The sequence below is a fragment of the Anopheles merus genome, chromosome 3L, assembly GCF_017562075.2.
Source record: "Anopheles merus strain MAF chromosome 3L, AmerM5.1, whole genome shotgun sequence".
Taxonomy (NCBI): domain Eukaryota; kingdom Metazoa; phylum Arthropoda; class Insecta; order Diptera; family Culicidae; genus Anopheles; species Anopheles merus.
In genome coordinates, this window is record NC_054085.1 from 7,652 (window position 1) to 150,530 (window position 142,879).

At 37.7% G+C, this 142,879-nt stretch overlaps 13 protein-coding genes and 3 long non-coding RNA genes across 49 annotated transcripts; 8 read left to right on the top strand and 8 right to left on the bottom strand.

Moving 5' to 3' along the window:
• Positions 1-79: 79 nt before the first annotated feature.
• Positions 80-1,519, bottom strand: LOC121598685. Its single transcript, XM_041925883.1, has one exon. It carries the CDS (start codon positions 1,517-1,519, stop codon positions 80-82), a length of 1,440 nt encoding a protein of 479 aa, XP_041781817.1.
• Positions 1,520-8,389: 6,870 nt separating this feature from the next.
• On the bottom strand, positions 8,390-10,793 carry LOC121599595. Its single transcript, XR_006005696.1, has 3 exons — positions 10,673-10,793; positions 9,078-9,269; positions 8,390-8,734 (listed from the first exon to the last, which is right to left on the bottom strand). It is a non-coding gene; the product is annotated as an uncharacterized LOC121599595 (long non-coding RNA).
• Positions 10,794-13,714: 2,921 nt separating this feature from the next.
• Positions 13,715-29,052, top strand: LOC121599593 (choline transporter-like 2). 13 transcript variants are annotated; one of them, XM_041927492.1, is made up of 12 exons: positions 13,715-13,842; positions 22,075-22,126; positions 22,922-23,143; positions 24,217-24,370; positions 24,543-24,665; positions 24,729-24,892; positions 24,972-25,167; positions 25,374-25,609; positions 26,695-27,092; positions 27,158-27,473; positions 27,562-28,219; positions 28,315-29,052. In XM_041927492.1, exons 4-12 carry the CDS (start codon positions 24,298-24,300, stop codon positions 28,404-28,406), a joined length of 2,256 nt encoding a protein of 751 aa, XP_041783426.1. In that variant the 5' UTR covers positions 13,715-13,842; positions 22,075-22,126; positions 22,922-23,143; positions 24,217-24,297; the 3' UTR covers positions 28,407-29,052. The 13 variants fall into 13 exon arrangements, with proteins under 13 accessions (XP_041783426.1, XP_041783431.1, XP_041783432.1 ...); XM_041927497.1 differs by lacking the exons at positions 22,922-23,143; positions 24,217-24,370 and having other exon boundaries at positions 13,716-13,842; XM_041927498.1 differs by lacking the exons at positions 13,715-13,842; positions 22,922-23,143; positions 24,217-24,370 and adding an exon at positions 19,894-19,918.
• On the bottom strand, positions 15,562-16,554 carry LOC121599594 (cyclin-dependent kinase inhibitor 1C-like). The gene is made up of 2 exons (XM_041927505.1): positions 15,949-16,554; positions 15,562-15,873 (listed from the first exon to the last, which is right to left on the bottom strand). Exons 1-2 carry the CDS (start codon positions 16,026-16,028, stop codon positions 15,750-15,752), a joined length of 204 nt encoding a protein of 67 aa, XP_041783439.1. The 5' UTR covers positions 16,029-16,554; the 3' UTR covers positions 15,562-15,749.
• A 7,725-nt stretch (positions 29,053-36,777) lies between the features above and the next one.
• Positions 36,778-42,081, top strand: LOC121600279 (sulfate transporter-like). Of its 2 annotated transcripts, none has more exons than XM_041928727.1 (8): positions 36,778-36,847; positions 39,180-39,697; positions 39,781-39,902; positions 39,974-40,138; positions 40,212-40,316; positions 40,397-40,538; positions 40,813-41,417; positions 41,500-42,081. In XM_041928727.1, the coding sequence occupies exons 2-8, from the start codon at positions 39,238-39,240 to the stop codon at positions 41,944-41,946; spliced, it is 2,046 nt and encodes a 681-aa protein (XP_041784661.1). In that variant the 5' UTR covers positions 36,778-36,847; positions 39,180-39,237; the 3' UTR covers positions 41,947-42,081. The 2 variants fall into 2 exon arrangements, with proteins under 2 accessions (XP_041784661.1, XP_041784660.1); XM_041928726.1 differs by having other exon boundaries at positions 36,784-36,879.
• Positions 42,082-48,063: 5,982 nt separating this feature from the next.
• LOC121599188 (OTU domain-containing protein 7B-like) lies at positions 48,064-57,044 on the bottom strand. 19 transcript variants are annotated; one of them, XM_041926786.1, is made up of 7 exons: positions 56,560-57,041; positions 56,126-56,357; positions 55,376-55,485; positions 54,064-54,744; positions 53,132-53,692; positions 52,590-52,779; positions 48,064-52,522 (listed from the first exon to the last, which is right to left on the bottom strand). In XM_041926786.1, the coding sequence occupies exons 4-7, from the start codon at positions 54,188-54,190 to the stop codon at positions 49,939-49,941; spliced, it is 3,462 nt and encodes a 1,153-aa protein (XP_041782720.1). In that variant the 5' UTR covers positions 54,191-54,744; positions 55,376-55,485; positions 56,126-56,357; positions 56,560-57,041; the 3' UTR covers positions 48,064-49,938. The 19 variants fall into 19 exon arrangements, with proteins under 19 accessions (XP_041782720.1, XP_041782719.1, XP_041782721.1 ...); XM_041926785.1 differs by having other exon boundaries at positions 56,126-56,478; XM_041926797.1 differs by having other exon boundaries at positions 50,258-50,371; positions 50,445-52,522; positions 56,126-57,044.
• Positions 57,045-59,082: 2,038 nt separating this feature from the next.
• Positions 59,083-63,614, top strand: LOC121599162 (moesin/ezrin/radixin homolog 2-like). 3 transcript variants are annotated; one of them, XM_041926723.1, is made up of 7 exons: positions 59,083-59,695; positions 59,771-60,109; positions 60,170-60,397; positions 60,465-60,914; positions 60,992-61,431; positions 61,501-61,707; positions 63,291-63,614. In XM_041926723.1, exons 1-7 carry the CDS (start codon positions 59,606-59,608, stop codon positions 63,313-63,315), a joined length of 1,779 nt encoding a protein of 592 aa, XP_041782657.1. In that variant the 5' UTR covers positions 59,083-59,605; the 3' UTR covers positions 63,316-63,614. The 3 variants fall into 3 exon arrangements, with proteins under 3 accessions (XP_041782657.1, XP_041782659.1, XP_041782658.1); XM_041926725.1 differs by having other exon boundaries at positions 61,501-61,631; XM_041926724.1 differs by having other exon boundaries at positions 61,501-63,614.
• Positions 63,615-63,950: 336 nt separating this feature from the next.
• Positions 63,951-65,167, top strand: LOC121599164 (superoxide dismutase [Cu-Zn]-like). Its single transcript, XM_041926727.1, has 2 exons — positions 63,951-64,136; positions 64,568-65,167. The coding sequence occupies exons 1-2, from the start codon at positions 64,071-64,073 to the stop codon at positions 64,961-64,963; spliced, it is 462 nt and encodes a 153-aa protein (XP_041782661.1). The 5' UTR covers positions 63,951-64,070; the 3' UTR covers positions 64,964-65,167.
• A 456-nt stretch (positions 65,168-65,623) lies between these two features.
• On the bottom strand, positions 65,624-67,629 carry LOC121599163. The gene is made up of 2 exons (XM_041926726.1): positions 67,417-67,629; positions 65,624-67,343 (listed from the first exon to the last, which is right to left on the bottom strand). The coding sequence occupies exons 1-2, from the start codon at positions 67,507-67,509 to the stop codon at positions 66,129-66,131; spliced, it is 1,308 nt and encodes a 435-aa protein (XP_041782660.1). The 5' UTR covers positions 67,510-67,629; the 3' UTR covers positions 65,624-66,128.
• Positions 67,630-69,067: 1,438 nt separating this feature from the next.
• LOC121600367 lies at positions 69,068-73,013 on the bottom strand. Its single transcript, XM_041928882.1, has 6 exons — positions 72,896-73,013; positions 71,291-71,842; positions 70,756-71,207; positions 70,532-70,687; positions 70,168-70,471; positions 69,068-70,077 (listed from the first exon to the last, which is right to left on the bottom strand). Exons 1-6 carry the CDS (start codon positions 73,011-73,013, stop codon positions 69,914-69,916), a joined length of 1,746 nt encoding a protein of 581 aa, XP_041784816.1. The 3' UTR covers positions 69,068-69,913.
• LOC121600368 lies at positions 70,351-73,013 on the top strand. The gene is made up of 3 exons (XR_006005802.1): positions 70,351-70,478; positions 72,554-72,758; positions 72,915-73,013. It is a non-coding gene; the product is annotated as an uncharacterized LOC121600368 (long non-coding RNA).
• Positions 73,014-79,950: 6,937 nt separating this feature from the next.
• LOC121599669 lies at positions 79,951-81,982 on the top strand. The gene is made up of 6 exons (XM_041927654.1): positions 79,951-80,119; positions 80,207-80,521; positions 80,612-80,740; positions 80,810-81,317; positions 81,393-81,756; positions 81,834-81,982. The coding sequence occupies exons 2-6, from the start codon at positions 80,404-80,406 to the stop codon at positions 81,969-81,971; spliced, it is 1,257 nt and encodes a 418-aa protein (XP_041783588.1). The 5' UTR covers positions 79,951-80,119; positions 80,207-80,403; the 3' UTR covers positions 81,972-81,982.
• Positions 81,983-82,030: 48 nt separating this feature from the next.
• Positions 82,031-86,275, bottom strand: LOC121599668 (insulin-degrading enzyme). The gene is made up of 8 exons (XM_041927652.1): positions 85,982-86,275; positions 84,354-85,914; positions 83,935-84,285; positions 83,628-83,859; positions 83,346-83,552; positions 82,997-83,286; positions 82,714-82,923; positions 82,031-82,583 (listed from the first exon to the last, which is right to left on the bottom strand). Exons 1-8 carry the CDS (start codon positions 86,068-86,070, stop codon positions 82,311-82,313), a joined length of 3,213 nt encoding a protein of 1,070 aa, XP_041783586.1. The 5' UTR covers positions 86,071-86,275; the 3' UTR covers positions 82,031-82,310.
• Positions 86,276-86,441: 166 nt separating this feature from the next.
• LOC121599191 (DNA/RNA-binding protein KIN17) lies at positions 86,442-87,772 on the top strand. The gene has a single exon (XM_041926806.1). It carries the CDS (start codon positions 86,544-86,546, stop codon positions 87,714-87,716), a length of 1,173 nt encoding a protein of 390 aa, XP_041782740.1. The 5' UTR covers positions 86,442-86,543; the 3' UTR covers positions 87,717-87,772.
• Positions 87,773-90,009: 2,237 nt separating this feature from the next.
• On the top strand, positions 90,010-94,155 carry LOC121600300 (DNA cross-link repair protein PSO2/SNM1-like). The gene is made up of 4 exons (XM_041928761.1): positions 90,010-90,556; positions 90,633-91,569; positions 91,634-92,084; positions 92,171-94,155. Exons 1-4 carry the CDS (start codon positions 90,070-90,072, stop codon positions 92,702-92,704), a joined length of 2,409 nt encoding a protein of 802 aa, XP_041784695.1. The 5' UTR covers positions 90,010-90,069; the 3' UTR covers positions 92,705-94,155.
• Positions 94,156-109,372: 15,217 nt separating this feature from the next.
• Positions 109,373-110,534, bottom strand: LOC121600129. Its single transcript, XR_006005782.1, has 3 exons — positions 110,441-110,534; positions 110,347-110,378; positions 109,373-110,006 (listed from the first exon to the last, which is right to left on the bottom strand). It is a non-coding gene; the product is annotated as an uncharacterized LOC121600129 (long non-coding RNA).
• Between the last annotated feature and the right edge of the window lie 32,345 nt (positions 110,535-142,879).

A 142,879-nucleotide genomic window follows, 5' to 3' on the forward strand; every position in this document is an offset into this window, starting at 1 on the left:
GGCACACTAAACCCTAGCTGGTCCGATGATGGCATCCATCTTAAACCCAAAGCCTTGATGGATGTGCTGCGATCGATGTTCAAAACATCTCCTCGATTTGTAGTTCAGCTGGTATTTGCTCCAGTAACTCAGACGAGTTTGAAGCCCATTTGCGCAGGTGAAATCCTGCCGATTGTAGAAGCTGATTTATTTCGCTGCAAATAATCCGGCCATCTTCAACAGATTCCACACCGGTGATCATGTCATCCATGTAAAAATCTTGCTCGAGGACCTTGGATGCCCTGGGATATCTTGTTTCTCCTTCCTTAGCCAACGCTTGCAGACAACGGGTGGCCAAGTAAGGTGCGCAGGCTGTGCCGTACGTAACGGTTTTCAGCTGATAGATGCGAATTCTATCATCAGCAGATTCTTTCCACAGGATGCGTTGAAGTGGACGATCGGATTCCTTCACCCAAATTTGGCGATACATTTTTTCAATGTCAGCCAAAATCGCAAATCTGGGTACTCTAAATCGGAGTAACAACGACAAAAGATCATCTTGCACTGAAGGTCCCACCATCAGTGCATCGTTGAGGGATACCCCTGTATCAGTAGAACTGGATGCATCAAATACGACTCTTAGCTTAGTCGTGAGGCTGTCGGGTCGTACTACACAATGATGCGGCATGTAATATGTCTTTCCAATGTCATGGCGGTCAGATGGAATTTCTTCCATGTGTCCTAGATCGAGATACTCCTGTAGGAATTTAGAATATTCCTGCTTCAATTTCGAGTCGATATTTAATCGCCTACAGAGCGATTGTAGCCGCCGTGATGCAGCTTCATAAGAGTCACCTAGTTGATTAAGCCTTTCAGTACGCGTTGGTAAGGCTACCACGAAACGGCCTTCGTGGTCTCGTGAAGTTGTTTGTACAAATGCTGCCTCACACTCAGCTTCCTCGACGGATAACATCGCAGGGGAGTAGCAGCCTTCCAGTTCCCAAAACCGGCTTAGTTGGTCATTCAGCGTCATGACGTAGAGCACTAAGGAAGAGTGTGTTAGACCTTGGCTTACCTGACCTGAGACAATCCAACCCAGCTCCGTGTTTTGCAGTAGTAGTTTTGGGCTATTCAACCGAAGAATGTTACCCAAAAGTAGATCGTTGTAACCTTCTCGCCCAATAAGTAGATCAATTGGCCCTGGCTCATAGAAATGAGGATCCGCCAACGTCACTCCCTTCGGTAGGTTCAATCCTTCCGGATTGACTGCATGTGCTGGCTGGTCCCACGTCACTTCTCGCAGCACATGGAACTTCCAGCTTGCCTTGAAGGTAGAGCAGTGAGAGTGGATAGCAAGGCTCACAGAATGATGAGACGAATGCTGTGCCTTCCCTATTCCACCAAGCAGATGATGCTCGTTCCTCTTCTGGACTCTCAACAGCTGTACCAATCGTTCCGTAACAATGTTGATCTGTGAACCTCCATCCAGTAAAGCTCGAGCCCAGATACGTGTTCCGTCAACATTCACTACTTGTACCATTGCTGTTGGTAACAGGATTATTTTTTCGAAATTGTTGCGCGCACAATGTTGAACAATAGAAGCCGGTGTAGCTGCTTCTGCATTTGATGTAGACGGCAGTGATGACGCTGATGCTAATGACGACTGATCAATTGGAGAATTCGGTTTGTGAAGCATCGTATGATGATTTCGCTGACATACACGGCAAGATCCGGACGAACAATCCTTTCGCTGATGACCCGCCGACAAACAGTTAAAACACAACTGTCCGTTCCTCACTAGCTCGTGTCGCTTTTCCACAGATGCATTTCGAAACACTTCGCACAGGTACGCAGCATGTGAAGCCCTTTTGCAGAATGAACAAACCTTTGTGGCCGGCTTAACCACGCTGTACACTTCGTTGCGGGTTTTCATTCTGCCTCCAGCTGTGTTGCTTCACTTGTTCGATTCCTGCCTGGAGCCATGGCTTGCAAAACAGTTGCTTGGCTGCGAAGGAATTTCATGATCTCGTCATACGTGGGAACATTGGTTGAGCTATGATGTATTTCCCATTGTTTAAGTGTGGCCAGGTCTAATTTAGAGCAGACCATGTGAGCTAAGAGCACGCTCCATCCTTCCGTGGCCACTCCCATTCTAGTCGTCATTTTAACACCACGCTCAAAACTGTCAATTAAAGAAATCAGTGATTCGTATGATTCCTTTTTCATGTGTGGTATCGCAAATAATCCATCAAGATATCGTTTCACCACTAGCTTTTTGTTTTCGAATCGCGATTTCAATACTTCCCAGGCAACAGAATAATTTGCGTCGGTGATTTCGATGTCTCCTACTACGTTAAGAGCATCCTTTTGAAGAGAGCCTTTTAAGTATCGTAGCTTGTCTACGTCGGCTAAATTCTTATTGCGATCAATAAGACTGAGAAAGGCATCTCGAAACGGTAACCAATCTTCCATCTTTCCATCAAAAGTTGGCAAGCGCATTTCGGGAAGTTTTGTGTGTGGCATGGTATCGCGTGTTGGTGTGGAAACTACACTTGATGACAAGTTTCTTTCAATTGCCAATGAAAGCTCAAAATGGCGGTTCTCGAAAGAGGCGTACTCTTCTTCTTCTTGTTCGAACTGTGCATTGGAAGAAGAAACCAAATTGTTGGTGTGCCATGTTTCATATTCCGTGGATAGCATCGACAAGCGTGACGCACATCCTTTCAGAAAAGCGGCATCCGCTCTTGTTGCATGCTGTAGTGCTTGATCAATGCGGTCCAGCCTTTGGTCGAAATGCTGACGCATTCGCTTTCTTTTCTCCGCCAGCATTGCTGCTGTTGGAAAAGTAGGACTTGAATTTACTGATTCAAAACCTGCAAACTCACTCTCCGAAGCTTCTCTTGCCACGGCTGCCCTCAGTATTGGATTGGCTTGGACATGATCGCTGTCTGATGCAGCTTGCACATGTGATACACGATGCGATGCGTCTTGTTCCTTAAACGCCGCCGACGTCGTTGGAACTGGTGAACCAGGCATTTTCACTTGTAACAAAAAACACTTTTCACAACACTGAATGTTCGTAAAATAGTTCAATTTGTCCCGTACTCTACCCGTAGAATTAGTTCAAACCACGCGGTTTTATTGTTCGCACACTCACGCACACACCCGGATTAACACACGCGGAACTTTGCTTTACCCGAGAAGAGAGAATTGTTCACTCGCGCACACGCTCACTCCGTTTGAATAACGCGCGCGAACCTTTATCTTAACCCGAAAAGAGAATTGTTCACTCGCGCACACGCTCACTCCGTTTGAATAACGCGCGCGAACCGTATTGTTCACAATACGTTTGTTAGCACCGACCACGTTTTCCACGAATTAAAACGTTCGATATGCCTTAAGCAGGGAACTTGCCTCCTTGCACTGAAAACACTTCTTGCGTATTCGAACGACTGATGATCGATCACAAGCAAAAAGATACCGTACCGACCGCGTTTCCACAGATTGAAAACGTTCGATGTACGTGTATAGGGAACTTGCTCACCTACACTTGAAACATACAACTTTGAATTCAATGTTCACTAACACTTGAACAATGTATTGTTCAACAAGCGTCCAAAAGACTGAGGCTTGACCGTCAGAAACAATAACTGGCACCGACCACGTTTCCACGTATTGAAAACGTTCGATATGCTTTGTACAGGAACTTGCAAACCTGCACTGGTAATTTCTTGTGAATTCGAACGGCAGCGGTTCGACGACACACAATAATGTATCGCACCGACCACGTTTCCACAGATTGAAAACGCTCGATGTGCGTGTGTAGGTAACTTGCGCACCTACACTGGAACAAACGATACCACCAACGACGTTCCACGAATTGGAAGTCAGGTACTCGGTTTGTGGGGACACTTGCACTCCCGCACTGAAGCTACACAACACTTCTCACCGAAAACGTTCTACACTTTGAACGCTCGATGCACCAAATGTTGCGTATCTGGACTTCACAATTAAGCCACTTGTGAAGTGCACGATCTAACGCATGCGTATGCTCAAGTATGAGCCTGTCCGAACGCGCACAGCTATTTTACACGCACACTGAATGTCCTAGTGTCCAACTCACACTGTGACACTCGCGCGAACAATACACTGCCGTTATGCACACTTCCTCAATCTCTCTACGAGTATCGAAACAGCAAACGCACAATACACTGCCACTAATGCACCCGTGTGCAACGAATTGTCGTTATCTCGATAGCCAATTCTATCCGGTTCTACGAAGGACCATAATGTTTTAGTTAGTGAATTTCTCAACTGGTAGAGAGAGGAACGTCTGTACTGATTGAACGCTTGCGCTAGACTCTTCTTTATTCCTTGTTTCCTTCATTCGTCCCCTCAATACAATTCCCAAGCAACAATTCAAGTGACAGAAGGTCATATGTTTATACCGTACAAATTCATTACTCAACACTGGTAAAGGACTGTTATGTGTTCAGTTGAAGAACTAATATGGGTTACAGGACCAGTTTCAGCATCGGTATGGTGTCAGTTAGGTACCAGTACCGGTGTAAAAGATCTTGGAACTAATTGGTCTTAATGTGTCTCTTGGATTTAAGATGCCTCCTTGGGAATTGCGTTGTCTTAAAAAAACCTTTGCGCGCATCTTGAAGTTATTAGATATCCCCACAATCATATTGCATAGCGCTGCAAACGGGCCAAATTAACTAGTCAATTTACAAATCATAGCCTTGTTTCCATCCAACGATTTCAGCTTCACCACTTTTTTTCAGTCAAAGTCATCATTTCCCATGGCAACGGAACATTGAGCAGAGTTCTGTTTAAGAATTGGGAATTGACATTTTTGAGCAAGAATAATCGGAAGTTCAAGCAACTTCCCTTAAACTGGAGCCTTAAACTTCACTTAAACTGCACCACGATTTGATCGCTCTCGCATAAATCGTATTATTTTCTTTTACAATTTCTCAACATGAGTAAATATTCAATTTTTGTAAATTAAAAAAAAAAGAAATTTCAAATTCAAAATTTTAAATGAAACAAAATTTCCTTAAAATCCACTGTTATTCGGCTTTTTCGTTGCTTTCTTCTAGATTCGCTTGGAAATGATGTTTACTATGGTTATAGTTGGTGATGTAGCCATTTCATGCTTAAATAATACCAATCTTTATAGAAAAAAACAGCTTTTTTCATAAAAAACTATAGCTATGAATGAAAAATGAGCTCGACGGCATTGTCCATCGATAGAGGAACGTCTAATTTACGAACATACCAAGTCTTGGCGCTTGCAACACACTTGATCACACACAAATTCACAATTTCAAGCGTATCGAGTAATAATCGGTCAGATATGGGAAAACAATTTCGAGCATATGTCACATGGGTTCGCTTTCCATACAACTACATAGCCAAAGCGCCCTCGCATTTAAACAGCTTGTGAGGGCAACCAGTTTTTTCGCTTCTAGTTTTAGCACTTGAATATTTCAGATTTCTCAGATTTCTCAACTTGAATATTTACTCATGTTGAGAAATTACAAAACAAAAAAAATCGATTTATGCGAGAGCGATCAAATTGACAAATATTTGCAAGTAATTTCAAGCAGAAAATTGTTCAAATCCTTTGCAATATTTGGCGACATAACCTGAAGTAAGTTCGGCATGTGGTTTTATAAACACTCAATATATAAAAAAAAGGCTAGTATCGTCAAAATCCCGATTATAATAAGATGGTACATCGCTGTAGAATGGATATCATTCTCTCGTTTTAATTATGAGGCCAACTGCAAGGAGAATTCATCGTATTCTATCATCTCTCCCATTTTCGCCATCGCGAACTGTTTGCGTATGTTTATCTAAACTCTCTAGTTGCAGGGTTATCTAAAATGAGAGATATCGATTCTCTCCCACGGTTGTAATTTCGGGGGTTGGTTCGGTTGGTTCAGCGTATTCCAATGCATTTGCTGTGTGCTGAATGATCGACGCATGTACCAGTGGATCTAACCGTGTACCAGACATATCGAGACTATTTCACGCCGTGAAGCGTGAAAAAATAGCCAAATTCAACATGGCTGACACATTTCACACGTCTTCTTACCTGCTTTTCCATTGAAGATTTTCCGTTCTTCGATGCTACTCAATGCTGCATTAAGAAAACCTGGGGGGCTCAGCCTGCCGTTTGCTCTGTACCTGCCAGGATGCCGGGATGAGCATGCCAGGATTAGGTCTTGTGGCATGCCGGGGTAGTCCATACCATTTCCTTACGCATTTGCTCATGCCACGTTTTGAAGCCTAGCTTTGTTTAGCTAAAGCTTGGGAAACGGTAACGCAAGTGTAGTGATACCACAAGTTGCAACAAGGTCTTTGAAAGAGAACAGGTCGATGCGTTTAGAGTAAATTGATAGAAAGCCTTATGAAATTTTTGACATTTAAATTGAACATTGACCTATGTTTAGCGATGGACGTTGCTATGGAGTGAATGAGTTTTGTTCAACATTTTGCACTCATTTTCTTTTACTTATTTGAGCAATAATAATGTTACATGGCTGATACAATCCAAGGATCTCATTTAGCATTCGTCGCCGGGTTATAAGGAAGGTATACGTATTGTACCTGAATGTGCCGATTCGATGTTTAATTTTACTCTCAGTGGTTAATTGAAAGTTAATAGAACTTCGCTTATCGAGTTGGAACATGTACTGAGCTGTTTTATGATATAACCCAATTGACATTTTCGAGTTCTAAAATCGGGGTTTCGAGCTATTTTCCTTAAACTGGCACCTTAAACTTAGAAAAAGCCCTTTAAAATCAACTGTGAGATGTATTTTTCTATGCTTTCTTCTCTACCCTTTGGGAAATAACGTATCCAGTTCTTATTACTGGTCGTATAGTCATTTTATAAAGAAAACCATCGAATTTTTACCAAATAACGCCGTACCAAAAGTACCATCTTTTTTCGCCAAATACTAAAGCAAATTAATCTAAAACGAATTGGACGCCATCTTCATCCAATAAAAGAAGGTCATTCGCACCCACAAACGAAATTTTTACACTTTCTACACGTTTTATCTTACACGAATCCACATATTTTGGTATCTCGAGCAACATTCGAGCAGATCATGATTGAAAATTTAGAACAAATGTCACTTGGAATGCTTTTGGTTCATCCGGAAAGACCGTTGAAAACGGTAGTAATTCGTGGTTACGGAATTGCAAACAATGAAAAAGTTCTATACGGTAAAGTTTCTGAATACAGAGTGGGCTCAAATGACCTCTTCTTATGTGATTGGCCGCAGGAAATTGAAGCATTACAATATCCTTTATATAAAATCCGTCTTCATTTCCGCTGTAGCTATTCCCGTTTGTTTGTAAACATTTTTGCTTGAAACGGATAAAAGCGAGCTGAAAATGGCAGCCTAGTAATGCGCTTTGCATCGACCTGTGTCAATAGATCGTGCCTAAAACTATGGGCGAAAAAACTACTTTGCACTGTGCGTACAGTGCGAACAATGTAGTGTTGGGTAAATTGTTGCTGTTTGTAAACAGCGCACTGTGCGGAAAGCACTGATCAAAGTGTGCTATACTATTGACGAAGTATGCAGTTTACGCACAGTGTGCTCTCTGAGAATAGAGCAAAAATGCTAGCAATATGCAAACACTTTCACACTATGCTTAAAGAGGGCACAGTGCTAAAAGAGGGCACTCTGCGCATGTTGTTACGCAACTAACAAAATCATCATTCATTCTCGTGCTATGCAACTGTCCAAACTGTTCGGGCGAGAAAGCATGTTGGTTTTGTTCATTGGGTTCTGTGCGAAAGTACTAGCACAGCCCAGCCAGACAGGATTCTGTAAATTTACCCATTTGAGCCAGCTGCTCCCTTAGGTCGAAATCGATTTCGATAGACTCGCATCCGACTCCAGGTTGCGTCGTGAAATGAATCGTTTGACTCAGTAATAGTCCACAGTACTCATAAACAGCATACCCAAAAAAAAAGAAAAAAAAACATTTTTATAACTGTGGTAGTGAAGAGAGTCCTCGTTGATACTTATTAACTTACTTATCCGGCGCCAAAAATTAACCAGAGTCGTTAAAAATTGCTAGAATTTGGCATCGCGTACGCATTGATTTCATTTGTTAATTTTGACGACTGGTCCTATGCCGCCGTTAAACAAACGACTGTCAAGAGCGTATGCGATACAAATTAACAGTCGTTTAATTATACTGCTCGAATTTTTCCCCGTGTTTGGCTATATACGATATCGAGCAGTCGTTAACTGTTTTGACGATCGTTTATTTTAACAGGAATGAACAACAAATGAACTCGGTTAAACCAAAATGAACTTTAAACGACTGTTAAAATGTGTTCATTTATTCGCGATGCCGGCTCGGGTTTGTAAAATTTACCTAGAAATCTCGGAAGCATGTTTAGGCTGACATGACCTCGTAGGTTGTTATGCCAAGAATAAGAATAATAACAAGCTCAAGATCTTTGTATTTTTGGAGATTTATGAATTTCTTGAGATTCATGAATCTCTGGAGATTTGTGAATCATATGAGATATTCATGAATCTTTTGAGAGTCATGAATTTTTTGAGACTTATAAATCTTCACCAATCTGAATCAGATTTACCTAGCAAATACTAGTCCAGGAAGCGTTGCTTGTTCAGGTGACAGATATGTCCTACTAGATATTTTTCTTCTAAATTAAAATCATTTCATTTTGCAGTAGACCCGGAAAAGCCTGTAAGAAGAAACATTCATCAATATACCGTACACTAGTACAAATCTTCTCCTTTTGGTAAAAACCTTATATTAAACGATTCTTCATATCAAAACTCTCATTTACCTGATCGATTAGCAAAAATAAAGAAATGCTGAATGACAACCGATCGTGATCTTGATGATACCATGCAAGAGTACCAGATGACACCAATCAAGTGTATTAGAACCACAAATGTGTTCCCCATTATGAGAAAATTTACTCGTTAACAAAAATACTTATGCTAGGGAGTATTCGTTATGAAGGGCTCCTCCGTTGTAATTGCAAAATATTCAAATTAATGGTTAAACAATCTTTGACATACCTGATATTATGCCATCCATCTGTTTTAGAACTGCTTCCAGTAATTCGTTTGCCTCCAATTCACTTGATAAGGTATTCTTTATATCCGTCGAAGATGCCATTGTAAGAATCGTGTGAACGGACCACTAGGCTATTTCATGTGTCTGAATACGTATAAGTCACTTCAATTCACTTGTTCAATCTACGCTCGTGCCTAGACATTCGAACAATATTAGAAAAGGCGCGTGAAGCAATCGTCAAATATCATACATCTCTTAATTAAATTTTTCAATTTAATAATTAAAGTCAACTTTTGGCGACTAAATATATTCCTTAGAATATATTTGCAGTACTATATAAACATTTTGATATCACAACAGATTGTAAAACTTTACGACTGAAACTTCACCAAAAAATATCAGAAAACCACGAGATGAGATTATTTTCAAAATAAGGATTACACTGTACCTCAAATTAATACGTTATGTTTCTGTGTTGCTTGCAAACTATATACAGGCGGTCCCCGAGATACACGGTACCTCTTATACGCGGATTCGGATATACGCGGTTTTCTAAATTTGACAATTTATTGAGCAAAATGTACTGATTTGACACATCAATTGTAAAATGCCTAATAATTTCCCTTTTGATCAAATGTTAAAAACCATTTCAAATGATTTAAAACTGCTAAATTCAATCAGAATTATATCAAATAATTAAATGAGTGGCTAAAACCGCCCCCTACTTGCAAAACTACATGAAAATTAGTGATGATTAAGCTGGAAATCACGAGATTCGACTTACGCGGAAATTCGAGATACGCGGTGTTTTGCGGCCGTTTTCGATTCCCATAAACCGTGCATCTCGGGGACCGCCTGAATTCAGTTGAAACGCTAGTTTTATCCAAGATGAACGTGTACATAAAGCCTTAAAATTATACAACATCAAGGAAACTTTAAAAAACAGATAACAAGTTCACGAAATTCACTACATTATCTACAGATAAAGTATAGCTAAATTTGGCCATACGGGCAGCTAGGCCCGTGAATTTTAAATGTCTTATTATAAATAATCTATAGATTATGATAATACACAATTTGATATTTTTATGCACCATGGCTCACATAAATGCAAGAGTTTTTGCATTATTACACATAAAAAAACAGATTTGCTTTTACAGAAGTAATGTACATTTGTCACCGCTGTTACACATAAGCCACCAATAATAATAGCACCATTAAATACCTACAAACACTTTCTCACTCTCAGACACAGCCACACGTACACACATAAACTTGACTTAAATGTGTGATTGATACGAGTATTCTATGAATCACTTTCGTTTTTAATGCGATGACTTAAATTTATACTCCAGCTACAATTGATTTCCAGGAAATTGCACGCATCTTTACGAGGTATGAATGTCGGTTAACATAAAACGCTATGCGCTTTTATGTAGTTAAGCTATGCGCGTTGGACGCGTTGCAACTGACCTTGTTAATTTAATGCATAGTTCACTATGTTTATTGACACATTTAATTGTGGGTTATCTATACTCTGGTTAATGGTTAATGCAACTAACTAGCTTACAATAAGTCACTTAAACAACTCACTTACGTTATGGTAAAACACAGGTATTACACATCGTTCCAAACATAACTTGCTTTTACAAAAAGAACGATGTTTGCACTTTCGAGAAATGCTATTTTGACGTCGAATCAAATAATTGCACCGTGTGTTGGTGCCGTCCATCACATTAGACAATGTGACAGCTAAATCTGAATGCCTTTTTACACGGTGTAATGCTATCTGCTCGATTTTTTTTTTTTTCGAGGAATGAACTCTCTGGTCGAAAAAAAAGGCGTGTTATTGCAAACAAAAAACAACCGGGTTTTGTATCCCTAAATTGAGATGAAAATAATTATAAAATTTAAGAGGTATTTGTGTAAAACTGTTTGTTTGCACTGCATAAGCAAACTTAGAGCAATTTCGTTAGGATTTCGTTGCGTCGACGTGACACCACCGACAAACCGACGTGACACTGGCGTTACAAAAGTGTCCCACACGAAAGTACTGTCATTTACCAGTGAGGCGATTGCTTCTGTCAAAGTAAGCTCTGTTCACTGCTGCTTCGATGTAAACAACTTTTCTAAATACAAATTGCGAAGGAAGTGTGAGGCAAGATTTTGTGAGAATTATTGGACAAAACACCCAGGAAAATCATTTTATAAGTTTCCAAATCAATGCAAAAGATGTGAGAAGTACATAAAACAATACGCATTGGAATTTGCGAAGAAAAACAAAAAGGGGATTTAGCAGTTTCTTCTCTGTGTCAGTGTAGTAAGCGAATCATTATAGAGATGGCGCTAGTGTTTAACGTATTTTCATTTGAAATAAGGAGACAACATTTGAAGCTCATTTTGTTCGAAGTGTCACGTCGGTTTGTCGGTGGTGACACTTCCAACAAAATAAGCTTCAAAAGTTGTCCACATATTTCACATGAATGTACGTTAACCGTCATGTGTACGACCGCCTACCCGGATAAGTTTCGCATCTTTATTCCAAAATAACTTTGGATTGTTTTTGTCGTATAGACTTCAAATTTTAAAATTGCTTCAGAAAAGATGTTTTCTAATCATGTACAAAACAAAATAAAAAAATATCAAAAATGTTTGAATATTTTTTTAAAATTATTTAAGTTATATGCCCTTCACAAGTACAACCGCCTACCCGGATAAGCCATACATTTTGTATAGAATAATGATGTTTTTCGTGGTTAAAAGCATATATCTTTTGAATTACAGTCTGTTCCCGAGTTACACGGTTCTCGACTTACGCGGATTCGGAGATACAGGCGGTCCCCGAGATACACGGTACCTCTTACACGCGGATTCGTAGATACGCGGTTTTCTAAATTTGATAGTTCTTTAAGCAAATTGTACTGATTTGACACATCAATTGTAAATTGCCAAATAATTTCCCTTTTGATTGAATGTTAAAAACTATTTCAAAAGGTTTAAAACTGTTATATTCAGTCAGAATCATATCAAATAATTCATAAAGTAACTAAAACCACCCCCTACTTGCAAAATTACACGAAAATTAGTGATATTTTAGCTGGAAATCACGAGATTCGACTTACGCGGAAATTCGAGATACGCGGTATTTTGCGGCCGTTTTCGGTCCCCATTAACCGTGTATCTCGGGGACCGCCTGTACGCGGTTTTCTAAATTTGACAGGTTAAATGTCAAATCAGTACAATTTGCTTCAAGTTCGGTAAAAATTGCATTTTTTCCAACAAATTGAAACCGCTTAAAAGCCACAAATATTAGAATTTTCTGCACGAATTTTATCAAATAAATGATAAAGTTTATAAAAATACTAAATTAAATAAAAAACTACGGGTAATCAATAGTATTTTAGTCAAAAAACGTGACATTCGACTTACGCGGATATTCGAGTTACGCGGATTCGTCGGGAACGCAGAAACCGCGTAACTCGGGAACAGACTGTACTTGTTAGATTTGAATGATAATAGTCGTATAGGATCATAATAATGTTTTATAACATATAATGTTATATTCTAATTAGATTCTAATTCTTATAATTCAATATTCTATAAAGAAATGAGTGCAAAATACTGAACAAAACTCTCATTCACTCCATAACAACTTCCCAATATAAGCAATGTTCAATTTAACTGTCAAAATTTTCCCATGGCTTTCTGTCAATTTACTTTAAACTCATCGACCTCTTTGTTCTCTTTCAAAGACCTTGTTCTGAACAACAATAAAAACTTTCAAATTTTTCTGTATATGTTATTAGTTGTGCGTGATTTATAGTATATAATGTATTAGTTATACAGTATACACTAAGAAATCCGCACCTTTTTATTCTGTACGCTCGATAACCTGCACCTCGATAATCCGCACTTTTAACAATCAAATTCATGAGGTGAACAGTGTTCGGTAAAAAGTATTGAACTATGATTGAAGATTCATGAGGTGAACTATGATGATAAAAATCTGTCTATTTTTTAAATTATAAGCTTTTATTGAACATCATGAAAATGTATGTAATGTAACAATTAACTCATGAACCTCGACAAAAATAAGAAGTTTTAAAAAATACGTCAAAACGTCATTCGGGCATCGCATTTTGTCCACAAGTAGGAATTTAGAAACCCCTGTTATGTTTAAGTCAGCATATTCATATCGTAATACTATTAACTATATTGCTACTTGTAAAACTAATTTCATTTTGAATTTTGCATTGATTTCGTTGTGAAATATGGTGTATATTTTAAATATTTAACCATGTTGTTATTTCTGTTTTTTACAAGATGAGAATTTCAGATTGAGCATTTAGCCACTGTTTAAAACGTAACGATCTTCATCTGTTTATTAACACATATAATACTTAGTTGCACAGGCAACGGTTATTAAATGTAAAAAAAAAAACAATTTGAATGTTCTTGAAACGTAAACGAGGTAGATAGTACTTAAATTCCTAAGTTTTTCCATCAAATCGACTGCACTTGGAAAGTCATCAACCACATAGGTCTGTTGCATCTCGACCAGACTGCTTTGGTGTGATTGTCAAGGCAGTCGTTGCTTGGAAACAGAAACGAGAGAGTTGTGAGAAATCAATGCGGCTAGTGAGCGAGCGCGAGAAACACCAGCGTGATAGAATAAAGAAACCGGTCTAATATACGCACATTTTCATTCGTTATTTTGCTGTGAGTCAGTTCAGTTCGCTTCGGAAATTCCGCCGGACAAACGATCAGGTACGAATATAACAGCCATACTTTGGCTTTGTTAAAGTATAGCAAGTGTTGTTTTTATGTGTTAGTGGTGTTCAACGCTGAGCCACAATGTTCAAACGATGTAATTTGCATCGAATTGTGTATTTACAACTGTACGGTAGCGCAATTATTCAAAGCAGCGCGATAGTAAAAGGAGAAAAGTTGAAAGAGAAAGTGGTTTCCAAACGTGGTTTCGTGGTGAAAGTGTTGTAAGATATAAACAAACGGAGTTTAATCAATCAATATGCAATCGCACGTGAATAGTTGTCATAGAAGAAATCAAAGTGCAGTTCAGTCTCGAGTGCATTGTATTTTCAAAAACAAAGAGAGGTCGCAGAACTCTCTAAGCACCACACACATACCACAATACATTATAGATGATTACTTCGCCGGCCAAAGGGCGCAGCATTCGCAGATCTGATGAAATCGGAGAGTAGAAAGTGTGTAGCATCTTTCACTCCAACTTGCACGAATTGTGCAATTGAGAATAGGATAACAACACAAACACAGAGATAGTCTTCCCATGTTCTCCATTCTCTGAGTTTGTTATATTCTCTTTGTGAGAGCCACTTGAAAGCATCCATAGCTAACGCACGAGTTACTATTTATGAAACGGTTTAAAACCCGCTGAATTTGCAGACCGCCTAGTCAGCTGACGGGCACAAGATAAAACAAGGTCAACAGTTTGTTTTTAGTTATGGGACGAAGAACAACGACGTATTCTAATATTAAAATAATGTTTCGTAATAGTATTGATGAAACCATTTTGAGGTTTTTATCGATTTAGTATGAATCTGATACACAGTACGCGTCAGAATTTTCCATAAAATATACAAATACGTTAATTCTATCAATATTGCTACTGTAGCTTGCACATTTGGCGACTTATAACTACCTGTTGAGTTTAATTTGACAAAAAAGGTGATTCATACGCCCAAATGCATGCCGAGAGTGGCCACTATAAATCTTTCTGAATTGTCTTTGTTGTCTGGCATATTGTGCAATGGTGTAATTGTTTCGTTCGCTACTGCTCGGTGTCAGCGAATGCTTTATTCCACATGGCCATGCTTGGAATTTGAGTTTGACTTAACCAATTGGGGCTGCCAGCGCCGCCGCTTGACAGCTCGTATGCGTGAAACTTGGTATAGAAAAAATAGACATAATTTTTTTTATATGAACTTTCACGCAAACTCTAAACTTTTCCAGATGTCGCCACTGCGGCGCTAGCAGTCCCAATTGTGGAATCAGTTAATTGGCACAACAACAATGAATGTGGACTAGTGGTGGGAGCTCGGAATCGGACCTACCCGATTCCGATTCTGTATTCGGAATCAATTCCGGAGCCGATTCCGGAGTCGATTCCGGAGCCGATTCCGGAGCCGATTTCGGAACCGATTCCGGAGCCGATTCCGGAGCCGATTCCGGTGTTGACTCCGGAGCAAAATCAGTCCGGGAATCTCCATGAGAATGGATCATTTAAAAGTAAATTTGGATTTTTGCGGTTGATTCCGGAATCAATTCTGGAGTCGATTCCGGAGTCGATTTCGGAAACTAATTCCGGACCTACTATCCGGAATCGATTCCAGAAAACTGCGGAGCTACCCGGAATCGATTCCGACAAAAACTTCATTTTTCCCATCACTAATGTGGACGTACACTCTTAAAATTTTTTGCCGAATCTCGGTTAATTTTTGCCGAGATCTGCACAACTGAGATCTCGGCAAAGATCTCGGTTAAATTTCTGTTGCCGACATCTCGGTTAATGTCATTTTGTTTTGACGTTTACGTTTAACCGAGATATTCGGTTAGAACAAATCGAGATTTCGGCAAAATATAAAAACATTTTATTTTTATTTTAGTGATTTTATTTGCGTATCAAATGGGTTTTTTTATGTGATGGAAAGCGTTGGGACAGGCGCCGATTCAACCGCCGGATGGGGCACAGCGTTTGGATGTGGTACCGGTACAGGAAAATGAGCCGGACAAGGAGCGGGCACTGGTACAGGCACGGTTCTGTAAAGCGGGCAGAGTGAAACAAGTCTGAGTAAACCCTTTTTAAATTTCATGTGATCGAGTGTTGATACTTACCTCGTGTAGGTGACCGGAAATGAATCCTGGAGGTCTGAACGATCTGGCAAAGGTTGAAGCAACCGGATTAGCTTCCACATCTGATCCTTAAATAGGGACTGCTCCGAGCGACGCTCTGAAGAGCACCGGTTGCGTGCGCTGATGGAGTTTCCTAGCCCCAACCCCGCTTCATACCTGTGCTCGATCGCACGCTACTGATTCTCTTTTTTTTCACGCTGAGAGACTCTTTTTCACTTTTTTTTTACATTTTTTATTTTACATCAATTTCTTCACACTCACTCCGAAAGGTTTTCGTTTCATTAGCACGAAATTAACAGAATGGCGAATGACAGATAGAATACCGAGCCTCGGCTAATCCAAGTAGTAAAGCTGAATTCTCGGTTATTTTGACGGATTATCTCGGTGACAGCAGTGTTAACGTATGTGCTCGGCATGTTGTGTTGCCGAGTTTCGGTTCAAATTTTTATTTAACTGATATTTCAGTTTTAAATGGTACTGATTTTCGGCTACTGGGTTTTTTCAACTGACATATCAGCAAGAATCGAAAGAGCCGACGGATTTCGGCAGTTTTTTTAACCGAGGTCGTGAAATATTTTTAAGTGTGTATATGCCATTATCCCTTCGCATGTGTGTGTGTGTGTGTGTGTGTGTGTGTGTGTGTGTGTGTGTGTGTGTGTGTGTGTGTGTGTGTGTGTGTGTGTGTGTGTGTGTGTGTGGTGTGTGTGTGTGTGTGTGTGTGTGTGTGTGTGTGGTGTGTTGTGTGTTTGTGTTGTGTGTGTGTGTTGTGTGTGTGTGTGGGTGTGTGTGTGTGTGGTGTGTGTGTGTGTGTGTTTGTGTGTGTGTGTGTGTGTGTGTGTGTGTGTGTGTGTGTGTGTGTGTGTGTGTGTGTGTGTGTGTGTGTGTGTGTGTGTGTGTGTGTGTGTGTGTGTGTGTGTGTGTGTGTGTGTGTGTGTGTGTGGAGGGTGGTGGGTGGGGGTATATGTGTGTATTTGTATATTAAAACAAATTAGTTGAGGCAACTCAATTATGTCTACAGTTGGTTTGACTATCAGAAGCTTTAATATATACGGCGATTTTTATTTATTAACTTTCATTTCATGTTCGCAGACTCCTTATACAATAGGGTAAATGTACCAGTATAGGGCAGGTTAGTACAGCAGTTTCACTTAAACAGCTCGTACACTCACAATGTTTATTATTTTTCTTGAATGTGACATTATTATGGACGATAAACTATCGTATTCTGTTGTGATATTTTATATTTGACATTTCATATGCATTTTCTACCGATATTCATGAAAATGCAAACACTGTTTTTGTTCCTATTTTCGGCAGTTTGGTCCTATTTTCGGCAGGCTGTGCTCCTATTTTCGGCAACGCGAATACGGATCGATAAATATTTTAATTAATGCCAATAGGTAGACAAAAATGTTTGAAACAATTTTACACGCTCACTTTCCTAAAATTAGTGTTGAAAAGCACTTAAATCATCAATTTTATGTTGCCCATTTTGGGCATTTTGCTGGCAATTGTTACAGTCTCTTTGATGTGAGTTACAAACAAAGTAGGCGTTGAAGAAAAGAGACAGTCTGACGGCTATAGAGTACTGCTCCGACTGGCTCACAAATTATTATTTTTCTATCAAGTTATTGGATTATTTATAGTGAAATTGGTGATATTTGATACAAGAAATGTCGTGTTATGTGTCGACATACGCAGTGCAGTTTTCTGATAAAGTTTCAAATGAATATTCAACGAAATCAAAAGAGTGTTATTGTTTCAAATTTCTACAGGAGCCAACAGCATTGATCTGTCAAAAATCAACATTTACGGTGTACCTATTTTCGGCAGTATTTAAAGTGAATAATTACTTGTTTTTCGTGATTTTAAAATTCTAAAAGGGCTAGAAAATATTCTACAACCATAGAATCTTTCGTAAAAACCACACTTTCAATGCGTTAGTGCTATGGTTCTCTTAATAATGAAACCTGCCGAACTATTGGCTGACAGCAAATCTGCCGAAAAAATGTGAACTCTGCACATTTTGTTTGATATTTTGAAAAATACGCAAGGAAATGATGTGATACCACCGACAAACCGACGTGACACTTCGAACAAAATGAGCTTCAAAAGTTGTCTCCTTATTTCAAATGAAAATACGTTAAACACTAGCACCATCTCTATAATGATTCGCTTACTACACTGACACAGAGGAGAAACTGCTAAATCCCCTTTTGGTTTTTCTTCGCAAATTCCAATGCGTGTTGTTTTATGTACTTCTCACATCTTTTGCATTGATTTGGAAACTTATAAAATGATTTTCCTGGGTGTTTTGTCCAATAATTCTCACAAAATCTTGCCTCACACTTCCTTCGCAATTTGTATTTAGAAAAGTTGTTTACATCGAAGCAGCAGTGAACAGAGCTTACTTTGACAGAAGCAATCGCCTCACTGGTAAATGACAGTACTTTCGTGTGGGACACTTTTGTAACGCCAGTGTCACGTCGGTTTGTTGGTGGTGATACTTCGTATATGAATAACAAATAAGTATATCTCTATTACAAAAATATGTGTTGAAAAATTTTTAGACGCGTTTTTGCGTAATTACACGTTTTTAGTTACACTGCCGAAGACAGGTACACTGCCGAATACTGGTACAGTTACCCTACCTTATAAAACTTCAAATAAGACTTTAAATTATTGTAAACTGTTTTTTTTATTGTTTACTGATTTAATGCTGTATTGAAACTCTTTACCAACTGCTCTTGAAACTCGAGCTCGTATATAATGTACCAGGGACTTAATCAACTGAATAACCATTTAAAAATTAGTCTAATACATCTATTGTGTAAAGACCGGTCTTATGACTTGCGTACTTCTGACACGGAAGAAGAAGAAAAAGTAATTATAATTGATAACAAAAATAACTAAGCTCAAGTGTGTGCCTAACACAGCTAAGTTTGTATTACTATGTTTGCTTCATTGTACAGATTTTTCATTCAAATCAATTCCATCTGACAAACATCCGCCGGTTAAACTGTTCGAACATGTTTAAAAATAAATAACATTCTGTGCTCAACCATACCCCGTCGAAGAAGATCTCACTGCTATATTCATACATAATTACATCATTTTTCTCCATTTTTTTCCATTTTTGGTTTTTCTCATTACACTGTATGAACTTCCGTTAGCTGTAGGAACGGTCTTTACAATCGTTTTGCGTTATTAAATTCAATAATCCAAAACCGAAGTTATTCCGTCTTTAATAGGTTTAAAAGGTTTTTATAACCGAAGTCCGGCGAAGTCCTACTCTGTTTGTAAGCTTATTCATTTATTATTGATTGATTCAGATTAAAATGTTTAGCTTCCTCAACATTCGTTGTTGAGATCTGCCTTAGTAACTAATGTTCAAAGCTCTAAGTTAATTGTTAGGTTCACCTATCAATAGGCAGGTTATATGTATGGGTGGTTCGATCCAACAGGGCTTGAACCCATCATATACATGTTTCGTTTTTTCACGCGCTTTACAGGGTTTTCCGAGTCACTTTATAAAGCGAACGTTATCATTGTCCATCGCTTGTATGATGTGTTTCAACTGCTATCACTAATTGTATTTCATTAACAATAAATTACATATTATTTTCAATGCGCGGTGCCGTCTTCTAGGCCTTGAACCTCTTTCGGTTAGAAGACGCAATGCACAGTGCTCTTTCATCGCTGGATTGCTAAATGGCTCTATCGACTCATCGCCTTTGTTGCATCGAGTCGATATCTATGCACCATCCCGAACACTTAGGTCTAGAGAAACTCTACGGCTCGCTCAACCCCGTTCCAGTGCTGGTCGGTCTGACCCTATGTTCCGCATGTCGGCTGTCTTCAACACTGTCTCGGATTGCTTCGACTTCGACATCTCAACTCAGTGCTTCAAGGAACGTCTCCGGCTTTTGCCGTGGCCGCAGTGAATTGCGATGTAAATCTTATTTTTGCTATGTATTTTTTTCTCAATTGAACTGTTACATCTTAATTAGGCCATAGGTTGAAGATTAAAAAAAAAACATAATTAATAGGACAATCCTGTAATCAGGGTATACACTATTTTTTCCCCGTAGTACAGTTGTAAACTCTTACTACTTAATAATATGTCCGCCATGAATTCAAGCTAGGTCCGTTCTAGTCTCGTGATTCTCAATTATGTCTCGAATAGGCGGGCATGTCCGCGTTAGACGTTACGCCAAATAAAAGAAGAAATATAGCTACAGTTTAGAACGTTCGTTTCGACCATTGCAAGGCGTACTTGGTCAGTTTTCAAAGAGAATAGCGAGGGTTTCAGAGAAAATTTTCAATGTCAACCATGTCAAGCATTTTTCACAGCTTGCGAGATGCTTTCCATTGCTGTCTATTGTTGTCTTTGCATCACATTCATTTTTCAAGTCCTCCTCATAACACGTCACAAGCTGATGTGAGTTTGGGGGGTTTACGATACATTTTTTCGAAGGCGATCGATGTTCCGAAGTTTCTTAAAAGTACTATCACAAACAGAAAATAGGAAACGTTTTTAAAATACATCTTTGTTTGCATAAAAATGCTGAAATCGCTAAAAGTGGAACGTACTTATTAATTGGATAGAACTCGAATAATGAATACTGTTCCACTAAGGGCTTTATATGTATTGAAAATCATATGAAAGAACTGAAAATGTAACGATAATCAAATACAATCTGTGACAGCTATGGAAAAACAACTTGTAGCTATAATACTGTTCACATTGTATTGTAAACGATGTTTTGATATTACATGCAATGTAGAAGATCCATTCCTTTTTTTCTTCTAAATATCTTTAAAATAGATGTAATAAAATAGATAGTTCCAATTACTTAGCTTCGATGATTTTTTTAACACATCATACTACCAAAACCATATCACGAAATCTAAAAAAACCGGTATGCAACTTCACACAAGACACATTTCAATGGTCTGAAACATATCTAGACCACAACTGTTATCTGTAACTTATCATTACGTTACGCTTGTACCTTTTTATGCTAAATAAGCTAGATTAAATTTTGTGACATTTATGAAATGTCGTGAGGCACGTGAACTAACGTAAATGGTATCTATGTATATCAATCCAATTGAATTCAAATCATAATCGGATAGTTAGCGTCCTTCACAGTTTTTATCACACGACCTATTATCAAAGATTTTTGAGGAAATCTTTAGCATACAGTATTTTCCCGAGTTATGTGAATACTAGGTTCCGGAAATATTCGCGTAACTCTAGTTTTCACGTATATCGAATATCGCTTTTTACGCGACAAAATATAGTTGATCAATAGTCATTTTTTGGGCCGGTCTGGTGGTGCAGTCCTCAACTCGTGCTTAACTTAGCAACATGCCCGTCATGGGTTCAAGCCCCGAATAGACCGTGCCCCTATACGTAGGACTTGACTATCCTGCTATCGTAACAATAAGTCACTGAAAGCCGAGCCCACTTTCCTAGTGAATACAGGCAGGTTGTTGTGCCAAAGAAGACGAATAGTTATTTTTGGTTTCAGTTGATACTGTTATGCAATTAATTTCTTATTGTATACAAGAAATTTTGGATATTTCTTACTTTTTAGCTGTATCAAACTTTTAGCATTTATTTTGCATTTGGAAATTGTTGGAGATAACTGCACGGAAACGACATATAAACTATCAACATATAAAAATTGGCGTATCTCAAATTCACGCAACTCGAGTGTCTCGTATCTCTGGGAAATACTGTACTTCAAATAAAGCGCCCGCCTATAGGTAGAGGACTATGATTCATGATACTATTTACGGAAATCGCCTCTAATACTTCATCAGCCACTTAAAGCAAACCTACAAAGAAATGTTGGTGTTTGCAGTTGCGATACAAACTAAATCACTCGTGTAAAGATAAAGAACACGGTTGCCCAGTACAAACTGTAGCATTTAACGAAACGAAAAGAATCAAAAAGGCACAGGGTAAACATAATGGCTAGATCAGCGGTTTATAACCGGAAATGCACTCTACATGGGGGGAAAAGCTGGGTTTGATTTTGTTCAGTAGTGATTTAATTGTGTATTAACTTGTTATCTTTTTTTGTATTTTATCTATAGGCGAACTATTTCTGCATAATGCCCTGCTGTGCAAATAGTGACAATGGGCTAGGTGAGTACAGTGTTTATGTAATTTTAAATTATTTAAAAAAATACAGGCGGTCCCCGAGATACACGGTACCTCTTATACGCGGATTCGGAGATACGCGGTTTTCTAAATTTGACAATTCTTTGAGCAAAATGTAATATCCAAATTCGAGTTACGCGGTAATTTGCGGCCGTTTTCGGTCCCCATTAACCGTGTATCTCGGGGACCGCCTGTATATATATTTTTTAATGCTTAATATTCTATGTGATCTTGTAGTTAACGCAAATCTTTAGTATTCTATTTGCTATTCCAATCATTTTTCCATGTTTGTCTAAGTTTAAACATTCTGAAAACATAAAATTCGTAACAAACTACAAGCTGCAGCACATACACATTTATAGATCCCGCCAAAATGAAAACGACTAAACGAATGATTTTAAAGTGTCTAAGACAGTCAAAAAGTGCATTCGATTCGATGGTTATAATTTTGTTGCATTCGCTGGAATAGAATGAACACATTCTCTATCACATTGTAATTGTCGACATAAGTATTTTTACATGTTTCGTCACTTGTGAAGCATTACTATTTTGGGTGGAATTTCATTGCATAGAATTTCAGGACTCACAAACTGATTTTTCATTTGTAAACTAAATGCAAGGCGGAATATATCGAATGATAATGAAAGATTCAATTTCAATATTACATCTATCCCATTTCAATAAGTACATGCGCTATCGGGCGAGGAAAAATATGGGTGGTAGTACGGGAATAACGAGATAAATACACATCTAAAACGACATAGCTTTTTACGTGTACAGCTGTGTAAAGGAGACGGAAATTTTGAAAGAGAAATATAAAGAGAAAGAGAGAGGCAATCAAATATAGCAAGAGAAACTTAAAGAGAGAGATGTGAAAACGAGAAGGAAAGCGATAGAGAATGAGCGAACCTTTAAAGTAGATGAAACACATTGCAGCAATAATTAGCGATCGAATGCATCAGGTTAGATTTCTATATATGCAGTGACCTTGAGCCTGATATGGTGAGTATAGTAGCGTCGTGCGTTTAAGTACAAAACTGCATCCCAGATGCGGGTGCATTCGAACCCAACGATAGAATAGTTTACTCCAAGTAAAGCATCAGGCAACAGTAGCCTTCAATGCATGTCGTCATATAAAGCCTACCTGCGTAGTCAGCAATGTACATGTGTCGGCTGTTGTGTCATTTGATTCTGGACCTGAGGATAGGACAACCAGTAACGTTTTGCAGCTCAGTGCGGTCAGCTGTCGATCGAACGCTGATCTTCAGTGTGATAGTGAGGCAAACAATCGAACCTCAGCTTTGTTAATACAACTCTTCGGACAAGTGTGGTGTACTGATTGCGTCTCGTGAGAATAAAATTGTATGCGTAGGTGTGACTGTTTGTTAGCAAACGGTGTGAAGTTTGATGGTGCGCTAGCATACAACAAAAACCTACCATAACATTTAAGGGGCTTCTTGCTTACGTAGACAATGATGTGTTTTGCGTGTAAAAACTAGACAACCCGATTTATACGTGGCAACATTTTCGAAATAGTTGATGTTTTAGTTATTCTAAGCACAGTTGTCATAATAGAGCTATTTTACTGTCATTAAAATAAAAAAAAGTTGCCAATGTGCCAAATTGGGTCACATGTACCTACATTTTATACATTATTTTTCTTGTATTTCAAAAGAGTGTATTTCAAAAGTTGCTTTGTCTATGTAAAGAATAAATCATTTTGTATAAATAAAAAAGATTCAGTCCTTGTCCCATTGTTATAACATGTACATCTTAGGAAAAATAATGTATCGTTAACCTAACACATATTAGATATATCCATATCACATATGTATTTCTGACACCTAAACTTCAAGGTATACCAATGCTTTCAATTCCACATCTCACGCAAAACTGCTCATGTTTTGTTGATGTTTTCAACCCATACTGTATGAGTAACGGTTCGACGCGTTCCATACCAACATAAGATAGAAATGGTTTTATACACATGCCTGCGTTTATTTTAGTAATCTCCAAATTGATACAGCGAGATAAATGCGTTATCTTATCATATTTACTTTTTCCACGCGTTGAAGAATTCCAAAAGACAAACAAACTGCATTAAGTATTTGGACTGCAGAAGAGAGTGATATTGAAATTCATTCCCAATTTGTACCATGGGGTTGTGCTGTGGCAGTACAGATCGTGTTACAAAATATTCTAAAGAAGACATTCAACAGCCAACTGAAAGTAAGCCGTTAATGTTTTAGATTCATTTTTTTTCTTTATTTTTATAGACGCTTTGAGCCGATTGGCCTCATTCGCCTCTTTTTTTTAGTTTCAATGATACACTTAATGTTATACATATTATAAATGTGCTCGTTTACCCGAATGTCGTATGTTTAATCTCATTTATCTGCAGGTGAACCACTCAAATATGATCCTGACTTTAAAGGACCTCTGTCCAAAAGGTCCTGTACGGATCTTCCGTGTTTATTTTTGTTTGTTATTTTTCTCTGCGCCTGGGGTTACGTAGCGTACTATGGTAAGTAGAGTTAACTAACGCACTGCATTACAAACATGATAAAGCTTCATTTCTTTGACGTAGCTGTTCAACATGGCGATTTAAATCGATTGCTTGTGCCAATTGACTCAGATGGACGAAAATGTGGTGTAGATAGCGAAGTTCGTGACGAACCTTACCTTGTGTTTTTCAACATAACTGAATGTGCTAAAATCGATGTGCCTATTTCAGGTTGCAGCACTACGCAGGTTAGTATGGCGTTCAATGCATTTGTCAACAGTCAACTGGCTATAATAAATTCCATTTATGTATTGATTTTTTTTGCAGGTTTGTGTAAGTCAATGCCCAAATCAAGATTTTGATTTCGAATCCGCAAACTGCAATCCTTCCAATGTTAATGAAATCCGTTCCAAATTAATATGTAAGCAAAATGTTAAGAAAACCGACCTAACGACATGCCAAATTATTCGACAATATATCAAATCACAGAGATGCGCACAGACAATGCAAAAAAGCACTCCATGTAAGTATCAAACAAATATTTCCAATCCATGCTTAAATTCATGTAGTCATATGTTGTCTGTTATATCCGTAATGTATGAACTGTAGTTATGAACAATTTGGATTCCAACATTTACTTTAAAACTATTGATAAAGTATCCAACGGGCAACGGTTGATATGAAATATGACTTCCTCTTTAGTTAACCTTTAACCATTATTACTTCCAGTGGTAAACCGATGCGTTTCTAACATTCCGGAGGGACAATGTACTCTCATACCGAAACAGTTTCGACAACAACCGCCCATTACAAGTACCAAATTTCAAACCTCAGCCAAAGAGTGTAAAGAACAACGCGAACTTGAAAATATTTTGGAAGAAAAAATTTCTAAACTACAATCTTTTTTGGCAAGATACGTGAATAATCTCATATCCGTTCTAACGAAAAATAATAGCGTCCATCAGGTTTGTGTTTTTTTGTTCGTTCGCTTTTGTTGTGTTTTATTATATATTTCACATCAAAATCTTTCACCCTGTAGTTTTAACACAAGCTAATAACCAAGTTAAGACAGTTATTATACATTGTAACAAATTAACTCTTAAGCCACTGTCTTTCATTTACACTCTTAGGGAATTTACAGGCTTCTTTTTTTAGTAAATAACGCTTACTAATTCCCACGAAACAAACATATTCTTCACGTAAACATTTTCCTTGAAATGCAGTAATACTTATATTGACTTCGTCGTCTTTTCTTTTCATGTATTCTTTGTAACAATTTCGTACTTTCAAAATCATCTATGACCATGACATTATGCCACGATCGGGACTGTGTATGGTTTGTCAGTCTCAAAACGATGCATTCCTGACATGGGGACAATCACTAATGGGGCTCGTAATGTCCAGCGATCAATAGATGAGGCGATAAAAAATTTGAAACTTTTTATCGGGGTAGGTGCGCTGCCATTGTTGTGAAACGATGGTTTAGCCTTTCTTATTCATTCGTGTAAATATTCTCTAATTCTCTAAATCCCTGTAACGTTACATGATACGGTTTTTCTTAATATATTTTAAATATAGCACTATTTTAAGTAAATTTGTTGCCATGAATTTCTTCATTTTTTTTCAATTATAACATTCAACATTTAATTATAAAGTTAAAATATTTAAACTATCATTTGGTATTGCAAACATTTTAAAAAAGGCAATCTTAAACATAATCCTTTAATTATTACTCCTTATTTAATAACAATCCACAATATCACCGTTCTTCTAACTTTGTGCTATGCGAATGAATGGATGAAGCTTTATTTGAATCTACACTCATTTTCACTCATCATTATTCGTAAATTCAAATAACTTAACATTCATTTTGTTATTTCTTTGTTAAGGATGAGCACACTACGACTATCTCCAATATTTCCTAAAATGTACTAACCAAGTAGATTCTCCAGCATTAATTTCAGCAATATAAGCAATGCTATAAACACTAGATTGAACATTATTTTCATTATTGAATAATATTTTTGTATGCGTTCTGTCTGTATTTCAGACTAGTCAAATGATAGTGGAAGATATTTTGGAATCTTGGCGTATGATATTAGTTTTCATAGCATGTTCTGTCTTGGCTAGTTTAATTCTCATCGCGATGCTTCGATGGATAGCGAAACCTTTAGTATGGATTTCGATTATTGGAGTAATTACTGCGCTAAGCTATGGAGCTTACTACAGCTTCCGGCAATACCAGCAAATCCGTGCCAATCCGGTAGCAGCACATGTGAACGTGTCTCCAAATCTTAGTTCTTTGGTAAATTCCTGGTTTAAGTCAGATCAAACCTGGCTGTGGATACTGATTGCCCTATCAGTTATATTGATCGTCTTACTGTTGGTTGTATTGGTCTTACGAAAAAGGATCGTGATCGCCATCGCTCTTCTGAAGGAGGGTAGCAAGTGAGTAAAAAGATTAAATACTTGAACAGCTGTTCTTCTAAATATAAGTTATATTTATTTTTCAGAGCTGTTAGTGCCAGTTTTTCAACAGTATTCTTCCCCCTTGTACCATGGATATTGCAGGCTGTGGTTATTGTATTTTCTTTATTAGTACTTTTATTCTTAGCATCTATTGGTGTTCCTGTATACAAAGTAAATGGACTCAACTCGTCTTTAACGTGCGTTTGCACAAATGGATACATGGAAGGTGACATATGTGATCCAGTCGCATTCAATGAAAATTGTCGAGACACTAGTAGAATCTATGATCAAGAACGATGTCTTGATGCTGCATGTCACTTTCAGGAGGTGGATACCCCAGGTATAGTTAGGTTCTTCCATGTAAGTATCATCCTGTTGTGTTATTCAGAAATATTGTAAGCTCGTAGTAAAGCAACGATCCTATCTTTTTTGTTCATTTCAATTTCAGGCTTTAAACGTGATCGGATTTTTTTGGTGTATTTGTTTTGTATCCGCATTCAGCGAAATGGTGCTTGCTTTCACATTCGCCACATGGTACTGGACGCGCCAAAAATCACGCCTTCCATTCTTTGTGTTAACGCGTGGCGTTACACACACGGTTTACTATCATCTTGGTACATTGGCTTTCGGATCGTTAATTATTGCTATTTGCAAAATTATTCGAGCCATTCTCGAATATGTAGACCATAAACTTAAGCGGTACGATAATGGACTCACTCGTGCCGTGTTGTGCTGCTGTCGATGCTTTTTTTGGTGCTTGGAAAGTTTTTTGAAATTTTTAAACAGAAATGCCTACATTATGTGTGCAATCTATGGGAAAAACTTCTGCTCAAGTGCAAAAGATGCATTCAGCCTACTTACGCGAAACGTGCTCCGAGTAATTGCATTGGACAAGGTTACGGGATTCTTATTTTTCTTGTCTAAGTTACTCCTTGCTTCTGGAATGGCAGCCGTAACGTACACGTATTTTGATAGTGATCTACCAAAGATGCAACTAAATTACCCTTTTGTGCCAGCTGTACTCGTTTTCATTGGAACGTTCATTATTGCATCCATATTCTTCAGCGTTTACTCTGTTGCTGTTGACACCTTATTTTTGTGTTTTTGTAAGTATCTATGCACGAGACTTATGGCTTACACGGGACTTCGCATTAAATACATGCAAATGTTAATATTTTCTATTAAACTCTCTCCATGACAGTGGAAGACATAGAACGAAACGATGGCAGTGCCGAGCGACCCTTTTATATGTCCAGAGGATTGCAAAAAATATTGGGGAAGAAGCAAAAGTAAATTGAAGATATCACCAAAGATTTATTGTCTACCGTCAACACTGTCGCGGGGTAGCAGCACCAATCAACCGCAGTTCTTCCTATGGACTATTTGGATAATGCGTGACCAAGCAAATATTTCCACGCACATAGAATTCTAAACCTTTAAGCCAATACAGCCCATTTGTAAATATTTGGATGAAACAGCTGTTTAATAGTATATGTCATTTCGTTCACATATGAAGTAATTTAAGTCTATATTTTGATACTAATTTATACATAATGCGTACCATGGGTATGATGAAATGAAATTCAACGAGAATTTAGAAGAACCGATGAGAGTAGGCATTTAAATCAAGAATATATTGTGATTGATAATATTGGTAGATCTTATTAGAATTCAAAACTCATAAATTCAAATTACACCTTAATCATTTTCTAATGTGTTGAATATTTCTACAACCATCACTAGATGAATTGTAATTATTATATACATACAGTAATTTTCAAAACTATACGATCAAAGTATGTACTGTTCGGTAAATATTGGAAATTCATATCTGGAATGGATAGTGAAACATTAGATGCTACAATAATGATGATCAAAGGAACAGATTTCTTGTTTTGACAATGGTATAGTAATAAAAATATCAATTTTTCGAATTTAACTTACACGCGTGTTTTATTCATAATGTCGTGCAATACGTTGAAGAAAGCATAAAAACTCAGTGTTCTTATATTTTTGAAAAGAATTGCATACACTCATATTCAATGTGAAGCAATACGGTCTAGCCTTTCCTTCTGAATAAAAAGAAACTGTAAAACAGGCGTTTTGAAATCTAGAAATCATAAGAAGCAATTAAAACGGAAAAGTCTGCCAATGGTGTTCTATTGTGGTTTAAACCAAAGCATGGGGAATATGTTTCATAAATATTAATAAATTGTGGAATTTCATCAATTATAGAAAATAAACTGACACTATTTTAAATAAAGTTTAGTATTCTTCTTTGACACAATAACCGTTGTCGGCTAAGACCTGTCTGTACCACTTATGGGTTTCGGTTTTAGTGACTCATTTATTACCATAACATGATAGTCAGTCCTACGTATGGGGGCACGGTCCATTCGGAGCATGAACCTCCCCTCTCTCTCTTGTTAGCCTGCTCGAGATAGAGCACGTCGATGTGGTATGGTCCGAGTAATAATCATTCTCCAGGATGATCGGTCCCTGGCTGCAGCCTCCCATCCATGCAGACACACGATCTCCAACAGGTATCACTTCACCTGGTCCAGCCATCGAGTTCACTGTTCTCCCCTGCGCCTTATGCCGAACTGGGGATCACTGTCGAACACCTTCTTGGCGGGGCATGAGTCCGGCATCCTCATGACATGCCCCAGCCATCGTATCCTGCCAGCCTTCGCCACCGTCAGGATGCTCGGTTCACCGTACAGCTCAGCTAGCTCGTGGTTCATCTTTTCCTTCCAACTCTAATGCTCAAACAAACTGCCAAAGATGGTCCGGAGGATGCGTCGCTCAAAAACGCCCAGAGCGTTTGCATCCTCCGCTCGGATGGTCCAGGACTCATGTCCACAGAGGACCACCGGGCGAATCAATGTGGCGAATCTTGATGTCTTCTGGATCTCAGCAGTCGGTGAAGCCCATATTATGCTGGATGGAGGCATTTCTGGAGGATCTGCCGTAGATAGCAAAATTTGGTCGGTGGTGGATTTGCCTTCAACGAACCCAGCTTGGTAGTTGGCAGCAAAATTTGTAACAAGGGGCGCAAGTCTGCAGAACAGGATCTGGGACAGAATCTTGTAGGTGGCGTTAAGGACTGTGATGGCTGTGATGAAAAGTTCGAGCATTTCAACCTGTCACCCTTTTTATAGACTGGGTGATTGCCATCCACTCCTCCGGTAGTTCCTCATGCTCCCAGATTTTTTACGATCAGATGGTGCATTTCGACGGTAAGCCTCTACGGTCCCATCTTGAAGAGCTCGGGCGCCAGTCTATCACTGCCAGCAGGCTTATTGTTCATAAACTGCTTAATGGTGCTGACAATCTCATCCAGAGAAGGCAGGGTACCTCGTCTTCTGCATCATTGCTGTAGCTGGTGTTGCCGCTGTGCTGCTACTGTGGTGGTAGTCTTATTCTGCTACTTGTGCCAGCATCTCCTGCCCCTGCTCCATTCATATGTCCTTCCAAGTGACAGGCATGTTATACGAGTTGACGAGTGTACCACGAGACCATGACACATCACGTGATCGTAAACGTTCAGCGAGAGATAGTGGTGAGAACAGAGCTCTCTTAGTAGTCAGTGATGACGAAATTTAAAAAAAATAACCGATATCGCTTCCGAATGACTTTACCAAAAGCAAAAGCGGCTCCGACAGGTAGGTATAAAAATCCAAGCTCAAAATAGTCCGAAGTCGTCCGCTGCCGGTTGACAGGCGGATCCGTCAAAGTAGTACGGATAGTTGGATGTTTTAAGCGCGAAATTCGATAGGTGTTTTATTAACATACAGATTTCTACTATTTCTTCTTCTTCTTTGGCACAACAACCGCTGTCGGACAAGGCCTGCCTGTGCCCACTAGTGAAAGTGAGCTTGGCTTTCAGTGTCTTATTGTTACCATAGCAGGATAGTCAATCCTACGTGTCTATTCGGCACGGTCTATTCGGGACTTGAACCCATGACGGGCATGTTGTTAAGTCGTACAAATTGACGACTGTATCACCAGACCGGCCCTTTCTACTATTTATCTTGTTTAAAATTTAACTAGTTTTCCTTCTTTTGATTAAACTACGGCTAGTACATAGGAAAAGCATGGTTTCGGACGGCACCGAACTAGTGATGGGACAAACCACGGGAATCACTTCCGAATGACTCCGCCAAAATTAGAAGCGGCTCTGGAGGGTAGTGCAAAACTTAAATCTCGGAGCCGTTCCTGGAACTGATCCCCAACTCATATCGGTCCTATAACTTATTCTTAGTAAATATCTTTCGCGATAATGGTTCTGAATCCATACCGGATCTGGAGCTTATACCGAACCCACGCCGATCCTGTAAATACAGAACCACATCTTTTGTTAACCACAACCTTTTTTATACCGGTCAAAGAATGTACCTTAATCTAACTCAGTCTGGGAACGGATCGTGAACCTATTTCGGTCCTGAAACCGATACAGTCCTGCAACTGATACACTACTATTCAGTAAACCATTTCCAAGAGCACCTTTTTGAAAAATTTGACGTAGATATTCTGCGGAGCGAAAATAAACCTGATCGAAGTAGTCAAAAGTAAGGCTGCGGGCCACAAATGTTTTTGAGAAATCTACGTTCTCAACGTTTGTAGGATTGGTACAAAATCGATTTGAGAATCTTTTGAAAATCTTTAAGAGAGAATCTTTGAGAAAGTTGACGATGCAGCGATCGGCTATCTGATATATGTACAATTGTGCTATTCGTTTATCGGTAATAACGTTGCAAATTGTTTAAAATGTTCATAGTTGAAAAAAGGGTTTCTCAGTTTCTCAGAGTGAGAAAAATTGACGACGGCCACGGGCTCGCATGTGCGCATGTCGCGAGTGTTGAGAATGTTGAGTGAGTGAGTGTTTGAGAATGTTTTTTCAGAGCATAGAGCTCTGTTCGTTAGTAGCTCTGCGCATTAGTAACTCAGCTGGAGGCTTTTTGGGTTGTCTGTAAAAATCTCGCTCATGTGCACTTTTGTGCTATTGCAGTCAGAATCAGTGTTGCGAACGGTGATGGTCGTCGACATAAAATTTTACAAAATGATACTTTTTGAACGGAAAACGGAAAAATATCATTTGACACGATGATATTTTTCTGCTACATTCATTTGAATGTTTGATTTTGCTGTACTTCAAGTGAACTAGATCTTAATCAAAAATGGGTCCTTTTTCGTGTTTTCGCGAGGATTTCTATACTCCTCAATTATGAATTTATAAAAAAAAAACGATCACATTTTGCTCATCAAAGAGCTACTCCATTTTTCATCTGAGTGAGCTCAAGCGCGCTCAGTGAGATGATGCGGAATGGCTGAGGTAACTCTTTTGCTCACTACCCAATACTAATCCCATGATTTCCAAACCTTGTATTCCTTCGTTTTTTCTCTGAGTCATTGCATCGGAATTTAAGCTCAACTTTTTCTATTTATAGCATTATCCAGTCGTTTACTGCAGTGCTGCAAAATGTCACTATCAATGTCATAAAAAAATATGACTGAAACAAAATCCATATCAGCGTCACGTACTCAATTGTGATAATCAGAGGTGATACTCAGAACGATTGCTGTGACTAATACATGCTCATGACATGTTTGCGACCATCGCTTGGTCAGTCACTATATCACGACTTTTTTTCAATTTTTCAATTTTACAAAATGTCACTGACATAGTCATGACAAATTCTGGCTGAAACAAAATCATCTCAGCGTCACGAGCTCTACTGCGAAGATTAGAGGCGAGTCTCAAACAGTTGGTGCGACCATCGCATGCTTGGTGACATTGTGTGCAACCAACACGTGTTCAATCACTTGGTCGCGACATTTTCAGTCGGTGATCATCGCGATGGTCACGGAAGATACGCATTGCGTGCGAGTGGTTCCAAGAAACAAAATGAGCATGTTTTCTCGCTCTGTTTGACCCGACAGATAATAAAAACAGATACAGGGAGAAAGCATGCTCATTTTGTTGTTAGAGCCCACGCGCCAAGTGTATTTCAAGAATGTCGCGATTATTGCCGACAACAATGTCGTGACCAAGTGAGTGATCAAAATTTGAGTGCTAAACTAAATGTCACCAAGCATGTGATTGATCCACCAACTGTTTGAGTATAGTCACAGATCATCTCAGATGTGTACGTGATCTGATTTGAGCTTCGTTTCAGTGATGAGTGTTGAGTTTCAAAACAGTGGCATTTGGCAGCACTGTTCACAGCCAGAAAAAAATCATGATAATGCGTGCGCCGGCATTAAGCTAAGCTTGTCAATCAGAGTATCGCGTTGGACTCAAGAATTCACATGTCGTGTTCAGCATGTCATGACGCACTTTTATTGACTATCAGCAATGAGCATCATGCTACCACGGATATGTTCATTGTTTTCGTTGGTGAAAATCTCGTGATACTCATGACATTTTGCAGCACTGGTTTACTGACTGCTCGTTATAGTTGGTCATGTAGCCATTTTATACCTAAATAATATTGATTTTTTATAAAATAACGTCACACAAATTCCGCTTTTGTTTTTCATAAATTATCAAATCTACGGATGTAGAATGAGCTCGACGGCATCATCCATCGAAAGAGGAAACTTTAATTTACGAACTCACCAAATTTTAGCGCTTTCAAAACAATTTTTCACACACAAATCCACAATTTCAGGCGTTTCGAGTACTAATCGAGCAGGTATCGAAAAACAATGTCGAGCAAATGTCACTTGGGGAGTGGTTTAGGACAGGTATGTCAAACTGGCGGCCCCTAAGGTCTCAGTATGCGGCCCGCAACGCTATGGAGCAATGTTTAATCCACTCCATATTTGCCTTTAACATCGATATTTGAGTTAATTATTGCTGCCCGCAACAGGCTTTTCGGGTTAACAAGTGCCCCGCAGAACAAATGAGTTTGACGCATCTGGCTTAGGATTCCGATAAGATTAACACGTTCAGCACGGCGCTTATTTTCATCAACTTTCCGTTCCGCCTGCATCTAGAACGTAAACAGTAGATTTTGAACCAACATGCATGAAGAAAAAATGAATGTTTTCGCCGAGTTACACAGTTATTGGGGACCGAAAACGGTTGCAAAATACCGCGTATCTCGAATTTCCGCGTAAATCGAATCTCTTGATTTCCAGCAAAAATTTCACTAAATTAATTTAGTTTAGTTTAGTTTATTCAAAAAACTGTCAAAGGGGCCCTTTCCGTTTGAAGTTCGTACGCTGAAATTTCAGCCTGCCAACTGTTTGCATTGTATAGCAGTTTTCGAGCAGCTATCTAAGTGAGTATAATATACAGGTGGGCTTATCCCAAGGTGTATGAATTTAGAAGGCTGATTTTTATCGCTTCTGCTTCTGAATGAAGATTTTAAGAGTGTTTTGAGTATTCGTCAAGCCTCCAGAAAGCTCGTTGGAGCAAAAGTTTTCACTCGTTCTGTCAAAAAGTGATGTTCAAAATTCAAAGTGGGTTTATTATACAGATGGGCTTATCCCGAACAATTTGACAGCAATTTTGTGTTGTAGAAAAATGAAAACGAAATGACAGGAGGGGATTCGATCTTTTGTTGATGTATGCGTGTGAATTCCAATGGCTGTTTTGGTTGATGTGTCGTAGAGTGGGTGAAAAACTACGTATCACAATCGAATCCCCTCCTGTTATTCGTTCGTCCAATATGGCCTTCCCGCCAAACCTATAAGCCCACCTAGTCCCTATACCCACTTTGGTTATAACAAATGCTACTCAAAATTGGTTATAAAAAATGCTAAGGCCGCGGGGCCACGAGGCTTTATCAAACTGAGAAAACATTCTCAAGCACTCATTTAAGTTTCTCAAGCACTCAAAACTTGTTCTCAGACGCGAGCTCGTGGCCGTCGTCATGTTTTCTCACTCTGAGAAACTGATAAAGCCACTCAAGTTTTATTTGGAGCTTTAAATAGAAAATATGTTTTTGATCGCATGTTTTTTTTAAACTTTTTCAATTATAAATATTGAATACATTTTCCAAAGTGATTATCGAAAAAGAAATAGCACAATTGTATTTCAGGTAGCCGATCGCTGCATCGTCAACTTTCTCAAAGATTCTCAAAACCGATTTTGTTCCGATTCGACAAACGCTGAGAACGAGGATTTCTCAAAAGCACTCATGAGTGCTTGAGAAAATGAGTGTTGAGAATCCCCATGGCCCCGCGGCCTAAGAGACCACCTGGACTACATACACTTTGATTCTAGATACCACCACGTGATCTCTTTAATGCACCTTGGGATAAATGTAAACAACACCGTGGTACTCAAGCAGGTACTCGAATCTAATTCTGGCTTTGTGGCTAGAATAATCTAGACTGAAAATTGCAGGCTAGTTTTTTGTGTGGTTTTGTATGGAGTGTTTACATGATTTCAGCCTCCAACTGAATGCCCCCAAATTTAGAAAACCGCGTATCTCCGAATCCGCGTGTAAGAGGTACCGTGTATCTCGGGGACTACCAATGGCTACCAATGTTTTTAACATAAAACGAAACATTGAACTTTTAACGAAACGAAACATTAACATGAAAGTCGCTATTCTAACGTAGAACGCGGACTGTTCCCGTCGTTCCCTTTTCGTGCGCTTTCCTTGATTTGCCAGTTACCAAGTGCCGGCGTGTTCGCCGATCGACCCCGTTGACCGCGCAAACGATGACCCGGAAGGATTGCACGCACACATCAACCGATGATCGCTCACACGCCAACGGTGAGTTACCAGTAGCAATTCAACTGGTCCAGGTTAGCTCACAACAGTTATTTTAGTAGTTCAGTGGAATATAGAGCTTTTTTACAAAGTTTTTGATTTATTTTATTTTACGAAAGTAAGAGTTTATCAAAAATGCGACTTAACATGTACACAGTTGCTTTAAGTTGTTCAGAATACCACATTTACATGTAATATGTCTCATCGAGTATTCGATTTCACACCACGCACAAAACGTATATTTCATACTTTTGACGCAACTTTAATCTGTCAACAATGTTTTTCGTTTTGAGGAAATTTTAAAATAATCTTTCTAAAAGCTAACAACGGCTTGAAACCTCATTTTTGTCATCAGTTAGCATTTTTACGGCCCTGGTTAATATAAACAACTTAATTTGACATCTTTTTTTTATATCCCTTTGTGGCCGATAAAATTCATCAAGCATTTAAAAGTCTTAATTTGTTTAAATGTATATAGATATACATATATTCCATAAAGATCTTCATTAATTTATGGCACAATGAAACGCAATTAAAACTAATTTATTGAATTTTCACTTGCACTTGTTATTCTTCAGTGGCTTTTTTAATTCCCCTTGAAAGCATGCTAGCTTGTGAATTTGGTGGCGAAGGTTACCCAATTTCACACTTTTATGTATCCACACCCAAACAAACACGCGAACGATGTTTACTTTCAATAGTAACCTTACTTGGACATGAAAGATCCATCAAATCTAGAGCATTCTTCCACAGATCACTCTATTACATGGGAATTTCGTATGATAATCGTGTGGACTTGCTAATTGATCATCGCTAACCATTATCGTCTTTGTGATACGATTATTAGAAGTGCGAAACGAAATTCAAGTGCGGCGCTCAAGCAGATGGAAACCGTCGCTATGGCTGTTGATAAATGTACAATTTAGTCTTTAGTGTAACCTCGGCCAGATCAGACTGCTGCATTATATTTTTCATTTGGTGTATAGTGAAAATCAAAACCAGGTGATTGGGGCTGGTTTTGCTCCTTTACATAGGTATTTACTGAAAAAATGACAAGTGGCAAATAAATAAATTAATGTTGATATTATATAAACAGGATATTAAGACATTTATAGAATTTTACCCTGAATGTGTAGTGACGATAGAACTTTGGTTACTTGCTGTTATTAGAAAGACTTTGACGTCTCGACTTAATTCGTCTATAGCTAAACTATGGTTACATTACCATAATATCAAAAATAAGTGTACTCATGAAACTTAGTCCTGTACTTCAAGATTGCGCTGCACATTACGCCTGAGGGTCCGTATTACTCCGGCTGCATGCTTATTTTAGTGGTCTAACATAGGGGCCCTTTTCGTTGTAAGTTCGTACGCTGAAATTTCAGCCTGTCAGCTATTTGTATTATAAAGCAGTTTTCAAGCAGGTATCTAAGTAGGTATAATATACAGGTGGGCTCATCCCAAGGAGTGTCTATTTAGAAGGCTGATTTATTTCGCTTCTGTTTCTGAATGAAGATTTTAAGAGTGTTTTGTGTATTCATCAAGCATCCAGAAAGCCTGCTTGAGCAAAAGTTTTCACCCTGTCAAACTGTCAAACTCTATATAAAAAAGCTGACTAGAATCGTGAAGGGCCCCATAGTCAGATTAGTTTATGTTTATGTCAATAGTGAATTAGACAATGTATTGATTATAGCTGCAATAAGTTCTTCTTCAACTAACTTGGTGACACAAACATTGTTGGTCTTGACTTGTCTAAAGCACATATTTATATCATGCGAGTATGATTGCTAATGATATACTCGATTCATTAGAGTCTGGAACCTATGGCTCAAGACAAGCACTGTTTTCTGAGACATTTTTGCAATGTGGTAGTCCCGTGGCACAGTCGTCCCTCATACGACTTAATAACATGGTTCAAACATCGTATGGACCGTTCCATTTATAAGAAAAAAATAAGTCTTGAAAGCTTGTGTAGGCCGGCAAGATCTTGTAGGTCATTGCGAAGATCGCACTGAATCAGATATCAGATCACATCAGATTCATAATCGATAGTTAAATTGTTAGTGGGACGTTGAATAAGATAATTTAAAATGATGTGCGGTCTGAATTGTTACTTGTCGGATAAAAATTGTTGAATTCAATTTATACGAAAAAATCTGAATTTTCTCTTTAATCCTATTCCAGGCAACCGACTACCCCCTTAATACTCTGATTCTAGGAATCCGATTGATTTGAAATTTGGAATATGTGTGTAAACCACAGCGATCATTCTCTGGAATTTTTCATAGAATAACTTACCTGGTTTTTGATAATAACTAACCTGTTTTTTACAATTAAAATAATATGCTCTTAAAAACTGAAAGGATTTTTTTGAAGAAAAAAAAATCAAAACGTAAAAAACATTTTTTCAGCACTTTACAAACAAATTCACATCGAAACGGATCTAAAGGCTGGGCTGCATTGATCGTACTCTGTAGAATGATTTTTGTGAACGCCGAGTGGACGTTTATCGAAATTACGCTAGTGAAAATCGAAATTACACTAGCGAGTACGGACAATGTCCCCCGGCCTTAAGAATTGAACTTTTCGTCTATATGATTTTGCTAAAAAGGATCCCCATTGCACTACTCATTACTTCACACTGTAACATGTTACGCCAATGCTATGCAATTCTTATCCAAGGGGTTTTAAGCAAAATACAGTTTTATTACAAAATATGAAAAATATCACGCGGCACCCACGAACACACTTAAAAAAGCATTTGTAATGCCGTTTCATCCGATACGATATGCCAAAAGCGCCAAATAATCTGATATTCAGCCAATACATATCAATGGGTCTGTATCACATTAATGTTAATTTTGAACCAAGATTTCAACGCACACTTCATACAGCTTAATGCTGGGTAGTAAAGCTTTGCCACTTGTTTAGATTGCTTTTATCACACATTTGTTTGTCAATCAATATGCAAGAAGTTCAAAACAAAATTGTAATACAGACATCAAACATGGTGTAACAATCGAGTAGCAAAGCGTACTGGGTTGTTACTAATTTGCTTTGTCATTTAACCTTTGAAATGAACACATTATCAAGCATATACACAAAATGTGTTCTATAAACAACAATAAATAACAACTGGCGACTTCAGTGTTGCTATGTTTAATCAATCGATCTGCCTCAGTATTTGTCACCAACATGTTAAACGTTTCCTAAAAGAGATTTTTTCATGGCCCAACGCATTGTAATCAACGCTATGGGTGATCCATTATTAACGTTATAGCACACTTAGTGATCATAATTTTTTGATATATTTTATAATTCTATCCCACTGCAGCCGTTACGGATAGGTCAGAAACGCCTTCTATTAATGATCTATTAAGAATTGGCGGAAGATGCGACATTCACGAAACTCGAATGGAATGATGAATCCGGCTTACAGTCGCGATCCCAACGACACTCCGGAACCCACGGGGGGTCGACGATCGCGATCAAAAATATCACAGGTTATCGTCGCCCGACCACACTACCAGCAAGAGGATCTGAACAATGCCTTTAACTACTTCAAACCAAAGTCTAACTTCTACCAAGAAGCGCTGGAAAGCATGAGAGAGATGGACACCAAAACATGCCTTACTGGACTTTTCCCGATCTTCCAATGGCTGCCGGAGTACTCATTTCCTAGTGATTTCATTGGAGATCTTATCAGTGGCTTAACGGTTGGTGTAATGCACATACCGCAGGGAATGGGCTATGCACTTATAGCTAACATGCCACCAATCACCGGAATCTACACGGCATTCTTTCCAGTGTTTATTTATTTCCTATTGGGTACCTCAAGACATAATTCCATGGGTGAGCGTACAGGAATACAATACTATTTACAAAATAATGGATAAATTCAAACATATACATATATTTTACCCTACACTAAACAGGTACGTTGGCGGTAGTTTCGATTATGACTGGAAAAGTTGTATACAATCACTCTGAGGAGGGTTCGAACTTCACCAATTTGGAGGTCGGAACTGCGTTATGTTTTCTTGTTGGCATAATACAGGTAGTGCTAGTGTGTTAATTTAGTTAAAACGTGAAAACAATGTCAAACTAACGTTTTACACTTACTTTCAGCTCGTAATGTGTCTGCTTAGAATGGGTGCTGCTTCATTTTTACTCTCTGAAGCTTTGGTTTCCGGATTTACCACTGGGGCAGCAGTTTATGTCTTTACATCTCAAATGAAGGACATACTAGGCGTAACTTTGCCTCCGCTGGGTAGTAAGTTTGAAATCGTTTATGTAAGTTCTCCTATACCTTAAAAAGTTTTGAATATGCTAATAAATCATTGTGATCCTTTCGGTCCCTTTCTAGACTTATTATGAACTCGGAAAAAAAGTACCTGAAACTAATCTTATAAATTTGGCGATAGCTGCAGTTGCTATAATCATACTTTTGATCAACAATGAAATAATAAAGGTTTGTTTTTTTTTAACTACACGTGCTACACACAATTAATTGATGAGCTTTTTTAACTGAATAATGTTTCCATGTTCCAGCCCCGCCTTGCCAAACTTTGTATCATTCCCATTCCAATTCAGCTTATTCTTGTTATTGGTGGTACTTTGTTATCGATACAATACAACCTAAAAGAAAATTATGGAATAAAGGTAGTTGGAACAATTCCTCAAGGATTGCCAGGTGAGTGAAATGATTTCTGCCCAGCTAGGCTGAATAACTCCTACGGGGACAGATTTCTCTTCAGACTGGAATGCCCCAGAAAAGATTAAATATTCGTTTCTATAGTCTCGTTCATTGAGGCCAACGTGAATTTTATGCCCAACAGAATTGTATTAATTTATTATTTATTGTTAGGTCTTTCTCAAATGATATAATATTCAAGAAATTTATAAGTTCCTCTAAATTATTTTGAAAATTTCAATAACCTGTTAACTCTGTTACTCATCACTTCCAGCGCCCAAGCTTCCGAACTTCGAGATATTACCAGAAATCCTCACAGAAAGCATCACCGTGGCTGTAGTCGGCTATACTGTATCGGTTTCTTTGGGAATAATATTTGCTAAGAAGGAAAATTACGAAATTGGCTTCAACCAGGAACTTCTAGCACTCGGAGCGGGCAACGTATTTGGATCGTTTTTTTCGTGTTATCCGTTTGCAGCGTCTCTTTCACGTGCAGCTATCCAATATCTGGCGGGCGGAAAAACGCAAATAACTGGTCTCATCTCATGCAGCTTACTTGCGGTGGTGCTTTTGTTTGTGGCATCATTTTTCCAGCCGTTGCCTCGCTGCATTCTCGCCAGTATTATCGCAGTTTCTGTGCAAGGTTTACTGATGCAAGCTAAAGATCTGCCAAAGTTCTGGCGTCAAGGTTTTTTCGATGGTGTTACTTGGGTGCTCACGTTTATATCGGTGGTATTCATATCAATTGATGTTGGACTACTGGTCGGATTTGCTCTAAGCGTTTCAAGCATCTTTTTCCGTGCACTCAGGCCGTACATTTGCCAGATGGGAAATGTTCCCAACTCAGATGTATATTTGGATATAACTCGCTACGAAGGGGTGAGTTGAAGCTTAATTGGTCTCGCGTTTCAAGAAGGAGCTTTATTGATCAGAGTTTTTTTGTTTTCAATTATTTTTCCAGCTGATCGAACATCGTGGTATTAAGATCGTACACTACAGCGGAGGGCTGCACTTTGCTTCACGTGCCGTGTTCAAAAGCAACATCTGCCAATTTCTAAATATCAATTTGACGGAGGAGACTAAGCGTCGCAAATCCCCTAACTTTATAGAAGCGGACGATGCCATCAAGTACCTTATATTGGACTTTACTGCACTTAGCTATATAGATCCGTCGGCCATCTCCACCTTCAAAACATTTATCAAAGATCTGGAGGTAATCGACGTACAAACGCTCCTTGCAGGCTGTTCACCGCTGGTGTTTGAGAAGATGAAGAAATGCAATTTTATTGGTGGAGAGGAAAACTACGTTCGCACTTATCCCACTGTTCACGATGCGGTACATTTTGCCCAGAAACAACTCAGATTACGGGCAGGAGTATCGCAAACGATACAAGAAGTACGTCTGTAAAAGTTGTATTACTAATTACATAGTTTTTGATTATACATTTTAATAGTTGCAAAAGTTGTTGTCTTGCAAGCGCAATGTGGTTGAGCATGGGAGCGTAATAAAATTTTTATTAACCAAATTCAGTAAATAATCAATAAAAAAATTAATGGAATAAATGCCAATACAAATTAGTCGATTTAAAAGAGTTGATTGAAGCATGTTTGCATGCATTACAATGTCACACTGAAGCATAAGGAATTTTATAGAAATATTTTTTTTATATAAATATTATACGTTAGTATACACATTGTGATGATTTACTCATTTACTTCGGTGTTACGGACTCAACATTTGCAATCTCAGTTGTCGATTGCGTGACTGTGATCGTGCCCGAAGGCCGATCCTCCATCTGTTCAAATATGTTGGACGTGAATGTTTCCAAATGAACCAGTAGCGCAAATTTTAACGTGTTGATTTTTAGTTGTCCAAATTACAATAAAAATTGTACATCAGTGGTCGGATTTTGTCAGTTCAGCTCAACGATATCACAAACTCCAGACGAGGAAAAAATCCTATGCGAATTAAACAAAGGATCAATACCACAAAAAGCCGGAGTCATATGGATCAATGATTGAAAGCATCATAGAAATGGGGTCATCGTACTCAAAAAACTGCAATAAGAAACCGACTAACAAATTAAACATTGGGTTCTATCATGAGTGCTAGCTTACATAAGTAAGCTCTCCGATGTTTTAGTTTTTTCCGATGTAAACTAAGTGAAGCTGGTCTCGTGGTACAGTCTTCAACTCATACGACTTTAACAACATGCCCGACATGGGTTCAAGCCCCAAATGGACGGTGCCGCCATACGTAGGACTGACTATCCTGCTACGGGGGAAATCAATTAGTCACTGAAAGCCAACCCCACAAGTGGTACAGACAAGCCTTGACCGACAATGGTTGTTGGGCCACAAGAAGAAGAACTAAGTGATGTTTTATTATCAAACCTATGAAAATATCAAAATTTAAAGTATGTATCGTATCAGCATCATCAGCAGGAAATATTCAACCTTAAGAGTGGATTACAACAATCATAATTTGAATTAGATTGTAAATAAACAGAAACACCTTTATTTAAATCTCCAGATCTGCTCAACGCATTGGTTTTATTCCATAGACGTAGCTCGATTGAACTAATAAAAACTAGATTTCAGATAGTTTCAACAGATCTTGGTTTTATGGAGATTCCAGCTGTAGAACTAGCTATCGCGTTGCACTGCCTATTGCATTTTGGCAATCGCTTGTTTTTAGGCGGTTGCCTACTTCAAATCATTTTGGAACTTTATGCACCATAGGATTATTTAATGACACGAGGGAAATATGTAATGGTTTTGCCGAGCTGTTTGCGCGTAGCTGCACGAATTTTCCCGAACAAAACTTGAAGGTGCTTCCTCTACCTTACGTAAGCCTGAAGGTTACGTTTCGTGTCTCAGGACTCCGTTGACATTTCATTTCCTTCTTTTACAATCGATGGTGTACGTTTAATGTCGTCAAAACTGAAACCCTTCTCAGCCTCTGGACCCGATAACATTCCGGGAATAGTGCTCGTTTCATTTTAGGACCTCTTTTATTTAATATTTTTATCAATGACATTGCTTACGCTATACTTGATTGCCCGGTTCTACTATATGCAGATGACCTTAAGATGTACTTTCCTGTGCGTAGTTCTAATGACTGTCTCCGATTACAAGGCTTTCTTTATATTTTTTATCTTTGGTGCTCCTTAAACTGTTTGTCACTCAACTTCAGTGAGTGCTCAGTTATTTTTGTTTACTCGCTGGAGAAGTACTGGAAGAATTGATGCATCCCTATTGCTAAGTAATGTAATTTTGTATGTCCCTATTAGGCCTTTAAGAACTCGACAATTTCCAATGACTGATTTTCTTTATCGTCTTTTCTGTGCTAGGGATTCGTTATTATTGATGTATAAGAATTTTAAAGAGGCGAATGAGGCCAATTGGCTCAAAGTCTCTATAAAAAATGACTTGTCCTTTAGGGTACCAAAATGTACAAGTGTCATACGAGATTGCATTACGTCTAATTTTAGGAGTCCATAGTTTATAAGACATTATTTGTAATTGTGTATTTAGGCCACAGTGGCTCGATACCTTAATAATGAATAAATAAATAAATAAATAAATGAATAAATAAATACATAAATACGTAAATAAATAAAAAAAATACACAAACAAATCAATAAATAAATAATTAAATCAATAAATAAATAAATCAATAAATAAATAAATCAATAAATAAATTAATTAATCAATCAATAAATGAATGAATAAATAAATAAACAATTAAATTAGTTAATCAATAAATAAACAAATAAAATAAAAAATAAATTAATTAATTAATTAATTAATTAATTAATTAATTAATGGGAAATAAGCGACCGTTAGCGACTTGGTACAATCGTCAACTCGTACAGCTTAGAATGGTAAATCTTAATATTAAAACTAATTGCTAACTTTCACACGTTAATGCTTTAGACCAGCTGTGTCAAACTCATTTCATCAGAGGGCCGCAAGTACAGATTTTAGTGATTCGTGGGCCGCAAAGTTGAGAATAAAAAATATACTCCAATATTTGTATAAAATACTGTTTAAACAAATTGACTTTTTGTACTCCTCGCTTCAAATCTGGAATAGTTTCTTATTTACAAATTTGCTATGTTTTTTTTTCATTATGCACTTTTTTATTTAAAAAAAATATTTTAATGTACTTTTAAAGTCACGTGCATTGTTTTTATCCTTATTATTAAAATAGGACATTTTTCATTTGTTGCGTTGTAACACGGCAGTTCTGTTAGAAAATATCGCTCAACCCCACTGTTTCACTGAGGTAGGAGAAGTCTACTAGCCTGTTGCGAATCTTTTTCAAGCCATCCGAACTATCCACCGCTGGATGAATAACAAAAATATTTACATGCAAATTTTTGACAGATCAAAAGGAAATTTGTAATAAAACGTGTTACAAAAAATATTATTTTTCGCTAATTTCCAAGTTCCAAAGGGTAAATGGTGGTATATTCATTTCTTATTACAAGAACCTATATTTTACGAATAATTTTGTTAAATTACGAAAATTTTATCTGACGAAGATTCGTGGTGTGTGATCCCATAAAGATCGGCAAATCTTGTTTTGACACTTGAAGAGAGATGATTCGCGAATTGAGGTATGGACTGGATCGATTTCTCACTGCAGATTAGCCGCTCCGTGCGACAACCGATGACTCCAACGGTTCCGAATGGCTTTAAACGGCTCTTTAGGCTTCGGACGGCACCGAACGGAACTGTTGGTTTGATTTGATCGGATTCGGAGTCGCTATAGCTAAGATCGAAAATGGTTTTGAGCCGTGGATGCGATTCTGACAATCCATCACTAGTTGTTGCGAGGTTTCCAAGTGTGTGTATCAAGTTATTTTCATTCCTTTTTCGTTTGTAGAAGGTTGACGCAAATCTATTTTTATATATAGAATGTGCAATCGAGTGTGCACAAAATTATGCTAATATTCAGAATTTAATCGAAACATAATACGACTGAGTTTGTATTCAATTCAATGTTTCTTAAGGGTCTCGATTGTTCTGTACGATTGTGTAGAATAAGATTATGAGGTGTTATGGGTACATTCATGTTAGATTCGAAAAATATACCAACAAAATGATTGTTCTTGTCTGGAAAATTTTATACACTTCTACAAATAGTAGTAACGGATTTTTGGTTTGCAGTGCTTTTAGCAATTCTCAAAATATTCTCGCGGGCCGCATTCAGCATTGACGAAGGCCGCATGCGGCCCGCGGGCCGCCAGTTTGACATTCCTGCTTTAGACCTTGCGTGAAAGTGAACATGATTTTTTTATATTTTTATTTATTTTTTTCTATATTCCATTGTATATTTATCAGAATATGGCTTATTGTACACCAAAAGAAAGGATATTAAATTCCCCAACTATTTAGTCTGTTAAGATGTTTAGTAGCTAGCGAATGTGAATATTTTTTTTTACCATTTTCCAAATCAGGCATATTCCGCTTTTGCAGGCCGAATTGAATGTTACGGCTGGCGGTGGCTGGACTTTGCCGACCGCAGGTTTAGGCAAATGCGAGCTTCGTTTAATATAAAACTATAGCTAGGAAGATAAGAATCGTAAACTTTATGATGTGCAAGTGTGTGGCATATATATTGACGAGTGCAGTAGATTTCTTCTTCTTCTTCTTCTTTGGCACAACAACCGCTGTCGGTCAAGGCCTGCCTGTACCCACTAGTGAAGTGAACTTGGCTTTCAGTGACTTACCACTTCAGTGACTTGTTACCATAGCAGAATAGTCAGTCCTATGTATGGGGCACGGTCTATTCGGGACTTGAACCCATGACGGGCGTGTTGTTACGTCGTACGAGTTGACGACTGACCACCAGACCGGCCAGAATTATTGCCAGTTGATTTGAAATTTTTGTTCGTACTGAAGAATATTTACATCATGTTTTTCATTATGACCGAAAAAATCGATAAAATCTAGTAGGAAATGTCGAACATCATGAGCAAATAAACTCTTCCTAGAAACAAATCGATAAAGATCGTTTAGCATTTTTTTTTTGAAGCAATGTAAGCAGTAGCGGTTGACTCAATCATTGATCAAGAAAATTAATGAATAATGACAGAACTACAATATTGTAATGAATAATTAATATCTTCCAATATATTAGTAATATAAAGACACTTTTCATTTTTTCTTTATCCTAACACATACAGTTTAAAAAGTTAAGGAATTTGTGATAAAATTAATACTTTGACTCATTATCCGCGTTATTCAAGAATCCGGGCGAACTCGAGTACTGATGAGCCCGGATACATGGCGATCCACTGTATTTCACTTATCATATACAGGTGTCCCCCGAGATACGACTGTATTTGGGACCGAAAAAATGTCCCAAAGCAAGGCGTAAGGCTGCGCTCTGGCACCAATCGAACACGACATCCGACTCGAACAAGCCCATATAATCATATGGAGGTGCACTGTCAGACACAAACAAACAAACAAGACAAACATGTCAAATCCCATACATTTTTCATGTTCGATGTCGTGTTCGATTGGTGCTAGAGCGCCGGGTAAGTCGAAAAAGTCGTATGTCGAATATCTCTGAATCCAAAGTTTATAACCGAAGTTGAAGAGTTGGAATTTATGATATCGTGTATTTTATTTAAAATAATGTTCGATAATGTAATAACTATATTTTAAAAACCGTACACAATAAAGATATGCAATATCGGGTAGTTTTGGAATCTTTGGAAATGTGTGTATAACGTTTATCAGCCCAGATATTCAAAAAAATACATAAATTTCTTGTCAATGACAACTTTTAACTGTCAAAATCAAAATCGTCGTATCTGCGAATCGTCGTAACTCGAGGGGGTCGTAACTCGGGGGACGCCTGTATATTATATTGGAAAGAGTCTCTTGCAAAACGAGTGAGTAACTGGAACGGATTACACTCGTTGTAAGGGGTTCCATCGTACAGAAAAACACCACCGAAAAAAAACAATTTGATTGTACAAAATCAAAATAACAAAATCTTTTGAATATTCAGAATGTAAAACGTCGTATATAGGTTGATGGGCAACAGTTTTATGTAAATAATGGCTGGTATTATTGAATCCGTTCGTAGCGGCGGCGTACGTCCCGACACTCATTTTCCTAACGTACTAGATGGATGCTATAGTTATTCACCGCGGCGTTGTAGGACCGGGCTCAAGAAATGTGTTGCCATCCCTAGAATTTCATGTGAGCGCCGTACATTCCCCCTACGAACGGATTCAATAATACCAGCCAATGTGAAAAAATGAAACATATAACAAATCTTTACAAATTTAAAGAAAACCGTTAAGTACCGCGATGATCATAGAATATTTAATATTGCTTAAATCTCCTTTCGTATAATAAATAAGTTAATAAATAATAAAAAGATATATCTATCTATAACGTATCTATGACACACACAAAATATTATGATAAAGAAGTAATGGTAAATCATTATTTAATAACTAATTTCGGATGAAAGCAACCTAATTCAAGCGATGTCTCACATCATCAACAATTTATTTCTTGAGTTCTTTGCGCTGCACATACGTTTTCGATCGTTTTCACATTTCTTTACACTTGCTCCCAATTCACTCTTTAAATCATTCACAAACATTGGTTATGCATAAAAGATAAATATCATTAGCACATGCGCTAAGTTATTTCGTTATGGTTCACTTTCTGCTCCTTCATACAATACTAGCATTACCTTCACTTCGGTAATGCCTCGGTATTATGTAGAATAAATATATCGAGCTTTCTGAGCTGTTCCTTTGTGTATAATTTATTACTCTCTTGTCTGACTACCTAATTAGGGTTGCGCTAGTTTAACATTCTGTTCTATAGGTTCACACATGGTAACACATTTCGATTTAGAAAATAAGTTTCACTTTTATTGCATAGCTTCAATAACAATTCAAAAAGCAAGAAAAATGATTAGTTGAATAATAAAAGTAATCCATATAAGTGACGTAGGTGTAGTTAAATAAAACCAATAAATGTAAAAAAGGTTAATTTAAATTATTGTTGTTACCAAAAAATCTGAATCGCAGCTGTTGGTAAATCTTTCATGTAGCTCATCTGTCATAGTACTCATCTGTTAAAAATTAGCAGAAGTAAAAGCATAGTAGTAATACAAATATGCAATATTTTCGATTCGTTAGAAACGATACGGATTCTTCCCTTGTTCAATGGCTATTTTATATTGTTCTACCATTTCAAAATAGATTTTACTACAAACCAAATGCGATTGAATAGTGAATAGGCTGAAACCTTACTGTTAGATTTAGGTAACACTGACCAGGTCTTTATATGTTTCAAAACATATTCTAAGAGAAAATTTCTAGCTTACAGTAAAGATTACCGTATTGTTTATAGAACAAAGCATCAGTGCAACACAGCAATTGAAAATCAATATTTTTTATTTGTTGCAATACATCAATAAACATTCTAGAATACAACGCACACATTAATCTGATTCACTCAAAGTTTTAACAAACAAACACACAGCATCTAAAATAAACGCTAAAATCATAATAACCGTTTCATGAATTAAACCCGATAGCAAGAACTGATTAACCGGTTGTGTGGTACTAACAAGTCTAGGAAGCCCATGCAGACCAGTTCAGTAGGTGATTATCCAGAAAAATTAGAACACCATCATACAGTGTGCAATTTAGCAAGTTGTACATTAATGATTTTTTATGATTTCTCACAATTGCTGTTCACACTTAAAAGTGCGATCATAAATAAACTGCTGTTTGGATATGTAAAAAATAAACTTAAATGTTGTAAACTGAGTAGAATTTCACGTTTTCTAACCATAACGTTTCTTCCAATCGAGCAACAAACTTGTCACATTTTTCAAGCATGTATATAAGCATATGTATCTGTAGAGCGGAAGTAATCGGAGTAAATTTTTAATCCAATATCCAGAATGTAAGTATGTTTAACATTTACATCAATATACCAATATTCTCAAAAGGTATGATCAGGTTGGATATGACCTATATTATATCACAATTTTACTGACTTCACTACTACGCTATACTACATCAACAGCCAATATAATCTTTGTGTTCCTGTATCCTTCGTATTTCTTATGTTTTTGTTTGGTTTCGATTCAGTTACAGTTCTCCAGCATTGAAGCATGCAGTTTTTTTTTTTACTTTTCTGATCATACCGTATGTTGTTTGAAAAAAAAAAATCATTACGTTAACAAACTAACAAAAATAAAACCAAAAACAAGCTAAAACAGTTAAACAGCTAAATAGTAGTACTTAATTAAATCAATCCTTTGCCTTTCAGGGTGCGTCATGCCAAACAATCCATTTCTGAGTGTACAAGTAACTATTAGGATTGAGACAAAAATTTAATTCTAAATGTTGAACTCCTGACAGCATTTAGAACAATAAAAGTTGGTGTTAATACTACCGTAAAATTTGCAACCCTCTGTACGACATAGTTGATTTTTGCCATAATGGCTGCTGTTTACTGTTGGATGTGATGTTTGCAGTACACTACTTCCACCAACTACACCGATAGAGGAAGAAGATGACGATGATGAAAAGGGGTGTAACGATCTTGTGGTTTCATTTGTATTTCCCAATGAGCCATGTGAAGCAACTAATCCGTTATGATTACATGCAAACTGGCCTGTTCCTGTAACTGTGTTTTCTATCCCATTAGATACTGGTGGAAGATTTACCACACACATTGCACCAGTACGAGTGTACGGCATGTTAGTGCTGTTAGTAGCGCTGACGACGCTTCCTCCGGGAGAATAAATAGATGCTACAATGCCACTAGAACTGGAAGTCGTAGAACCGGATGAGGATGGCCCGATGGGTGGTTTGGCACTGGTTGCATATTCAGTACACATACCTGTACTCGCATGCTGCTGATGAGGTGGTTTACTTATTTCTTCGTCTCTATGATAAAGATGCTGATGTTGCGACCGGTGATGATTATGATAAAGTTGTTGCTGGTATGAGTGTTGTCTATTAAGCCCACTAGGATTGGATGACTGATCCACACCAGCAATTGTAACAGCATTCTTGTAGACCGAGTTTGATGAAGAATGCATTTCTTCGGGTTTGGTATCATTGTAGAAGGTAGATCGTGATAAATACAGTGTTTGATCAAGATCGTTTAAACGCCTTGCCGAAGGTAATTTCTGTATGCGATCGTGTGCATCCATGTCAGCTTCGGCGTAAAATTTGGACTTGCCCGTCCCGTAGCGAAGAGTGTAGTCTGTAGAATCTACGACACATTTTGACGACTCTCTCTTGCATTGCATTTCATAACATTCTAGGCACATATAACTAGTCGCAGCAGTACCGTAATTCAGACAACCAGCATTGATACAATTGACCGGCTCTCCCCCAACCATTCGAGATACTTCTGGACTTTCACTGTCACCAGGATATTCTTCGTGTTCGCGATGAAGCTGACCAACTTCTGCGACATATTTCGTCAGACGTTCAATTTCCTTTCTGTCGCGCATTTTCTCTGCTTCTAGATAACGTTCTTGAGCGCATTCTAGGTAATTTTTGATCATTTCTTCCTGATATTCGTGACGCCGTGATTTTAATTGCGCACACAAAATTCGGAACCGCGGAAACTCACTGCGAAAATTACTTTTATCATTAAATGGAGATTTTTTACTACTGACACCGCCCGTAGTACTACCGATATGGCTATTTTTACTCCCGATACGTGTAATTGAACCAATATTTTTACGCAACTTTCTACTCATTGATTTCCCAATACTACCAAATTGCTTTGCTACACTTTGTAGCTGCTTTGCCGCTTTACTTTTGCTTCCAACATCTTTTCCGCTCACACCCCCAGGTAATGATTGATTGGAAGCTGTCATGGAAGCAACTGCCGAGGACACAGTTGTAACAACGGGTGTCGAAGAAGTTGTGCCGACATTGTGATTATAATTCTCATCGGATGTGAATACTATTTCTCCCTCTGCAATTTTCTTTTCATACTCATCGTCCGAGTAATCGTCGTAGTAAATTTCATCGTCAGGACTTTCGATGCCCGTAGCATGCACTATATCCAAATATTCTTTCAATAGCGCTATATGTTCACGATCCGTTAGTATCCAGTTTCCATCACTTCCGTCGTACTCGCGCCAGTTGAAATCTTTTCCAGGATCAATGCAAAATTGAATTGGAAGTAATTGATTTGTTTCATCTACAAGGGGTATTAACGCCGGCGGACTATCGTTACTTGCTTCCATAGCTACTAATGCAGAAAAGTGTGCCATATCATAAGCCAGCAGCAATGGGGCTCGATGGCATTCGTTTGACGGTACTTCGAACGGCAAATAAACTCCACCAAATGGTATGGGAGAGAATGCTTCGCCATTAATATCCCTAAGAAACACATCGGAAACCACGATGATGGTGCGTCGAAGAATATGGGCTAGTGCTAGCACATGAATCTCTTCCAAGCTTTCGTAAGTAGCATTTACGTCTTCTCTATCGTGAATCGATGTTGCACTCGCTCCAGCATTTACAGCATCAAAGTTTTTTTCGATCAACAACGATCGTCGCCGGGAAGGCCCGATACTTTTCGAGTTACGTCGTGGTTCTGGTGAAGCAATAGCAACAATCTCTTCCCATTCTTTAGCCCACTCGCTTTCACAGAACACAAACCCAGCCTGCTTGTTGACACGGGTTTGCTGAAATCGCCACCGTCGATACAGTGCTTCACGAAATTCTTCCTTCGATAAAATATCATGCAATGTACGGCGCAGGGTCAAACGGCGATCGTGGAAGCCCCACATAGCGAGTGATGCAGCATGTAGTAAACAGTTGCCATCACCTGTAGTGGCTAATGGCCAAAGTTTTCGACAAGCTCCTGATTCATACCACCAATTCAAACGATTCGTAGCCTCCAATGAGTTAAGGGTAGAGTTTTCAATCAAATCTTTTTCAAGAAATTTGCTAAAATGAAAAAATACAACAACATTACAGCTATACTTACACATGTAAACGAGTGGCATTTACTTACCGAAAATCATCCGTATATTTTGTCAGGTCGGGCAGAGTAAACGTATAATCTGGTGTATCAATGAAGTTAAGATTCTTGTCATTTTGCTCGTGAATATGAGCATGGAAATCCATCTCAAACTCTTGTCTAGCACGTGAAACTAATGTCACATTTTCCGTAGCACGTGATATTCCTCGTTCTAATTTTTTGCCTAAATTAAAGAAACAGATAAAAAGTATAATTATAATCCATTGAACTGGCCATGCCTTTTTGCATAATAAAAACAAAAAGCATATTTCTAACGTTTTGAACACATTTGTATTTACAAATAACATTTCTCATAATAATGTTAAACTACATTTGTTTCGTGGCTATCATTAATGAATCATTTCAGTTGTTGGTTGTCTAAGAAAAAAAAGAATACATTTATAGACGCATGTTACATTTGGCAAAAAAATAAGAGCTTCAATGAAGGTTTCAATTTGACTGTTAGCGAAACATAAGATGATAAACAGCATTAGAGAGAAAAAGATGGCGATGTTATTACGAAATATGAAACATACTATCAAAAATGTCTATTGAATCTGCTTTCGTGAGTGTTGGCCTCAGCTGTACGGTTGATGTTTGTAAATCAGTGATGTAGTTCATTCCAATGTTGTTGCCACTCTCATGAATCACATTTCCGAACATAGAAATCCCGATAGAAGACGATGCAGAGTTTTTAAAATGATTGTGCTGTGGATTACGGTGTGATTTCATCGTAGATAGAGACGATATGGATAGATTTGCCGGAAGAAATTGCATTTGCACGTTTGAAATATTGCTATTACTACTAATTCGGTTACTTTCGCCAAATCTATCGCTTTTACTGATCACGCTTCCGTTAGTTACGTATGAAAATTGTGAATCGCGAATATGGTGTATTTGTAGCGGCTGTTGCTGGTTGTTACGTTGGTTTTTACAAAATGTACCCGATGAAAACATCGATGTTGTTGCTGATGGTAGCATTGAAGGAGACGCAGATCCATACGAACGTTGCGTTGATGTGGATGTAGATGATTGTGTATTGTTTAGATCTTCGCTTTCATTTTTCTTGTTGTTGAAATATTCCGTAGTCGAAGTATCTATCGGACGATATGTTGAATTAGAATTATTATAATACCAAAATAATCGCAATACGTATCAACTATGTTCAATAAACACATGAATATACAATGTAATGGATAAAGATGAATAGTTCAAACGGAATTCTAAAATGCACAATTCATAAGTGTACAGATAAAAGCGAACTCATGTGTACTCCATAAGCACATATAATAATTTCCTTTTCTTTAAACTGCTTTGATTGATACAAGTGTCGATATGAAGCACTGAACACACATAATTATATGTTTTTACTGAAACCAAACAAATAAAAAAAGCAACCAAAATATTATTGGAAAACAAAAATGCACTACCATGAATAAGAAATATCTTAGCCATAGATCATAAGTACCATTGTAATCAATTAGCGCTTTCTTCAAATCCCACTCCCAAGTTTTTAAACAGCTGACGGCGTCTTGTGTATTAGCTCCAGTGTGCGTGATGAATTCCGTGACTAAATGAGTGGTTTCCATGTTCATTGTTCGAATTGATTCCTTTTATCTGGCGCAAATAAGATACAGTATGGAATGATATCAACTGATTCAGTCTATAGCTGGTGGGGCAATCACACATCACGATTTGACGATGGCCTCCTCCTCCAACATGGACTGCATTATTCTCAATCAAGCGGTTCATGGACCGGTAACAATTATCGCGGAAGAGTTTTATATTTGCCTCAAAGCAAGATTATTTCTCGTTAGTAATATATTTTACTGATACACTCTACAAAGTGGTATTATGGTATATTATTTTTTGGGTTGTACTAGCTGCGATGTAAATAGCAGTAGCCGGAAGAAACGTTGAGAAAGTTGTTTAATTATGTTGTATTTGTATAAATTCTATTTATACACGCAAGTGAAATCCAGAACCATGTTTAAAAGCAACTAAACTATGTTAACTGTACAATATTTAGAATATTTATGTTTTATTAAAACAATGTAATCATTTTTTCTGAGGCAAGAGAACGAATGAGCAACACCCTCCTATTGTTGTTAAATGGTGAAGTGACTTTGTCTGTCAGCACACGAAAAAGCTTGAAAAGAAATGAGAAAGAGTTCAAGGTATATTAATCATTTAGTGAATTAGCGTCCAATTGAAGCTAAACTATCAAAGACACAACAATTCTTAACGAATTATTATCAAAGATGATATAAATAAAACTGATAAATTAATAAACAATAATCATTCAATTTTGCTTCTTGAAATTTTACAGTAATTTTGTAAATGGCAAAATTTGCCAATTAGCGAACATGATAGCAACCATCCTAAGCATCTAAAAATATTATAATCTTGCACTAATGCGTTAAATTAATAAAAATATTTAACATCGCTATTGTTTTAATTCATTTCTCAGCCCATAAATACGTTATATTTTGCATATTTTTACAAAAACATTTTTTTTTCAGAAATCCATCTTCTTCCGTTTAAGGTTTAAAAAACGCACTACTTTCTGTCCCTACTATTCATATTCGAAGTTTGCAAACTATCTCGATACATTCCAATAAATTATCTCTTCATTAATGTGCACAATACTGTCGCTTAGCTAAATCCACTTCTAATTTGACTTTGGCTTATTTTCTTATATTTTTTTTCTTCTGATTTGGCTTAATGCCGGCCTATCCGTCCACGCTGATCGATACTTATGTAGACTTCTAAATAAATACCATGCAATTGGATGTTTGATGCTTTTGTGCATTTCAAATAGATCTGAATGGGAATCGAACCGGTCCGCCTTGTAAAAATTGCTTGGACATGCTTGTAAGAACTGGCACACCTAAAAAGTAATTTTAAGTTTAGTTACATATTGTGATAAGTACGTTTATTTTGAGATGACTTTTATCTTAGCGATTTGGATTCAAATTCGACCCTTTGCCCGAACGTTATTCAACTAATTAGAATTAGAGTGTACACCGTTGCAAGGTCAATGTGCTAAGAATTTTAATGGTTCAAAATGATACATTAGCTTTCGAAAATTAAATCATAACAATATTGTTATTGTGTATAAAAGGAAGCAGAAAACTCAACAGTAGCTAACTGTATCTGTATAATTAAACTTTACTGTTGATATAATATAAGGTCAAACGTTACCATCATACACAATGCAACACGTACGTAACACCTATTCAACAATCTTGTTAAAGCATTGGAATAGCATCACACCGCAATGAATTCCATCAGCTCAATCACAAAGTTCAAGGCTATCGGCTGGTAATACAGCATTGTTGTAGGAGAAGAGTGTCAGTCGCGTCGCTGGATTCAAAATCTGTATTAACCAAATGATCTACTACTACAGCATTATTGTGTATATTCGAAGCATTGATCAAAGCTACTTGATCAAAAATGTTTCATGCAATGGGAAATAATACACCAATGGGTAAAATGCACCAGTGAATTTTACCTACCGTATCACTTACATTTAATAGAAAATAATAATATTGATTTACCAGCCTAGGTTGCAAAAATTACGACACACTGTTATTGTTTGTTTTGTAGTAACATTCTCTCGAGTTAAGATCAGCTCGACTCACTCCGCTTCTCCTGCCCCATTAACTCAAGGAGGGGAAGAATTGGCACATTACATTATCCGTCGGTTCCCTGGTAGGAATGTGCCATCACATTATTCATTTACTTAAGAAATGCACGCTTCTGGAATGAACAGGCCATGCATGCAATTATCTATTTCCGATATCACTTCCGTTCCGTTTTGCACACACACATTTGATTAGGTTCAACTCATACTTCTTAGTGTGCTAACAGATTGATGGTGCTGCCATATAACCCAAAAACATGAATCATCTAGCACATATTACGCATTTTGTCTGCCTACAGACGACGGAATTCCGTTTACCTTGAGATATTTATGTACACTACTCCGAATTTTCACTTGTTTCACAACCGATGGCTCGTTGATACACAACACAAATAAACAACATGCACTAACGCAGTGGTACACTTTTAACATTGCCACGCACAAATTCAGCATAAAACAATATCATTCAGCAAGCAGTCTAATAGAATGGAGATGAATTATAGATACCGATTGTAGTATTACTTAAATTGGATTCGCACTAGACATTCCGCACGAAAAACTTCATGTGTGTTTCTATTTTTTTCTTCCTTTGCTTCAATAGTGCTGTGAATCAGATGGCCATGAAATCAAGCAACAAGAGTAAAGCACCCTACTGATGACGGTGTTCGAAGAATATACAGGTATTTTCCTATAAACGCTATTAAGGCGGACCGCAGGCAATAGTGTATTTCGAATAATAGTATAAGTCGATTTTGGAGTTTTTCAGTCAAATTATAGCTAAACAAAAGGGATTTTTTTTGCATTTGACATTCATCGTGTCAAATTAGTACAATTTACTAAAATAACTGTCAAATTTAGAAAATAGCGTGTAGCGAAATCACGTATATCGAGTATGACATATATCGGGGAATACCTGTACAGACATTTTCCCGATTACAGGTAGTCCCCGAGATACGCAGTACCTCTTACACGCAGATTCGAAGATTCGCTATTTTCTTGATTTGACAGTTCTTGGCAAAGTGTGCATAATATACAGGGGTTTTCAAGTCACTTTCGAATGTAAACATTGGTTTTCACGACGTGCTAAATTATTTTCCACATCACTCTGATATTTCATTTCCATCGTTATAATCAAAGTGTATTTAGACAAGGTGGTCTCGTCCCATACAAATTGACAAGTAATTTTGGTAAATTTGGTAATTTATGGTAATTTTGGTTTTGGTTTGACAGAATGGGTGAAATGAATTGCCATAGGAATGGTTCGTTTTGTTCTTAGCAACACATACGTCCCAAGTGCCACAAATCCACTAAACAGCCACTAAACGGATTCTAAACGACTCAAGCTCGCAACCTAAACGGAATATAACGGAATATACTTAACCAGTGGAGCTTCCACGTTTGGAGAGCTTTTTCATTCCCTTTGTACTGTTGTATAGTTTCGCATTAAAATTACAGGCGGTCCCCGAGATACACGGTACCTCTTATACGCGGATTCGGAGATACGCGTTTTTTTTTTAAATTTGATAATTATTTGAGAAATTTGTACTGTAATTCTGTAATACTGTAATACTGTACTGTAGAAATTTGTACAAATAATTTCCGTTTTGATCGAATGTTAAAAACTATTTCAAAAGGTTTAACACTATTATGTTCAGTCAAAATCATATCAAATAACTCATAAAGTGACTAAAACCGCCCCCTTTTTGCAAAATTACACAAAAATTAGTGACATTTTAGCTGGAAACCACGAGTTTCGACTTACACGGAAATTCGAGATACGCGGTAATTTGCGGCCGTTTTCGGTCCCCATTAACCGTGTATCTCGGGGACCGCCTGTACAGATTTTCCACGATTTATTGGTCAGTTCCCATAATTTTTTTGATGCGTTCCTACGGTTTTTTGATCGTATCCCATAGATTTTTGGTTCGTTCCCATAATTTATTTATTTTCCGATTGCATATCAATACAATTGGATCAAAAAATTCTGGGAAATGGCCAAAAAATGATGGAAACCGACCAAAACTTGATGGAAACCAACCAATAAATCGTGGGAAACCCTGTTTACATCGCTAAAACTAGAACGGCGATACGATTGTTTAAATACTAAACTCAAATGGAAATAACTAGCACAGAAGCAAGTGAAAATTTAATAATGATCGTAGGTGTTGGTACTCACGTATCTGACCACACGACCATTCATATAGATTTTTACTCAGAAAGGCCATATAGGTCATGATTAGATGAAACTTGTCAAAACACATTGCAAGAAAAGGACAGCAATATAATGATGAGTTGTAATACGCCATCTATTGAGCAAACCAGTGAAGCTATGGAGATTTCGTTTTTTTCTATGGCTTCTCGTTCTATGGCCAGTCGTTTAAGCTTAATCTGTGGCGGTTGGGATAAGCCTCTAAAGTCGCTCGGTACCCGAGTAGCCCGTTTGCCTGGAATATGATGTTTTTTGGTTACCAGTGACAGGGTTAAAGCAACGGAATGACAGATGGAGAACGCAATCGTTAAGGCCCGTGGCAGCGCTCATCCGATGCGATTTTATCGGACGAAATTTATATGGGATTTGACAGATAACGTCGGACGTGCGATTTCGTCGTACGACGGAATCAAAAATTTTTGATTCCGTCGGATCGTCGCATCCGATTTTATCTGTCAATGTAATCATGCAGGTTATGTAGGAACAATATGAAATTATTTTTTATAATGGTTAAACCATTCAAATTTTCGCAATATGAGCCGAAATAGCGTTTGACAGAAGCGTCCGATAAAATCGCATCGGATAAGCGTTGCCACCGCCCTAACCCAGTAATTTTATCTGCGGCGAAATAGCACTGCTGTCAAAACAGTAAAATGGATTCGATTAGTTTTTTTCTTATTGTTGTCGCTTGTCTCTTATGTTTGCTACGAAGCTGTACCGTCTAGTTTCTGAATATTTGTTGCAAACGGACACGATATAGCAAATGAGATCTATTGTTTGTATAACTGCTGTGTGTTGGTATTTATAGTTTAACATTATTCTAGAATTACGATCGCAGTATTGCACACCACCTCCCGAGGGTGCTGTAAAACGTCATATAATCACGCATCGCCAATACGATACGATTGTTCAAACAAACTTCTATAGCGAGCTGAATCCACACGAATTGAAACGGTACAGCGAAAACGATATCGAAATACAACTACTAGTAACTCGAACCACTAGCTTCCATCAACTCGCACCCGTACCGGGTTCGTGGTTTCGTTCTCAGTTCCCGACATCAGTTTTATAATTGAACGACGCAGGACGGGGCGTTTCCGATTAGATTCGGAAGTAAGCTCAAACCACGGAACTAAGGCTGGTCCCTGGTACGATATGATGGTCCCATTTCGACGTAAGAAATCTAACAAACAATTTCCAGTGAAAGTATGTACCTTTGATTCGGAGCTTGAATTTCACCTTGAGGTAAGTTACTGCATCGGAGTGGTACACCAGAAAACCCGTATTATAATAATCCAATGTCATTTGTTTTGTTCGTAGCACCGAGCAACAGGTAGATACTTGTTTGAATTAATATGTCGAACGATCGGCCTGCGCGAGACATGGTACTTTGGGTTGCAGTTCGAAGATTCCAAAGGAAACCTGTCATGGCTGAAAATGGACAAGAAGGTCCAGGATCAGAGCGTGCACATGACAAACGGTAGCTGTATGTTTATATTCTTAGCCAAGTTTTTTCCCGAAAATGTGGCTGAAGAGCTGGTACAGGAGGTAACGCAGCATCTGTTCTTTCTACAAATAAAACAAGCCATATTGTCGATGGATGTATACTGTCCGCCAGAGGCATCTGTGTTGCTTGCTTCATACGCGGTGCAAGCTAAGGTTAGTGTGAGGAAGAACTTAACTCATCAATAGTTGATTAATTGTTTATGGTTCTGTTAGTACGGCGATTATGACGAAGCAGTATGCAAGCCAGGGATGCTGATCAGCGAAAATTTGCTGCCTCAACGCGTGATCGATCAGTATCAAATGACGCCCCAAATGTGGGAAGAACGCATTAAAACGTGGTATGCAGATCATCGAGGTATGTCAAGAGATGAGGCAGAAATGGAATATCTAAAGATTGCGCAGGATCTGGATATGTTTGGTGTCAACTACTTTCCTATAACGGTAAAGTATATTTGTGCAAGTAATATGTTTTGCGCCACACATCATCATCTAATGCCGTTATTTATAGAATAAGAAAAACACGGAAGTTTGGCTTGGTGTGACGGCGTTGGGATTGAACATTTATAACAAAGAAAACAAGTTACTGCCAGTGACAACTTTCCAGTGGAATGAAATCCTGCACATCAGTTTCGACGATCGAAAGTTTGTGGTGAAAACTAATGACAGCAAAAGTCCGAAGCCTGTGATATTCTATTCGCAAAAGCTGCGTATCAACAAATTGATATTGGATCTGTGCGTGGGCAACCACGATCTTTACATGAAACGGCGCAAACCCGATACGATGGAAATTCAACAAATGAAAGCCCAAGCGAAAGAGGAAAAGCAACGAAGGCAAGTCGAGCGGAATAAGTTAACGCGCGAAAAGCAGCTGCGTGAAGCGGCAGAGCGAGAAAAGGCAGCGATGGAGCAAAGACTGATGCAGCTGCAGGAAGAGATGAGAGCCGCGAACGAAGCTTTGGTATTTCTTTGTAAAGTAATTTGAAGCTTCGTTTTGCTATACTAATTGCTTGTCAATCTGCATTCGATCTTTTTTAGCATCGCAGTGAAGAGGCAGCGGAACTTTTGGCGGAAAAAAATCGCCTTGCTGAGGAAGAGGCAATGCTACTCTCTCACAAAGCCCAGGAAGTCGAGCAGGAGATCAATCGGATGCGTATGACTGCTCGCAAAACGGAAGAAGAAAAGATGTACCTGGAGCGAAAGACACAAGAAGCAGAGTTACTCACTGCTCGCATGATGGAGGAATCACGCAAACGAGCTTTAGAGGCCGACAAGTTAAAAAATGAACTGATACACGCGCGTGTGGCAGAAAAGGAAGCGAAAGAAAAATTGCTGAATTTTCTAAGTCGAACGTCCACCGAATCGATACTCATTACACCTTCTTCATCACCGGAATCTCCTATGCATGAAATGCATTCGTACGATCTCTTGGCCGACGGTGATATGGAACAACTTTCACTGGAAATCGAAAAAGAACGGTGAGAACAATGTGCCACTTTTGAAAGTACATCTTTTAATAAATTTGCATGGATAATGCTGTTTTTTAGGGTTGAATACTTGGCCAAGTCGAAACAAGTACAGAATCAGCTCAAGGAGCTTCGCTCTGAAATTGAGCAACTAAAAATCGGTGAGAATCAGTGCCCACTGGATGACATCAATGCCGAGCAGTTGCGGCTAGGTGAGACAAAATATTCCACCCTGAAAAAGGTTAAGTCCGGTTCAACAAAAGCACGAGTAGCATTTTTTGAGGAACTGTAAGTTGTGTTTAACTTTTGCAATTCATTGTTTTTGTCTGAATTTAGATTGGGTTACGTACGCTTATTTTAATTTGTCGTTTTATTTTTTTAATACTTTTTAAAGTTCATTGCTTACTTTTGTTTATGCCGCAAAAAGTATACGGATCAAATATGATCATTTTGAAAAACGCTTTCAGCCTCGTTGCTCCAAATTCTCACCGCGTTTTTTCTATATTTGAGTTTATCTATACAAACTTAATACATACCACATATTTTATTGAAATATTGACTATTTTCACACAAGAAAGCCAAAAACAAGTTAATATCAATAGTATGTAAAATTTTTGTGTTGAAATGGTGCTCCCAATTGTTTTTTTAATAGAAACGATTGAAAATGTTTCGGGTAACACATGGTTCAAGTTATCGCCTTAATTGGATTGATTCAACTCTTAAAAAGATTTCGCTTATATTGTCTGCATTAATTCAATGTCGTCATTACTATCGATGATTGTCCGACGGTATGCTATGGTCAAATTAGTTTTGTTAATTATATTTCACCCTTTTAAAGATAGTTAATGACTTTAATATATTTCTTCTTTCTTAAAAAAGTCATTTAATTTGCAAATTGCCAAAGGCGAAAAGCCAGCAATTACCATTAAGACCTCATCTACTTTTACTTTGTTACGATGTTTTTGTTTTATTAAGCCCATTGATCCATACCCCAGCTTAACGTCCTAGTATAAAATACAGCGTACCCATTAGCTATAAATCACATTTACGTAGTATTTTCAATTTATGTTACAGTAAAATGATGGAGTATATAGTTTTACAAATATTAATTAGATACAAATAACCGAATGATGGTGTGTATTATAATTTATATGAGATTGCTGCATTCATCACTATGACTAGTGTACCATAATAACAGGTTTTTATAGATTATATTTTCATCTTTCAACAGCTATAAGTAGTAACACTTCATTTGTTTCTTTTTACGATCATCGTGTAGCGCGTATAATAAAGTATGTTAATTCATCTTCGTACCTTTATTTTCATTGTTTACATACATAAATACCACACCCTCGCTTCCCTTCACTTGTTTGTCACAACTGTGCGTGTTCTATATATTTGTTTGGGGTTTTTGGTGTTTCTGGTGTTCGTGTTAATTGCAATAATGGACATAGCATATTTTTGGAGTATGGAATTCAATCGATAGTGCCATTTGCAAACTATAGCTTTAAATACTGAGTTTTATTTATCGACCTCATCTGCCAACGGATGTGTTCTAAAAAAATAATAATAATAAGAGAGAAGGTACAAGTTATTTCATATTCCAAATTTCAAAATTATGCTGATATTATTTTCGATTCCATTATCCGTATTGCCGTAAGGAAACACATCTCATTTGAGATTCATTGTATTCGGTTGTTTTTATTTATTTGAGTGTATAGTTCTATCTTGTGTAACAATTCAGCATCATCAGAAAATACAAATATGTAATGGTTTTGGGTGTAACACTTCTCAGCAATAAATGCACTGTTCAACGGTGTCCGGGTTGCTGAATGATAATAAATGCTTATGCTCAATTCTGTAAATTACAGGGAGCCGGAAGAATCGATAGTGTAAAACATTACGATCGGTTACGATTTTCTCGTATCTAGCACAACCTATCTCAGGAATGACAACTATTATAAGGTGCCTTGCAAAATTAACGAACATATCAGACAGTTTCGAACGAAACCAAAGCCAGAAAAGAGCTCGGGCCATGAGAGCAAATGCGAACCAATTGTTAAGACTATTGTTATGCCGGAAAACTTCAACAGACTGTCAGTTTCTTCTAATGAGGTGACACAATGGAACGTTTTCTATTGAAATAGATTCAAATGTTCCTGCGTCGACAATAAATTGAAATTTTATGTTTATAATCCACAATGCATTTATTATTGATTTCAAAAATGACCAGATCAATTTAAATAAACAATTATTAGCTATCCGAACATAATGCTTGAACTTTACATCTCATGTGTATAAAATTTGATCATTTATTTTGTTAGCTCGCATTGCGTAAGTAATTTTTTGTTTCAATTTGAAGCTTTCAACCGTTTTTAGAACCTTTCGTGAAACGTTTCAAACTACGAAACAAGCCCCCATCCCAAGAAAATCAAACTATGGGCCCCAACCATCCTACTGCTCAGTCAGAACTCACTAAGGGAGTCTTATCTATCCACAGTTTTGTTCGTGGCAAAATACAATCGTCAAAATTCTTTCATATTTAGTCCAAGTGTGTGCATGTATCAGCCCAAACTTGCTACTTGACTGGTGTCTACCGCCAAGGTCAGAAGCAGTCTATATACAGAGTTTGATCGAATAAAACTATCCAAATGCCGCTGAAAGCTGTGTGTGTGCTGAATGGAGAAGTGAAGGGGACGATATTTTTCGAGCAGAGCGTAAGTAAAATGCTTATCAGTTTTTTTTTCATTCCTGTCGTAATTTAGAATGTGAGTTACGTCAAATGTTATGGATGTTTCTCGCGGAAATCAATTGCAATTTTATGTAACCTTGAATTCTGTACATAAAACACGCCTGTAGTTACGAAACTCTACTTTTCGACAATTGTATGCGGAAGAAATGCTCGTACTAGAGCGAGTACAATGTCTTATTGAAGCCAAGAAAAAAAGCGCTTCGTCATGACCGCTGGCATTTGATGTGACGCCATTACGTGTAGCGCCGGGTTCTTTAGCATAACAATAACAACACCAATAGCAACACAACCATACTGTGTGGCACAGACAAGGACTTGCAGAGTTGTATTCGATAAGCTGTAGTGAAATCTCCATTCATTCACATTAATTCAACTCATCTCATTAATCTAATGCAGGGTGAGTCAGATCCGGTAAAAGTAACCGGCTCGGTAACTGGCCTGAAGCCGGGAGATCATGGATTCCACATTCATGAGTTTGGAGACAACACCAATGGTTGCATGTCAACAGGCGCTCACTTCAATCCGTACGCCAAAACTCATGGAGGACCGGACGCCGAAGAACGCCATGCCGGTGACATGGGAAATATTGTTGCAGATGAAAATGGTCAGGCAAAGGTAGACTTGACCGCTACACAAATTGCTCTAAGCGGAGCCTTGAACGTCGTGGGACGTTCGTTGGTGGTTCACGCTGATCCGGACGATTTGGGCGTAGGGGGACATGAACTGAGCAAAACTACTGGCAATGCCGGTGCCCGACTGGCCTGTGGTGTGATTGGACTGTGCAAAATTTAATCCATTCGCTAACATTCAATCTACATTTCCCGCGTTATCAAACAATTAGAGACAAAACAGCGTGCACCCTCTTGCAACAATGGTGAATTAAGTAACATGTTAGATGCAGGGAAATTAGATGTAAAACTGTTGTATGTTTCGTTACTAATGGGGAAGGTCTGTCATGTACACTGATAATATCAATAAATGTGTGAAAAGCCAAAATACACTGTAAATCTGTTACTTAACTGCGTCGACGCACCGAGTGTTCCAAGTGAGTGGAAAAATGTGTACACCTATTAAGTTACCCCTTGAGATGTTGTTTTTCCTTCCTTGCAGGGTTCGTCCGTGGCTGTAACCGGTGCATTAGAGGGTTTACGGCCGGGTAAGCATGGGTGTCATATACACGAGTTTGGCGATTTTTCACGCGGTTGTCTCTCGACTGGGCCTCACTACAATCCGGACGGGAACGATCATGGGGCTCCGGATGACACGAATTGCCATGTCGGTGATCTCGGTAACATCGTGGCCTATAGCACCGGACTGGCCAAAATACAAATCGCGAATAAAAAATTAACCCTCGTCGGTGACCGAAGCATCATAGGGCGGACGCTCTCCATATCCGAGTACGAGGATGATTTAGGGCGAGGAAAACATGATTACAGCAAAACGACCGGAAATTCTGGCAACTGCATTGCCTGTGCAATTATTGGTGTCGCTCGCGAAGAATACTTTGCCGAACGATTGCATCTGACCACAGACGAGTAATGAATGCTTAATATTAACAGCAAGCCTTATCCAATGGGACATTTGTCCTTCTAAAGCTAAAGCTCCCAGCTCGATTCGTTATGCTTAAAGTGCTGAATTAATTCTTTTACTTGCAACATATTCTTCAAAGTATATTATTTTTGCTGTTTACTAAGAAAGAAACTACGCAAATGCAAAATGATATCCATTATCCACCGTCATTGTAGTATTGTACATAGCATCCGACCATGACGTTCTTCTCCGTTTCTCTTTTATAACTTATTTCGAACATAATTTAGCTACCATTGGTGTGGTACGGCCAGTACACACACACACACACACGCTTATGTTAAACACACATTTATATCATTATCGTGTATTAGTTTTTTTATGCTTAAACATAGGAACCTATGACAAGTAATGCTATGTCTGATCAACCTCATTCTTTCCTCTGTTGGCATCGAGCCATTGATTGCAGAATAGTTTTATGTGTTGCTAGATGCGAAAGACCCCGCCAACGATCTGGGGGATCTAAGTTGCCATCGTAATTCCTACTACTTTCTTCGTTATCGGACAATGCTCCAGCCGGTGATAGGGGGCAACCTTTTCTTTCGCTCGTTTTCATACTGCGTTGTATGAAGTTGAGCATCTTTTGTACTTTGGCGCAATTGGGACTTTTCTTCACCGTTGGTTGGCACTCTGTCGGCTCTTCGACATTCTTTCGTTGCACTAGAGTGTTTAGTGTACTCACAAATTCTAGCGGTTTTATTTTCTTATTTTTTACTAGCGCTCTCGCTTGCTTCAATGCCAGGCTACCGCTATGCGATGGCAAACCAATCGACAATACCGCTGTTTTGCTTTTCTTGTGCTTACTACCTTTCGTGACGGTTGTGTTGATTTTGGTTTTCGTCATCGAACCTCCAATGTTCTTTATCCTTAGTTTTGTGGGAGTAATGTGTTCCACAACAAGGCTGTTGCTTTCCGGTGATTTTGGTTTTTTGAACAGCTCTTCTTCACTAGTGTTGGAGGGTTTATCAAATACTTTTAAGCATTTTTCGAGCTTCCGCCCGATTAATTTTGTAGATTGCTCAACCGCATTACATGGTAAAGCAACTGTTACATCTTCAGTACATGCCGGCGCAGCTTGAATGGGCACGATCGGATCGATTTTTTGGTCCAGAACATCGTTCACTTTCAGTGAAGGGTTCACCGTCGAAGGAAACAGATCTTGTAACATATCGTCAATAAATCCTGTATCGAAGCTTGTTGAAAGATTTGCATAATCGGATGCTGCAGGTAAGCATTGTGATGATGTTGGTTCAGCAGGCGTTGGGCTTTGCGGCTGCAGTTCAGTGCCCCCATTATTACCAGCTAAAAAGTCTAAGCTGAAATCAATTGCTGCAACATTGTCCATTGAGTTTTCGTAACTATAGCACTCGCTGGAAAAGTTATTCCCAAAGCTGATATCTGGTGACTGTCGTTGATAATGGTACACAGTACTTTCCTCGAAATTTTTAAACTTAAAATTTCGGAAGGGATACATGCAGTCATTTGCTTCACACTTGTATATAGCTTCATTTAAGTTGAGAAACAGATAACGCATCATGTTTTGTTTATTGCGATCTAAACAACGAGGGCATGGGATCGCCTGCTCCTGAAACGATACAGATCCATTCCATTCAGTACGCTTGACAGCTCATAGTACCCGGCGTCAGAACTATTCTTACCTTGGCCGGATCCTCATCGATATATATTTTACGAACTGGGATTCTACTGGCTGTGTGATATCCCTTTTGAATTTGCTGGACTAGCAGCTCCATAGAATTACAAGTATTTCCTGTAATTTAAGGTAATTTTCAGCTCCCGGTTGTGCTGTTTACGATTGTTTTCTTTTTTGTACTGTTGCTCCTTGCATGCACTGCACACATGATTGCAACAGGACAATTTAGTTGACATTTTAAAAAACATACGCCAGGCTACATATTTTATTCTAACTTAACAAAAACATAAATACAAATAATTCATGAATGCTGAACAAAAATATGAATTAACCAAAAACCAAAGTGTTCATAAAAAGGTTTCGTCATGAAGCAAAGTGGGTAGAATTAAGGATTAGCCCTCTACGTTACGTTAGCGTTACGCGTAATGCCTGTTAATCTCGAACCCAAGCAGCATTTTTCTTGAAAGTCTATTTATCTCAAACCCAAACAGCATTTTCTAGAACTAGAAGGGTGATACGATTGTTTAACCGTAGAGTTGGCAACCAGATTTACACACGTAAGCTGGCAACCGGCATACTCGGGTATTCCACACGTTTTGATGCAAAAAATTAACGATTTTCATAGGTAAACAATGTTTTCTACATTTTAATGCTGTAAGCAAGTAATGCCGACCATATATTCTCTTCTATTTCATTTATTCATTAAGTTTTTTTCATATTTTATTATAAAAATAACGGTCAATTTGAAATTTGGAATCGCTTGAATATGACTCGAAAATAAGCACAATACGAAAAGAAGAGGAAGAAGAGAAACGTCATTCTCCATACAAAATGTATGGAATACCCAGGTATGCTGGTTGCCAACTTACGTGGTAAAGTTAAAAAAATTCCAATAATTAATTCCCGTGTTAATACCAAAGTTAATACCCGTGTTGCTGACCACACGACCATTCATATAGATTTTCGGTCGGAAAGTTAGAAGGGTATATATGCCATGATTAGATGAAGCTAGGCGAAAAACATTGCAAGAAAAGGACAGTACTCAAGTAGCCTTAAGAAACTCTATTTGATTATTAACAGTTTTTTAAAGCATATTTGATTTGGATAGCGTTTCGACATCATGTTTTTCGTCCACGGCTGCAGCTAACCTCCATGCTGATATAATGGAAAAAACCCATGGAATGAAAGAAACTTATGTGATACAGTGACAATATGCAGTGACAAAACGATGAAATGTCGAATAAAAGTATTTGTGGTGAATTTATGTATTTATTCTATGAAATATTAACACCTTTTGTTGTAACTTAACGAAGATCTAGAAAATGCATATAGAATGAGAAAGAGCAATACAGCCATCTCTGTCGATTTGTTCGTTGAGTTTGATATTTTTCGTTAAAAATACCGGCAAAATTTTAATTTTTAACGAAGCATTGACGAAGCCAGGAAAACGTTACGCAGTGTTTTAAGCCCTGAAATTACTGCTGTATGGAAAGCTAAAAGTAATACTTTTAGGCATACTTTTAACGGTTTCTTAACAGGATTGTGCTACTTGGGTAATATAATGATGTGTTGTATTACGCCATCTATTAAGCAAACCAATGAAGCTATGGAGCTTTTGTTTAATTTCTTCTATTGATATTCGATTTTCCAGTCGTTTAAGCTTTATCTGTGGCGCTTGGGTACTGTAGTTAATTCTCTCGATTCGGTAGCAAAAATGTCGACTTTTTGTAGAAAACACTTATTTTAATCCACTGTTTAATAATTGGAACAAAGAGAGTACTTCGATCCTATTTATTGCACAGGCCATAGCCTCTTTTTTCCACCGTGCTTTTTTGTCTATTTCAGTGTTTTGGAAATTGTTCAATAATTGGCTATAAAGTGAGCAATAATAGAATTTTGAGTTTTTGTGAGTATGCAACAATTGGAAGTTTGAACAGGTTTAAAAAATAGTATTTCTTCACAATATTTATAACTTTTCTGCCTAAAAGAAAATATACATACTATTTTTTAAGCAATCGTGTAATCTTGTAAAATAGACACACACAACAAGAACCATATAATAATTTGCCACAATATTACGTTTGAAATGAGTTAGATTCGTACAATTTATATCGAAGTTCTTTCGTATTTTAAAAGTTTATTTACATTGCATAGTGCATAAAAGATTACATATACATGAAACAATTTCTTATGTACAACATAAACCAAAATGCATTTAATTATGATTGGAACGATTTTGGATAGATGTAGATGACCACGTGAGACGCCATCAGCATTTGTAAAGGACGTAAGTAGAATAAAAAGTCAGAAAAAAGAACATCAGAAAAGAAACATTGACGAGCAATAATAAATAAAACAAAAATAAATAGTTATTCTAGGAGAGCTCCTTGCGTATTACTCTTAAGAAGGGTGGGAAAGGTTGAAGTAAACTCCCAGGAACTGGTATTCTATCAACATAATAATTCTCACACGTAAGCGGCGTTTTATGCAGATATGTTTCCGCTTCATGCTTTGCACTTAAAATGGTGTTTCTTCCGAGGAATTCCAGTTGGTCCATCGGTAAGTTCACAGATGTGCAAACCGATCCTTTTCAGTGGATGGCATTTTGTTTTTGGATTACCCCATCGTCCGTTGAATTTCATCCATTTGGGTTGTAGTGAGCTGCGCCCTACAAGTATATCGAAATGTTTAGTTAAGAGCATAAGAGATGCTACCAGAAGGATCTTAAGATTCAAACTCCTTCTGACACCGTTGTTACCTTGAGCACCATTCTCGTAGATGATCTGAACGTTTCTCCAGGTTGACCATGGCATACCGAATCCGTTAATATCGTACAGCCGCGGAACGCGTACGAATTTATGTTTACCCGGTGCAGTCCACAGACCATGGGAACCTTCAGCGGCGAAAAGCACCGGATGATTGCTAGATGTGACGACTGTTTTGGGGAACGTTGGCTGCTGAAGAATTCCTTTTCTCGTTTCCTGGCTGTGATATTCGAACGTTCCCGTAAGCCGTTCATATGAATAAAATGCTCCAGCATCGTGAGCCGACACATACATTTCCTGTAAAGTAAGTGGCACAATCAACGGTAGCAAGGGTAAGGCAATCAAATAGCTTCTTACATCTGGTTCCTTTCTGCCTCGGAAGTATAAACTCATATGCTCCCAATCGCCTACGTGGCTGCCAAATTCTTTTTTTGTGCCGAGACACATGCCAAATATTAAAGGAATCGGCCATGGACCGAACGGTCCCAGGTCAATTGTGCACATCACCTTCCCCTGTAAAAATGATACGAACCGATGAGCGTATGTTTTGAAAAATGATTCTGACTATGTGATTCATTTACCTGACTATAGGGATAGAACATCCAGTATGTAACGTGAAAGTGGGGGAAATCATGCGAAGCTTCGTCGCCATATCGTTCCGTATCATGTCTCCGTTCGGTGATTGTTTCCCATTCTTCATTTTCTCCACTTCGTGGTGTATTTTCTATGGAATTGTCCGTGTTGGAGTTGAAATTTTGCTTACCATTTCCGTCTTCGGAATTGATAAAAACTCTTCTTCCTACGGTCAAATCTTCAGCACTTTGTTTAGACGGCAAATCTGTGTTGTGATCTGTTTCGGCGTGCAGTTTTATGGAGTCCTCAAGTTCCCGTTTCTTGCGTATCAGTCGGATACTTTTTTCTACCTTATTGATCGTCTGCCGTAGGTTCGGTTGCAGTTCAAAAATGTTCTTGGGCGTTGGGGCGTAAGGATTCCGCTTGAACTGTGGTCGTTCTTTTACTGTGTATGCTACCTCTGCGATATAAGATAAAACAGAAACAGATTAGAAGCTGTGCATACAAACACTCATCACAAGATTGCTGATTAGTTAGGCATACCATTTTCCTGATTGTTTGTATTGTGAAGCAGATGAGTTGATGGATATTCGGTCGTTGTGGTTGGTTGGGAAAAGGACAAACTTTGATCGGGCTTGTGCGACATTTCGGATGGGGAATGCTTGCACATGCTGACCACCGCATAGATTGGCACATTTTCGTTGAGCGGATTCTGGCCGTGGATGAAGGATTCCTTACGAGTGATTAGCTCATCGATGTCGTTGTTGGTCACTAGATACCAATTCTTGGACTCATTGCCAATTGGAAGATCAAACAGTAAATCCAACGATACAGCGGGATCTTTGAAGTTGCGTTTATTGCGAAACCGTCCTTGCCGCTGGTCCGCTGGGTCATAGTATGACAGTTCGTTGGTCATACCATTGTCGTAGTATTTGAGATCATCAAGCTCTGTAATTTCACTGCCCGGATAAACGGTGACCACTTTCGCTTCCTCTGCGTGTACATGCTCAAGAAATTTCGAAACATCGCCGGGCATGTATTTTTCATTCGGTGCCAACCACACTAATGGAGCCCATTGTTTTACTAGAGCCTCCACTGTAAAAATAAATAAAACAAAACATACGGGAAACGTTCAAGTTCAAGTCTTAAAACGGTTGAAATTATAAGACGAATTGCTTGCCCAGCTAATCTAAGATAGTAGGAATTAAACTGCATGAAGCACACATCAAAATCCGAAGTTTACATGAAGTTACAAAGTATTTAAATTTATACAACTTAGAGAATGGTACTGAATCTCTACAATGATCCATTAAAACGCGTAACATTTTTAATATTTAAAATTGTTCATTGTTTCTTTTTGATGTTTAATTGTTCATGCATTTGCATGTATATGTTCATAAAATGATATTTCCAGATATACGATCTGGCCGATCTGTCATTTATTCAAAAAATAATAATTATATATTCATAGTCATGGATATAGATTTGATAAGCACTTATTTATGTGTATCACAATATTTGTATCAAGCGTTTGATCAACAGTATTTTAAACATTCTGTTCTACAAAACATTCCTTAAGCAGAACGAAAATTAAATGCGAAGATTGTCACGAAGTTGATTTGTCAAACCCGGCTGTTTCATCGTGTGTTGTATAAGCTTCGTTTCGTTCGTGGCCAACTTCTTCTACCGAACTCTCTTTCTCATACATGACACTCAAAAGCCGAAATGTCTGATTGGATGCGTCGCCTCGGTCGCATGATCATGAGCCGAACGTCTCTTTTCTCAAACTTTCACTTATTTTTGCAGCTCGAACCACAACGGGTTTGTGAATCGGCAACGGCCAATGCTTAGCTTCCAGCCAAAGTCAAGTTCAGCACAAGGCTAGAGAAAGAAGGAAGCCAGAAAGCTTCAGCAAATGACTAGCAGCGGACTACATCGGCAAAATCGACATGCAATCCGTACCAGGAAGCGTTAACCAGACCCAAACCAAATGGTTAGTCGTGCGAGAAAGGTAAAATCAACGGTGCGGCTACCAAGCGCTTTTGGTGGAGAAAATGAGTGAAAGGATGTATGAACAGGGCATTCGTGTTAGATCAACACAAATTCATTGAAATAGTGTAAGTTCACATCCATCCCGCTGAAACCTACCTTTTTCTCGATCCGACAGGTGATGCAAGTCTGCGCTTTCTAATGACTGACATTTCAGTGCTGATAACAAACCCAGAAAAATGAAGCAGATACTTTTGTACGGTTTCACAAAGTTCATGTTCCCGCTGGAAGTGCCCGCTGCTCAACACCGGGTTGGTATCGGATGCGGAGTTACCCGATAGCTTGAGCATAAGTGCAGATGGTGTATTACTATCTCCACGAACAAACAATCTGAGTGATTTTATACCGGGACAACGTATCGGATGTACTAGGTTGATGTGAACTCAATTAGAGCGTTGCTCAAAAACTAAAACTTATTTCGGTTGTTTGTTGTTTCACTTAACAATCAGTTTATTTACGATCTTTTTTGCTTTTACTCAACACATACACTGCCCACACTGATGCATACATGCACAAACACTTATAGCACATTTTCTAACACATTATTAATCAAACAAAGTAAACACACTAAACACACTTTTTAATAATAAACCTATAATCTTCTTTCGTACCACCTCAGTTCGATGGTTTAAGTTTTAGTACAATTACTCAAACAGCATATATGTTGAAACGGTCTATTGGATTTCGTTTGTGTATGGTAGACTTAGGATGGCACGCTTGGGGAAAAACTACAATCCATATTAGGAGACTCTTTGGAAAGCAGTGAAAACGTTAACCGTCATGCAATGCTTGGCTTGCCTGTGCGCTTATTCGGGAGCGAATATTTACGTGTTCAGGCGATTCATAATGTTTCCAAGGAACAAAATAGCACGCAGACTATACACAGACAGTTGCGAATCTGCAGCCACTGAAGACGACACCGGTCCATCAGTGGATTGCCGGGCTAGGCACAACCGAACGACCGTACTGAACGAAAGCCACGCTATACACTGACACCCATGCGTACGCAATTTATGCTCACAGCCAAACAGCTGATACTCTCCGCCTTGCATGAATCGCGCGAACTATGAAATACAGAGCTAAACACAGTTTGTGCAGCACGTTGCACTGAAAAGCAATAGCAAAAAATTAAATGTAAAACTTATTCCTTATTATCAAGGGTGCATGGTTATTTTATATGTTGATGGTTCTGAATTTATCGTTAGCATTGCAAGATAGTTCGGGGCTTAAAACAAGGGCTTAAAAGCACATACCTGCGTGTTAAGTGTAGCTCTCGAGAGCAGCTTATGAAAATTTACGAAAGTATCAATTAAAAGCCTATATTATTTTTGTCTTATTATGTGTTTGTACGGGTTATTTTTTCCCATTGTTAAACATCTCACTAACGGCAAAACAAAAATTCAGCAATTGCTATAAAGAAAAAAATAAATTATAATTGGAAAGCAAACTACGCACCCATTATATACTAAGATCAAAATTGTAAAAAAACAAATACATTAGAAATGCCTGTATCCAAATGCCTGTATATCTTGGAAAAACTCTCTATTTGACAAAATTTTGATTTACACCTTGAAAACTTATTCAACGGTTGTATTGAGCATTCTCGATCTTAGAATTTGTTGAATGTTCCATAACTCAACAATGAGCAAACCGAGAGCAAAAACCATCTGATTAATACTATGTACTTGGCACAAAACATAGAAAATATCAGTTCGCAGGAAACGCAACTACCGTAAAAAGCATCACATGTCTACAAGACTTCATGAACTGAACTTTAGACAATAAATAACTTAAAGAAAAATTAATACATTTGGAATATAATATTTTTAATAATTTAAATACAACAGTTAATTGAAATGTGAGACAACTTTTGCCTAGTTACAAATATTATCATAAAAAAACGAAAACCAACTCTTGCTGGCTAGCTTCTGAACATTTTTTGGGACTCACTGTGGCTAGCTTAATTCATTGCCTTTTTTTGCTTCAGTGATGAAAGCAATGTTAACGGTCGTGTGCCCGGTAGTTGGAGTATGGTGGATACTCGGTACGCCAGTGTTAGTTGGGCAGGTAAGATACGAATGCAAAGCAATAGAAATGCATCGTGTTGGTTTCGTTGCTTTTACTGCAACTTGCTGAAGCTAATCCGCGAAAGCGCGTGGAAAGGAGGAATGGGAAGACGTTGTCCGTGATACACGCGCGTAGCCAGTGCCGAAGCGTGGAGCCGTTCACAACGGTTTACCAAAACATAAAAAAGCACCATGCTCCTGCAAGCTTTCTGTCTGACTGGTGGCGTAGATGGAAACGAGCGAGAAGAGAAACACGCGAACAAAGGTTATGGTACGCATGCAGCAGACGGATCGTTGGATATTGCTTTGCGATCATCAACCAATTCCCACTCTCGATGCTTTTATTCCGTTGCAGTAATTTGCGTATCAAGCTAGCTTCCAATTTCAACCGTTTATCATGTTTTGGTGCGATCTTGAGCTACTTTGAGCTCTCTCAGTGATGCGGCAATCGTACGAGGCCAGCGAACCTTCTTGGGTTTGAAATTCGAACAACGGCACAACGGCTGGCATGAGAGTTCATTCGACCGGTTGCACAGACCCAGTGTACTGTGCGACATTGTTTTAGAAGTTCAGACATCTGAAATTTGTTTCTTTTCTTTTTTTTTTGGTTCCTAATGCGAATCCAAATGATACGTACGACCAAAAGTATTTTTAAAGGTTTGTAAACCAACTGTTCGTTCCCTATTTTTTCTTTCCTTTTCCCATCGGTGCACATATTAGGTCAGGCAGTCGGGATTTTGACGTATGTTAATCCATATTCCCCAGTTGGTTAAGCATTGCCAAATTCGAAACAATTGCACTAATGAGCGATTGAACCTGGCCAGCTGACCTGGATTATGCAAACAGTTTGATCGGTAGGTGTTGAAGTATATTTAGCGAAGATTTATGCTGCCCATCCACTGGAAAAGACCGCACATCATGTGGCTCATACGGTGGGATTTCATAATAAATAGATAGGTCCATTATTACGCTGAGCCGGAAAGCCGCCCTTGTTGCACACGGCACTGTAGCGAATCGATGGGCCTCAAGTTTAATAACTGTAAGATACGTACGCGCGATGCTTAAGCGATGAACGCTTGATGTCGGATTGATTTCGAAGAAGATACCGGTTTGCGCGACCTAATTTTGGGAGTACAAAGATGAAAGCGATTGCAGAAAACAACTTTTAATTTTAATTTTAGTAAATTTGTGTTGTTTGAAAATCACTTTTCATATCTATAGATACACCTTGTTCAAATCAGGTTTTGTATCTGCCTGGTAGTATTAGCTCAAACGGATGAGAAAGTAGGTTTGGCCTATTCTCGATGCGCTTGTGCATGTAAATGGCAATGGGGGGGGGGGCATGTAAATGAACATCCAACATTGGGAACGATTAACGAGTTAATCAAAATCACGCTAAGTTTTTTACTGAGGGAAAATAATGATAGGATGCATACAATTTGTTTTGTTCGGTTCGGGAAAGATATGATATACATACAACTTATTGGCAATGTCCGAAAAATTATGCATAGGCTTTCTTGTAATATCGTCAATGTAATGAAGCAACGGAAATAATAAAAAAAACTGTTGAGACATGAAACCGGTTTGGTGTAACACCATTAACAAATTCAGAACATTAAATGTCAATGACAACAACAAAAACAACCTGGAAATCATTCAGCACTATCACAAGCTGCCATAATGTATTCCGTATTCCAACCGCGCTTAAGTTTTCAGCTATTTCAAAATTACGTTCAAGCTTCTGTCGTCGCATTGGTCTGAATGGTTGCGGGGTTTGTAATAAAGCGATGAATCAATTTAGAAACATTTACATTTAAATGGTCGCAACAAGAAAAAAACTTCTCTTAAGCGTTACTGGTCAATGGTCAACCTCTGTCTCTGCTTTGCCAAAGACCAACACCATATTAGCGTTGCATCGATGTGTGCAAACAACTGTTTGCTGTAATCATGAAGTAGCTTTTCTTCAATTTACCCTTTTTCTTCGGAAAAACTTGTTTCTGGAGAGAGAAAGTAAATGTGCACAGGCTCATTCATATGGTTTGCAACTAGCACGTGCATGCTGCGGCTCGCCGGAGCCCTTAAACCGGATTCAGTGGAATGCACACCAGTGTCTTGATCCACGGTCAATAGCATGGATAATATTTTGCAGCTATTGTTCATATCCGCTAACTGGCAGGAAGTACGTAGTAATTAGTAGGAATGGCAAAAAATAGTCATTCCTGTAACTATCATAAATTTGCACATTTTAAATGCGATTGCAAATACAAACCTTTTAGAAGATTATTTCTAATTGTGTGGTAATAATTTAGTAATAATTTTAATACACAATTTGGGTTTGCATACTTCAAACGGTTTTGGATGGCGGTGTTTCAAATACATAATTTGAAATTGGTAAACTTGTTTTGCGGTTAAATGTTCTAACATTGTATGTGTTTCAAATTTTAAAGTTTTTTTGTATGCACGGGTGATATCTATCCAGGTTTTTTCCAGGTTTGGAGAGACTTTTAGTCTTCTTAGGATTCATTCGTCTCCAGGCGAGGTGAAAGAGCATTTAAATTATCTATCGATCATACTTTAATAATCCCAACTTCCCGGCTAATGATAGATTATGCACCATCGTGCGATCGGTCATACATGCTACGTAACAAATAATTGCATAATAGCAATACGAGCGTAATGTGGTGCTTGACTTTTTTCGCCACCTTTTTTCAATGTCCTAATACTTGTAACAAGTGCCGACGTCCAGTACATATCCCTTCCCAAATGTGCCCCATCAACACCGCGTTGAGTAATGCATACGAGCACTGCGACAATCGGTTGAATGGGCCCGCTATTTTTCAAGCACCGCGCCCAATATCTGCAGTAGTATACGAGGCGTTCCCAGATCAATTTTATGTTTAGGTCACAGTATGTTTCTTTCCTACGCCTTCAAAAAAAGCCATACGCCGAAACCGTACACTGTTTAATATTAACAACCAGAGAACATTTCTTGAATGTTTATTCGTTCTTCTCAATCATTAATGGCATTTCTTTATAATTAATCTTCATAATGCACAAAACAGTTTTATGTTAGAAACAAACAAAATATAACTTTTGAGGATACATCCGTGATAGTGAGAGAGTAAAAAGGGAAGTGCAACCAACACCGACGCTATCGAGCAAGGGGAAATGGTAATTAGAGTTTGGCAACCGTAACGCTTCGAAATTCAAATTAATTTCTATGCGTTAAAAACATACGATTACGTTCGCATTGCGCCACACTTGCTGCGAGTGGTTCAGCTTGGCAAATATTGCCTGCCGGTTAGGTTTAGCATTAGACTTATGCGCCAAGGAAATAAAACCAGAGAGTGGAACGGCTCTAGTTAATGGTATTAGGCGAAACTAAAGAAGTACAAAAAAAATCAGCACAACAACACACACTGCGTACTGTGTGGATCTTACATCAAGACAGTTAATAATATTGCAGTATACCTTGACTAATTTTTGAATTTCTCGAGAATTGTTTAAGCGTGAGTCCGCCATCCTCATAGCATGCCCCATAGTGATGGGTACTCCAAGCATTGCAACTCTGGCTAAATAAAATTGACCGAATTAAACTTCTCGGAACAGCCTGGAGCTGTTTTGGAACCGTCCTGAGCCGCTGGCAGGTGCCTCCCGTTTGGACCCTATCACGGAGTGAACTTCCGGCCACCAGGTATTTCGTCGCATTTCGTTTTACTAATCTATTTTTTTATTCACTTACATACCAACGCGGTCAACGCAATTTTATTAACTAGCTTTATTAAGTATTTAAGTGACAAAGGGTACAGGATCGTTAACACAGAGCTACGGTCTGCATGGAAATCGAGCCCGACCAGCCTTGCAGGTGGTTCAACTATCAGAAAAAAGAAGAGTAATTTGGCTAAGAAACAGTGAAGTATAATATATATCATTATATTATTCTGTGGCCAGCGGACTTCTCATTTGTGGCTCACGGCTTAATCATGTTGAGCTTATAAACCCCATAGTTTCTGTATTAACGGCATGAAAATTCATAAATTTGTCGTACGATTAGAATCAATGCCGAGATGAGATTAACATGCATTGGAAAATGTTAGTGCTTTGGAAAAATAACATTTAAATTACATTAAATTCACAGTAGACTTCGAAAAATTTCTTATAGCTTTTTAGTTTCTTCAGGAAATTACAATTGAAAACAGTAATCAAACCCTTGCAAAGGCTTAAATTGGATTTAGAACATCGAAGTAAATATATACCGAGCAAAGTGACGCGCCTTTACATAACCATGTTTGTATTGTATTAGTAAATTATTAGATTTTATTTCTATTTAAATTGTAGATTTGAGCTATTTACTTCTATAAATAGAAAATATTTGGCAAGTTAAAATATTTGGCAAGTGTAAAACATTGAAAAACTGTTGATGTTATGCAACGAAATCCATAAGACATTTCTTATTTCCATAAAATCGAATACAGCGTTTTATAAATAATGACATGCTTTTTTAAAAATATAATGCAAATAAATCAAAGCAAATGGATCCCAGGGAATCTAGGCATTTCGGGAATCAAAAAGCGGAGGCTATGTAAGAAATTGGGCAACATTCACAACAATCCGCATCATACAATTTGTTGCGCTACCAAACATTTTCAAACAAACAAATTTTAAGCTTTTTTGTTAATTTTTATAGAGACTTTGAGTCATTTGGCCTTATTTGCCGCTTTTAATCGGTTTATTAAATCTGAGCTTAAAATCTAACATTTTTTGCAAGCCATTTGTTGCTGATGCAATTTGCAAGCCAATTCTGAGCTAATCAGCCCCTTAGCTGACCAATAAACATTACATGGTTTGAGTTCTTGTTGGCAATCAATCTATTTTTCTTTTTTTATTTCCGTTTCCGTTCGTAAACGTCACTCGTATTACTTTGAATTTCAAACCTATAATCCAGATTTTATTTTAATGTAATCGGAAGGCTTTTTGTTTTTTCTCAGACCCGTTTACTTACCTTTCCGTTTCGCAAATAACCTTCGCTTCACTTTGGCAGTTCCGCTTCGTAAACTATAATATTTGTTCAAAGCTTTTCGCATATTGCTTCAAGACCTGAAATGAGCATCAATCGTGTGAATGAGCACGTTATGTGTGCGTATGTGTTAATGGGTTGAGTGGGGTTATGGTTTTGCGATTACTGCTTTTGACTCGTCAGTTACTCCATTCCTGAAACGCCTGACACATTCTACGGAAATTCCCTTCTACCGTTGTAGTGAGCAGGGCTATCATTGAAAACCGGGTTTCATATGACGCTTGTATTTTTGTATATTTTCTCTTTCTTCCTTCTGATTAAAAATAGCACCTCTCAAAAATCCCCACGCTGTTAAATCCAAAATGAGAGTCTCTGCAGTCAGCTGTACAGAACGCGTTTGCACTTTTAGTGATACAGTTGGAAGCGCAACCGTGCGCCAGTGTTATATTAAACAGATCTTCATCAACAAATAGAAAAAAAACGAGGGAGGGGGAAACAGTGTGTTTTACAAACATTCCGGCAAAATGCACGTAACCATTCGCATGTGTAGTAGACAAGTTGGTGGAACATTTGGAATACTGTGTTTGGGATATCTGCTAATAATCACACAAATGATTGTAGCTACTGCTTCATCTGAAGGAAGTAAGACTGTTTCTAACGCAGCAGCAATTGTGGTGTTATAAATAATTGCGTATGCAACAGCTTGTAACGACTATTGTGTATGCATTTTAGAAACGGCCGCGGACACACCTGATGCACCATATGAAACACAAACTGCCCAATGTACGATCACTTCTGGGGATATTGAAGCTAGTGCACAAGCTTCAATAAGCAAAACACTTGTAGGGGTGTGTGGAACAGGTAAACGTTTAATACCAAAAAATATACGGAAGAAATTATTTTATACATCTATACTGTTTAATTCGTCAGACGAGATGCTGCAAGCATTTCGAATGCTTGAGCTTAAAATGCTGGAAGAGATGTATAATCTTCGCAAGATGATACGCGATCCCTATTTTAACCCCCCACGGCTGCGACCGTCCATTTACAAATCAATAAGAAAAACGGCAACGTCATCTAATACATCGTCCAACACAACATTACCCCAGTCTAATGCGGAAAGATCTGAAGGATCACGACTTACCGTCACAGACTCCAACAAAAAGTCTGAGCCTACGATACTGGCAACAACAACCCCTTCTTCGAAAGTTGTCTTTCCTGATGACTACGACGACGAGGACGAAGAGGACAGCCATGAGTTTTCCAACAATGGCCCCTTGAAGGAAAATAGTGAACTTGTAAAGAAACTATCGTCCACCGGGTTGAACAACACTTTTTCAGCGTCTCGCATTTCACTCGATGATAGAATGTCTTCGCCAGCAGCTCCACCGATCGATTTTAAACCCATCGACAAGCCCATTGAACAGAAGTTCCTAACGTAAGTATTTAGTTCCTGGCAAACTATCGTAAATATTTAGCTGGTACCTTTGCACATTATTCTACACTTTAACAGCGGAGGATTGCGAGATTACGAGGTGTACCGGTTCAACAATACCGTGATATCTTCTGGCGACGCAAAGGTATTCAAATATTTCTGGAAAATAGAACACTTTATGCAGCGAGTTCGTTCTGCCTCGAACATGGTAGGAGCCTCCTTCTTCAGTCCGGTGTTTGTGATTTCTGGTTTAAATCTTCGACTTCATGCTAAAATTGCAACGAAATCCATTGGCGAAATATTGAATGTACAACTGGAGCAGCTATCAGCATCGGATGAGGCATTGCGGAAAACTCCGAACGTTATTCTAGCTTCTGGCGTGCTCTATGGACAAATGGAAACAAACAAGTTTTTCCGTCATAAGATAATGATCCTTAATCAGGCAAGCAGCAAACCATAATTTCACAAAGCGCTGAAACTTGGAGACAATTTTTTGATTTTCTTTTTTTCTATTTACAGGATAAACCATTTAGCGATTTGATTTCAACCGATCTTACCAATACTAATGTGAATTTTGAAGCTCCGCTAACAGCGTTAACGGCTGAACCTTACCTTAAAGAAGACAAGTTGCTAGTAAAGGTTATAATTTTTCTGTAGGCGAATTTATGTAATTAAACTGAAAGTATGCGAACAAGCATGGGCAAGAATCGAACAATTTGTTGTTATACAAATATATTGCACCGACAGTGATTAAAACCATGTCAACACTAATCAACGCTTATGTTGCTTATTTAAACATTCCATTTATCCACCAGAAATCTTGAAAACATTTTCACTTAAGCTTTACCACCGATATCCTCTAGAGCTCTGTTGTTCTAGTAGAATGAAGTTTTACGATTCTGTAACTTTGTTAACCATAAACAATACGTTTCGTAAGTCGCCCGATAAGATGAAGTAAACAAATACTATTTGCTTTACAGGATTTTAGCAAACTATTTACAGTTTGCATCGTCCTCCTTTTGGCATTATCTCCATATAAGGTTGAGCTAACGGATAGAGTGATCGTGAAGATTTGAAGCTAGCTAAGTCCGTTACTCTTATAAAGTCTTTCTTTGTAGTTCTGGAATTCTCAGCAACCGGAGAGTTTTCTTCTATCTCCGGCGGAGGTTGTTCTTCCTCGGATGTATTTATACCAGCACCGCCGCTAGCCGTGGATATTACGCGAACTGAGAGAGTGCTTCGGGACGGAGAGCCCAATATTATATGCTCCTGTAACAGTCACACAAACAAAGAGAATATTAGAATTGATAGAGAATATATATTAATGATAGTTACTATGAATCGAGCAATGTAAAATTTCTCTAATCTAATCTAATCTAATCTAATTTCTCTAACTAACCTTGTAATAATCAATGACTTGTTGTTTTGTCAAAGTTCGAAGCTTTTCAGCTTCAACATGAGCACGATTGAAATGATATTGTCTCAGTGAAATTTCTTGTAAATAAATATTGAATTGCGTGACCAATCGCTTGGGCTTCTCAAGTAGCAGTGCAACCAACGCTTCCTTATGCCGATTAAATTCGCAGTCTGCCATGTTTTCCAAGTAATCCTTTGGGGTGATAAAATGTCTCAAGTTGAATCATCTACACTTTTTAAATTATGTATAATGTATGTCCACTTACCAACGTATTGTTGAGAAAATTTTCAATACGTTCTTCGACGTACGAAGGATGTCGAGGAGACTGTACTATTATTCGCAGACCACATATACCATTCGCTTTGCGAGAACCGCAGAATACAAGATAACCGAGCTGCTCCTTGGTGCGAAGCTGCGTATAGCATCCTTCGCTCAGAAGTTGAGACAAAATGTCGACAAAAGTAGAATGGGGATCCTGCTGGCCACATTGCAAATATAGCTCCATGCATGAACTCTTATGAAACTCGTTCGTTGCCTCAAACAGGAAGCTTTCTCCTGGGAAAAATAGGGTAACATTAGCTGGCAAGCACAAATACTGTTCCCGTTAGACATACCTGTTCCGAGCTTGTATTCTCGCTTTGGTAAAAGCTGCCGAGCAAGAAGAGGAACCAGTTTCGCATCAGTGGATTTCATTTTGTCTTCCACTAGTTTCGTCATTAGTAAAGCTTTCTCCTTATTTACATTTCCATAAATGAAACATTCGACGTGCATTTGCGAAAGAAGCTGTTCTATGAACAATTGTAACCGCTCTATGCTAAGCACTGTGAAGAATTGAACAGAACGTTGTCGGAATCAATCGTTAGATTGTAGCACTACTATTACTCAATCATACATACACTGGGTTGAATCTAAAAGCTCTTGTCTTGTCCATGCTTGTTCTGTCAGGAGCAACGCAAGATAATAGATGGCATGCTGATACGGCTGTTCTGTTTGATAGTTTTTGAGGCCCCGAATGTATTGTTCTTTAAGTATTTCAAATCTACGACGATCAATTTTAAAGTTGAACATATTATCCAACACCTTTTCCAATAAAATGACTTGTTTGTGGCTGTAACCTCCGATCGATAGCTGAAGAAGAAATGATAAATGTTAAATATATGTTGGCTGCTTCTTAAACTGTGCTACATCGGTTCGGACACTTACACTTATACCAGAAGTCGTGTTGCTAACCCCAAATCCTAATCCAGCCAGGTCTGCCTCGAACAAAAATTCATTCAGATGATCTTTTAGCAATTGCACAAAAAGCCGGGTCAAATTACAGTTCAGTGGATTCGAATATACAATCGGGCTGTTGAAGTCGAAACTCATCAACGCCTTTGGTTTGAGGAACTCGACATCCTGTTTAAACCACGTGCGAATAATGGGCGTGTCTTGTATAACAATCGGAAAGTTTTCTATGCCACTGTCGATTGGTAACAATTCAAAATCTGTCGGAATAAAGGGATTGGGTTCGGGCAAACTAAGATTGTCGTTCAAGTCGGGAGTGGACCAGTACTGAAAGAAAGCATAAAGCGAATTAGTTTGAATGATTCAGAACCCGCATATCATACAATATGATGTACCTCTAATACCGATGGTTCGATTTTGTACACGCCGTACTTTGTGCCGTACCAACGTTCTTCAGCGTTTGCCAACGATTCGCACTTTTGCCCTACAATGATTAGCCTCGCTTTATCTGGAGTCAAATTACTGATGAGATCCTCGACCAGATCCGGTCGCCATTCAGTGATTAAACAGTGCGCGACAAGCACATCCTCCAATGGAAATAGATGCATTGAACTGACTACGTTCGTAACAAGTGTGGTTGGTCCCTCTTTATCTTTGAAACGGAACAGCATTTCACACAGATTGCAGTATTCCTCAAATATCCATTTTTGGGGTTTTTTTACACGTAGCATATTGATGTACTGGAAGATGAGCTTCACAGTATCGTCAATGTGGTTGAATCCGTCCTCCGTCAAATCGACCATTACGTCAAAGCTTCCAAATCCCCTGCCCAGACTACAATAGCCGCTGATTAGCTTGTTACACCATCCTCGAGCTTTCAACTCCGATAAAATGCTTCCCTTTCCTTCGTGCCCAATCAGATGGCTCACGTAATGTTCAGGACCAGCCTTATAATATTGTTCCAAATCCTCCATTTGGAAAGATATGGTCAACGATCTTGTATCCTTCACCGGTATTATGTAGGTTTTCGTATTCAGCTGATCATCACCGTACGGCATGTCTGGCCATCTGGGAGCAACTACTTGCTTATTTTCAATCTGGGAAAAGAATTTTATCACCAACGCTTCCAGATCGTCCAAACTTTCTTGCCCAAACACCGCCAGGCTCATGATATTAGATGAATACCACTTGTTGTGGAACGTCATCAACTCGTTGCGCACATTGATGCTGTTCTGCTTGGGACTCTCGGAAAGTGTTTGCTTATTGCCTGTGCCAAACTGATTATACGGGTGTGTCGATTTGCACAGCGCCTTGTTAACCTGCTTCACACGCCACACATCTTGTGACAGATTTTTTTCGTGCTCTGAGTTTACCGCGTTTATTTCGCGCTCCGTTACTTCCTCGTTAAAGAGGGGGGCAATGAAAAACTGGGAAAACCGATCCAGTGCATCTTCCAACTTGCTGGGAATCACATCAAAGTAATATTTTGTCATGTCGGAACATGTGGCAGCATTTGAGCTACCACCATGAACTTTCAAAAAGGCAGTGTATTCGTCTTCCTTGGGATACTTTTCTGTGCCAAGAAATAACATATGCTCGCAAAGATGTGCAAGGCCAGGGATTTGCAATGGGTCGCTGAGATGCCCAACCGCAACGGAGAGTGCGGCTGCCGATCTGTCCGTAGTGGGATCCGATATTAGGATTACTTTCATTCCGTTCGATAGCCTTAAACCACGGTAATCACGGTTGTCCTGGACGGATTTTGTGATGGTGTTAATACGCTCGAACGGCATGTTTGCAGTGGATTGTGGAAGCGACGTCGAAGCATTCGACAGCTGTGCTTTGCCGGCAATTTCGTTCGCCATCTCGGGACTAGATTTTACTGTTCTTTCGTCGGTGAACCGTTTATTGTGTATTGCTCTTATTGGAGTTTTCGTGCTGCAAATCACAGATTGACTGCAAGAAGCAAAACGTAAGCATTAACAGCAGAAGACGTGCGGTAATCGGTTTTGTTGTGATTTACCTTAAAGGGACGCTGAACCGTCTAGTAGCATTGCGAATGATCGGGCCTTGTATAAAGTAAGTACCACGTAATACCACCTGCGTTAACATTAACACTCACTTCTGGCAAAGATTCGTTAAAAACAACTCAAGTATTAATTAGTCAACGATTGTAACCGAATGAAGTGCGTATTGACGACACTCGGTAGAAATGGCAAGACGGCATGAGGTTAAGATGACATTTTCAGGTACAAAAAAACACTCTGCTCTTGGAAGTTTTTATCATTGCCAAATAATGAATAAAGACAAATGATAATAAATTGATAGCTAGAAAAACTGAGTCATATATTGATAAATATTTATTCAATACATACGATTAAAAATGAAAATGCAGCACAACCAAAAGTTGATGAAGAATAGCTCACTGTGCGATGATTTAGATAATTTTCGGAATGTCACTTCATGCGATGTTTTCGCGCATGTCACCAAAGAAAACGTAAACAAACCCCCAAAAGCAACAATCAGCGCTGAATAATTGTTTATTCTAAAAGTTCTCACGGAAAAAGTAGTGAAAGTTATCCAGAATGGGTAAAGGGAAAGCAGAAGTTGGTACGCCTAAGTACTTGGCTAATAAAATGAAGGCAAAAGGCCTTCAAAAGCTCCGCTGGTACTGCCAGATGTGCGAAAAGCAATGTCGAGACGAGAATGGGTTCAAGTGTCACACCATGAGCGAATCGCATCAACGACAAATTTTACTGTTTGCAGATAATGCTGGTCGCTTTATCGACGGTTTCTCTTCTGAGTTCTTAACTGGGTACTTACAAATACTTAGGCGACAATTCGGTACAAAGCGTGTTGCTGCTAACAAGGTGTACCAGGAATACATCGCCGATCGCCACCATCTGCACATGAACGCTACCAAATGGCATTCGCTTTCAGACTTTGTCAAGTACTTGGGTCGAAATGGGCACTGTGTAGCGGACGAAACGGACAAGGGATGGTTCATAACGTACATTGACCGTGATCCTGAAACATTGGCCATGCAGGAAAAGATGGCAAAAAAGCAAAAAATGGACAAGGATGACGCAGAGAGATTGGCCGAATTTATTGAAGAGCAGGTTCGTCGAGGAAAGACCGAAGAAGAACCATGTAGCTCTGGGTACTCGGAGTTGAAACGAGAAAACGAGGAAGACACTATTAAGATCGAGCTGAAACTGGGCAGCAAACAGCAACAATCGACACCCTCGGCGGTAATAAGTAAAAGACCGTTCGATGGGCTGGACAATGGAAAGAAGGAAAAAAAGAGTAAGGCTGCAACAAGTAATGGAGATGCGAAGAAATTATCGGCACTGGACGAGCTAATTCAAGAGGAAGAACAGAAAAAGGAGAAAAACAACCGAAAGGACTATTGGTTGGCTGATGGAATCGTTGTAAAGCTGATTTCGCGCTCTTTGGGAGAAAAATATTATAAGGAAAAGGGGGTGGTTGTGGAAGTAATAGAGAAATATCGCGCCAAAATTAAATTGCTGGAAACGGGCGAAAAATTGAAGGTGGATCAAGCTCATTTGGAAACTGTCATTCCCGCCGTTGGGAAACAAATTCTGGTATTGAATGGTGGTTATCGAGGCTGTACAGCTGTCTTAAAGGCCATAAATACGGAACGATATAGCGTGACTATTGAAATTGCTTCAGGACCTCTGAAGGGGAGGCTAGTAAGCAATGTTGCATATGAAGACATCAGCAAACTATTTGTTTGATGGCGAAAACAATCCGTTCCCTGATTTCAATAAAGGTATACAATACATTAAATTTATACAGTGGTTACATTGACTATTTTTGTTTAGAATGATAGCTAAGCTATGTGATATACAAGACTGGTAATTTTGCTGGTTGAACGCCTTCTATACAAACAGTTCTATACAAATTGGTGTGAAACAACGTGTAGTTATCTATGCATAATGCTGTATTGCTCCCGAGTTATGCGGTTAATGTGCTTCCAAAACATCAGAGTGTCTCGAAGTAGTGACGGTTGGTTTTTGAAAAATTCACAAAAATGTCATGGCCTGTTAAGAAAAATTTCTGAAATTTGTTGTATGGAAAAACGTGCCAACTAAAAAGCACACATTCAATAGTTGGCAGGGGATCGAAGTTCAACCAGTGAGTTCAGACTGTACTTTACATACAAGAAGATTTTTTTATTTTCTGCTCCTTTTTCCACTGTATAACAATTCCGCTCAACGTGTTGCGGCAGCAATTATTAAATGGCAACATTTCTGAATTTATCTATTTATTGCTGATGCACAAGTTAGATTCGTTAGTTGAAGAATGAATATTGAGTGAAGTGATTGTGATTGTACAGTAAATTGTGTGACATTTTGTATAATTCATGAATATTCAGGATTTAAAAATACACACATGAACACAAACAAAACAAATCCTGTTGTTTATTTCATCGATGACGCTTGCTTGAAAATAAAACACAAAGAAAAATAATCCCAGGCACCGTAGCATAAGGAAGCTGCTTAAGCGCTGTTTGAAAGACCCACCTAGAACTTTGGTGCTGTTTAACTACTGCAAAAGGCGAATTCGAGCAGCGATCTTTAGCGTGCCAAAATGAGCTGCTTAAGCAATTCTGGCTATTTGGGATATCAAATAATTCATAAAGTGACTAAAACCGCCTCCTACTTGCAAAATTACACGAAAATTAGTGATATTTTAGCTGGAAATCACGAGATTCGACTTACGCAAAAATTCGAGTTACGCGGTAATTTGTGGCCGTTTTCGGTCCCCATTAACCGTGTATCTCGGGGACCACCTGTATATGGATTTGACAGCAAGCGGAATTCCGGTCCGTGCAAGGACCGTAAAGATATCAGGTCAAGTTATAAGCCCGTTTTGACAGCTAGGTGGATGAAGAATCGACGAAGAAAACTGACAGTTAGTTTTCCGCGTTTGGCGAACGCTTCAAATTCTCGAAGGAAAATTTCCATTTTAAATCACGGGCTGTGTTCTAATAAACTAAAATATTCAGCCAAATTGATCTCCACCAAATATTGACCATGCAAAACGTAAACAATCCATCAATACATATACAAGCGGAAAACCATCTGTCAAAATCGGAGCCTAGGGGGGGGGGGGGGATCGCCTAAAGCGCTATAACTACACCTCATTATACATTCCACCTTGGTTTTAATAGTTTATCGATTATGAAAAATTATGTTGTGGTTGTTCCTACAAAACACCACACAATTAGTTTGACAGATAAAACCGGATGCGGCGTCCAACGAAATCAAAAACTTTTAATTCCGTCGTACGACGAAATCGCACGTCCAACGTTATCTGTCAAATCCAATATAAAATTTTGACAGGCCTTCCGATAAAATCGCATCGGATGAGCGCTTCCACCACTCTTAGTCGAGAACAGGGTAGCTCCCCAGGTGACAACTGTTCTACATTTTTAGCTTAAACTCCTTGTGAACAGCTCGATTTAACCCATTGCCTCATACAACCCTTGAAAACATGGATGTGTGAGTGAACAACGATGTGTTGAAGCGTTGATGTTTATGTCAGAACTTCGGTAGAAGCCGGACAAACAAGAAGCTTGCAGTTTCGTCTCCGGTGTTCAACAACCAAAACACTGAGTAAGAAGAAAACGATCTATCCAGGAGTATCAGAATAGCGGAGAAACGCAGGGAAAGTAACAAAACAACGTGAAAGAGTATTTTATAATAAACTTTTTGTTTGATACGGATTGAAGATTACGCATGTTTTGTTTTGTTCCGGTAGCTTGTGCACAACGTGATGACAATTCTCAAAAAGGCACCAGAAAAAAACGCTTCACTCTGACGTTTCAACTGTTATAATAAGCTTAAACTCTGCAATATCGCTTGCTCTTTAAGCCAGTTTTAAGCCTGCACTTTAAGCTTCCAGCAACTCGAAAATGTCACTTGGGTCTGGAACAGTCTGTACCGGATTTATTCGTGGTTCGCAATAAAAGCGTAACTCGAGGATAGTCTGTAATTTGTTATTGTCTGCCGTCTGCTGTTGAGAGAAATTGAGTATCCCTGAAATGTCATCAGTCAATTTCACCGCCAAAATATACGTCAATTTATGTGCAATCGGAAACATTCTACAAAGACTGCAAAAATAAACAAATCGTTTGTGATGGCTGCCTCACCACCGAGAAGAACTTTGCGCAGCTCCAATAGATTATCGCTATCATTAACTCGGAAAAAGAGAAAGGCGAAAACAGACTCCTCTTTAAATCAAGTGTCACCAAATGTACCGGAATCGGAGTGTTTGAATATTCCTGCCACATCCACTGTTACGGAGCAAATTTCGCCAGTCAAGAAGGATCCAATAAGTGGTACAGATTCGCAAGCAGATAACAAGAAAAACACAACGATCAATTGTACTGTAACCGGTCGGAGAGATCTTTGTTCGCCTGATCCGATTATTATAGTAAGTGACGATGAAAACAATGGAGAAACTCCATCGAAGAGATCCATACGGGAGTATTTTACTCCTTCGAAACATTGGAACTCTAGTCCAGGAGCGACAAGTACTTGGACAACGGGTGGAAAAATTAATCAAACAGGTAAAATTATCTGGATAGATTATTAAAATCCTGCTGTCCGTTGCATTCATAATGCTTTGTGTTTGTATTATTCCAGTGAAATCGTCTAATAAGAAACATGTAACGCAGAGCGTACCAAGAAAAGAAGTTGGCAAAGCTCGTCGGAAGATTTGTCCGAGTACCAACATCAAGATGCTCACGAAGAAATACTTTGATGACTCTCAAAAACGAATCACAAACTTTTTCAACAAGGATGACGATTTCGATCGGATAGGATATTGCCGTGTACTGAAGGAATCGGTAATGCCCGCGATTATCACCGGCGATATGGATGTGGAGAAAATGTTATGTGTAACAGTCGCTGAAGGAACGGAGCAATTAAGCTTTTCGCAACAACCCCCGCAACTTCAGCCATTAGAGACAGTCACTGGAATGAATCCCACACAAATTATGGAACGAATTGAACGTGTGCAAAGTGAATGCTACGATCCGGAACGAGAATCATGGAACATGGAACGTGTAGCATTCCCAATTGAAGTACCAACTGCGAGTGACAATAAGGAAGACGATGCCAATACAATTCACCAGAAAAGTGTTACCACGATAGAGCTGAAGAAGTCGAAAGAGAAATGTTCACGAATAAGTGGCATTTCGCGACTGAGTGAGGTATCGCTGACACCAAAGAACCGATCGAGTGTAACACCCGGACTTAAAGCTCCTCGTAGTGTTAGGAGCAAAAGTGGCAAAAAAATCATATGTCCTTCGTACAAAATCATAGCTGGGACCAATTTTGCCGTCGATGCGTTTCGTTACGGTGATATCGAGGGCGTAACGCATTACTTTCTGACGCACTTTCATGCGGATCACTATATTGGACTGAAGAAAACGTTCTCAAAACCTCTCATAATGTCATCCATAACGGCAAGACTGGTAAAGGCTTTTATAAATGTTGCTGAAGAATTTTATCAAATTGTAGAATTGCATCAGACCATAGTTATTGATGACGTGGAGATAATAGCGCTGGACGCGAATCAGTAAGTACGCAAATGACATTAATAATAACTGTCCTTTAATGGGTTTCTCCATATTGAACTTTAGCTGCCCTGGTGGAATCATGTTTCTGTTTCGTCTTCCAAATGGAAGCAATGTGCTTCATACGGGCGATTTCCGGGCATCCCCGGAAATGGAAGAATATCCCGAGTTTTGGAATTTTCAAATCGACATTATTTACCTAGACACGACATACCTTTCTTCAAAATATGCTTTCAAATCGCAATGGGAGAGTGTGGCCGATGCTCGAGAAACTGTATCTGCCTATCTGAAGAAACATATTGGCGTCAAGGTGCTGATAGTGTGTGGCAGCTACCTCATCGGCAAGGAGAAGGTTTGGCTCGAGCTAGCTATTTCTACAGGAATGAAAGTTTGGACCGAACCAAACCGATGGAAGGCACTGAAAGCGATTGCAGATTCGCAGCAGCTGTCGGTGCTTGTGGCTGATCCTACTAAAGCGAATATTCACGTTTTAGCGATGAATAAATTGTCTTACGATGTAAGTATGTTTTATAATGCTGTGAAAGTGCTTGATTTTGCTATTGCTATACGTGGTGTATTTCATGTGTATCTTTTATTTCGCAGGAATTAAATGAATATATGAATCAGTTTCCTGATCGGTATGAAAGTGTAATTGCTATACGACCTAGTGGGTGGGAGAAAAATAGCAAACCGCAGTACCGTGGACGAATCAACATAGTGGGAATAGAGTACTCGGAACATTCGAGTTTCGATGAATTGAAGCGATTTGTTCAGTTTTTGAGACCACACGAAGTAATAAGTACAGTACCTTACGGAAATTCTAATCAAAATCGTACTCCAACAGTGCCTGTATCGTGGTATCAAGGTGAAATTCGTCCTCATAGAAAGGCATTGCAACTTTCCATGACTAATTTTATCGCACTAACTTCTGAAAAGAACTCTCCAATGCCAAATCTATCATCCTCGACCTTAAAAGCAAGTTGCTTGGCGAATCGAATAAAATTAGAAGAAAATAGGGCTACGCCAACTTCAAAAATGATCTCCGAGATCATAGATTTGGACAGTAGTGAGGAGGAAAGATCAGTACAAAAATCAGAGAATGGAGAATATAGCTTCGACAGTGATTGGTTGCCATGAATCTGTATGGATGATCAACGTGCAGAACTTAAGAATAAAAGAAAATGATACACTGGCATCATTTCGAAACTATGTCAATTTTAGCCACTCAGACGTTTTTGGTCCAAGCTAAATAGTATTAAAAATTAGAATATACAATAATGGCTGTGCTACTGCAATGCATGTCATCAGTGCGGATGAAACGATTCGGTCCCCGATTCGATGAATCATTTGCAGCTAATGATTGTATTGCATTCGATTTTAATAGTGAAATACATTATTACAGACGCAGCACAACTTTGCATGTAATGCAATTTTTGTATTGTTAGAATTATATGCGGTACGTATAATTATCTACTTTGGAAATTTTTAATAAGTTTCTTAACTTTTCATTCTGTATCACGCTCATGTGTTAAAATGTTATGGTTTTTTACACTTTCATTTACGCTGTTTACTAGAGATAATGAAAAAAATATTTGTGTTTACCTATTGCATTTCAGAAATAATCGTTGCAGAATAAAATGGGAAGTTTGCGATGTAGGTTATTTGGATTAATTTATTTTTATTTTTGTATGATATTGTGGTTTCAATATGTCAGCTCCTACAATTCCGGCAAATCGGATCCTTCATGTGATTTTCCTTCGTAACATGAGCTTGTCTTACTGGTTAAGAGGTACGTCAATTAACTTCTCGAATTCTGTGTAGGCCGTCAAAGAGACGTATGTCTTTACGCCAAAGAAGAATCAGAACAATATATGAGCTTTAATAGAATTAATCGAGCAATGTTATTATGCTTGATTTAATTATTTATCGGTTATTTATGTTCAAATTGTCACATGATTTATCTAAATGTACCGGGTCTAACGCGTTTCTTAAAGGATTCCTTAAGTAAAAAATCAAACAGTATCATATGTTTGGATGAGCTGGGGAGAGGGTATCTAGAGCTACAGCCAGTCCAACTCTGTTTCAACACTAGCAACAGACGGGAGCGTAGCTGAAATGCAGACACATTTAGCTTTTAATGGAAGGCTGTACAGTTGATGTTACACAGTAGTAAAGCTAGTAAGCTTATGTGGAACGATTGCAGAACAAGAAGCATACATCGTGTTTCATATGGTGGTAATTGAGCCTTTTAGTTGACACAAAAAGAATAAAAATTGTGGTTTGGTATTGCTGTATATAAGAAATTAACGAATGTTTTACACTTAAGGTTTATTGATTTCAATTCGTGTAAAAAATATAATTACGTTTATACATTCATACCTAGCAAAAACCAGTGGAGGTTTACTTGACATAAATTACCATAAATTAATTAGGAACAGTGAGTCATATCAATAGTAAAATGAGACGAATGAAGCATTTTGATCGGAAAAAAGAGTTTGCATTTCTGAACTATGTGGAGTAAAACATTTGGACATCATATGTCTCTAATAATACTATTTATAAAATAAAAAAAACATCCTGAAGTTAAATAAAAACAATATTCTTATATTAACGGCGTGCGAACTAGCGAAAATTATTGACTTTAAATAGCAAATCAAGTTGGTCCGATAATATGCTGATTGTTCATGGTTCCTTGAAATGCAACGCGCGTCAACATCACGGTCCACGGTCCGTTATTATGAATCCTCATTATGATTATCGCAAATCCCTTGCGGCGGAGAAGTGCAGTAAGGACCGAAAAACTGTCTAGTGAGTTTGTTCTACCTAGGATGATGAAACACCCACGCCTTCGTTTTGGCGTGTAAAACAACTTATTTTCTTGCGGTTTTTTTTCCGCCGTTCAATATCCACATTGGTTAAAACACTAGATTGACTGGGCCAGTAATTTTAACAAAATATATTTTTCACACAGTCATATTGCGATAGTAGTGCAGGTATCATCGTATACCAGACATTCGATGCAGCATAGTTTACTAATTACAATTAATTACTAATTATCAATATTATTTGAGTTTGTATAATGGAAAATTATTGTATTGTGACGTGTGGTATATGAGTGTTGTTACTAACACAACTATGCACACATGGCAAAGCCATGTAAAATCGAGAATCCAATGCTTAATTTTGACTGGACACGATTAATGAAGCACCGAAAAAATGTCGGACTGTTTAGTGTTAGTTGGCTAGCTTACGATATTGAATACTTCCAACGTTTTACGTACACACATTCTATCCGAAAGAAGTTTTGTAAAGAATCGCCCGGGAAAAGTGTGAGACTCTTGAACGCACACAAACTCATACTCGCGCATAGTACTCGCTCCTTTTCGTGAGATTTCCCTGCTCCATTCCAGTTCTGCTTTAGAGTGCAAATTTTTTGCTTCTTTACATCACGCTGGATATTTTCGATTCCCCCTTTCCTAGTTGGTGGTTGTTTTCTGTCTTATGCGTTGGTAGAGCGTCAATTTGGTCCGCATCTGTCCGTCCATCTCGATGATCGTCAGCCTTTGCATTATGCTGGACCCGATTGTTGATGGAATGGGTATTCTTTTCTTGACGTCTGAATTCCTGTCGTACCGCATTAAATAACGTACGGGCGTTGGGGATGTATTGTGGATGGTGGAGATGAGTTTTCTTCATAGTCTGTCTTTGTCTTGTGCCGTTTTTGTTTTGTGTCGCAGCTAAAGTACAACATGAAAACTCTACCTCCCAGCCTTTCCCAGCTGCATGTATATGAGTAAGTCATCATCGTCTACAGCAGCTTCGACCTAGGGGGTGGTATATCAGTTTCGTTCAGTTTCTTTGTGAGAGTGACCAGCTCAGCAGACTGCAAAGAATTTATTTAATTCAAAACGTTACTCAGAAATACCACACAGATTCCCTAGTAGTAGTGGTAGTAGAAGTAGTAGTAGTAAAATAAGAAGAAGGGGTAACAATATACACAATGTAACTATAACATAACATTATTAAATAATATGAAATGAAAAAAAAAAAAACATGATTGAATCTAAGGTATATATTGTATTATCTAGATCGATTATGATGTGTCATGCCATATAATTCAGAGTCATGTAATAAAATTATATGTATATGATCAAACGAATACACAGTACATGAGGCATATAGCTGAATAGAAGATTGAAATGAAGGTTTAATTAAAAAATACTTTTTTTTTAGGAAATCGTTTTGTAGATATCTGGGAAACTTACTAAATAGAATAAGTAAAAATAAGCGAACGAATAAAATAACGGATGATGTTTTTAACAAGATTTTAAAAATAAAATATTTGTACTTTAGTTGAAAATAAATGTTTGTATAACATCATAAAAGGTAATTTAAAAAACTTGACTACTACTGGTCATTTTCAAAGAAAATAATTAATCTTTTTTATTCTAACAGTAAACAAATATTAAAAATGAGCCCGAAAATGAAGTTGTTTAGAAACGCATAATTGAATGCTAGAATTAATGGTTCTACATGCTTTTAAAAATGAGCTTTATTACTCTCTCTACTGATTGCAAGTAAGTCCTATTATTTCGAAAAGCAATCAATATCAAAACAATGTTTGAAAAAAAAAAACAAAAAAAAACACTGAAGTAAAACGCAGTCCATTGTAAAAAGTTGTCGCGTGCATGGAGTCGCCTAGTTGCCTGTGGGAAGCTCAGACAAGAATTGGTTCAATGTAAATTAACACATTAAAGCCTCTTGTGTAGTGTAGCTCAACCGGAAGTTGTGGTAATGGTTTACATCGGTAGTCGGAACGAAACGCTTTGAAGGTGATGTTTTTGTATCTTATTTCGTCTAGGCTCCGGAGTTCTGTGGCCATCAGCACTTTACACTTTATTTTTTGTGAACCTTAGAATAAAACCCGATTCGCTAAGAGCTTCGCGAGTAAAAAGAAAATGGTGTGAATGAATTTCTTGTCTTCGCTTTCGTGGACTTTCTCCACTACCAGAACTGACCTTCATTTAACAAAAAGGTCTTCGTGGAAGAGGGAGAGAGAGAGAGAGAGAGAGAGAGAGAGAGAGAGAAAAAATTAGCAATGTTGAAGAAAGTGAGAAGTTAGCTGGACACCGCAATAAGTTCAGCATGAACAAAAGCGGGTGTCTGTAGACCGTTGTGAGGAAATTTTACTCAATTTGAGGGTTTGAATAATAAATTAAATTATGCTTTCGATTTCACTTGACCTAGCTCGGACCAGGCTTTAGCAGCATTCCGAATTCTGAATGGCCGGAAGCTAAGGTGTTTTTTTCGAGGTGATGATTTAAGATGTTGTTGGAAATAATATCATCTTCCTTAAAGTATCTAGTTGGTCCTGATCGATTGCAAGCCGCCATTGCAGCATCTCGTCAAATACGCTACAATTGCACTTTAATGGAAAAAGTATTGGTTTTTATTTACGTGGTTTGCACAAAAAAGGAACGATTTGAACGATTGATTTCCTGAACTTATGTTTTAATACAGCAAGTGCACACGCTATATTACTTTAGATCTCAGTGTAAGAAGTGTGCATCATATATTAACAGTAGCATATTAAAAACATTTTACTAAAAACATTTAACTGAATGGTAGTACTTATTTTTGGTATGTCCCATATACATTAAATATGATGACTATTATCATCATTTACTCGCCAAACACCTTGGTCAAACTACTTCCTCTAATGTTCACTTAAAAAACGATGATGAGTCGTATTATTAAAGATTCATACGCTGCGGCCAGCAGGTGTAGAGAATATTTCCCCAGCGCAGTGGATGTTTATCTTTCTCCACTGTACCACGACTGGGAAATGTCCATTATGGTTCAGAGATTATGTACTGGGACGGCGAATGTAACACCAAATGCTCAGGATGCGGTAGGAGACCTGACAACGATGACGTGTTGTATGCTTGTATAATTAGAATGATCTCATCATCAGCTGCTGGGTAAGATTGGTACAAAAAATCCCAATTCATTACATTTTCATGATATACCATCACGCACATCGTTGACGTGATGGTAGTATGCCCATGATGATGCGAAACGAGCTATAAAGAGGAAAAAAACACACACATACACACACACACTTTATGCATTCAGTTCGATACCCAGTTTTATCAAGAATTGTAACAGATTTACTAGAGAAAGTGTTCCTGTACTAACACAATTTCTGGTAATGCCTAGCATCAATTTTAATATGAATTGTATTTTTCTTTCTCTCTCTCTCTCTCTCTCTCTCTCTCTCTTGAGCTTCTTAATAAGGTATACTCCATTGGGAGCGATCTTTAGTACTTATATAAGGCACAAGGCATACAGTAGTATCCTGGCCAAGCAGGGACAAAATCCTATCGCGACGGAGGAAAATAAAAGTCAATTTTAATAACAATACTGCTAACCTGCTGAAGACGTGCACACAATTGGTTCCATCAGCTTGGATTACGAGTTGGAGAAAATGTTGTGGTGCGTACATAAGCAAAGATGTGTTTATATAGCTAGTGGCATTCTTGCACACTCAGTGGGGAAGACTCTCTTGAGATGTATAAAATTTTAAATACTCACACTCTTTTTTTTCTCGCTACCACACACATTTTCCAAATGTAGAACAAACGGACAATGCTACCCGGGCAAGAGGCTATTCCTCCAATTTCAGCATCACTGACGGACATTTAATTTTTACCAGCGAGCGCGAGTCGGGGTGCCTTTCCATGTTCAATTTTCCTCGAGGGGATATGCAGAGGGTGGTTTGACGTAATGAGAACATTTGGATGGATTGTGATAGGACGCGAATGCTGTTTATTGAGTTACGGTGTAAGTACCGAATGCTTTGGGTGTATTGGTTGTGTGTTAAGTGAAGAAATGAAATATAATTTTTCTATCTTGGTGTCTGACGTATTGCAAGAGATGGGGTTTGCAATTTATTTTACTGGATTTTATAAAACTTGCTCTTTTAAAATTAACAGAAAGTTACACCATATGTAAATCATATTGATAGGTTTTATTCGTTTTAATCAAATATCGCGAACTCATGCAGAATTCAAATGCAACGGTAAATGTAGCAAAATAATTGAACGTTTTCTTTTGTTTACAAACAAAACAGATACACATGGGGACGGCCCCGTAATATCCTGTATTCGAGTCCTGTATTCGCACGACTTAACCATATGCTTATTTCACATGGACCGTCTTCCCTTAACCAAGACTGACCATCCGACTGGTACTTAATACGTTTCGAAAACCTGCAAATGCCAGCATGACCGCGCAGGTCGTTACGCTACAAAAAATAAGAATAATTAAAAAAATATCCTGAAACCTAAAACATGAAAATGAAATTAATGAACTTGGGTTTTGGTTACTGCCCTTTCTAAACAAAATGTTCTAATTTATAGACACCAGTAGATAGATTATGCACGCAAGAACAAAAGAGTGGTCTTTTACATCTATGGTCAGTGTCCTGTGATGTAATTATACCAATCTGGATTCGAATCGAATTCTTTTTTCAGAATATATTGGTTTATCATGCATACAGGGGTTTCTGAGTCAATTTGCAAAATCAACAATATGTTTCATTGTTTGCGAGATGTTTTTCAACATATTTCAAAAGTTGTATTTGCATCTCAAACATTTTTCACTTCTTTCGCATGATTTTCAACACATCACAAGCTAGGTTTGACAGTTCTTTGTGATGTGTTGAAAATTATGTTGAAGAATTGAAAATTAATTGTGACTCAAATGTAACACGTGACAGCTGTTGAAAAACATCTTGCAAGCGACGAAAAATACAGTTCACTTACATCGAATGGAAGACCAACTTTATGCAATGCAATGTAAAATTATGTATGTAAAAGTCTGATGAGAGGTTTGTGTTGGTTTAAAGAACGAATAACAGTGGACCAACGGATTTTTCATCAAGTAATAAAAAAATCCTAAACCATTTGTAAATTAGTAAAGCAATTCAAATAGACATTGAAAGCTATCGATTAAAAACATAACTGAATAAATACTGTGGTAGCAAATGTTCCGTGTTTAATTTTATCAAAAGTAAAAATGTAAATCAACGACTTCTGATGACGTGATAAAGGATAGAAAAATCATTATTCAAATGGTGGAATGTAACGATTATTTCTAATTCGCACTTTATAGTTGTCTAATGAATGCAATACAAATATTGCTGCAGTTGGCATCGGTTTGCTTCAATGCACTATCTTCCATATTCTGGGTTTGCAATTGCAACTTCAAAACCTCTGTATTTACTACGACACACAGTATCGAGGTTACTGGAAAGATGAGTGAGGGTAGCAGGCCCTGTCGTTTTGGTCTCAAGAATTCTATGTTCAGCATATGTCAGTGAGTAGAAATAAATACAAAAGACGTATTCAAATTGATATGTGTTGGTGCCCTAGCCAAGTGCTGATAAGCCACCCCATCTCCCTGCTCAACATTTTTAGGGATCCAAGAAAGTCAGCTCTATGTTTGGCTTGTGATTGCGACATTTTTAAAACATTTAACATTAATTTGCACAAACAAAGATTGGGTTTCCGTTACATTCATATTACTAGGATAAGGTTTGTTTTCCAATTAATTTACTGATTTTAAATGGCAAAATCGGATCCGATTTGAAGTGATTAAAGAGGATAAAGAAGTTGGAAAAGGAGCTTCGATCACGAATCGATTCGTCCATTCCGTTTAATATCCATAGGTAGGAAGATTTTTTTCTCTTCATTTCACCAGCTAAAAAGATGTACAGCAAATGAAAGGAAATCTAATAAAGCTGAAAAGTGACTTTTTCGAAGCACTGCCTCATGGTATATCGGACCGATTTCTGTAAAGGCAAAGTTCGTGCTCCCAATCAACCCCTGGACTGTCAGGTATCTCAGCCACTCCATCGTCTAGGTCACGGGGCAATCGACAATCGTAGGAAAAAGACGGAAAAACTCATCTAGAATTGTAGGAGAGAGGAAGGTAAAGGCGGGCATTCCCGGAAAACGGAACGGGAAAGGATCACACTATCTCTGAAACTCACTGTGTTCCCCTTCATCCATGCAGTTGAATCGGCACGTGCGTTACACTGACATCAGCGGTAAGACGAAAAATGGAATCGCGTCGCACAGCGTCGTTGCCTGAAGAGCTTATTTATATTCGTTTTATGAAAAATAATTCCTTTCACTTAAAAATCTACTGATTAAGTGCCGTAACATATTGAAAATGGATTTGGTTACTTAGGATACTGCGCGTTGTGGAGGTAAGAATGTGGCTCAATAAATATTGGTTCAGTATTGCTACAAACGACTAGAACAGAAAACCGTTTGGAAACAAACCATTGAGTATGTAGTCAGTGTGGTTCGTTTGACAATTTATTATATATATATATCGAGCACCGATGTTGCACATACTCTTGAGGCGTGGGAAAAGCAATACGGCTGCAAATGCTATATGTATAGTCACTCTTTGATTGGCGGATGGATAAACCGGATGATTGCAGACATTTTTTGATATTCGTTCAATTGAAATTGGATTGATGTTCCAATGATCCTTTATTGAAAACTGTTTCATATTTGACAAACTAGACATATTTGCACTAAATGATAGTCCTTCTATATCTTTATTTGCCTTTACTCAGCAATTTGTAGAGATAGGACAAAACAAATAGTAAATAAGGTTTCGTTTTTGTTAAACGTTTCGGCAAAAAATTGAATTGACTATACCACACTATGTTTTAAAATATTAAATAGATTTGACGTATTATTACACTACGCCAAGTTAAGCATGTCATAGACCTGGATTTATTCGGTGAATTGTTTACCACGTTTTATGATATTTTGGGATAAGTTGTAGCTGGAAGTGATGTACTTTTAAAAAGAAAATACTGTGCAATTGGGTACTTACTTGCTTGATTTGTTAGTTAAAAATTAAATGTTAGCATTGCTGTTACCCGTTAGAATGCCTCTTCGTTTTCTTTTTTGTACGGTAATCTTTAAAATGTTGAAGTAGACTTTATTTTCTCAGAAATAAAATTTAATATTGTGACAGAACGAAAAAGTTTGTCCAGAATTTTGTTTTGTGCAAATACACGAAGCGTCACTGTTGGTACATTGCACTGACTAACACAGGTGGCAGTATGAAGCTGGGAACAATTGGAGACTTTGCGTGGATTTCGGCAAGACTTTTTGTAGTTTTATTTTTCATCATTCAGCAGAGCTAAAACGAGTGATTGTGGCATTGGTTTTGACCTCCGTTTTTGCAATGATGCCCAGCAGATTTTCCACTCGACGGATTTCCCGACTCGGGGGATCGTGTCGCAAACCTGCGGGACAATTTATAATGAAGAGCGAAAGAATATTAAAAAGTAGAAATATAAGTACATACTCTCCAACTTCAATTGTGCGCCCAGGACTCAACTTTGCATTCGATTGCTGGCATTCTTGGTATGTTGCGTTTAGTATCGATGCGATGGAACTGTAAAACACGTTGAACGATTTCTACTTCTGCTACAGTCAGTAACATGACGTGTACTGGAAGCAAATTGGAATTTACGAATTGTGAGGCTTAATGTTGAATAAAATATCACAATTTTAACTTTTTCAGTCTTCCAAGCTCTTCATAGACTTTTATTCTTGCGGCCAAAGTGTTCGTTTTCCTTTACCCATCCCAACAGACCCAAATCTGTTTCAAATATAAAAAATGTCACTCTCACTGTTGATTACAGAGCATAACATGTGTTTAAATGGAGAATGTGTGGTAAGGATAACCAAAGATTTAATTTTATTCGGTTGATGTCCGGTTTTGACATGCCGTTTTTCTGGTGAAATTTTAAAGTCAAATGTTTGGCAGACGTAAGGAAATATTGCGCATTATACTGCTCTCGAAAACTTCTGTATTTAAGGATGTCTTCACATTTCTCATTTAGTAAGTTTTAGCTACATCTATTCACCAAAGCTATTGAGGAAGTAGTTTATAAACACTTGTAATTATAAAATTAGTGAAATAAATAAATTGTTAAAAATTGTAAAAAAATAAATCAAAATTATATTAATACTATGTTCAACATGCATTGGGTCATGTAACGGCTAGTCTTTAAACTATATTATTAGTAATGTTTTTGTTGATAATTTTTGCTAGAATGAGTCCTATCCCATGTTGCGCTCATTATCAGCTAGTTTTCATTTCGATTCCACTGAAAATATTCATATCAATTAATGCACGATTTTGGTTCCTTGTTTTGTGCATGTTGTAGCAGGAATCGTATACTTCCTGTGCTGTACTATGAAATATTGATTGACAGGTTTCTGCGTCCGTCTGTACATGGCCGTGCTTAATTTTTCAACCACCACTACAAGAGCTGAGAAAAGGAGTGGCACCTGCCAAGTATAAAGGTTAGCCGACATAAAACGCGATAGCCGTGTGCAAGCAATGGGGATAACGCAAACTGATGATGAGGCCGCTGTTGACAGGAAGGAAGTTGTCGTGTCTTCTACGTTGATGTTAATTTTTCCCACCCCTAGGTCGATATGAGCCGATTCCAGCGCTGCTCATAAAGACAGCATATAGTTTCATGAGGTAGGTGCGAAGACGATGGTCTTGGAGGAATCGTCCTAGAAAATGATAAAGTTTTGGTAGATAATGAGTATGCAAGCATTGAAAGCACAACTACATCTATAAATCGTATCTAGGTTATCGTGTCCGTCATTAGAAGCCGATTTAATCGTTATATCGATTGTTTTGTTAAATCATGATTAAAACAAATGAAATGTTGTCTAAAACAATCATGCAGGATTGATAAAGATATTTACAGGAACTATTTATTTAATACCATTTGATTTAGTTGGTGTATACACGTGCTTTTTAGCTGCTATTTTTTAGTTCTTTTTGTCATAGATAGGCAATAAAAATAGTTTAGTGAAAATGTTCCAGAGTAGAATTTATTGAATAAGTTACATAAATGCATACTGTGCTTTTCATAGATAGCATTAAATTTAATCAGGCTTGTTAAAATGTTGTCTCAACATGTTAAAATGCCGTTTCAATATGTTTATTCAGTTTAAAAATTAAAAGTTTGTTTTATCCAAGAAACGCCACATGTTGAGTTATTGAGACATATATTTAGTTCATTTATCCGTTTTAATACAGTAAAACATAGAAACTGCAAGCGGTTTCGTGGTACAGTCGTCAACTTGCACAACTTTACAACATGGCCGTGTATGAACCCTTCTCGCGTAGCAAGGACTGACTATTAGGCTACCTCGAAGTTTCCTTAGAAGTTTCAAAAGCCTCTATAGGTCAGCGTGATCGCGTAGGTCCTTACGCTAAAAATAAGAAGAAGAAAAACTGTTAACTTTTGAATAGGATTATAATAAAAAAATTGAGTAAAAATAGTGTGTTATTATACTAAAATAAGTTGTTCAGAATTTATAAAACAAAATTCAGCATAAGAGACAAAAATGTGTCTACCGGGTGTACTAGCAACACCATAGCAATCGTTGACAGAAGAAGGTACTTTAATTAAAAAAACGTCTTATCGCCATCGTCACATCGTTGACTACATTTTTCGAGGTTAATAGAATAGGCACAATGGCGAAAAGTCACTGGCTTCACAAGCAAATGTAAGAAAAAAGTGCCACGCGAAATGATATCATATGATCGCTAGTGTAGCGTGAATTTTCGTCACCAGGTCGGTTGACTGTGCTAAGACTATGTTGCTCTCTTTTAAAGGGAGCAGCTTTCAAACAGGTTGTCTAGCAGAAGAACAGCTACATGTGTATTTAAGATACTTTATTATAGATAAGGGATGTCGTTCGTGTTGATGGACACTGTTTATGGTTGATTTTGGTGAAACGTAAAAATGAGAATTCTTAAAAATTAAGTTTACCCATTCACAACTAAGCAATAAAAAGATATTTTACCATATTTCCAATAACTTTCAAGGCAGCTTGTATGCTATTTTCTAAGGTTGCATTAGTATATGTCTTCTTCTTCTTCATTGACACAACAACCGCAGGCCTGTATCACTAATGGGCTTGGCTTTCAGTGACCTACTATTTACATACGAGTGTGAGATGTTATTATATGTCAAAGTTGTGCTAAATAAACGATTTAGAAACATAATTTTTAGAAGTACTGCCGTACATACATGACACATTAGGTGAACCATTATAATTTTCGTAGGTAGCTATTCCGTCCGTCCTCCGGTATTGAATATTGTCTGAAAATTGAGAGTTTTGTACAAAATCTGCACTTGCTTTACACACAATCTCCAGCAGACGGCACTTTTTTTGAACTGTCAAATAACCATTGAGACCCACAAGACGGAAAATGGAATGGAGTAGAAATGAAAAAATGGAGGGAAAATAGGAATTGCATGCTGTTTTATTTTGCATGTGCCATTATACTCCAATGAGAACTAATATCGTGGTGCTGACGAATGTGAGGGCTAAACCCTTCGCCTTTGACGATTGGATGACGAGGACGCTCAGCTGGGGTGGTGTTTGCGACAACCAGGATGTGGGACTGTGTGAACGTTGGGGTGAAATATCACACAGAACGGTTGGTGGGTGGGATCGTTTTTATGTACCTATTCTTCGTTGTTATAAAAGAGAGTTGAACGGCACGTACGTTTTCCTAAAACGTGCATGTGTAAGCGGAATAGATCGAGATTCACGACAATCGTCGCAAAGGAAGTGTACTCGGATAGAGAGGCCAGAGATAAAGAAGGAGGACATAAAAGCGTATTGGTGTAACGGGAACGTGAGGAACCAGAAAAAAACCTTCAAGGAGTAGATATAGAGAGTAAGCCTGAGCAGTGTATCGCACATGGTTCACAGGATACATGGCAGCACAATCGGGAGCCGATTGTGGGAGAGAAAACATTATGTGTGTGTGCTAGTTATGGCATGTCGAGCTTTTTCGCCATTTTTTGTTTGTTGTATTTGCACTATGATGGAACGCAAAGCCCATACCTCGGTGAGGTGTATTTGCGCAGTTTTTGGTGCGACTCCTTTTATATGTTACGACTGTTGGTAACTCAAAGGAAGGACATAGAAATGTGACACTTGACAGTGAAGGAAGGGTGCACTGGCTGAAGAGAAAAAAAATTGAAGCTGCTGATGGCACGAAGCGTGTGAGTGAAGCAGATAGTATGATTTTATGCATGCTGATTCGTGGTTTCTCTATGTGAGTACAACAGTATGAAAGTATTACTTTTTCTTATTCAATGCGCGAATGTCACCCACATGCTTTACATACGAGTGTATTTGCAAAAAGAGGGTGTTCCGTCATTCGTCCACCTCACTTTACTGATGGCAGACATTTTGTATTTTGTTGTATTTTTTATATTATTTTTTAGGTATGCAAGTTATAATGGAAATAAAGGGTTTCGAAATTCGAGCCGTATTCGTTACATTGCAGCAAAAAGTTCACAGACGTACGCTTCTTGATAAGTTGAGACAAATTTTAAACACATATCACAATATCCGTATCATAAAGCTGAGTTTACCTTTTTTAATTAATTCAATTGAAATTTTCAAATATTTCTATTTATTAATTTTTAAGTTGTCTACAGCTATTTCATTTCATGTAAATATGATATAAATTGGAGTGAAATGACAAACAAAAAACACGTAATATTTAGCGTGCTTGTAATACTCAATTCAAACGAATGGTTGACAATATTAGATTATTTATTTGTTGGTCTTAAGATTTCGATTGACATTTTATCCCATAAAACCCTGATGTTTCAGCTTATTGGAATAGAGATACCTTGTGAGTATCTTAAATTTAACTACTTGGAAAAGGCATTAAGTTTTATTGGAATTTCACTTTCGGTGTGAAGGCTCTCTCATCCTCACCACAGCTTCGTTACGCATAAAAAGGCTGTACTTTCTGTAGCCTGAGGCGTCATGTTCGTGGTGTTCGAACGGATCCTTAGGAGAGAAACGGCAGCGACAATAAAATCCACGTAATCATGCGCCTAGCAGTAGATACAGATACGAAAGGGAATCGTTGATACGCGTTTGTAACGCATCAAAAATGTGACTTCATTCTACTTACTTGGGGTGTTCGTTGGTTTGGCGACATTCACGGATTGCCATTGGTTGATCAAGCATCATCAGCAATAAGCAAGACGTGAGTCTGGATGGACTGTTATCTAACTCTAATTACACCAAATAAGATGTTTTAGTGTAATGTCTTAACTTCTGTTGTATGCAAAAAGTTTTATCATCTTCTTTTGGTTTTCCAGTACTAAAGCAGAACGATGAAGCGTGAGAAATGCGATCATGTAAGGTAAATTCTTTGATATTTGGGTGCAGCTAACATACTAACGTGTTTAAAGTCAGGCAAATTTTTAAAATTATTTTATACCAATAACAAAGAAGTTTTTGTAGTATTTATAGTGGCTAAATTAAAAAGTATTATGTACTATTGTTCAGTTAAGACTACAGAACGAGACTAAATAAATAAATAAATAATGTGAAAAACTCATAGTTTAAAAAAAATACCTTTTTTATATTTCGTTTGATAAGGTAAATGAAATACCCTTAAACGCAAAAAAAATATTTAGAGAGTGTTAATTAAGGCAGTAGTATTTGATTTTTTTATAGGTTACCTAATGGCATCTCATAGAAATTACTAAAAGAAGTATAGAAAATTTGTTTAATGGTGAAAATTGAGCTAGAATTTAATGATGCGGTTTTACATCGGCAAGATAGCCATACAAAAATCCATAACCAACCATCATCATGCACTATTTGTGTGTATTATTACTATATCCTTTTTATTTGACTGTTACTTGTATTTGAATCCTTTCCATTCGTTTCATGCTACAACATTCCCAAGAAGTATATGGTGTACTGGGTGGTATGGTACTTATAGTACTAGCTTTCCGCGGAATATACGGGATTGCTCAGTTCTATAGATGCTGTTGAATCATCAACACTACCACAGCGATAAGACCCCGAAGGCCACATGTTGGGCGCGTATGCGCACACTCGTATACACAACATCAAGCTCGCGTTTCTGACATTTCGCGAATATACATGGTTTGATGGGTGATGGGTGAGAAAAATATACGCATATCCAAGTAACCCCAAGAAAACTGAGCGAGAAAACGGGACGAGAAGGATAGAAAACCACATTTTACTAAGGTTTCTTAGTGCAAAGGATTTGAGAAAGTAGGCTGAAGTGAGAGCGAGTAATACGGCTGAAGCCGAGCCAAAAAAGCTCAACTCTTCTCAGGCTTCGTTCAACTCTAGTCGAATAACAAAAATTGGTAGAGCACATGGCTCTCCGCGGTACATACCCGTATTTTGTAGCTCAACTCGTACAGTATTTCGGTGTTATATAATCGACCGAGTTGTTTCGCTCCTCGCCAGCGCCCTTTTGTGCTTGATTCATTAGGGAGCCGCTGAGGCTTACGTATCATTTTTATGGGAGCTCAACAGAGGTAGGTTGGTACACTGGTCCGAATGGAATATTTTCTTAACGTTTTTTTTGCAAGACCTGGCGGCAAGGAAAGGAAATCAGTTTTCCGTGTCCTTATCTGCATGGGAAGACTAGCAACATACTCCCATCCGCTGAATTTGCTTATTGCCAGAGCTTTTCATTTCTATGAGGGTTGCAGCTTGACACGTCCATAACAACCAAAGAAGTTCCATAATGATTGGACAGTAGAAGAGTTCTACAGCATCCCGAATCGTGCATTCCGTCAAAGTTTTCTTAGACTATGATGAAGATACATCCACTGGCGGTATGTATGTTTTTGAAATATTATGTTTTTATGTTTTATGTATAGCATTTAAACGCGCTTAACGTATGTTTGTATGTGCAACGAGCACAGTAAAACCACGCCTTTTTTGAATGGCAAAACTCGCAGGAAAGATGAACTGAAACCATGGATGGAGCATTTTTATTTGCCTTACTCAGGAATATTTTGCGGAGAACACATAACAATATATGAGGTGGGATTTTGACTTTTGTATTGTTTGTTTTATTTTTATTGTTTCTTATATGCGGAAGTTTATGACAATGATATCTTAGGAATTCAAATGTGGAACTTAATATGACACCGTGCTTAGTCAAAGTATTTCAAATGAAATGAAGTAATACTCATATCACCGGTCCAGTGGAATAGTCGTCCGTCGTACGTCCTAACTACATACCCATCATAGGTTCATGCCTTGAAGCCCCCATACACAGGACTGGCCAAACTGACCACAGTGTCAAATTGCCAAACCCTTTAGTGGCTTATCCAGGACTATACCAGCAACGATTGTCGCACCAAATAAGAAGAGATGAAAGAGATTAATATACATAGAGTGATTCAAATTCAAAGTTTTGTCTTCTTTTGGCAAAAAGATAGTAATAATTACTATGAGGAATGATTGTTAATAATTAAATCAAAATAATTTAGAAATTATGTTTTAACTGCTAGCAACAGGGCCGGTCTGATGGTACAGTCGTCAACTCGTACGACTTAAAAACATGCCCATCATGGATTCAAGCCCTGAATGGATACGTAGGACTGACTATCTTGCTATCGAAATAAAAAAGTAATTGAAAACCGGTCCCACTACTGGTACAGGCAGGCAGGCCTTTGTTGCGTTTGTTGCGCCAAAGAAGTTAAAGAAGACTGGCAATTGTGTAATGATTATATAATTTATTTTTATTATATGTACCAATTTTGTTACAATGTTTGCAAGTTTTTTTCGGCGGTTCCGTGGTACAATCGTCAACACGCACTTAACAACATGCCCGCCGTGGTTTCATGTTTAGAATGGACCGATCCCCCGTGACAAAGGCTCACTATAAGGCTGTGCTCCGCGGTTCTGAAAAAGTCTTGAAAGTATGTATAGGCCGGCATGTCCGCGTACGACGATACACCAAATAGAAGAAGAAATATTTTTGTTTCAGAAATACTTCGAAATATTTCTGCGAGAAGGACTTTGCTTAAAATATTTTAAAAACTAAACATGCTTCATATTAAAAGCTGGTATGCCGCTTCTTGATTTGCTACATTTATATTTGCTGGTTAACTTATATTTACCCATATTTGCACACAAACATGTCTACGAGTTGTTGAATGACTTGGTTTGATGCGCATTAAGATGGCTTTTTACTTCACGGAATCGTCCAGCGCCGAACTGGTTCTGACTCGAGGAACTAATTTATGGCCGTTATCAATGTGTAATTGATATTTTAGAGCAAAATGAATAATTAACGCTTTCTATGGCTTCGGTGGGCAACTTAGGATAGATTCCACGGCAACGATTTTAATGAATTCGAGGCAACCAAGGAACCTCCCATCGCCTCTGGATTTGGGGTAATATCGTGAGTTAATTGACTTATTCAAACACGTCAACGGCGTCGTAAAGATTTCGGGCTAAACACCTGGCACATGGCACTTTCTTGATGAAATCTTAAAAATGTAAAAGGCATCGTTTTGGTGAATAGTTTGCGAGAATAGTTTAACGTAACTTATGTAAGCAACACGTAATAATGAATCATTAATTATTATGATTTTATTATTTCATCGTACAAAAATCACTCAGCGCATTTTTTAATTTTCTATGAAACTGTAAAATATTTATTTTAATTATGAGTACTTGTTTACCGATGTTAACAATCATCTAAAAAACGAGAATGTTGTTAGATTTAGTTAACTCATATTTCGATGATTTTTAGCAATAACAAAAAAAAAAATACAAAACATATTGCTTTTAGGCTTTGCTTTATGCAATATTATTAATATAACTTACTAGGTAGGAAATTAAGTAGTTTTTCACTAATTCTAGAATTAAATGGGATTAGGGTAAGTGTGTGAAATATGGCTATATTATGTCATCAAGTTACCGATTTTTCTCCTGATAAAATAAGTACTAGGTAAATTTTTAAAAGTCTATCAGCCAAACTCGATCGAAGAGGAACGATTGTGCAGTTGCCGAGATACAACGGTTGCTTTGATTGATTTCATGAGTATCCAGCTCAGTTATACGTACAACATGGAAAATGCTTCATAAAACATCCAATGAAAACACCATTTTATGTCATTTTGACAATCGCTTCAATCGTTCCCGAATTCGATCGAGTTTGGGAAAGTGGCTGTATATGTTTTCTTGTGGCCTAAAATGTGTAGAACATGGGTATATTTTTTATTTTGAGTCAGTGGTTATCAAAATACTAGAAAATTTCAATTAAAAATTACATCTCAAGATACCGATTATGGCTAGAGCGTTCCTAGCAATTCGCCATAGTTGTACCAATTGTGTGGCTGAAGGCCAAAACTATTTAAAATAATAGTTTCAAACATCCGTTTTCTATCACTGGTTGTATTGATAGCCACGCTCTATCAATCCCACAATGGACGGGGCTAATCTTTCTAAAATTGTACTTTCTTATACCTTTCTGATAACACCGTGTTTGGACACACTTCATATCACCTGACAATCCTTTATATCACCTGGAAGCAAGGGAGCACAAATCAGGGTGGTCTGTTTGAATTGGTTTAAATGAAGAATCGTAGCCATTGTCCAACTATCTTGAAGATACTTCTGGCCAAGACTTTCCTTAACTAACGATCAGGGAAGAACAAGAGCGCATTTGGCAATAGGACGACACGATCGTTGAGATTTTGATTTTTTTCTGATGGAAGTCATTTTGATGAAACTTATTTTGATTTAATCACACTTAACAAATAAATTATGCTTAAAACAGATATTAACATTATAGATTGCTAAAAGTTATTAACAGTGCTGCTCTTAGCAAAATGGTTAAAAATCCCAACACATTTGAAAAGGGTGATATTTAACAAACACGGAACTAATGAAGTACAAATGTTTTAAAATGTTCATATTTTAAATGAAAAATTCATCCGTGGTTTTAGAATGCAAATAGACTGTTTTAGTGTGAAAATAGTATTCGTTATAGCCATTACACTTACCCTAATGAAAAAAAACTTTATTTTCTCTTCTTTTTCGATCTACGCATTCATGACTGCGTATGATGACTTAATAGAATTATTTGCACCACTTAAATCAATACGAGAACACCAGTAATAAGGAACAATAAGTTTTTAAGGAATCGTGTTTTATTAATTAGATACTTGAGTATATTTTTATAATCTATTTCGATAGCATTTTCCAAAAGGCATGCCTGTGCCATTATAATATGTGCGCAAACTTAATGATTAGCAATTTAAACTACCGTTACAAAGACTGAATCGGTAGCCAAGCATAATTCAGTGCTTTCGTTTTGAGAGCAAAGAAAGCAAAATGTTATGATCACACAAAAATCATTGAACAAACTCGTGCTGATACGGTCACGTCTAGTGATACCGATTCCTACTGGTATTAGTGGATGGTTCAGATCTCTTCATATTGAAAGATGGCAAAAAATCAATGGACAGCATATACACAAGCGGAAGCTCCTTCAATATTGTTTTTTATGTGTGTTCGTTTGATTTATGTAGCTTTTGGCCGTCCATGGTAGCTACAGTATTGATGCACATCGATTCCGATCGATTCGACACGAGATAATTTCCTGCGTACCGTTGGTGGCTCAGACGAAGCTGACGGTTTGTATCAGCACCAGATTCGATTATCTCACGGGTGCAACGAAGTAATCATAGCCATAATTCAACACGTACGTCTTTGATCTTGATCAGAGCGGCATTGTACGCTCAATTATGCTGGCACTGGTTGGTGTATCACCGCCTTATACTTGATCGTCATCTTCATTCGCGACGTAATACGGAGCGACTGCACTTTGGTTCTCGTAAGAACACGTCAACCGGAAGAACCACGAATCGAAAGCAATAAAATTGTTTCAGACGTGCTATGATATGGTCGGTATCTCTTTCACCAAACGTACAATGCAGGTAGCGGTATCAGCATCACGGCCCCACCAACGTTGCAATTTGTCGAGCAGGATCAGTGATAGAGCAAATGTTGATTCTTTGGTTAGCTTTGACACGTTCTTTGTATTTGCTCTAAGATCTAGCTAGGACCGGAACATATTGCACTATGATGCCATCAGTGCAGAGTGGAAGCAGACCGGGATGATTTTTTTTAATTTTTAGATTTCAATGGAGGGAGTATTTTTGCTTTAAAGGAAAACTACAGCTTTGATTTTGAAGGTTTTTAGTGTTTTAAAAAGTTTATTAAATAATCTTTAAAATGATGCCTTATTCATTTCAATTATATTTTTTTAAAGAAAGTTATGGGAATAATTATAACAAGAAAATTAAAAATTATACAATGTCTGTTTTTATCATCGTCAACATCATAAAGTTTAGTATATTCATGTTTTCTCTTGTACTACACATTAAAGAATGATTATTTAAAATAAATAGCTTCTGTCCAAAAATAAAGATGCACTTTTCGCAAATTTAGAAGCTACATCATATTTTGTAATTATCAGTTTGTAAGAAGTATAGGTTATATTACTTCTTCTAATAGTTTTATTTGGAATAATAGGAAGAAATAGAATAGGAATAATAGGAAGAAATAATAAAGAACCAACTTAATTTAAATAGCATGCATTTGAACTATTAGTTTTTAAAATTTCAATCATTTTTAGAATGGTGAAAATGCATTTGAACCAATTTTCAAGAATAAAGTTACAATATTATTGTTATAAAATTATAAATTATACATTATAAATATAAATCACAGCTAGGACGTTAACCTCATGTTGAAGTTTTTTCATAGATATAAATATTAAAACAATAATTTATTAGTAGATAATATTTAAGATTAGGTTTAAACGTAAGTAAAGCACTAACTGTCATAAATCGTGAAATACTAGAGTTATCACTTAAATTTTTGTAACTTCGTTGGTTTTTACAGTAATACGACTTTGTTTTTTGTCGTTTAATTTTGCTTATGAATTTGGATGCAGCTAATTTTAGTAAAATATTAATCTTTGCAGAGTTTTACAACATACTAAAAACAATATATATACACTCGCTTATAATTGTTTTTAAATGTATGATACTTTACATTTCTGTCGTTATGTACGTTTAGGACAGCTGTAATTTACTGTACCAGCACAAATAAATTATTACAAAAACGTTAAACTATCGAAATGTAGTTAATTATGTGAAATTTAAATAATTTTTAAGTGTGAAAATTAATCTAAAAGGAAGAAGCAAATTTTAGATACGTAAACACACAATGAACATAATTCAAAGAACAAGAATAAGTCGAGTACTTCATATTATATCATACTGGACAAACTATTATATTATGCAAAATACAATTAAACATGGAAAAACCAAACCACAATAAAATGCATTTCAAATTGTGTAAATAGGGTCGATCTCGATCGGCCTCACGGGAGCCAGCAAGACAAAAAAGTCTTGCTATTTGTAATTTTGTTTTATCTTTTCCCAGTAAAAAACAAAACTATCATCAATTCAAGGGTATAAAATGCGCGGTTATTGTATGTTATCAAAATGGGATGAGAATTAATAGTTTATTATCGAGGTTTCCCGTCATTATTTAATAGCAAACATTTTCGCACCCATGCGTTTCGAATGAAATAAATATCAGCTGACAAATTGCATTTACGTTACTACCAAGCAAACAAACAAAAAAAAAAATGAGGTGACGATGAGATGTAATCCTGATAGACGACAAAGGGCGACATTTGCTGTACGTTGTGTATAGATGGTAACATTTTTATGGTCGTGCGAATTTTCCTTCCCCTATTTTGACGAAGGAAAGCGATTACAGATTGGCATAATTTAGCAAATGATTCAACCTTACTCCTTAGAATCGTGCATGTTTAGTGAATCGTGAAGTTGCCTTCTTTTGTCGGTGTGGGTGATATGGAATAGCTTTCCCAAGGGATTGATCAATATCTGTCAGTCAATGAGCGAATAAAAGCTTACCTGCAAGTAAGTGGAGTGTGTTCAAATGCGGTAAATCGTCTAAATAAATATGTAAAAACATATGTTTGGTGCTTGTATTTAACGTACATGGCTGGTTTGATTTTAGGTGATTCGCATGATTTTATCTGGAACAATACAAGTAGAGTAGAAAAAATACATCGAATTAAATGGAAAAACCGAAATAAAATTATCTGAATAATGAAACTTAAAGCGTTATTGATATTCTACCTAATTTATGGTTTACAGTCCATTTACAACAGAGTTGAAGGGAAATAAAGAGTGTATTAAGGTTAAATATTGGTCATTATTATAATTTATATCTTTCTATATTCATGTCATAAGGCCGCACCAATTGATCTCGGATAATTTTCTAATAATGCAAAATAAGTCGCTGTGATCATTTTTATGCATATAAAATTTGTTTGTAAAACTGTTACATGGGATCATATGACGAGTATGTGACAGGTAAGCACATGTCTACACTTATAGTTATTATGGTACTGAAAGATAGTTTACAGAAACGACATAAGTCCGAAGATATTCGGAGTTTCTAAGATATTTGGCGCAACAAAGGTAGTCAGTTTAAGCTTGCCTTCACCATTGCTGGGGCTTGGATATCACTGACTTATAGAATATCAGGATAGACAATCATGTCTTTGGCGGCTCGGACCGTTTTTTAGATGGACAGTTTAAAATGGCTTATCACAGGCTATTGGTGTTATTTGTATTTTTATTCATTAAAATTTAACTATCTGTGTGTGGCCCCTTGAAATGGTACAATATTATGTATACAAAATACATTGTATTAGTCACGTCCACTCTAATAATCACGTCCACAAATAATAATTTTATACGTAAAATGCCGCACGGCACGAATACTATTTAATTAATGTACCCATTTGGGAGGAATTGTTATCTTAGATATTTGGTTAAATTATCTCAAAATCAGACTGATTATAAAAGTAAGCATTTACAATGTTGGTAAAAATAATACAGAATAATAAATGCGAATGGGATCAATTAGTACATTCATTGATTTTATCACAAAAGTGATTGATGTTTCGGTGGAAAGAGTAGAGTTGATTACTAGCTATACTAGTAGTTCAGAGTTAGTTTTTTTTAAATTAAACTTATGTTAATTTTATGTTGTTCCCTACAGAATAAATACAATTTTCCTTTAACATATTTTAGAAAATTGTTTAAAGTTCTGTCACTTTATTCCAAATGTGTCAATTTAATGTTATGGAAATAATTACTAGCGTCAACATGATTAAGACATTCCAGTTTGCAGATGCTAGTGTAGAATTAAATGGGATGTGTGCGATTTGTTCAAAAGTGTGGCAAAGCACTACCGTGCGGGGGTTTCGGAATATATTTAAGGGTAAAGTATCCAGTTGCGAATGTCTGGATAAACTGTCTGTTACTTTCTTTATGATTTATAAGTTTCAATCCATAACCGGTTGCGTTTAGCACCGGTACACAAATTCGTTATTGTATTTTGCTAGGGTTGGTAGTAGGATATCTAGTGGTTTATTGCGGAAGATCTTAGAACCCCTTTTTCCCATTTCTTCAGTGTGTGTTGGTTGAAAGGATCTAAAGAATTTCTTGTTAGCATGACGCTCAACCTGACTGGGGCAGAGGCTGTGAGGTGTTTTATGTGCTGATATTTCATAATCTAGTTTAGGTCAATTTGTATCCATGCTTTTCAGTGAGTGGCAAAATTGAAGAGGTAGGATTGTAAAGTAGGTTAGAGAGGAATACATTTTTGGTTCAAGTCTGTCCAGACGCCTCATTCATTTTCTTCGAATGTGGTTTGCGGCTTCGTTCATGATGACCGTTAAGACATAGACATTGGAATAGGTTTCTCCAATAATGTTTAGCCACAGCTGGACATTAGGTTCCTTAAGAAAATTCGTAAACCATGACATTCTCCTGTCTGAGGAATTTATTCGTATTCCGAATGGAATTCAAATCAAACATGTTTGTGTCTCAGTGAAAAGAGATACAAAATTAAGAACTAGTCAAAATATATTTGTTTTACTGGATCATGAGCAAATCTTTTTTTTTCGATTTGTGTTGTTTCTACCTTTTAGATTTATTTTCTTTTTTCAGATTCATGTTTCATTAGTTTCTATGTGTTCGGTTGACTATATTAAATAAGTAACATTAAAATAAGTTGAGACTATAAGGTGATTCAGACGAATGTTTTCATAATTAAAATTACTTCTATTTGGCGTAACGTCATACGCGGATATGCCTATATAGACCTATATAGACTTTCCAGACTTGTTCAATTACTCGCAGCTCTATAGTCTGTCCTTCTAACAGAAGGACGGCCCATTCAACGCTTGAACCCATGACAGGCAGGTGATTGAGTCGTACGAGTTGACGACTGTACCACGGGAACGGCCCACCGTTGTAATTCGTGTTCCTTAAAAGCAAATAGATACTAAAAACCCATAAACAAACAACAATTAAAAAAAAGACACGTTCTTTGGGAGAACGTAACGACCAAAGCTTCACCTTAATTCTACTTAGTCATTCTAAACGATAAATAATTCAGGCGTATACGATATTATTGATAATATTTTTATTCAATTCACGTAACGCTGCTAACATAACTCATTAGGATGTTAATATGTAATGCAAAAACACACATTTACTTGTGTAAAGTCACAGGATTGTGTTGACGAGCTGAAATGTAAATATTGTTGTTGCACCTTTGTTTTTAAAAGCATTTGATGTAGAAATTCAAAACAGCCGATAGGTAGGGTGCGCGTTATTAATCTTTCTAACGTGTGTAAATGCACGTGCTTTCCAATGAACGGTTGCAAGTTCGGATTGTGTTTGGACGTACGCTGTTAATGTTTTCTTCTTCATTGTATATTCAGCTTCTTTCCCTGGCATCTGGAGAAATTAAGGTCGTATGCTTGATGCGCTCGGCAAACAAATTAACAAGGTTGATTGACAGTATGAAAATCAATAACTATGGGATTGGCGTTTTGTTACGGTGTTCGACTAAAAGCAGAATGAAGTGCCCCCAAAATGAGATCCAACAATGTATTCTGATCGATTGTACAAATAAATAGAGTTTATTTTTTTTAAAGCACTCATTTTAGCGTGGGTATATTTTTATAAATAGTTTTAGGTAAAATGTTGTACACACGGGTGGGTTTGGCTATTTTATTGAAACCGCATCTGACTGAGGTATAGTTAAAAAATGTTGTGATGGAAATTGACAATGGTACTATAACAATTACATTACTCTCGTAAAATAATTTACTTTATTTACTCGTGCCTAAGATACAAAATGCCAACTAAATGGCATAGGGCAAGAGTTTCCCATAATGTTTGTATGAGCTATACTTTCGGTGAATCCTAAGTTCATTGGCTAAAAAGAGTCAATTTGAAAGTCGTTTAATGCAACACTTTATTATTTCATCATCTAGATAAAGCGTGTGTTTTCACTTCAAGACTATGAATGCAAAGGTTACCATAAATGAGCCGGTAAGTGTTTTTTCGTGTCCCAAATTGGATCAGATTGCAGTTCGACTAATAAATAATAAATAATTAAGTTTAGAATAATAGGCAAAGTTTGTGTTTGCCATGACTGTTGAATTGAATAACTTGGAATTCGCTTTTCAATTTGTAATCGAGTAGCATTTAATGGTACCTATTACTTGTACTCTTCGTTTGACGCCGGTTCACTGTTGTATAGGTGGATTCGTGTAAGCAATGCTCGATTGAAAAATGTTGTGGTACGTAATTATGTTTAGCTCGAAAAGCATGAGCTTTACTATTCCGTGATTCCATCAAAAGAGTGCAGTTACATTAGCCACATCACCTTTCCGAGTCAGTAGGGCAAATTCCGTTCTGCAGCAGTTCTATGTGTGCCAGAAAAGGAAACTCGAAAATAACATAGCATTAATATATTGAGCCGGTCTGGTGGTACAGTCGTCAACTCGTACTATTTAACAATATGGCCGTCATGGGTTCCAGCCCCGAATGGACCGTGAATGTATATGTAGGACTGACCATCTTGCTGTGGCTATCAATATGTCACTGTCACTGTCTCACTTGTCGTACAGGAGGAACGGTTCAAAAAGGCCGTATTGCTTAAAACTAGAGTATAAAAATATAGTTCTTGGCGCTACATTCCATATTGGCTGGGAGACATTTCCTTCTCTCAGCCATGGAAGGCACCATGGTGCACCAGGTGTACTCGGACGTTTTGGTTTTTTTTCATCCAAAAATTCTATGATTTTGTGGTTCTATGAGCGTGGCGAAGGTCTACATCATTCGTATTTTCAGGTTGTCTATTCCAGTTCAGTGTTATATTTTTATAAAGGAATAAATAATTACTTTTTATTTGCTAATGCATCCTCCACGCAATATTAAAAAATACTAAAATTATTAAAATATATGACTGGGCCTTATCATTTCATTATTTCATTTCAATTATTTCAAATTAAATCCAAACAAATGTTTGTTATCGACATTGTGGTAGATTTTGAAATAAGTGATTATGTTAAGAACCCAATAAACAAATTTTGGTTCATAGCAACTCATATCGTAGTGTTTGTTCACGGAGATAATAACTTAAACATACAAACTCGCATAGAATATTAAATATATTTGCAGATTATTTAGAATGTGAGCGAGCTTCAGAGAAAATATAATTAATAAAGCATGACCAACTCTTTAAAAATCAAACGTTGGGTAAAATTAAATTAAATTGAAACTAGCAGAACCTTCAAGATATTGTGTTTTCTTGAGACTGAGGTGATTTATTAACCAGCATCCCTTGTTCAAGATAACACACGCACGGTAAACGACAAGTGGTGTTGAATTTTCTTGAACCTCTTATCTTGATTCTGGGATCGTATTCGTTTTCCGGCAATTTAATGCACTGGTGTGTGAGTACAACTTTTGTGTGATATGAAGCGAATAATTTTACCTTACAAGTTCACTTTTCTCATATGGATTATCCTTTAGCCTTGGCTTTTTGAAAATGGGACACGGAAAAGAGAGCGAGAGACAACTGATTCGAAGCAGCGTAGCGAGGAGAACGTGGTGCGGTTTGGTTTTAGACGAATAGCACATGGTCTATTTATGCTAATTTGTAATTGTCCCCAGATCAAATAAGTTTTGCCTACACGAGGAAAGTTTCAACTGCCATAAATTATTCAACTTCACGTCTTCTACACAACTCTTTTGCAATGTGATTCATTCTCACCTTCGGTTGCATATAGAAAGATAATGTATATGACAGTCCGTAAGACATTTGTTCACAAGTGTTTGATGGTGCTAAAAACTTGAAATGATTTATTAATCAACCACCTCGGCCTGCGTCCTTAGCCGAAGGTGTATCAGATGTGTTCATGGAAAGATGGGATCCTTTGCTCTCGTTGTTTTAAGGCCAGAGTGTATTTGTCCCCATTATTAAACAAACCCCTTGTAGAAACAAATGTTTTTCCCATTCTACGTTGTAGTCAGTCGATGATTCTGCTTCATGTTATTTATTCGAATAGCATTAGCTATCGCCAGCGGATATGATGTGGTAAGACAAAACTAGCAAGTTGATGAATGAAATAAAGTTAAAATCTTTCGAGTATGTTACAAGTGTGCATAGAAAGATATGTTTCACAAATCTATCGCAATGTTCGTAAAAACGTAATGTGTATAAATGTTTTTCGAATGAATAAACGAAAATATTTCAGTATTAACTTACTATAAACGTACAATAATAATTATGTAAAACCATGTATGTGCTAAAAACCAATGTTATTCTACTAACTCACAGCACCATAATGTAATAATTATAAAATACCATACATATCGTAAACAATGGTTTAGAAGAAACTATCATTACTAATCAAATAAATACAGATGATTTAAATTCCACTACATCAATGAAACCGAACACCCGCATAGGTGACGACGAGTGGGAAAATAGCTCAAATCATAACGAACCGATTAACATAGCGTATTATGGTGCGTCAATGCTTTGTTCCATTTCTTGACAATGACAATCGAGTTCTTAAAGCTAGCTAGAGTCATCTTTAAAGTGAGAGCAGAGTACACAAAGTGATACACTTAGTTTGCTATACGTAACGGGCACTGATGTGGGTTTGGCAGTGTAAAAAAAGCTTTCCCACGGCTTGGCCACGACAACTGGCATATTGACAGAGTAGTGCTGGCGGCGGTCTTTGAGGTGATGCGTTTCTTTATGGATTTTGTTATTCGATTTGGATCAAATTGATCGTCACGGGTGGTGATCTGTATGGCGGTATGTTTGTTCTACAAAGCGAGTAGTGGCTTATATGCGAAAGGTTAAAAAAATGCTAGTTCTGTTAAAAAATGTTTGGTAAAGATTTTGTAAAGATTATAAAATACATTTGTTACATTTGTTACAACGGTGAGATGAGTGACAAATGCTTTATGCTCCAAAAGCTTTATTGAAAAAATGCGTTATTATACAATGATACAGTTTGATTTAGAAATACTTTTAAATCGTATATTATGATAATAGGAAGGAAAAAACAAAGCTTAAATATGATTGTGGATTGTTGATGGAAATTTAAAATATTGTTCATATCAATATCGGCAAAGTTAATCTTCGTAAAAGATTAAAATTTAAAACAATAAGATTATAAGTGACATAATCAAAACACAACCTTTATGTTTTTGTCATAGCTTACAGTTGTTTGCATAATAGTGTTCAATGAAATGATTATTTTGCACGACCATTTTATAACAAAATGGATTTATGTATGTTTGCATATGTGTTGTGTAAAAAAAACAGGATTGAGCAATAATTCTAGCAGAATTGTTTTGAGTTTTAAGTCCGCTTTTTTGTAATCATTTTTTAAATTTTGTTTTACGCTTGAAATTCCGTCGTTATTTCGGTTGCGCTACACGAAAATTCTAACGATACTCTTCCGATGGCAGTCAGTCTCCCACTTACATCGTAGTGGAAGGTGTATCCCGAAGGCAATATTACCAATCATTCTAGACTACTGGAGAAATTTGTGTTAACATTCTTGCTCTTTTTTAATTTTTCGTCTTTTTAATTCATTACTAAATTAAACTAAAGAGGTGAATATGAGACATTGTTTTTTTTTTGCTTACGTGATGTTCTTACAGGGTTACTCAAGCCAGCTCAACATCGTAGCACTATTTTTCGAGCACGTTAAACGATTGTCAACATCGTACATACAATTTGAACCCGTAAACTGTTTTCGATTTGGTAACAATAGGTTTTGAATGCGTAAAATCCCAACTCGAATCTGGAAAATGTATAATGGGTGACAAGACAGCCGGGATAAACGATACTCTTGAAGTATTTTGTTTACAGAATAAATACCTAAGAACAGTTTTTTTTGGCTCAAAAACCGTTGTCGGTCTAGGCCTGCCTGTACCACTTGTGGGGTTGGCTGTCAGTGTAGTTGTGGGAGCTCGGAACCGGACCTACCCGATTCCGATTCCGTGTTCGGAACCAATTCCGGAGGCGATTTCGATGTTGGAATCGATTCCGATTCCGGAATCGATTGCGGAGCTGATTCCGGAGCCGATTCTGGAACCGATTCCAGAGTTGACTCTGGAGCGAAATCAGTCTGGGAATCTCCATGAGAATGGATCTTTTACAAGTAAATTTGGATTATTTGCGGTTATCAATATGTAGTGTGATTGGATCCAAATGGCCATTTTTATGGCGATGCCGAAACTGACTCCGTTTGGAAGCCGATTCTAATTTAGGAGCCAATTCCGATTCGAGAGCCGATTTCGATTCCGGGGTCGATTCCGGGGTCGATTCCGGAGCCGATTCCGGAATTAATTCTGGAGCCAATAACGATGCTGGAGCTGATTACGGAACCAATCCTGGAGTCGATTCCGATTCCAAAGACGATTCCGGAATCGATTCCGGAAACTTATTCCGGACCTACTATCCGGAATCGATTCCAGAAAAACGCGTCATTTTTCCCATCACTATTTCAGGATAGGCAGTCCTGTGTATGGCGGCCATTTGGGGTCCATTTGGGGTTTAAACCCATGAAGGGCCTGTTGTTAAATCGTGCGAGTTGACGACTGTACTAGTGTTGGCCTTTCCAGTTCGAACCTAGTAAAAAAGTTTCGTTCTTTCCGTTCATTCCGTTCTTTTCGTTTTTTTCCGTTCATTCCATTCTATTCCGGTCTTTGCCGCTTCAATATTGTTAGCAAGATGCTATTGTTCGTGCGTTCCGTTCTTTAAAAAAAACCGGTTTGGTCCGGCTGTTGCTTGCTGCATGCAAGATAACTATTCACTCTTTCTCGTACACAGTATGTGTTGCATGCGCACTCTCATATGCCCATAGGAATATTCATCGCACCTAACCGCGTATCGTTTATACCAGCGGTCGGCAAAGTCCGGCCCGCGGGCCAAATGCGGCCCGCCGCAACATTCAATCCGGCCCGCGAACTGATTGACTGATTTTGAAAGATGTGAAGAAACTATTCGTATACAAATTACTGAATATCTTTAAAAATAACATTTTATATCATCGTACTCTTTCAACTTTAATTAAAGTACTATGGAATGACGGATCGTTCGGTATGTTCGAACTCGTGATCAATATCCCCGTAATGTTTACAAGAAAAAAATGCCTTTTTTTCGGCTTGCTGTGGCAAAAAACTAGGAGAGGTAATTTCTTAACACGTACTTAATTTGAAAGCTTTTGCATCATGTTGGTCCAGAAAAAATCGATGGAACACATGTGACAGATGTTGTACCAGTTTGCGGACTAGGGTGTCATGTCGAAATTCTACCGAAATTCACCTAGTATGAACGCATTGAGTTTTGACGTCATTGTTTACCATTGCGAAGTCAGTGGACGCGATTTCTGCTTCCTGATATGTGTGTTAATTTTCCCATACTATTTCACTGTTTGGCGGGTTGCATCGATCTCCCGGCCCAGATAACCCAGTAATGTAGCCACTTGTGCCTCTGTCTTAATTTTTTAGCTTTTTTGGAACTTCAAAAATGAACATGGGCTCTCCTGCGATGCTTTGATGGTTGCATAAAAGTGCCAAGATGTTGGTGATCAATACGCAGAAATGTTCTTATGCGACGTCAGACTTCTGTACGCAGTCCATTAAAGACGCTACGGGGTGGCATTCGTTGACCGCGCACGCTTATAAGTTAGTTGGTTCACTTTTTTGGTCATCATGTTTAGAGTTTTCTGTTGTCTCATGGGCAAAAAACCTATCAATTGATCTGACATGGCATGACATCTGACTTGTCCATAAATCATTTTTATAATTACTGAATCTATGTTTGTTTCGATAATTTTTCAGCCTTTCAGACTTTTGTATCATCCCCGGAATATATTCAATATTTTTTGCGGTGTGGGAGGATGGGATCTTCAAGAAGCGATATTGATCCCATTTTGTTATTTTTTGACTGATCAGATTTTTGGCCATCTATTGCCGATTCCCAAATGATTAAAGATTAGAATTAGTTTTTAAAGTAAGTACCATTAATTTGGATGAACCATACTTGGATGATATAATTACAGAAAAACAACAATAAAAACCTAAAATGTTTTTAAAAGATTAAAATGTAATAATTTAAGCGCAATAATAAAAACCGCATTCACCTGGCCCGCGGCACTCGATCATTTACTAAAGTTGGCCCTTTGCCTCAATAGTTTGCCGACCGCTGGTTTATACAGATCGCGGTAAGCGAAACCAAAAATGATAAGCTTATAGTATTATAGTGCGATTTGTAATATCTGTTATATCCCCCTCTCCCCCGTTAAAAGCTTGGCTTTTGAGCTCTGGGTCAGTTCTTTTGAGTCCCAGGTTCACGTTTCGTCCCTTTTCAAAAATGACCTAGTTCTGTTCCGTTCCTTTTTTAACGGAATTCCCAAAACTACACTGTACCAGAAGACAGGCTACCTAACAGTTTACCAAAACAATATCGACACATAATAATGGTGAGTCTTAGTTTTTTTAAAGGTATTATAGTTGTTAAGCATTATTGCTTATCATAAATGAATAACTTAGTAGTTTACAAACTGTTGAATTATTTGATGATGAACTGATGGATTTTTTCTATTAAATGTCAACGTATCCATGCCATAACTGCATGGTTAGCTGGTTTTCTCTGTTGTATACTGACATATCTATTTAAAGACATTTTGACTTGTTACGACTAATAAATCATCGAAAAAATGTTTTGCATTATTGTTTACCGACTATTAGTAAAATAATGTTAATTAATATAAATATAAATCAAGATAATATAAAACACCTTATTAATATTAATATTAAAAAATGCATACATTTTTTTGTATGTATTTTGAAGCAACAGCCTAACTGCAATTATTTAATAAATCTAGTGTAATTTGAATCAAAATCTTGCAAACACGTGGTACAGCCACGGAAAATTTGGATAATTAGATATAATAAGTGAATATTCTTATTTAATGCAGTCTTCTCCAAGCTGATCAAGGTGTGATAATTTATCCATGGAGGATTTTACACCTCGAGGGCGTTTTATTTAGTATTGTCTGTCAATGTTTTACGTGAGAGAAGAAAAAAATACGAAACTCCCCTAAGGATATAGGAGAAGATAAGTATTCTGTTACAGATTCATATGATGCAAATTGCCTCAGGGCTTGGTTTTTCTATGTAAGAAAAAGAAAGACAAAAACAATAATTTTAACGTTACTGTTAGAGTGTTCATGATTTCCACACGGTAGAATAGAATTTGGTAGTAGACAGCAAAACGAATAAATGAAAGTTAGATAAATTGATTTGAACGATATGGGGTTTTGTGGATGGATATCCGATTGAGAAAAAAGTATTTGCTGCTACCTGTTCTATATTGTTGTGCCTTGAATAGTTGAACCATAATTTATGCACGTACATTCATTGTCAATAAATTTTCCGATCGCTGAAGCTGCCTCATCGTACGTCGATGAATGTTTAACCGTTGGAATTCCCGCAGGATGTGAATGTCAATCGTAAATATGCGTTTCCCTCTTCCAATTTTATCGATGATAAGAATACACATGAGTTAGAACGTGCTTCGAGTATGGGGTACTCAAATGTATTTGGATATGCTGTGAACTCAATTTAGATGTGATGAGATAATTCTTTCACTTCATGAATTCTGTACTTCAGCGAATACCTCAAATGTTTGCAGTATGCTTTTAATATTTTTGGGAGGGATGGTTTGTAGCATGTTCCTTGGTTACCTTTTACATCGTGAAGATTGGTAGGATATTTCATGTGCTTCGGGTTGGAATAAGTAGCATCACTACATACTTTGTGTAAAATGGTATGTCATATGTTATGTTGGTGAAAGGCGATGAAAGACTTTTGTAAAGAATGAAAGAATATAAATAAAAAAACTGTATATAACATGTTTTACAGATAACTTTTTAGTTTAAAAAATATAATTTAATAGCTTGCCATGCAACAAAGGTGAGCATGAACAAATAAGCATTCCTTATCTCTCAGTTGCAAATTACCAGTGACCTGCAACGTTGTACATTTTATTGCATATAAAGGTAATAACTTGTTTTAGATCGCACATTTAATATTTTTTTCCTTTTTATAATAAAAAAATAAAATTTGAATAATAATAATAATAATAATGAAAACATTCAGCTGTAAAAAGTGACGGACCCTTTCTAGTAGTTTTGTTTTTGTTTTTTTAAAACACAATAATATGATCGCTTGCTTGGCAAAACACCCTTTTGACTAATACACTATTTTAAATTGATAACTTTTGTCACACAAAATCCTAGAACAAGCTAATCATATAACACAATACAGTTGGTAAAAAGGATCGGCGATTAATTCTCTTGCATGGATTAACTGGCTAAACTGGTGATCGTTATTATTCAATGGTAAGGTAATAACAGTGTTGAGAAAGGGATGCTTCTTGAGACACGAGGTCGAATCAGTAGAGCTTTTCATTTGATCAACATCTAAGCAAATAGATGCATAGAAAAGGTAATGATTGAGGTTTTGGAGTACACAATTACCAGTGAAACATTCGATGGACACCAGTGGTGAAAGTAGGATAGCGAATACCTTTACTGGAGAACGATGGACAACAGTGGAAACGATCGTTGAAGATCAAGTCGGCAAATCATCACATCATTGAATGGATTGAACGTGATCAAAGAATGAGGTAGTGATTGATCTGCTGATCATACACGTGATCTATTAATTATGTATATCTTTATGCTTTCTTGGGGAATTCGTGCAGCTCCTTTCTTTTTCATGAATTGTTTGTTTGATTGTCTATCAGGTCTCAACATGTAGGATGATGATGATGGTTCGTGAGGTTAAGCCATCGATGACCAGGGGCGGCAACGACAGACAGCGGTTTTGATGAGAAAATGGAAAAGCATCGAATATCGTCAGTTTACCTAGCGCAAGATTGAGATTTCAATTTGGTTTTTCCCGCGCTCGGTCATAAGAGTTCAATAGGTCAACAATGTGCTCGATCAAAGATACCTTATATAGTGCTGAAAAAAGATTGTGTAGCAGGGACGAAATTTATATAATTCTTAGAAGTAATCCTTAATTCATACCCCATGCATAGTAATATGGTCCTGGTGGAGTTAAATCAGAGTTATTTATAGCCATATAAATTTAAAATACTGTCAGGCTCTAGCATAACATTTAAACACGACTTTCTGAAATTACTATGCATACCTTAGGAGATTTTATCGTATATTTGCAGAAAAATAAAGGGTGATAGGGTGAGTAACTTTCTAACAACATTGTCCACCGCTGATGTGATGTTTTTTGTACAGCAGTTAGATATTGTATTTTTATCAAAATAATTATTCAAGTCTTCCATGCATTTTACTGTTCAAATCATGTATTTTGAACACACAATAAAGAACTTTCAAACGTAGCTTGTGGCTTGTTGAAAATTATTTACATTGGAAACTAACCCGATAAATATTCTAATGGTGCCAGTGTTTGAAATGCATCTTGTGGGTAATGAAATAAGCTGTTCACAGTATGGTAGTCGCAGTGTTTATTGAATATATCTCATATTTACGTCGTTGAATTTAGGAAACATAAATTATAAGGTTAAGGAAACAAATTGCCATATTGTAATTAGTTTTGTAAAGATATAGAATAAAATAACTATATATTTTATTATATTATATTAATAAAACATAATAAAATAAAACCATAGAGATTTTTTAGTAGTTTTAATATTTTAATCACGCTTTTTGTGCTCTATGTGATTTCAAAGTGATAATAAATGATACAAAGTGATTTCTGCAAACATATTTTTGCTTGGTCTAAAATTCTCAAAAAAATACAAGATTCAAATTATTTTTTATATACAAGAAGCATTAAAAACATGAAACCTAAACGTTAAACGTGAAAGTCTTACGAATTGTATAAACGTGCACATAATTGTAGTGCTAACGGAGTATGTAACGTGATTTGTTCAGAATATGCTCTTTAAAACGTCTGTTGTGCTACGGATGCTGTCGAAGACGGAGGCTGGCCAGATCGTGTGCTTGTAGGTGCATCCCTGGGATCATCTCCTGGTACTCAGGCATAAGAAGGCGGTAAAGAGTGTTTATTAAATTATCAAAAATCTTAATGGCCGTGTAAGTGCATATATTTTAACAAGCGAATGCTCATCGAGTACGGAACGGTGAACCGATGAGCCAGAAACAAGATTTATTCTTGTTACCCTTTATGTGGTCACTCTTAGCGTTTGCCCTTCCCGCGATGGTCTTCAAACGCACTGTTCGTTTCGCAAACTTCTTTCTTGAGTTCGTGCCCTTGTTCACTTTTTCGCAGCATAAGTGCGGGGTGTCTGTGCAAACATTACTTCTCACATGATTTGGCCTCCTTCTTATCGCTGATTAATATGTGAATGAGGAAAAACGAGACCACATTGAATTGACGGGACTAGCAATTGACTGGAGCAATGAAGTTGAGGATTACAGTAAGAGCTCCTTTGCCAATAGCCAACATCCCACCTTTAGCTAGAAGATGATTGTGTATCAGGTCGACGTTATGTGCACTATCATAATTTGTTCGTGAGCAGCTACTCCGGTGAAATATATGTGAATTCATAGTTGATTTAAGAAAATTATATTGGTAAAAAATGTTAATTTAATTTTTCTTTCACATAGTTTTGGTCAAATAGAAAAAACTATAAGAAGTAAGCTGATTACACGTTTTTTTGTTAAATATTAATGAAAACATTCCTATTCTTATAAAAAAAGATAAATGAATCTACGAACTGTTACTAATAGTTGATTACATTATGCGAATAAGTAAGCGAGTAAGTACTTTAACCTATTTTTGTTTGTTTTTGGCTCATAGTGACAAGGCTGCATTCAGTGTGCTTAAACACGTCTGACACTCTACCTTGCAGCATCTTATTCGGAGCTGTCCCGGGGCTACATCGGAAACGCAACAGTTATATTCAGTCCATTAGAAATACGTATGAAATTCGATGTTAATCAAACACAAGCAGGCGAAACGTGGCTCACATTTACCATGTTGCAGACGGTTGGTTTTCCTGTACCTGACGAGAGCTATATTTAAAGTATGGATAAATAATATTTGACATGTAATAAAATAAATACCATGCAATTAGAGTCAGTGATTTATAATTCTTAAAGAAAGGAATTATGGAAAAAACTTTAAAGTCTTGGTAGAAAAATGCCTTATGGATGAGATAAAGAGAGAAAAATAACATGCATACCGACACATTGTGTATTGGCGGCATGTTAAGCTTTAAGAGTATGCGGTAGTTTTATTGATGTAATTTATTTTTAAACTGTTCATTTAGAAGCCGATATTTATTCGCAGCAATTGTTCGTTGATGCATTAACGTATTCTTTGAGGATGGGCTCAAAGCTTATTACTGTCATTAAATTGAATTAACTCTTTACAAGTTTTAACATGATTATCCAACAGTCGGAATTGTATTGATTATAGATTGTCTTCCTATTAGCAAATGTTTTGAACATTTTAAATATGCTCCTATGAAAAAAACCCTAAATTATTTAATCACATTAGGACATTAGCATAAACAAAACTTTTGTTCAAAAATAATGCTATTAAATATTACATATTATTTATATTTGAACAACTGATTTTTTTGAAGATAGAGAATAAAATTTGTGTTTAAATATGTCTACAATTGTTCGCCTTGAAGTTTTCATTTCATAATCGCGCTTGTGCAATGATTTTCAAATGAAAACGTTTTAAGGGCTCAAAATTGTCTAAGCAGTGTTATAAGACCGAAGCCCTAATTTTGAATAAATAATAAATAGAATTGTTGCTGTTAAACTTTGCTAGTACTATGAGACCGTATGTATTTAATCTTTACGTATGTGCGAATAACATTTTTTCTTTTGTTATTATTTAGATAGCAATTTATTATTTATCTCTTTCATTCAATGCCTACTTTGTTTGTAGCTCACATCAAAGAGACAGTAAAAATTGCCAGCAAAATGACCAAAATGGGTAACATAAAATTAATAATTTCAGTACTTTTCAACACCAATCTTAGGAAAGTGAGAGTATAAAACTGTTTTAAACATTTTTGTTTACCTAGTTGCGTTTATTATCACATTTTCCGATCCGTATTCGAGTTGCCGAAAATAAGAGCACAACCTGCCGAAAATAAGACCAAACTGCCAAAAATAGGAACAAAAACATTTTAGGACAGCAGTGTTTGCATTTTAAGGAATATCTCTAAAAAATACATTTAAATGGGCAAATAAAAAATAGATCAACATAAAAAAATAGTTTATCGTACAAAATAACGTAACTTTTATGAAAAAAAAAATAAAAATTTAAAGTGCACAGGCAGTTTTTGTGAAACTACTGCCTTAACCTGCCCAATACTAGTACAGTTAGCCTAGGTGACCGCTAATTGAGACGTAAACAAACTCCAGTTAGCGAACAATATTCGCTAACTGGAAGGATTTTTCTATGGATTGAATGTTTTCATTGGCGTTGGGTTGAACGAACATATCACCTTTTTTTTTCATTTAAGGTGATATAAACTATAGTAATTTGTATGATGGCGTAAAGTGATAGCAAACCTAGTCAAAAGACCCTAAATTTTGAGAAATATGCACATTTAGGATGAATTTCTCTTTATGAGATTCCAGATGTTTCATATTTTGACGTTTAAGTGTCACCTACTGTACTTGGTTTACATATGGGGTACTAAGTTATAGGGTAGTATTAAGTAATAAGGCCACCTCGCTAGGCCAATTACTTCCACAATAAACTATACTACTATACTACTATATGTAGAATAGATGGCATATGGATATGCATATGGATGCGCAAATATTCCCTTTGAGAACTGATGTAATCTTGCTTAACCTGTGTTTGACTAGCACTCCGAGATATGCTTTTGATTTGGACTGACGACAAACAAAGACGAGACAGTTTTGTCATTCGTTACGGCAAATTCGTTGAGAAGTAACATTTTACAATTTTACAACAAATTATTTCTATTCATAATGTATTTAGTGTTAATATAACTCGAGTTAAAGTACCACGATTTGTGCCAATCTATGTATGCTTGCGCTAAATATTTCCTACTAATTAGTAACTGGTCGAAATGATTGGTTAAAAAATGGATCACCACACATTACAACGCAGTTCGAACACATTATCGTTTCACACGCTTCAATGGAATCATGTTGCAATGAAATAGCAGATTTTTGAGCAAAATATTGCATAATGGATAAAGAAACAGAAGGGAACTGGAACAAAAATTATTCGATGTGCTTTTCTTATTACTGTGCCCCAATGGCATCACATCACATCGGCATTTGCATACGGTCTGTCTGTCAGAAATACCGCAGCCATAAGTATGAGCAACCACACTGGCAACAACGTTACCAACGTAAGTTACGATGTACCAGCTTCAGCTTTAGCGGCGAGTTTCACGGTAACCTCTTCCCGGTAGTAAATACTGCCAAGGAGTCGTCAAGGGGCGATGGATTATGATTTACGTTTCGGTTGTGCAGCGATTGCGACGATGGACGATGATGAATGAACGGGAATGGATGACGATGCAGATGGTTGAATGACGAAAATAAAAGACAAAAACCACAACATACACTATATCCTGCTATGAAAATGAAAATCTTACCATATTTCACATAACACATCGGGACCGGCCAAATCTGCAAGTAGTAGTACGTTGTCTTGCGGTGGGTTAGGGATTGCATCGCTCGGTTCGTTCCCACGTCAAAACTACTGACATTTCCTTGAGGCACTCGGGTAGAAAATTGTAAGCAAACTGTGAGCAGCAGCTGTACCAGAATCGAGGGAGTTGTCTGTGGAGCTATCTTTATAGAGGTAGCTATTGTGTATCTTTTTAATAAAGAAGTACGTTAAAACATGAGAAGTAAACATTGTCCTTGACGTGAATTTCTAAAAAAAAAGAGTTTAACAAGACATAAGCATCCATGTCAAAAAGAGATTGTGGAATTTGAAGTGACAATACTCATACTCTTTTGGTTGTGATAAAATTTCTCTAATTTACCAAAAGTTTCATCTATTAATTAATGTATTAGGGAAAATGTGATGATTTATACTCGAGTTGAGTTGTTCTGTACACCAAAATAAATGATTTTATAAAACGTGTACATAAAAAGTCTCCTGAATAAAAATAACATATTTAAAAAAAATAAAATGATGCACATCAAACAAGCGTGATTTTATTGCTTACTGCATACTATCCTTTATTTTGTGACTAGTGAAACAATCGCAACAATATGTAAAGTTTAGGCCTTCGGGCTGTCTTCCGAATCTAACGTAAGATTTATGAAATAATATATTGTATGATAAAATAAAACAAATGGTCCCAACTCACACCTCTACGTGGTGAAGAGTCGATAACAAAACCTTAATCCTGTATCCCTTAGCTCATGCTTGTCCGAGTAGAAGTACCGGAGAAGGTGGGTAAGGTGTGAAAACTTTGTGGAATAATTTCCTCAACACCCCCGCTCCCCAACCCCAATCACGGGTGCTTTCAAAAGGTGAAGTCCAGTATTCTCGTATTACCATCAATATTGTCCTCTTAAACTCATCGTTATAAGATATCGTCGTCGGCAGAGGAAGATATTTATAACAGATTGCGGGAAGGGGCCTGTCCCGCAAGGATGCTTGATTATAAGATGTATGACCAAATGGACGAGCTGGCAGGATCGTATTTTCGCTCGAATTTTGATTTGAAACGTATCCTCAGGGGTGTTATTGAAACCACATTCTCTCCACACACGAACATTTCAGTGTCATGTGTCTGCATTGAACCGCAACCGATGAGCAACGAAGGAAGAATAGCATCTTGGCAGGACTAGACTAGTTAAGGCAATCTTGACAGTTTGAACCTCTTTCCAACTTATTAAATCTAGTTGGTTTGAGTTGTCTCGATAGGTACCAAATGTCGAAAAGCCTTAAAGAAGTTTGCCTGATAATTTGCATATATGAACAAAGCATACCAAATAAAGATAAGAAAATATACACATTTGTTGTCAGTGGAGATCTCTTTTAGCAATGGCATTTCAATCATTCTACTCTGAGTTGGCGTCCAACTCAACGATAAGTTTCTGCTTTGGTTATGATTGAAGACAAGCGCTAGGTATGAGAAAATTACACACTGACCGTGAATTATGCCCACTGAATGGACAAAGGTTTGATATGTCACCGATAGTAAACCTTATGCACAAAGGTTTGTGTAGGGTTGTTTGGGATTGTTGAAGGTGTGCTATCGACCGGAATTAAATCGAAGTTCGTGATTTATGCTGGGTTCAGTGATGATTAATTTGATTAGCCTTTTCGAATCAGCTTTCAGGCGGGTGAGAAAGGTTTATTTGTACATTCGCATGGTTAGAGAAACGCCAGTCTGGATACAGGAATGGTTGAACTGATCCAGATGGTAGACATTTTCGCACGTACTGGGAAATGTGTTGTGTTATGTTAGGTCACTATACAATACCGGAGGCAAAAACATCAAGACGAGATCGTAAATCCATTTTCAAAATGTCATAATCCGTAAAATAGAGACATCACTGCTACATTGTTCTGGAATAAAATATGGAATGTTTTTATTAATTATATGCAAAGTATATTGTGTATAAAATCTACAGTACTTTGAACAATAACTTCCTGATGTACCGCTATATTTACGCTTTTATATAGCTTTTTACGCTTTTTTACTCATTCAAATCTGTATTTGTTCATGTTAGTTTTTTTTCTTCTTACAATGATGCATCAGGTCCCTTACGGAAAATGCATTCTATAAGAACCGGGCTCATTTCTGCCCTTGGTGTCTGACCATTCGTCACGGTTCCGGCTGACCGGATTCTAGACCGGAACTTAACCTCAACAGTCAATTAGCTTTATGACTTTTGAACAATTGCTTACAAAAAAATCCTCACCCAAGCCGAAACCACCTAAGCAAGCGGAAAGTAAAGAGCCTTCCCTTCAGTATGACCCTTTCCCGGTGCTGTGATAAAGGTCCCCTCGTTCGGCTAGCCAGTGGTCAGTCCGGAAACAATTGAATTCAGTTGGTATTCTACCTTGTTTTTGTGTGTTTATATTTTTATTCTCTTTCGCTCTGTCCATTTAAAAGAGGTTTTCCAGTTTGAAAAGAATTTACAGCAGACTTTTGCACTGTTTGCCGCGGGTATTTTTGATTTAAAAAAGGAGCATTAAACAGTCGAATAATTGAGGCGCAAACATAATCCTTTATTTGAATTCATTTAAGCGGTTGGTAGACCGACCCTTCTAACAATGAAAAGGGTATCTCGGGGGGAATGGTCATTCAGAGCAGGTAGGGAAATTTTTCTTACGAAATTGCATGATTACATAGTCTTTTAGCGACGATTTTCCGGTTCATTTGTCCGTGCGGATGTGGATAAATTATTTTCACCTTTTTTCTCGGAGAATATAGTACATGTGTGAAATAATGTTTAGTCAGATGAACTAGTAATTTCATTTATTAAAGTGAGGCTGATGATGATACATTGTACATTTATATGGCAATAATTAAAGTTTAACTGGTTTGATGTTTAGTAATGTAGTATGATTTGTTGACACCTTCTGAAGGAAATAAATAAATTTTTTGTTGTAAATTTCATGCAGGGAATGGGCTGTATGAAATATGTTTGTGCAGTGCAATAATCAAGCAATCTCTTAAACAATCATTTTGAGTTTCTTATTGAAGGGGTATATGATGAGTGGCAATGAACTGTGGTTTACATGTTAAAGTTATCTTGTACGTCCAGTACGTATGTGTAGTGTAAATGTTGGTGAGAATACTTGCAAGTTATTATAATAACCCATTATGTTTTGGAAATAATGGAATTACGTGTTCCTCAGGCAAGCATCTGCAGAATCAAAAAGTAAGGGGTCGTGTGCTTCAAAGTTGACTGAATTGAATATCATACGTACAGTTTATGCCAGCACGATACTTCTTCCTTCGCTATGTGTGGTTTGTAAACGGATAATAATACACATGTAAATGAGAGTGAGATTTCGTCCGCGTGATTTGACTGTAACGATACGTGGCCGTATCAACTTTCTCGAGGTGAGTCCTACGGTGCTCGCGTATTGGCGAATCGGTGTATATGTGCTTCAAGCATGAAATGCGATTCCTTCGCAATCATTACCCTCATCGGAGTAATCCCTCATTGAAACGCCTGGCCGCTGCCACTTGGTTCGATTGCTTGGCCATCGTGTGATGTAAACAGATATGATACCGCTCCGTTATGATGTGGTTTTTATATTGAATTATCTTTCTCTTACATTCTTGGCCGCTGGGTCCAGCACATGCAGGAAGATCTCCTTTCTGTTTTTTGTTGCTTGTTTGATGTTGCCAGAAAATGAATAATAATAGTTCTGATCATATAATGATGATAATAATGAATAATAAACAATGAAGTCACGTATGAAGTCGCTCTTTTGAAATCCACTTTCCTTCATTGGAAAAAACTGGTGCATTCTTTCGAGCTATCTTATCCACTCACAAGCATTCTTTGGATGAAAACGGTTCTGTTACGATAATCTTTTAAAATCAAAGCACATTCAGTGCGTTTGCAATTTTTTTGAATATCTGTGTTCAGTTTATTTTGTTAAAATATGAATAACGTATAATAAAAACAATCTTGCCATTCATTCGTGCAAATAAACATGACGACAAATTGATAGTAATGGGATGTTAAGATAACAATCCAACAGAATTTAATCGCAATAACTAGTATAAGTTGCTTGGATTCTCCCATAGTGATCTAGTTACACCATCCGAGATGTGCTTAAATCACGAATCATAAGGTGTGTACGGATTGCATCTTCTTAGACATTTGGAAATCGTGATTGACCCTGGCGACTGTGTTACTTCACGGGAAGAGCGAATGTAGAGTCTAGTCTAGAATACATGTAACTGCAGAAGGATCGTTTGTCTAACGCAATTTATCATTAAAGCTCCATGTGTTCAGTTTATTTAAAGGGTCTGAGCTAAGTGTAAATGTTTGAAAGGAGCTATCTTTGTGCGTGCTTGTACGGTTAAACATTTTTTCGTCTCTTGTGAAGCTGTCAGGCAAATAATAAGTGTAAAGATATTTTATGACCCAACCTTTTCTTTCTTTTTTAATGTGAAATATGAAAGGAATTCGCTCAGTATTTATATTTATTAAGTGAAAATGACTACTCCACGATATGAGTAAACAAATCTTTGCAAAATCTTGAAAGATTCGATGTAGGGTTTCTAAATAATGAATATAATAGCCGTGTAAATGATAAAAGTCCTTGTTTTTTAATCACTCACACCTATCATAAAATAAGGACTAGACGCTAACCATCTTGATATAAAAATGCTTATCACTTTATAATATTTACTTATGCGACTTATGTTTCTATCCATTATATTCCGTTTTTATTTAGACTATTTACTAAGTTACCGGGGCTGTTCCGTCGACTTTACAGCATATCCATTGTCGGTTCAAGTCTTGAATGGACTGTTCCCTCGTAGTAAGGATTGACTTTCCGGTGTGGTATTTGAATGAGTCTCGAAAGCCTGTAGAAGAAGAATAACTTATTTAATGGATGTTTACATTCTCTTGTATAAAATACTATTTTATACAAGACAGAGCCAAAGAGCTAAACATTTGGCTATTTATATTTATATTTCCGTAAAAATGAAGGTTTTTTTTTGTCAAAAACAGCATTTCAGTTCATAAAACGTCATCAATCCATTACGAAACGCTAACATTTAAATTCCTTAAAATTAAATTTCCAACCCCGTCCTCCCTAGTATAAGAAACTGTATCATTGAAAGAAATCCCTCCCCCCCCCCCAGTTAAAAAACTATGTACCAGCTTGTGACACCAGCCCTGCAACAGCTTATGTTTTTGACTTTTTACTTGATTGTTGTACATTCACATTTTTATAATTGAAACACGTAAAAACCATTTTAATATTTACAAAACTAAAAATTGTTAAATCTTTATAGCATTTAACTTCAATAATATAATTGCATCCTCATCGCAGTTTGCAATGTTCTTGCAGCACCTGCATCAGAAATGTAATTGATCCAACCTGTTTCATCGTCCTCCATAAACATGTCCACCTTTCCAGATTTCGTTTGTTCTTTGGCTTTCGATATTGTATCATCATGTATTAAACTATTCTATTTAACCTCGCATGACTTAACAACATGTCCGTAGTGAATTCAATCCTCGAATGAGCTTTCTTCCTAGCAGTGAATGATTATTCGGTTGCGTGGTACTTAAACAATCGCGATAGCCTGTTTAAGCCGGCATAACCGCGTAGGTTGTTAAGTCAAGAAGAAGAAACATCGTTTAGGGTTCATTGATTTATCGAAAAATGTTTTTGAAATATTAAATTTTGCGTTACGTAACAGAAGTTTAGCTCACCCCTTTCCCCATGTAACAAATTGTAACAATTGATGACACTAGTGATGGACATTTCGGAGCGCACCAACGGCTCCGGAGCCGGCTCCGCACCCACGGCTCCGGAGTCGGCTCCGCTTTAACGGCTCCGGAGTCGGCTCCGCACCCACGGCTCCGCAGCTGGATCCGGACTAACAGCTCTGCACTCACGGCTCCGTTCCAACGGAGCCGACTTCGGGCCCAGTGTTCCGGAGCCGGCGACGAATCAACGGCTCCGAACCAACGGCTCCGAACCAACGGCTCCGAACCAACGGCTCCGAATCAACGGTTCAATAGAGACACCATTGTATGATATCGTAATAAAAAACGAATATATCTTCTCACACGTGTGGAAGCTAAAACACGATATGATTGCAGTATTGACATGAATGACGTTGTGTAGCATTCGTTGGTCTCGCCTTTCTTAACAATATTCAAAACTCATCGATTTGTTTTTTGATACATTCCTTTAAACATGACCTACTCCGCTATTTACGGATTTCCTCGATTAAAACTTCATTGAAAAAGTTTATTTGGTTACAATCTTGTGTTAAAACTGGCTCCGGAGCCGTTGGTGCAGAGCCTGCTCCGGAGATGGCTCCGAAATTGTCTGGAGCCGGTCGGAGCCGTTTTGCCCAGTGGCGGATTAAGGGTATCGGGGGCCCTAGGCGGAAAGACGAGTTGAGGCCCCCTGTAAATGGTAAATGTTGTAGCGGCACCAAAATTGCTGTTGGGAGATTGAACAGTAAACTTGAAATGCCGTCGGGATCAGTCTCAGACTCTAAAATTTTTGCTGATGGGTAGGGGGGGGGGGGGGGAGGGGGTGCAAATGGTTCGAAAATCTTGGGGCCCCAACGGCCATCCTTCCGGGGGCCCTTGTCGCTAGTACACTGTCCATACGGTATACTATAGAATGGCGATTTACGGGGCCCCTAAATCGGCGGGGCCCCAGGTGACCGCCTAGCCCGCCTACCGTTAGATCTGCCACTGGTTTTGCCCATCACTAGATGACACCCCTTCCCCCTATCAGGGTTACGTAATTGATGGAGGACGCCTTAATAATGCTATATCTTTCCAGATTAAAATGACATAACTACAAAACACATAATCATTTTAATTGTATTTTCATCCCAATAATTCAGATTAATAATGGTATACTGCATGGAATTTCCTTCTTGCGAATTGCCTTGTCGAAGGCATACTCGGTGGATGAATATTAACATGTATGATACATTCATTGTTTCCGTTTCATTACTGTAGTTATGTGATGTGTAATATGTGTGTGGTTCTATTGTTTTCTGGCGCGTATATTTCAGGGCTATTGTTCTTGTGATACGTAAAAGGGATCAAAACAAGTTTCGTGAGCCACAAAATATGCAGCAAAGTGACTTTAAAAACTCTGTATTGGTATTTATATTAAAGTAATGAACTAATAATAGAGCACTGAAGCAAATGTAATATAATAATAGAGCATATCTTAGAATTTGATGCTAAGATACAGAGAAATATATAAAATTGCATAAAGCTCATGTGATAGATGCACCACTAAATAGCATGAGTAAAAAAGGTAACAAATGCACCGAAAAATAAGAATAAAATAATTGGTGCTGTCTGTATCTTTGAAATAATTTTGAAATAATTTGAAATAATAGAATTCATATTATTTTCTTATTATTTTCTTCTTTAATGATTCTTAGCGTTATGGTTACGATTATTTAATTCGTTCGTAGAGAAACTAATCATCAAGAATTAACTGCTTTACCAACGAAATTTGTAAAGAGATGAAAGTGTCGAAAAATCTTGTTAACGTCTTTTTTTTTTAGTTCTATGAAAAAAGCTTAACGGACGATAGAGTCAATCCTTTATTCTCATCAACAGAGTCGACCGGATGGCTTAAGCTGGCATCCTTTGATAAAGACAATTTCGGTATAATCGTGGAATGAAGCGAATGAATCGCGAAAAATATCCACTGAAGCGCTCGCCAATGAATATTCATTAGTTCATTAAAATGATGAATACCCATGAAAATATCAATCATGTGTAAATATGCGATAAAGAAAACGGATTTGGTTGAAAAGAGTGAAAACGAAAATTAGAGCCATCGGATAATCTTTGACGTAGAGCGACTTATTCTGTCCTTTATTCGTTACATTGGTGGCAATGTATACAATATTCGCGACCGATGCTAAAGACGGAAGTTACACAGCGTGAATGATAAGGGAGCACTATGTAACCCGTTAGATAGTTGATGTTTCAATAAAATCGCTTATCTGCAAAGATACTGCTATTTTTTTGTTTGAGAGTTTTAAAGCGAAAGGATAAGGCCACTCTTAGATTATACCATTTCATATTGCATGTATTATACACATAATATGTGAGTAGTAACAGCAGAGATACTTATCCAACGACCCAGCAGAGCAGTACTGCGTAGGGCTGTGAATTTGACTATAGGGAAGTCGCATATTCAACATGTTTTTTCTGCTTTTATGAAACTCACTGGAATACTCACCCAAGCTTCAAATCGTCGTGCTCTGGAAACTAACGAAGAGTAAAAGTTACCATTTTCTATACTTTTGGTGTGTACTTCATGATGCACACTTTTTTCTCATGGTGATATTTTAGCATGTAGCTTTATAAAGTTTTTTTTACAAAAAGCAGGCGTCCAGCAGGCGTGCCCGAGATACAGCCCCATGTGGTTGATGGTGACGGAAGATGAGATCTATGATGAGATCGTAGTGCAAAGGCGAAGGAACAGACAAAGTGAAGTATTTTATTTCAAATAATATTTTATTTATTTTAGAAAAGCACAAACGAGCGAACCGAATCGTTTCTTTGCGACTCGTTGCGCCAAGGGTTGCCATGGAGCTTGCCTCGAGTGGCACGGGCGAAGGAATGAGTTGAAGATGCTTGATTCATCCGAAGCGCTGGCACTTCGTTAGAGTCCCTTGATCAAGTGAGGGAGAAATATGAGCTGAGTGTGCAGCAAAAGGACGCAAAAGCAATAGCTTTTTCCGTAGGGTAAATTGGCATTTGGAATTGAAATCAGAATTGTATGATGTGTCTTGGCCAGGCTGGTAGCGGGAAACGGGGAACTCACACAACGACATCGACTGATGACGAAGGCGATAACAAAGACGATGACGAAGACGACGTCGACACGACGACGGTGGTGGACAGTGGCAGTAGAGCTTTTCGTAGCTGCTCCTTCTACATGTTTTGTGCCGGGAAATCCTGAACCGGAATGAAATGTATGGAAAAGGGAAAAGTTGTACCACGAAGAAAGGAGTCAAATTGAAAGAAATGTTATGAAATGATGACAAACAGAGCTGTTTCGACCAATAAAAATACAACGCGCATCTCGTACGGAGCGAACTTTGAAGACGAATCACGCCCTCCCACATGTACATACGCCACGGCATAGAGACATTTGCAGAGGAGACTGCGCAACGGATACGGCAGACAGTGTCAGAGCGTAAAAAGGACCCAACGTGCAGAACGTGGAAAGAAAGAGCACAAGCGTTGCAAAAGACCCACATACCCAAGATGTGTGTGATGGTGGTGGAAGGACGAAAGAAAGAGTAATACGGGGTACGTGTGACAGTCGTAGCTGGTTGCGGCTATGGAAAAATGTGAAAAGTGTGACAGCATCCAGCGGCATCAACAGTGGTGTATGTAGGAGCTCGAGGGAGCTCGGATGCTTGGGTGTATGTATGAGGTAGTGCACGAGGCAAAAGAAAATAATTCCAGACGCGAGATGAGAGAAACACGAAGGATCACTAGGATGGTGAAGCAACCTGGAGGATGTCCGTGTACGTGTGTGTATCTAAGAAATGAGTGTTCGTATGAATGCAGAAGAATGTGTGAGTGGTTGTTTCGTTCTTTCGTTTAGTAACATTGAGACCGCCGAGCTTTTTATGGAATGCGCGTAGAACTCAGTCTAGTAGCTATTAACAGTATGCGTGTATTTTGCTTTTTTTTGTTGTTGTGTACGGCTAAATTCATGTGCTTTTTCACATTCGGGTTAGCAAATGCAAAAGACAAAAGTGAAGGATACACATCTCATAAACAGGAGTCTCACATGTACCGCGCAAATCATTGTGGCCTGTAGTAAATACCATCAGGGTACCAATGTATGTATGTATCTTGAATGAGATGTGCCTTTCGGCGCTTATTTATTGGTGATGGGTTTCTGCTCGGTTGACACTAGCACGAGCTCAGAGTTGAAGGAGAAGTTTATATTTATTTACATATGTACCAGTGCATGCATATTCACTTATATCCAAGCATGTACCATAAAGGTGGGTTTTTATATGTTACTTTTGACACAGTATGTGGCGTGCGTTTGTATGTATAATGCGGGAGAAGGATTTTTCTTTAGCTCATAGCATTAACTTGTTTAATTCGAAAGGAAAAGTGTTGTCAGCTGATAAAAACAGGCATTAGCTTTAACACTTTGCAGCTCAACGATATTCGCTTAAATTTATACAAAAAAACGATGCAAAACATAAAGTATACCAATCCAGGTTTGGTAAAGAACGCACAATAACAATTAGTACAGCTATAACGTTTTATGTTTTTTTTTCCTTAAAGCAAACAATATGGCTTACTTTGAACGCACCGTCTCGCGACCTTTTTGTAGTTCTCAGCTTGTGCCATTGAATGAAACATCCGGTAAAATGAAGAAAAAAAATCGCACGAAGATAAACGAGAATAGAATGATGGAATCAAAACAAAAGATCGTGAAACTTGTTCGTCCTTCGCCGCGGGCCGTTGGCATAATGCATTGCAAGCAAAAAGGAAAAGAAAATTCGATCGTAAGCGAAAACTTTCGCTTTATTTCGTCTCCCGTCGTAGCCGCGTGTAGTAACAAGTCTGTTGATTTTCTCGGCGTCCGGTTTGTCCGGGTCAACCCTCTGGTCAACTTTGACAACAAACGAACGATGCCGTAAGGATTTTTAGCAGTCTAGTTGGCACGTTCACTACGATTCGTGTCACGTATTTTTGTTACGTTTTACTACATATTGTTGCAGTCCAGTGTGAGCTTTAGTTTTGTGTCAAATATTTTTTTGACTCTGTGGCCTTTGCAGTTGCTTATAAATTCCTCGGCATTCTAACTCAGCATTTGATACATTACACATTTGACAACTCCTTTAGTGCCATGCAATGCTAGAGCATGTACATGCATGGGCACAGCTACATAAGTGATAAGATTGCGACCACGTGACGATCTGGGAGGAAGTGTTGGTGAGTAAACTAAATACGTTCATATCCTTCCGCACATCCAACAGTCGGGTATGTGCCTTTCTCCTGACATGGAAGCACCACCGTGACCGGAACGAGTTATGAGGGATAGGGGTTTGCTCTGCTTTTTGCACGACGCACTGTATTTGGGGATTCGGACTCACTATGTACGATGTGCGAGTGTAGCAT

Coding starts and splice junctions, on each gene's coding strand:
- LOC121598685 (XM_041925883.1), bottom strand. CDS start 1,519: ATGGTACAAGTAGTGAATGTTGACGGAACACGTATCTGGGCTCGAGCT.
- LOC121599594 (XM_041927505.1), bottom strand. CDS start 16,028: ATGTGGAAGCTAATCCGGTTGCTTCAACCTTTGCCAGATCGTTCAGAC. Junction 15,874..15,948: donor TTTCCGGTCACCTACACGAG/GTAAGTATCAAC, acceptor CCCGCTTTACAG/AACCGTGCCTGTACCAGTGC.
- LOC121599593 (XM_041927491.1), top strand. CDS start 21,949: ATGGCTAGATCAGCGGTTTATAACCGGAAATGCACTCTACATGGGGGG. Junction 24,893..24,971: donor CAGGTTGCAGCACTACGCAG/GTTAGTATGGCG, acceptor TTTTTTTTGCAG/GTTTGTGTAAGTCAATGCCC. Junction 28,220..28,314: donor CACCTTATTTTTGTGTTTTT/GTAAGTATCTAT, acceptor TCTCCATGACAG/TGGAAGACATAGAACGAAAC.
- LOC121600279 (XM_041928727.1), top strand. CDS start 39,238: ATGCGACATTCACGAAACTCGAATGGAATGATGAATCCGGCTTACAGT. Junction 39,903..39,973: donor TTCTTGTTGGCATAATACAG/GTAGTGCTAGTG, acceptor ACTTACTTTCAG/CTCGTAATGTGTCTGCTTAG. Junction 40,539..40,812: donor AATTCCTCAAGGATTGCCAG/GTGAGTGAAATG, acceptor CATCACTTCCAG/CGCCCAAGCTTCCGAACTTC.
- LOC121599188 (XM_041926790.1), bottom strand. CDS start 54,190: ATGAACATGGAAACCACTCATTTAGTCACGGAATTCATCACGCACACT. Junction 52,780..53,131: donor TTCAATAGACATTTTTGATA/GTATGTTTCATA, acceptor TCTTTAATTTAG/GCAAAAAATTAGAACGAGGA. Junction 52,523..52,589: donor AAATATACGGATGATTTTCG/GTAAGTAAATGC, acceptor TTTTCATTTTAG/CAAATTTCTTGAAAAAGATT.
- LOC121599162 (XM_041926723.1), top strand. CDS start 59,606: ATGATGGTCCCATTTCGACGTAAGAAATCTAACAAACAATTTCCAGTG. Junction 59,696..59,770: donor AGCTTGAATTTCACCTTGAG/GTAAGTTACTGC, acceptor TTTTGTTCGTAG/CACCGAGCAACAGGTAGATA. Junction 61,432..61,500: donor CTGGAAATCGAAAAAGAACG/GTGAGAACAATG, acceptor GCTGTTTTTTAG/GGTTGAATACTTGGCCAAGT.
- LOC121599164 (XM_041926727.1), top strand. CDS start 64,071: ATGCCGCTGAAAGCTGTGTGTGTGCTGAATGGAGAAGTGAAGGGGACG. Junction 64,137..64,567: donor CGATATTTTTCGAGCAGAGC/GTAAGTAAAATG, acceptor AATCTAATGCAG/GGTGAGTCAGATCCGGTAAA.
- LOC121599163 (XM_041926726.1), bottom strand. CDS start 67,509: ATGGAGCTGCTAGTCCAGCAAATTCAAAAGGGATATCACACAGCCAGT. Junction 67,344..67,416: donor TCGATGAGGATCCGGCCAAG/GTAAGAATAGTT, acceptor GTATCGTTTCAG/GAGCAGGCGATCCCATGCCC.
- LOC121600367 (XM_041928882.1), bottom strand. CDS start 73,013: ATGAACTTTGTGAAACCGTACAAAAGTATCTGCTTCATTTTTCTGGGT. Junction 70,472..70,531: donor GAGGCAGAAAGGAACCAGAT/GTAAGAAGCTAT, acceptor CTTACTTTACAG/GAAATGTATGTGTCGGCTCA. Junction 70,078..70,167: donor CTACGAGAATGGTGCTCAAG/GTAACAACGGTG, acceptor ATATACTTGTAG/GGCGCAGCTCACTACAACCC.
- LOC121599669 (XM_041927654.1), top strand. CDS start 80,404: ATGCACGTAACCATTCGCATGTGTAGTAGACAAGTTGGTGGAACATTT. Junction 80,522..80,611: donor TACTGCTTCATCTGAAGGAA/GTAAGACTGTTT, acceptor TATGCATTTTAG/AAACGGCCGCGGACACACCT. Junction 80,741..80,809: donor TGTAGGGGTGTGTGGAACAG/GTAAACGTTTAA, acceptor TTAATTCGTCAG/ACGAGATGCTGCAAGCATTT.
- LOC121599668 (XM_041927652.1), bottom strand. CDS start 86,070: ATGTTAACGCAGGTGGTATTACGTGGTACTTACTTTATACAAGGCCCG. Junction 84,286..84,353: donor TCGAACCATCGGTATTAGAG/GTACATCATATT, acceptor GCTTTCTTTCAG/TACTGGTCCACTCCCGACTT. Junction 83,553..83,627: donor GCTTTTAGATTCAACCCAGT/GTATGTATGATT, acceptor AATTCTTCACAG/TGCTTAGCATAGAGCGGTTA.
- LOC121599191 (XM_041926806.1), top strand. CDS start 86,544: ATGGGTAAAGGGAAAGCAGAAGTTGGTACGCCTAAGTACTTGGCTAAT.
- LOC121600300 (XM_041928761.1), top strand. CDS start 90,070: ATGTGCAATCGGAAACATTCTACAAAGACTGCAAAAATAAACAAATCG. Junction 91,570..91,633: donor ATAGCGCTGGACGCGAATCA/GTAAGTACGCAA, acceptor ATTGAACTTTAG/CTGCCCTGGTGGAATCATGT. Junction 92,085..92,170: donor TGAATAAATTGTCTTACGAT/GTAAGTATGTTT, acceptor TTTATTTCGCAG/GAATTAAATGAATATATGAA.